This window comes from Xyrauchen texanus, chromosome 37 (assembly GCF_025860055.1).
Source record: "Xyrauchen texanus isolate HMW12.3.18 chromosome 37, RBS_HiC_50CHRs, whole genome shotgun sequence".
NCBI lineage: Eukaryota > Metazoa > Chordata > Actinopteri > Cypriniformes > Catostomidae > Xyrauchen > Xyrauchen texanus.
In genome coordinates, this window is record NC_068312.1 from 5496444 (window position 1) to 5610958 (window position 114515).

Consider the following 114515-nt stretch of genomic DNA (forward strand, 5'->3'; position numbering starts at 1 on the left):
GGAGGTGTCATCAACACAACGTCGAGTGAATGACAGAAGGGGAAATTAGCTTATTGAGGGCCACCCAGTGTATAGGAGGAAGATGCTTATAGCTGTCCTGTGTGAACTGTGAATTATGTGAATTATGACCATGTGAGGGAATCTGAAGGTTTCTGAATGAAGTTTTACGAATACCTTATAGGTCAATCCAGTGTGAAGCTGCCTTTGTATTAAGCATCATCCGATATTTCAACACCAATATTTGGTTGTACGAAATAAACAAAAGTGCATGCTGTCAGCAAGTGAAGATTTTTTTACATAAATTGACAAAAACAAATATTTAGAATATGTGAAATATTGGGATAAGCTTAGAAAACATGGTCATATGGAATAAAATAATACACCACATATCCGATTCTGATCTGTGGTTACATTTGTATATATTTAGAAAACAAATCAGATTATACCAGTTTTCAATTGAAAGTTTTTTTTTCTCCACTTGACAAATGAATATGCCATTTGTTTGTAAAAAGTGCATGTAGACTGCAGTCTATATGTATTTGTAAATAGTGTCGCTTCTCATATTCTCATATAGTTACAGTCTACTAGACAAATAGGCTGTATCATGAATAACAATGTATCAGATACACATTTTCAATCATCACAAAGCACTTAACACAAACTCATTTTAAACATATCTGTGAAATTAAGCAGTTTCTTTTTTTTTATCCTATTGGTGGGAATGTATGGATTTACAAGGAGAACCTTGTGCTTTAAAAATATGACAATTTCAAATTCAAACAATATAACAAAATATCTTTTTGTTTAGTTAAAAAAACCTTTAAAATCATGCCACACCACCAGAAACATCAAAATCACAGGAAAAGAGTTGGCAGAAATCCACTCTGTGAGTGGTAATGTGTTGTAAACAAACATAGCTTACCGCTTAAAGGAATAGTCTACCCACAAAATTCTCTCATTGTTTACTCACCATCATGCCATTGCAGTTGTGTATGACTTTCCTTCATTTGCAGAACACAAACAACATTTTTAGAAGAATATCTCAGCTCTGTAGTTTCATACAATGCAAGTAAATGCTGACTAAAACTTAGAAGCTCCATACAAATAAAAGTAGCATAAAAGTAATCAATGATCAAATCAGACTCCAGTGGTTTAATTAATGTTTTCTGAAGTGAGCAAATCGATTTTGTGTGAGAACAGACCAAATTTTAATTCCTTTTCACTGTATATCTTGCCATTGCCGTCTCTAGGCACAATCATGATTTCAAACTCTATTACACCCTTAATGTTGACCATACGTAGAGCGCTAGATGGCGCTAGGAAGTGTAATCAAGCTTGATATCATTATCACCAAGGAAACTGCTGAGGTCAAGAAATATAGTTACATTTTGGTCTATTCTCTCATCCAAATCCAATTGGATTTCTTCAGAAGACATGGATTAAACCACTGTCTTGTGGATTACTTTTATGCACCCTTAGTTTGCTTTTCGGAGCTTCAAATGTCTTGCCACTTTTCACTTACATCGAAAGGACATATAGAACAGAGATTTTCTTTTAAAAATCTTGGTTTGTGTTCAGCAGAAGAAAGAAAGTCTTACACATCTAGAATGACATGAAAATAATGAAAGAATTTTAATTTTTGGATGAACTGTCCCTTTAAATTCAGAACCTTTGTTTGATCTTTGAGATTACATAAAATTCATCAGAAATCTGCAAAGCTAACCATTTACTGACATATCAGTCCCAATGAAAGCAATATAGTGCTATATCAGTAACACTAATGAATTATGAATTATGTCCCAATATGGACCTTAGTCAGGGTAGATGCCATCTTAAATTTGACACTATTAAAAACGAGGCTGTGAGGAATAGAAATGCTACAGTCCGTTCAATGGGTTGTAGCCTGTCTGAAGATAGATTCCCAACCATGTTTCCCTGAGTTTTAGATCCACTTGAATGTTTATGGAAAGCCGTGTTTAGCCAACTGTTCAACAATACAACAGTAAAACCCGTTGAATGGATTGTACTGTTATCAATTACAGACTCAGACGTTTTCATTCAAATCAAATTAAATATGGCATCTACTACGACTAAGGTCTATGTCATATCGTATCAACAACATCTCAAGAATCAAGAGCCCAGTTCCTAGATTACAAAAAAATTCCACTTAGCCAAAGCTATAATACTAAGAACCATATCAGGGACTATTTTATAATACTCATAAAACTGTTTCTCAGTTTGTGGATCCTATGGTTTCGGAGTCAAAAGTGTTATAGCCTGACAACGCAGATTGCGAGCTTCTAAAACTATTTGTGCTTCCTTTGCTTTCACCTTTGGACAGGTGCTTCTGATCCACACAAGCAGGTGCATCTACCTGTCCTGTCCTGATACTTGAAGAGGACTTATCCCCTGTCCATGCACTCAGGCCCTTCGAAACCAGCTCCGATGTGCGCCTTGTGTCGCGCCTATGATCATGGCATCTCTTACTGCCCTCGCCGCCGGCACTTCTGCTGTTCCTACTGTCGTTCACCTTTCTCGACGTATCCTGAGGTAGCTCCATTAGCTTGGGACACTTGCCACGCTCAGAGCAGCGTCTCAACGCTTGAGGCTCACGGTCGAAGTGCGTGAGCGGAAAATGCGGTAGCAAGACAATGTGCTGCTCGAACGTCTCAGGGACAAGAGAGATTGCAGAGGCGCGGCGCTGGATCCTCATTGGACTAGCCAATGGAGTCTCGTCGATGAAATTAATCACTTCGTCACGGCTGAAGCATTTGAAATCGTCTTCATAATGCTCGACACGCGGAATCTGCTTGAGGGAATGCATGTCCTCGGATCTCCTCCGTTTGCGGTGAGGGTGGCTCTCCTCGTGGTAGGATGCTGGGCTGCTCCGCCGTCTCTCGTGGCGTGGCGAGCTGTACTGTGGGATGCCAATGATGTCCTCTGTGGAGCTCCAGCGATGCAGGTAAGACGGGATCTGACCGGTGGTCCACATGTCGGTTTCGTCGTGGGAGTATCTTCTTGTAGGGGGCACCTGGAGAAACACATTGACGGAAAGACCAGTATATTTCAAGGATCGACATTCGACAAATTTCTGCACCTGGTAAGAGATAGAACATGCTCTCGATGCTTCTGGCATCTAGACCCAGTACAGTTGTAACACTTTTTACTGTCTGCTATACTGCAAAAATACTGACCACAAAAAAACATGCCATGTATCTACAGTATATATATCTCACTGTAAAATACGTCTGTCTGTCTTGCTTAAATATCTAAGCTTTCTTAGCTTATATAAAAGCTAATAAAGCTAACAAAACTCTAGAAGGAGCTTTTGCTACCATCTTTCTAATGCTGCGGGTAGATTGTAACAGTGTTAAAACTCTCAGGATCCTTGGATGTCCCCAAATACACTCATTTTAAGTAGACAAATCAATAATTACAATAAGTAAAGTTTACTTTTGTAATCAGACAGGAATAAAAATTGAATTACAATGAAAGAGGTGTAAGAGCATTTTAAAAACAGATTTTCTTTAATAATTTTGCATCAATTTGGTCCACGTCCTTCAGATTTCCAAAAGAGAGAGGATGCTAATCTGAATGTGCACACTGAAAATGGAATAAGAATATAAATATTTACAGTGTTGCAACTGTACTCTGTTACAACTGTACTCGGTCTACCTAATCTGTTGCCATATTAAAATCAATGGAACTTTTGAATGATGGCAACAAGCAGACTTTCACAAAATAGTTCACCCAAAAATGAACATTCAGTCATCATTTTCTCATGATGACCATGAAGCTACAAAAAGGACAAAAACTCCATAAAAGTAGTTGACTCTTCCACTATTTGTGAAGTCTTATGAAGCCACACAAACGTTTTGTGTGAAGAACAGACCAAAGTTTGCCCACGTCCAGAATCAAATTAATGCATTTTGCTGTCAGTGTCATTGATGTAAAATGATTTAATGTGAGCTAGCTAGACACAAAGACCAGAGACCAGTTTAACCCAAGACAGACCACTTGTATTACAATGAATGGGAGAAATTGGAACATCTAATATGGTGGGTCCCACCTTACAGGTAAAAGAGCCAAACACCTTTTAGATACAGACATCACCTTTCAGTCAATTTGAGAACAGACATGCACATTAGCTGGACTAGCATGAATATTAGCATTTTTAGAGCGATATGAGCTAAAAAAAAGCACAACTTATAAAACCATTGTTGTCTGATTTTACTGCTAATTTGAAATATGATTTCAATTGTTTTGTAGATTTCAGTCTTTCCCCATTCAAGAAGATATGAGCTGTACTTTTATCCTGCTTGTATACTTGGAAAATAGCTACCAAGGAGCTTTACAAAGAAGGCCACAGAGTGGACTGACTTGCCTTGAAAGTGACTTTGTTATAACATGGCTCTCTAGTGAACTCCATTCTAATAGGTCATCCAAGTCATCTATGTCTGTATAACAACTACACATCTGAGGATTAAGTGATATCAGACAGGCTGACTGTACGTTATCTCTTAAATAACGACTTAAATATGGGTCTTTTCCTCACACAAAGCTATGGTTTTGGCATAATAAGACTTAGAATATAGTTGCATGTCATATGGACTACTTTCTTGGTGCTTTTAAGTTTGTTTGTTTTTAACATGTTCTTTTTGATCTTGACAGACTTGGTCAATATGATTGTTGTCATATGGTTAGAGCTGCATGCTTACAGATTCTTCAAATATGTCTCTGGTAATGTTCCACAGAAAACCATAACAGCATACAGATTTGAAACGACATGATGGTGATGAAATAATAACAGAATTTTCATTTTTGGATAATAACTACTAATATCAATTAATTTTAAAATGAATATTAAAACTAATACAAAAAGTAAAGTACTTTTATCCATAGGTACATTTTGAAATCAATTGCTGACTTATTTTGTGTGCAAAATAGAAAGTTAGAATTAATTTTAGGGTATCACTCGCTCTACAAAAATATACTCACATTCCACATTGCTCTGAGAACTACACAGAAAAGACATAAAATTAGTTTTTAGTATTTAAAAGCAATCTAAGTCAACTATCCAAAGCATACAGCACAAGCCTAGCATGAAAGCAACTGTATTGGTTAAAGCAGGAATGATACAGCAGCTTACAGAGAAGCCCTTATGCATATGAGTTTATGTGGAATTGAGGTCTGATTGAGAGGCGAATGTATGAACACTGGCCAGCAGAGGGAAGCAAAGCATTATTAAAGCAATGACATTCATCTTTGTATCAAAAAGATGGTAGGATAGATATTATTTCCCAAACAACAGAAGAACTTAAGAAAAGAGTAAAATGTATCACTGTCAGACTTTGTGCTGTTCATGGATGTTTGTAGCACCTGCCGCTATGCGAATTCCAGCATTAGAAAAAGTTTACTTTTTATCATTTTAGTCTGATCTAAACAGTTTGTGTGGCATTTCAGTATGGATTGTTTTATGAATCAGTCACAGTGCCATGCAGGCTTTGGAAATAGGCTATTATTTGAGGACAGGGATTAAAAACTAAATTGGACCCCACAGCAAACCAACAGCCCTGAGAATATAGCCTTTGCTTATTTTAAGATTAAACTTTATTGTCATTGTGCAAAGTACAGGTACAGAGCCAATGAAATGCAGTTGTTTTCGCATATCCCAACTAAGCTGGGGTCAGACATGAAACAGCACCCCTGGAGCAGATAGGGTAAAGGGCCTTGCTCAAGGGCCCAACAGTGGTATCCTGGCAGTGCTGAGGCTTGAACCCCCAACCTTTTGGTCAGTAACCCAGAGCCTTAACCGTTGAGTCACCACTGGCCACTTACATGCCAAAAGGGCATTTCTTGAATGCGGGACAGGAGAGGAAAAATAAAATAAAACAGCCTGTATTCTAAAATCAGAGAGTGGGTGAAAAATCATCAAGAAAAATTTATTTATGACTGTTTGGGTGCAAAAAATCATAATAAATTGAAATCAGGGGAAGTAAAAAAAAGTATTATATGACCTCTTTAATGCAGGCATATGGATATTGAGTTCTTTATTAAAAATCATCACTGTTTTGTTTTTTGCAAAATGTCTGCCACAACATCTTTTCAAACACAAAAGTAGTTTTGCAATACATTTTGAAGTGATCTTCAAAAGTTGCTTCATGCAATGTACTTAGCAGTAAATTCAGCAATGGAATAAAAGCACTGCTGTGTGTCTCTAGCAGAGCTTTTGGAAGTGTTTGGCATTCACATTTATGACACATTCTCCACATTTAACCCCCAAGTACTGTGCCAGATCTTTATTTCAGTCTGTCATATTTTTGATAATTGCCTAGTTATGATACAGGGAGAAATTAATGTTATGTACATTTGATAATCCAGACCACTGAAGGTTACATGTGGAGGCTGCATGTGAGCATTAATGGACTGTATGTGAAGAAATAAATTGAATGTAAAAAAAATTACAAAGATTAAAGAAAAGCATTACACAGCACTAAAACTGACTTCATTTTTGGGTTAAATATGAATTCTTCATATAGTATACATAATACTTTATACCTGCTTTTGCATTGTGGAAGCGGTTCAAATCATTGGGCTGATTTTAATTTTTCACTCTGTGCCAAAATCTAGTGAGCTGCTAGTTAGGATGCTATCTACAGTAAACAGCAATACAGCTCACAAGGTTTCGGAAAAGAGCCAATGTCTACCTAATAGAAGTCAATGCATCTACTGTATATCCTAAGCATTTTAAAAAACATAATTGTAAAAGTAATGTTTTTATGCAACTGTTTATGAATTCAGACTGGTATTTGAATTGTGTTTCACTCATTATCATTGCAATGACTTCAAGCATTTAACTCCAAACAAAAACTGTTAAAGGGATAGTTCACCCAAAAATGAAAATTCTCTCAGCATTTACTCATCATCATGCCATCCCAGATGTGTATGACTTTCTTTCTTCAGCAGAACACATTTAATGGAAAATATCTCAGCTCAGTAGGTCCTTAAAATGCAAGTGGATGGTGATCAGACCTTTGAAGCTCCAAAAATCACAGACAGTCAGCATAAACATCATCTATATGACTCCAGCGGTTTTTTGGTGCGAAAAAGAGAAATATTGAAGTATTGTTTAACTATAAACCATCACTTCCAGTGAGCAGCAGTATACGCATTTACAAGAGTTTACGTGGTCTCTCGTGAATTCATGTTGGCATGTTTTTGACATCCAGGATAAGCACAAAAACGAACCTCTGTGAGTAAACAAACGGATACAAATACAGATCTAAACCAAAACCAACGAAACTTCTGTACAGCGTTCCTCCTATTCAGTTGTAGCGCTGCTCTTTTGGGTGTGTCACACGTGCGTCAGTGCTCGTGTGAACATGCCAATGTGATTACATCACACGTGCATACTGCTGCTGACCAGAAGCGATGCTTTATAGTTATAAAGTACTTAAATACTGATCTTTTTCGCACCAAAAGCGATTGTATTGCCTTATCTGCTGGAGTTGTATGGATGATGGTTATGCTGACAGTCTGTGATTTTTGGAGCTTTAAAGGTCCGAACACTATTTTAAGGACCTACTTGAGATATTTTTCCATTTTCCATCAAATGTGTTCTGCAGAAGAAAAAAAGTCAGAAACATCTGGGAAGGCATTAGGGTGAGTAAAAGCATTTTCCTTTTTAGGTGAATTAACCCTTTAAGGCACCAGTCATTAATGTAAACGTGTAACAATAAGCCTACAGAAATAGATCCCACTTGATGTGAAGAAACAAAAGATTTGGTTGGGACTTATTTTCCAAACATTTGTCACTCAATATTTCTCCATTGTAAAGTTATTTCAGTAGGAGAGAAAACAATAATATAGTATCTGTAGGGTTTTTATAAAGATTGAGGTGGAGGGCCATTGCAACATGCACATTTTAGTTAAAAAGCAAAGATCAAATTGAAAACAAAATTAATGGAAAGATACCTGCAAATAGTGCATTTTATCTTCCTGAAGCTCCCTCAATGGATACCCCTGGGGGCCCCCCCTTTCTAAGGTTGAGAATTCGTACTTGGCAATACGGTCTACCGTCATGATATCAGCACCGGAGCTATAGTCAAACGGTCTGTCATATATTAAGTCCGGATGAATGCCTCCATCCTGGCTGTTTTCTGCAAATGCAGAAAGCATATATATCAGGATTAATAGTAAATGTGCTCAAAATACACAGACAGACAGACAGACAGACAGACAAACGAATAGGTAGGGGGAAAAATCCCTCATCTTGTTTTTTGGGATTCGCATTAAAATTAAGAGTTTGTTAAAAAATTACTTTAAGTAAATAAATTTGTCTGGATGCAATAAGCAACTAGCTGAAGTAGGATTCTCTGAGGATTAATCATTTTACAAACAATTCCTTCTTAGTGTTGTTTGAGTTTAAAAACAGTTGTAGGGCAGTGTGAAATGCTGATCTTAAGGCAAAATGGGGGCACACAGCAGGATGACAAATGATTAGCTGTTAGCACAGGCAGCTTAGCATGCATTTGAGTGGGACACAATAACAAGAAACAACCCTCATACATACAACTGAGTTGTGTTACACAAGGCAAACTGTCTGGAAAGAAGCAGAGCACTTGTAAAATTAAGATCACAAAATCCATCTCTTGTACATGTTCCATATGGTCACTAACTTAGAAAGGGGACTACTGTAGCAGGAAGGATAAAACAATCAAGCTAGTACAGTAGCATAGTCACACACACTACACCTCAATTACATTTTACAGCGTTAGTTTGCTAAATATATTGTGGTGAAGCACATTAATCACTATCATGTGATCACTAGTTATTTTGATGAGAATCTAGAAAATCACTTGCTTGGTAACCATAGCAACCATGGTAACCATAGTTACAACCAAAATACCACAGTTTATAGTTTATAATATAGTAGGGTACAATAGGGCTAAAGGCACCCTTTAAGGAAAATGCCTTTTTTCTGGTCGCAAAGTGTATAAAAATAATGATAAAATGCATTTCTTTTTATTGAATATTGATGGATCAACATAATTTATGTGAAAACAAATAATAACAGATGATTATTTTTGATTAAAAAAAAAAAAAAAAAACAATTGGGGAATAGTGATATAGTGTAGATATAGTGCAAAATGTGTCAACGTACCGAGACAGCAAGATGCTTTTTGAGTAACAAGTTAAAACAAAAAGGGTGCATCATTTCTGTCACGGGGTTTGACAGTCAGTCTGGGGTTTTGTCTGACAGGACCGTGGCATCATCGTCCCATGTCTGTCTTGTGTTTGGTGTGATGTCTTTGTGTGAGCGCAAGGGTCCGTTTGTGATTTCCTTCCACACCCTCTTTGGTTGGTCTTGTTTCATGTCTGGAGCATGGTGTCTGGATGCCTAACTTCCTGTCTGGTTCGGTTTCGGGCTGTGTCAGGATCCGGATGCTCATGGTCCATGTCTGTCTTTGTGTGAGCACACAGCTTTGGTTTGGATTTTCCTGCCATGCGCTCTTGATTTGGACTCGTGTCTCATGTCCAGAGCATGGTGTCTGGATCCTGACCCTTCTGTCTGGTTCGGTTTGGTTTTGGTGTAGGGATCTGGACACTCGTGTTCCATGTCAATAATCTATGTCTGTGTCAATCAGATGCGCGTTGCGTACATTGTACTGAGGATTGGTGACATGGTTGAACGCTCAGGTGTCCTGTCTCATTTTGTCAGCTGTTGCGTTTGCCTTGTGATTTACGCTCAGGTTTTGATTAGTGTGGGAATGCGGGGTATTTCTTTGTTTGCCGTTGATGCGCATTCTCTCATCTGTTCAGTCGGTTGGTATGAGCGTATAGAGTCTTAACGTCTTCGAGATGTGCGCTCATGCCATTCGGGTGATTTGTTGTCTTGTGAGAGCATGTGACCTTGTTTTGCTTCTGTATCACTGCATGTCCTTTAGTTAATTAGGCTCACCTGCCCTGTCTCGTTTACCTGTTGATTTCTCATCCTATTTTAGTCTCCTCATGTGCTCTGTCCAGTGCCTGTTCATCTTGTGTGCTTATGTTTCCAGACGGTCTGTTGGTTGGTATGTTGATTTGTGTTCTTGTTATTCCCTGTTCCCATTTCCAGTCTGGTCGGTCCTGTTACAACCCGTTATTCTCTGCCCCAGCCTGGATACCTTTTTCCCATACTGGGTAGTTAATGTATGTTTTTCCCTCTTTTTGGAGTTTTGGTTTTATTTTTGCCCTTTTGTTTGTATTAATTAATTTGGGTCATGAGCCTCTGTCATTCTCTGCTATACCTGACACATTTCCTGTTCATTTCAATTGCATTTACAACATATACTGTAAGTAATTTTTAATTTAATGAAAATAGCAAAAATGTCATCTCCCTTCATCCCCGTTGTACCCTAATATAATTTAAGGCAGTAAACAAGATTTCAAAGTTTGGTCAGTAAGTTATCCCTTACTGGTAGATGTTGTAACTACACCATTCGGGAGCCAAAAAAAAAGTACACACACACACACACACACACACACACACACACACACACACACACACACACACACACACACACACACACACACACACACACACACACACACGTAGTGTTTCCATGTTTTATGGGGACCTTCCATAGACATAATGGTTTTTATACTGTACAAACTTTATATTCTATCCCCTAAACCTAACCCTACCCCTAAACCTAACCCTTTTACATTTTCAAAAAACATAATTTAGTATGATTTATAAGCTGTTTTCCTCATGGGGACCGACAAAATGTCCCCACAAGGTCAAAAAGTTCGGGTTTTACTATCCTTATGGGACATTTGGTCCCCACAAAGTGATAAATACACGCTCACACACACACACACACACACACACACACACACACACACACACACACACACACACACACACACACACACACGATTTTCAGTGGGTCAGAAGTTTACATACAATAAGTTAACTATGCCCTTAGGCAATTAGCTTCTGATAGGCTAACTGGCATCAATTGGAGGTGTACCTGTGGATGTACTTTAAGGCCTACCTTCAACCTCAGTGCCTCTTTACTTGACATCATGGGAAAATCTAAAGCAATAGAGACCTGTCTGGTTTATCCTTGGCAGCAATTTCCAAACACCTGAAGGTACCATGTTCATCTGTGCAAACAATAGTACGCAGGTATAAACACCATGGGACCACGCAGCCATCATACTGCTCAGGAATCTGTCTCCTAGAGATGACCATAGTTTGGTGTGTGGTGTATGCACCTCACAAATGAGGAAGGAAAATGATATGGTTATATTGAAAAAAAAAGCACATCTCAAAATGTCAGCCAGTAAGTTAAAGCTCGATCAAAAATGGGCTTTCCAAATGGACAATGACCCCAAGCATACCTCCAAAGTTGTGGCAAAATGGCTTAAGGACAGCAAAGTCAAGGTATTCGAGAGGACATCACAAAGCCTTGGCCTCAATCCAATAGAAAGTTTGTAGGCAGAATTAAAAAAGCATGTGTGAGCAAGGAGGCCTATAAAAACCTGTCCCCGTTACACCATTTCTGTCTGGAGGAATGAGCCAAAATCCCAGCAACTTATTGTGAGAAGCTTGTGGAAGGCTACCCAAAATGACTGACCCAATTTAAACAATTATAAGGCAATGCTACCAAATACCAAGTGTATGTAAACTTCTAACCCACTGGGAATGTGATGAAATATATAATTCTCTCTACTATTATTCTGACATTTCACATTCTTAAAATAAAGTAGTGATCCTAACTAAGACAGGGAATATTTTCTATGATTAAATGTCAAGAATTGTGAAAAACTGTAATACCTGAGGTAATATCTAGACTCAAAACAGTAAAACTAATATTAGGAAAAAAGATAATTCAGACACTAATTCTGTTTGGATGGGTCACATTCCAATTCTTTGTAAAATAGCTGAGATAGGCATATATGTAACTGCACATCAGTTGAATTCTATATTCCTGTATGTATGCATTATTTTGTAACAATCTTATTTTGAGGGGATTTTCAGACCAAAAAAAAAAATGCTCTAAAAAAAAAAAAGTTAATATAAATTTAGAAATGTTGCCATTTGGCAATTCTGTATCACAATAGAAAATGGCCACAATAATAAAAAATAAAAATAATAATTTTTGCAAATAATCAATTTCTCCTTGAATTTAATTAATATTTGTATTATTAATTAATGTATTTATACAAGTGGAATTCTTAAATACTAAGACTGAGTGAATCTTTATCATGCGTTCTTCAATATTTGTTGATTATATACAGTATGTAATTTTTACTGTCACTAAAGCCAAGCTCATCCTCAAGTGTGTCAACTAGAAGTGAGCACTGTGCACTCTTCTTGCCCTTTCCATAATTCATTGCTGTGTTCATTTTTGTCTTAATTATTGTCTTATTTATGCATTTGTAAAAAAAAAAAAAAAAAAAGAATAAAAAGAAAATGTTGTCATAAAGCTACACCTAAACAGGGATTTTAACACGTTTCACCATTGCTCAGCACCATGAACTACTAATCACCACTTCACTTTGGAGATAGTATGTAGAAAAAACTGTGATAGAAACTATGGTTACCATAGTAATTTGAGTGTTTTTTTTGCAATCAGATTCTTATATGTGATAGAATTTACAAGTACAGCTCATGGATGATGCAGCAACCAAACAAATGAAATATGATACAATGCATTTGCCTTTTAAAAACACTTGACATGCTTGTTTTCACCACAAGTGTATGCAATTATAGAGTTACTTTATAAAAGAGACATAGTAGTTGAAAATAAACAGGAATCCATAATCATGTAGGCTGAAAAGATAAAGACTATTAATCAGTTCAGGTATTAAGTCTAACAGTAAACAGCAAGCAATCACTTTGTTTTTTTGGTTGCTCATACAGTTAATCCATATGAATACCTATTTCAAGAGGGATATTTGTGAAAATAACTAACTTACACTTGAAAATCTAGGTCACATGATAAATCCAATGACTGTTATCATCACTGGCTGACCTAAAGTGTTTTGGCAGTACTGACTGGTAAAGATCCTTAATGACAAAAACAAAAAAAAAACATAAATTGAGGGAAGAAAGTTCTCTACATCATTCTTTACCTTTACCTTTCTCCACCTGTTCTCTAACAGAGGCTGTGTTCGAAATAGCATACTATCATACTATCATGCTACTTGAAAGGACTTTAGCATCATAGGCTTGCGATGACAGGATGATCTACTATATTTGCCACAATTAAACAAGTGCAATAGAAGCAGAGCTGACATTCTCAGGTGCATTTTATAAATTAAATGTGCACTCAGCCATTTTTTCCTCATTAAAAACTTTTACTCATAATAAATGAGTAATTGAGTTTTAATTTTGAAACATATGTATAAAATCATGAACACACACACACCCAGCCGTACGTGTAACATTATAAAAGCTATTTTATTCTACATGTAGAAGGTCCCCACAACAGGGCTGCCATGTTAGGATCACATGACCAGCTGAATACTACTCATTTCAGTGACCAACCTGTTATTAGACACTTTCACAGATTAAATGAATCATAGCTGACTGTCATAAGTACATTTCTACAATGTGTGTAGAAACTGAAAACTATTGCATTTAAACAATGCTGCATCCAGGCCCCTAGGTGTCAGTGAAGTCCAAGAGGACACAAACAAAAATTTACTGAGCGCACCTTTAACATGACTACTTAGTCCTGTCTATGCAAATGAGACATAAAATGTGGCAGTTTCATAAATGTCAGCGCTATTTGACTGGCGCAATTAATGTTGTGTTGTGACAGCCCACTGAAAGCTGGATTGAACAAATTATTGATATTGCATTAAACACTAATTATGTGGGCATGTACGCACAATTACTCAATTTGCATAATTCCTTTGGTGAATCAGGCATTAAAACGTAAGCTGTTAGTACAATTCTATATTATTTTGAACACAGCACTGCTTTTTCCTTGGAACATGCTAATGGGAGCACCAGGGGCCTTACCTTCATCCACGTCATCGTTGGACATGATAGCCACACATTTCTCCCAGACCATCTTGACATCTGCCCTGTATCGGTCACAAGCCCACAGGAACATGGGGAGGAGGATGGATTGAGCTATAGAGCACCACAGTACACACAGCACCATCCAGCTGTAGGAGCGGTCAAATTTCAGGCTGGCAAAGCTCACCACCTAAAAGAGACACAAGAGGCACTGGCATTATTTACATGTGGTTATGAGCAGTATCAGAAACTGTTTTTAGTAAAAGGATATAATTGCGCTATGGAATTGATTTTCAGGGACATTTTTTTTATTATTGTGAGAGCTTCTGCTTCCTAACCATATAAAATTACAAAAAGCATGCCATCCATTTATGTGAAATACTTAAAAATATATATATAATGGGGAGACAATTTCAACAAGACACAGCTCAACAAAGCCAATTAAGCTAAATAAAATGGCAAATTATGCCTGTAGCTGAGAGTTACTAGTTACCATTAGCGAGCAAACAATAGCCTTGATAATGTGAGGTGTAGGCTGAGTGAATGTTACAACAGCTCGCAACACTGGTGGTTAGTAGCAAATGCACAAAAACAAATTCACTAAAGTGCCATTTTTTAAACTATATTTTGATTGGCCATCTTGGGTGACTGAAAATGTAGTGATTCTGTGTCACTAGCAGTCCTGGTGCCATTAGCAATTCAACACAATTCTCCACAACACTGTTAAAAATAGTTAATAAATGTAATAATCACTTGCTTCCACCAAAGTGACAATTAACAAATTTAAATACAGTAAATTCGATTATATCACTGTTTACAAATGACAAAAAATTGTATGAAGATGCAAAATCCTGCATGACATACTTAAAATAATAGAGAGATGCACTGATACCAGTTTTTGAAGATCGATACAAGTACCAAGCACCTAGCTTTAGGTATTGTCCGATACCGAGTAGGGTTTTGTCTTATGAATAGAATATGCCATTCTGATATCTTAATAGTATATATAGGATATCTTAATAGTAATAATATAGTCAATATTTATGTTTTCAGTCATTAAAAAGGACAATTCAGAGGCCTGTTGCACGAAGCTAGTTGAATAAACTGAAAGTTTCAGAGTAAGTTTCAGGTTTACAAAACCAGATAGAGCCAAACCAATTTAGATCGGGTTTGGTGATTGTGGCAGGGCGGAGGGCGGGGCCGGGTCGTGATCCTACACACTTGTCTTTTGTTTAAGTTTTATATTAAAATATTATTTATGTTGAAAAGCCGGTTCTCGCCTCCTCCTTTCCATTGATCACTTTACACTGGTGCTGGAAACCCGGGAAGGAGGAGGGATACGCCGTAGTAGAGTTCTTGCCACTACCGTCCACCCCAACAGAGCAGCCGCGAGGGGAGAAGGGGCTCCTAACCGACCGCCTGGAGCGGTCAGGGCCGCTGCCAGGGGCGGAGGAGTCCCCTACCAGCCATTGAAACGCGGCGGGGTTTGAGACTGCCGACCACGAGCGGGGAGGGGCTCACTGCCGACCGCCTGGAGTGGGAGAATATTTATATTATATTAATAAATAAATATTTTTCATCCTTTCATTCTCAGTCACATTTTTGCCTATTCATTTGAATCGCTTTCCTCTATTAATTAATCTACAAACAAATATTTATCCAAAGTTTATCCAGTCAGAATTTATTCCTTGATGCTTAAAGTACAAGCGAAGTGTGACAATTGTTAAAAAAAATCGCATGCCTGAAGCCGAGCTGGTTAGCAGAAGCAGCACGTGAGTTTGAGCTCCAACCCGTCAGGCCTTCAAATTTCTTCAGAATCCCTCAACAGTGCAAATCAATGTGGAACTAAAGACAGTTTGTCAGATTCATCAGCCAATCAGATTGATTTATTTGTTCTTGGTGGGTGTGATCTTTAGGAAATGTCCCGGTCAAGGCCTTCTAGCTGGCCTTGAGTGATGCAATCACGCTTTAAGTGATGTAATTTGAAAGCGAAGTGCGCGAGATTGTCATAACTGCCGCTATCGCCATTGAGAAAGAGATCCTAATGGATTTAAAAACACGAGACATTCTGCATGACCGTGTTATTGCTTAATTTATTAAACAGGAAAGGAGGACTGATTTTCACATCAAGTAAATTAGTAATTTCTTTTTTAATTGTTATAGCAACATCAGGGGGTTTCTAAGTGTAAATTAGGCTCCTTAAGCATTCAGTGTCGGATCAAGTTTTGAAAAGTAGTGCTGCATTCCATTCAACTCGGAAAGTCGGATTTTACATCTTCCTACTAGGAAAATTGCAATGGAATGTATCTTGAAGTCAGAATTACATACAACTTGTAGGCTTGTGCAGATATTCTAAATTCCGATTTCACCGAGATGCAGGGGCATGAAGTCACACAAACATGTGTACACTCAGGAAGATATACAAAGTTAGTGATAAACATTCACTTTATTGAGTAATAGCGATAAATTAGTTCGGTTCCACATTACATGGTATTAAAGCTTGTTTCATTATAATCTCTTTTGATAAACGTACACCTGAAGCACAAATGCTAGCGCTGCAGCATTGTTTATAAGTTGGGTTGTTAGGAGACATATCTAATGAGAGTCAAACACCTGATAAACTGATAAACGTCATCTTCCGAATATCGGGGAATGAAATGCATTTATGGTCGGAGATATCAAGTAGGAATAACCCACATCCAACTTGAATTGAACGCAGCATAACCAACTTTTCATACCCTGACGAAACAAAATGTATTGCAAGCAACATTTAAATCCCAAATATTATTAGATACATATTTCCAGGTAGTATAGACCTCCTTGTTAGATTCATATGAAAAATTATAATTTTTGAATGTCTGTTCGGGAGACATTCATTTCACAAAACAGTCATGCCGCAGTTAAAATTAGTCTTGCTTGAGCATTAAGTGTTGTTTCAAGTTCTGGATTTCATGCGAGGACGTGTTTTTAAAATGTCAATTGATATTACAAGTTAGCTGCGACATAATGTATGATGCCCAAAGGCATAGGGTGTCTTATTCATTGTGAAACTGTGTTTTCTTATTGGCATGAATCACACTGAATGCCTAGACTTTTAATTCACGGCCCACCACTGAACAACACAAAATATTGTATAATAGAAAGTATAATATGGCTCGCAAATAATTTCATAAATACTCAAATGGCCCTTAATGGAAAAAATGTACCCCACCTCTGTACCATCCTGTGTTATTGTTGGGCTAAGTAAAAGTGACAGACAATTACTCCTATCCCTTTTTCCAGCATAACACATGATTTTTGGAGTCACTACGTTTAGGACAAAAATGACTGTGCGAAATGAAAACTTGTGTGCTAGTTTCAAATAGTTTTCTTTCTTTCTTTCTTTCATACTGTTTTTTTTTTATCTGTCAAAATGACAGAAAACATTTAGAATTATCTGTTAAAAAAAATACTGGATGTCAGACAAGTGCTTGGGAACGTCTAGGTTATGGATGTAACCTCCATTCCCTGATGGAGGGAACGAGACGTTGTGTCGAAGAAGCAACACTAGGGGTCTCTCGAGTGCCGAATATACCTCTGATCTATGAAAAAGGCCAATGGCAGACAGAATTTGCATGTCCCGACCCCGGACATACGAGTATAAAGGCGGGGAAATGCGTCTGTTTCATTCATTTTTCTGAGGAGCCGGAAATGGTCCGGCCACAACAGTGGCTCGGCTCAGCGACGTGGCCGGGAGGACACAAACTCTCGTTCCCTCCATCAGGGAACGGAGGTTACATCCGTAACCTAGACGTTCCCCGTCTGTCACTCACTTCGATGTTGTGTCAAAGAAGTGACAATAGGGGTCCAATTTAAATCACGCCATGTGCTGAGCCGTGTACGTGTACTGCTGACACAGGAGTGGGCAGGTACTTGACATGCCAAAACGACCAGCTGCAGATGAAATGGCATCCACCACCCAGTGCATTTCAACCTCTCCTGCAGAAATGAGAGCACTGACCTGACTGCGCACCGTTGTGGGTCTTCGGCCCAAGATGAACACCAATTCGCGAAAAAGCGTCACTTAAGGGCATAAAGTTGGTAGAAGGGGCTCTGGCTTGGTTGATCATGTTTACGATGGCAGGTGGTAGATCAGCTACATCTTACACGTCCCGTCCAGGGGCCAGACGTGGAGGTTCCAGAGGTCTGGGTGCGGATGCCAGAGCGTGCCCCGTCCCTGAGAAAGAAGGTCTTTCCTCAGGGGAATTTACCAGGTGTTTACCCGTTCAGAGGAGTACAAGATCCGAGAACCAAGCCCGGCGACGAGGCATTCCAGCACTGACTGCGCGTGTTCGTTGATGAGGCGCGCTGACATTGAGACTGAGTCTAACTCCATGCCGAGAAAAGAGATGCTCTGAACCGGGGCGAGCTTGCTCTTTTCCCAGTTGACCTGAAACCCTAAGTGGCTGAGGTGCCTGAGCACCTGGTCCCTGTGGGCGCACAGTAACTGAACAGTCGTGGGGCTAAAGGCGGGGGGGGGTCCACGTCCAGCATGCCGGGATTGTTGAGGTGTGGCGGCAGAGTGCCGTGAGAACGGCATTTGCGGGCCAGGTGACCCAGAGACAAAGGAAATAGCTCTTTTATTGAGAATGTGGCAAATGAAATATACTTAAACAAGAATTCTCCTTCTGGCCCTCCACTGGGGGAGGGAGTGGTCTGCTTTTTCACCACGGAGAACTGCTGGGCGAAGTCCTCGACGATGTCAGACAGGGGCGTCAAGAAAGCGTGTCTTGTCCGTCTCGCTCATCTCGACCAAGTTCAGCCACAGATGACGTTTCTGAACCACAAGTGTGGCCATCGCCTGCCCTAGTGACTGCGCTGTGGTCTTCTTGGCCCTGAGGGTGAGGTCGGTCGCTGAGCGCAGCTCATGCAGCACGTTGGGATCATGACTACCCTCGTGCAGATCTTTGAGTGCCTTGGCCTGGTGGACTTGAAGGAGGGCCGTCGAGTGTAGTGAGAGCGGATGAGTGAGGGGCTTTGTAACAAGTAGAGAGAGGTGCTCTCCATGCAGTCATCAGCTCATCATGCACCTCCGTGAAGAAAGGGACTGGGGTGTCTGTGAACCAGCTGCGTCGTCCTCAATCCTGTGGGAAGAAGGAGTGGCGTTCCTTCGGTTGGAAAGGAAAGCCGCAACCGCAACGTTGCCATGGTCATGCTCTCGCAGTGAGAACATGAACATTCACAAACGCTGCCTCTGTGTGATCGCAGCCCAGACACGCGACACAGCCCCTGTGGCCATCTGAAGCGGAGAGCACTCTACCGCATCCAGGAACTACACAGGGGCGGAAAGGCATCTTTATAAAGACGCGTCCTGAAAAGGATGTTCAACGCCGCTGTGTATTGCTCTTTTAGAGGAAAATACTCTTTTAGAGAAAGTCTCTCTTTTAACAAAACACTCTTTCAGTTTTGCACTGTTGAAGCGCCCAGGGGCAAACTGCACTGCCGTGCAGAGAAGGAGAAAGCTGCTGAAGTGTGCCGTAGATCCAACAGCAGTATTTCTCAGAGGTAGAGGAACAGGTGTGTGACTCGCAGCTCGCTGCATACACGACCATCGGCTCCGAATAAAATTTCTGAATGAAACAGATGCATTTCCTCTGCCTTTATACCCGTAAGTCTGGGGGCGGGACATGCAAATTCTGTCTGCCAACTTCTCATTGGCCTTTTGTCATAGATCAGAGGTATATTCGGTGCTCAAGAGAGACCCCAAAGTTTCGCTTCTTCGACACAACGTCGAAGTGAGCGACAGACGGGGAACGTGATCTCTCACCCTCACAAACAAGCACACACATGAAAGAAACCACATATATATCAATAAAGGTGGATACAATTAAAACTAATATTCTAGATTTAAATGGTTAAAACAACTAAATATTTCTCATGTTGTCAAAGTGGTCTTAGAAGCATTGTGCACTCATACTCAGAAACTACGAGTAATCACCACCAAGTATCTGCTCAATACATATCTGTGCATCTCTAGACAATAAAAACAATATCAATCCTCTTTTTTGATAAAGTATCTGATTGTCTCGTTGTCTATGATATGAAGGTCTGAAATGGTGGAGTGGATTCTTGGGTCGAATTTTGTTGTGGTAGTGATTTCTGAACAGCGAACAAAGCCGAAGAAGGCAAGACTGAACATTATGTCTAGTGTTTTTGTGTTGTTTGGGGAAAACAACACAAAAACAGTTAATGGTAAAAGGGAGCCTGGTGACGGTTCTGGTGGGTTGGGATTTGTGGATGCCTTTAAAGAGCTTCTGGTATATTGTGGAGGAGTTTTGGCCGAAAATTAATTTGAAGAAGAAATGGATGCCACTTAGGTATCCTTTGATGGTTCCTGAATGGAGGTTTTTTGATTGATTGAGGTGTGAAGTGAAGGAAGATGTGGAGAGAAGGGAATAATCTGGGAATGGTAGGTTGTAGATTGTAAAATGTTTAAGTTTAAGCTTGGTGGAGGAGTCTGAGAGGGTGGTTTATAGACATTTCAGTTCTGGACAGGGAGGGAATGGGATTGGGGTAGGGTTCACTTCTGGCGCCAAAACTCTTAATCTCTGAAAAAGAAAACCAGAGAGAGAGAGTCAGCAATCTGTTTTTTTATCCTGGAATTTGTCCTGCTTTTATGATGAATTGGTTATGTATTGAAATACAAATTAGCCTGAGAAATAGCAACAATTCTGGTGAACGAGATCTGCCTTTATTAATGCAATGGACAATGGCTTGGTTATCGCAATGAATTAGGATACTTTTGGATGTCCATTCTGATCCCCAGAGGCAGGCTGCTACCACGATGGGACAAACAGGGCAGAGGATTCCGAGTGGGGATTTAGTTATGTTGGGGGGCCATGTGGATGAAAACCAATGGCCTTGGTAGATATTTTCGGGGGATGTGGTAGAAAAATGAAAGGCTGTTCCAATGTCTAAGGAAGTTTAACAGGAAGAGCACATGTTTTTGTGTGAAATGTGTACGTTGTTGATAAGCAAGAACTCACTCTATGGTAGGAATGGGTTGAGCACGGCATTCAACGTGAGGGTGTATGGTAGGCTATGTTCCAATTAAATTGATTGATGCAGAGATAGAGACAGGCTTATGGTGAACTCTTGCGTATGCATAGGAACGACATCATTTAAAGTTGGCTTGTCCTGAAATTAGAAGGCACCTGAAACTGAGTGCCCAGATGAATACCACAGTCTGCTATCACAGGAGAATTGCAAAGTGGAATTTGCATGCCACTCTCCGCCCTGGACATTCGGGTATAAAAGGAGATGGCAAGCACCACTCATTCAGACTTGCTCTTCAGCGCCAAATTCACGCATTGTGTTCGTCCAATCACCTCGTTTCACGGGCTGCTGGATTTAAGGCGCACATCAGTGGTCTCATTCTGGCACGGTCGAGTGTTGTTCTTCCCCTGGGCATTTCAGCAGCTGAGTTCACAAGTGTAAAAGAGCAATTCATTAAAAAAGTAAATTCCTCTAAAAGAGCTTGCACAAACGATTGGCGTCTTTTTAAAGATGTCCTTTCGCCTTTGTGCTACTGGGTGCGGCCGTTATCTCTACCCAAATCTGCCATGAGCACGCTGAGACAGCATTTGTGGATGGGACATGTTCTCACTGCGAGAATATATCCATGACAACGTTTCGGTCATGGTCTCTTCTCTCTTTGCCACCGCGGCTGCTCCCCAACCCGGTCCGTCCTGTATTGAAGCACAGGCGGCAGTGGCGGTGAGTGCCATGGGCAATTTTTGTGGTGGCTGTGGGAGTCTATCCACCTGTCCACCTCCCATACCCCAGCACGCTCGTTCTGCCCTGTAGAGTTCACGAGCGAGGCAGGCGGTCCGCCTCAGGGTGGATTTAATGTCTTGTTCGTGGCTCATGATGACAATGAGTTATTGGTCACAGCATCGGAGGGTGAGCTGCAGCTTTCAGAAGTGGACGAGTCTGCTGAGCTCCTGCTCTAGGGCGGTAGAGCTCAGGAAGAAGTGGATGCTGAGTTAGCAGCTGTGCTTGGAATCCTTTGGATTCAGCAGACGTTGAAGTCTCTGTGAGCCACTCACATCCTGGGCAACCTCAATCGTGCAGCAGATGTGCTCTTACGACAGATAATGCTCCTTGCAGAGTGGAGACTCAACCCTCACATAGTCCAGCTGATTTAGGAGAGATTCGGGGAGGCGCAGGTGGGCCTGTTCGCCTCCCGAGAGTCCTGTCATTGCCCCTTTGGTACTCCCTTTCAGAGGCTCCCCTTGACACAGATGCCTTAATGCACACCTGGGCTGTGCAAGTACGCATTTCCCCCAGTGAGCCTCATTGTACAGACATTGTGCAAAGTCAGGGAGGATGGAGAGCAAGTCCTGAAGGTTGTGCCATACTGGCCCAACCGTACTTGGTTATCAGACCTGATGGTCCTGGCAGTGCCCCTCCCTGGCATATTCCCGTGAGGCAATCACTCAGGAGCAGGGCACGATCCGGCCCCTGAGACCTGACCTCCCGAACTTCCATGTCTGGCTCGTGGACGGGACGTGGAAAACCTTGCAGGCCTTTCGCCAGCAGTGATAGACATGATCACTCAGGCCTGAGCCCCCTCCATGAGGCAGCTGTATGCTATGAAGTGGCGTCTTTTCGTGAACTGGTGTTCTTCCCGTGGGGAAGATCCACAGAGGTGCGTGGTTGGGTCTGTGTTGTCCTTCTTACAGGAGGGGTTGGAGAGATGGCTGTCTCACTTGACCCTGAAGTTGTAAATGGCTGCCATAGCAGCATATCACGATACACTGGATGGGAGACCCTCGTGGCAGCACGATCTGATCATCAGGTTCCTCAGGGGCACGAGGAGGTTGAATCCTCCTAGGCCATGCCTGATTCCCTCTTTGGATCTCTTTGTGGTCCTATCGGCATTACAGAGAGCCCCATTTGAGCCCCTGGAGGACGCAGAGCTCAGCACTCTGTCGCTGAAGACGACCTTCCTGGCTCACCTCTATCAAGAGGGTTGGGGATCTGCAGGCGCTCTCTATGACCAGCGAATGCCTGGAGTTCGGGCCAGGACAAACACATGTGATTTTGAGTCCCCAGCCCGGTTAGGTGCCCAGAATTCCCACCACTCCCTTTTGGGATCAGGCGGTGAACCTAAAGTGCTCCCTTCAGAGGAGGAAGACCTGACATTGTCATTGTTGTGTCCAGTTTGCACCCTGTGCATCTATCTTACTATTTTATCTGGAAGTCATCAAACATGCCTCTACAGTGATAAAACGAGCATCGACATGCACAGACCATGCATACACTCAAATTTGCACTTTTCAGTTTAAACTGAACCAGAGTGATACAACTGACCCAGAAAACCAAATCTTTTGAAAATTAAAGTTTGTTTGAGTCATTTATAGCAATAATTAAAACATGGACTGTTATCAGGAAAAATATTGCAGGTGGGGCATGCAAATTCTGTCTGCCAACTTGACGTTGGCCTTTTTTCAGGTTCAGCGGTACGATTCGGCGTCCAAGGAAGACCCCTTGTGTCAATTCATTCGTCACAACGTCGAGTGAGTGACAGAAGGGGAACATGCGCCCCCTTTGTTTTTCCTTGATATTTTTAAAGCATTATAAAGTGAATCTGGACTTTATATGGGTCAAACAATCATGAGTTGTACATGCATAGTACACATGTCCATGTATATGTACAGCAGGGTTTAACCATATAACCAATAAAAAATATTTGTCCTGCATAAAGTGAGATTTTGTCCAATATAAATTTATATATTAGATGAAATCATGTTTAATGATCCGAAAACAAATAAAAATGATTTAATTCACAAATTAAAGCGATGTCGAAGATGTTATCCGCAACCACTAATCTAGAATATTCTTTTTTAGGTTTCACTTCTCGTTAAGGTGTGGATTTGGCTTTGGGTAACTGACCAGCAGTTATGTGCCACTTTTTACAGAAGCAGAAATCAGAAGCAACAGGTGGTCGATTAAGTGAGATAATTCTGCTATGAAATTCTCTATGCGAGAGCAGAAATCTTTATTAATTAAATGCTCAATTAATCAATGAAGGCTTGAAAGCAGAAAGCTGCGCCTCCAAATTAGGACACACTGATCTACAAGATCATACATGTTTATTGGTTTTGATGCAGGTTTTTTTTGTGTGTGTTCGCCGAGATTCAAAGAAAAAAGCTTTGTCAATATACAGTATTAAACTTAAATATTTAATTGAGGATGCTCTAATGGTCGCAACCCTGTAGAACTGGGCTTGCATCTAGCTGGCAGCTGCACTGACATGATGGCAAAACAACAAGCTACATTGGCTACTTATCTATTAATTCATTATCGAATGGTAGACAGAATGTTGAATGAACACTTTTAAAATCATGCGGCAATTAAGTTGTATGGACAAGCTTGTAAATAAAAGTTTGTAATCCAATGATTCGGGCAAAAGTAGAGAAGAATATCTATAAAATAAAATGATAGATTGATTTTACCTGCGTGAAGATTTTGTCCTGATGGAAAGAGGAAAAGAGGTGTTATGGTGTAGCGATGAGTGGAAATTTGTAGCAGTGCTTGCTTTGTGTTTTCAGGGCTTTGCGGTGAGACGATCTCGAATGTTGAGAGTTGAGACGAGTTTGCGGAATGATTATGAATGAGTGTGATCCACCTCTTGCAGAGACGAATTCGGCTCATATCTGCTCAGACAGAGGCTGTGTATAACTGCTGTGTGCTGTGGAACGGTTCGTGTTAAAATGCCTGCGTTGGTTTGAAAAGAAGCTGTAATTAGAGTATCGGTCGATTGGAAAGAGTTCGCTGTTGCATGATTGCCTGTGTTCTGAAGGGAATAAATCACAATCCGAAGGTCACTTGGTAGGGAGAGCGATAGTGATATTCATGCTAAAAGATGACATATAGAATTGCTGAATGACTCATGCCCTAAACGAGCTGCGCGGAGAGGAAATAAGGCTGATATGAATCACCTGTGCTGGAGAACCAGATTGAAACCCTGGGGAGCGTTGGAATGATGATTGAATTAAAAAGTTAATCTTTGTTTCATGTGATCAAATAGAGCTGTAATAGAGCTTGAATAACGTGAAGCTAGATCAGCGCCCGGTCACAATTTTAAACAGAAAGTTAAGCTTTAATGGAAAAGGCTTAAGCTTAATTATGGGGAAGAAAACTCTTGACAGAAAATATTATCTTTCTTCATTGATTGCAGGTTCATTCTTATGGCAGAAAGTTTTTATTAAAAGCGAAAATTATATAGAAATGTAGTTCTTCCTGGTCCTTCTATTAAAGCGATTTTCATTTAATGCGTATTAAGGGCTGCTCACACCGAATTCGTTTTTGTGTCCTTTCATGCTCTAGTTGGACCTCTTTAACCGTTGTGCAGCGTATATAGAGCTGGACTGCCCCAAATTTGGCTGTTGGAAAGTTGGCAACCCTAAATATGGTTTGAATGACGGATGTGCAACCTTATTATAGTTCAGGAAACAGCCGTGACTATCAACTTCATTACTCCAATGATGGTGGTCCAGTTATGTTGCTGTACTGGAAACACACCCCAGATTATAAGACTGAAACTGACTGTAGTATAAATTAAAACATACACTCACCAATATGGGGAACCCAGTTAGAAAGTCATATATGAAGACTATTCCACTGATTAGATAAGTAATCTGCAGCGAAGTCTTGACTGGTTCTGAGCCATCAATGGACGAGCGTCTCTTTCCCTGGGCATCCTCCACTACAATGGTGGGCACATTAAATTTGTTCTTGTCCACGTTTTGGCCCATCTGAATGGAGAAGGTCTGGAAGAGGGCAATGCCAATGCAGATGACACCCATCACGACACTTCCACTAATCAGCAGCAAGAAGCAGACGCCGAAGCCTAGGCCAATCTCGGTCACAATGAAGCGGCAGTTGTCATGGGTGTAGAAGCGTTCAGTGGTATCATGCCAGCCCACAGCGGGCAGTGTAGACAGAATGAACGAAACCATCCAGATGCCCATGACCGTATGTATGGCCTGCTTCTTAGTGTTGCTCAACCTGGTAAAAGATAAACATGATTCAAGATTAATGTCAAAATGAAATCAAAATAAAAATTATTTAAAAAAAAAATCTGGTACCCCCATAGGAAACAGTCATCCCAATCCTTATTAGTTTGCTTGAAAAAGCCAACATACTGTTCAACACTTTTTCCAAAATGCCAAAACAAAGACCAAAATTAATAAATATAACTCCAAATGATTTTTAAGCTACATCCACCAATCTTGGTACAGACCTTTAGACTGTTCTTACTTACAGTAATAATTTTCCCCAAAATGAAAATTTGCTGATAATTTACTAACCATCATGCCATCCAAGATGTATCTGAGTTTGTATACAAACATGATGTATACATAATCTTCAACAGCGAAGAACTTAGGTGTTATATTTGATACCAATCTGTCCTTTGAAAATCAAATTACCAATGTATGTAGAACAGCATTCTTCCATCTAAGAAATATTGCTAAATTACGGCACATGATGTTAGCCTGAGGAGAACTGGCCCCCACAGTGAGTCTAGTTTCTCCCAAGGTTATTTTTCCTCCATTAATCAACATTTTATGGAGTTTTGTGTTTCTTGCCACAGTCGCTTTCAGCTTGCTCACTGGGGTTATTAATACAATTACTATTTAATTACTTATTTTTAAACATGATAAACAATCGTGTTTTATCTAATTACACAATGATGATTCATCGACATTATAGACATTAGTTTTATCATCTGTTAATGCCTGAACTTTTGTAAAGCTGCTTTGAAACAATGTGTGTTGTGAAAGGCGCTATACAAATAAAATTGACTTGACTTGACTTAACAAACATGTAAATATAACACGTCTATACAGTATTTATGTCTTGTTTAATATTAATAATATACATTATATTATATATAATATAAGCTGTCGAATTCATGGTGAACAACTACATTACCAACAATGCCGAACAGTAATACCATGGAAACGGGAGACTCGCTGAAACTCCCATTCAGTATTGACTGCTTCTATTGAAGGATCGCTTCAGGAATCTGGTTCCGTCAAACCAGCCACAGGTTTTTCAAAGGATTACAAATGGACCCAACGTGGAAGAAACAATAAAGTTCCAAATGAAGGACTTAACTTTACATTTTTTTTAAGGAAACGTGAGTGGAGTTCTACCGTGCAAAACTTATTTGACAGTTTTACCATTCTTGTGTTGCTAAAGATTATTTTATTCTGCACAGTGGTATTGATTGTTGATTCGATAGTGATTGGATATTTTAATGAATGTACTACCTTTGCTATATAATGCTAAAAAATGTCCTGCAAATGTTTGTAACATGTGAATTGCTTTACAAATTAGGTCTGTCGATACCTAACATTTATGCTTTTTACAGTTAAATAATGTAAGTAAAGAGCCTACAAACATTAGTAAAACATTAGGTAATGTAGAAATACGTTCCACTTTACAATTAAGTTCACAAATAAATACTTTATTATTATTATTGATCATTAATTAAGAGTCAACAAACAATAGTAACACATTAACTGATGTTCAAATAGTTTCCACTTTACAATAAGGTTCATAAATATGCATGATAAATACTTCCTTATCATTAATTAAAAATAAACAAATATTAATAAAGCATTAATTGATGTTCTAACAGTTTCCACTTTGCAATAAGGTTCATAAATATGCATGAGAAATACTTCCTTATCATTAATTAAGAATAAACAAATATTAATAAAGCATTAATTGATGTTCTAACGGTTTCCACGTTGCAATAAGGTTCATAAATATGCATGATAAATAGTTCCTTATCATTAATTAAGAATAAACAAATATTAAAAAAACATTAATTGATGTTCTAACGGTTTCCACGTTCATAAATATGCATAACAAATACTTTTATCCACAAATGTTAGTAACACATGAATTAATATTAATTAAAGAGTTTTCACTTGTACATATTATTTTTTTTTTTTTATTAGGTAGTTCAGTAAAGTATCACCCAGGAACATAGGTGAGTGACAATTTTTTTTATATCCATCCAACTTTTCTACCCCTCAATGAATGTTATCATATCCACCTTTCAATGTGAGAAATGTGTAAGATGTACATACACTATATATTATTATAGGCCTTCATATAAATGAACATTAATAAACATTGAAAAGAGGTGCTGTTCCTTGTTAGTTCACATTACATTTGAATCTAAATTAATATAATCCAAGATTAATAAATGCTGTAAAAGGGTCATTGTTAGTTCATGTTAGCTAATGTATTAAGTAATGTTAACTTATACACCTTTTTAATGTAATGAAATATGTTAGTATATGTATTAATTATCATTAACCAAGATTAATAAATGCTGTAAATAAGTGTTGTTTATTGTTAGTTCATGTTAGTTCATGTTAACTAAGTCATTAACTAATGTTAACAAATGCAAACTTATTGTAAAGTGTTCCTTTTTCCCCCAGTAGAAATATCTAAACATTCTTTAAATAATACAAATTTACTTGAAAAGCAAACTGACATAAAAATGTTGGTCTTGTTTTCAGAGAAATCTAACAAAATGTAGTAAAGTTTATACTTACAGTATGGCATAAAGAAACTATTTGCCAATTCATTGGTTAAGAAATTTTTTTTTATTAAAAGGGAAAACAAGTTTTTTTTTCTTACACCATTGTCAATTAGTTTTTCTTTATTCTTCTTATTATTATTTTAAGCATAAACAATACAAAATGTTGTAATCAGTAAAAAATCAGTAAGAAATTGTTTTTTTTGCAATGCAAAATGTAAGTTGTTGTTCACTAAAAATCTTAGCCTCCACTCAGCCAGAGCTGACAAACCTCATTTACATGTATTCAATTAAAAATGGTGTATAGTTCCATTGTGCCAGGTTTGATCACTGGCACTTATGTGTGACTTGACTGATTATAACAAGACAAATTGAAACATTTGCAACCGTTAATGAGAGTTGAGAGCTATACCGAAGAAGACTTAAATTTAAGTCTGTTCCTCACACAAAGTTATTGTACGTCTTCAGAAGACTTGGAATAAACTACATGAGTTGTTTAGATATGTTTTTATTTATGAGAGTGACAAATAAAATCACATTCCACTTTCATTATATGGAGAAGAGTCACTCAGATATTTTTCCTGAGATGAAATTCTCTTGACATGAGGGTAAGAAAATGATGCTCAGGAAAAAAATATATATTGGGTGAACTATTTCTTTTAAACTATTAGTAATATTGAACAGATCTCTCAAAGCCTAATTTTTTTTTTTTGTCACATGGAATATGTCATCTAATTTAAATTAGGTCTATTTTCGATGAAATAATGTGATAAACGTCCTAGGCTGTGCGTGTAATGGGATCCTGGACAATTCTGAAAAGCAAAAATCTCCAGTTCTGGATCTGGAAATCTGCTTTACATTGTGTGCTGCAGAGTGTCCTATAAATGTTGAATTATGTTTACATGTGTTGATTGGGGATGCATGGACTTCATTCTTGTGTTCATGAAACAGCTACTAAATAATCCATTATTACCCTGGAATCATCACGATAGAACAGCTTCTGCACCACAGACTACACCTGGTCCTGTAAATCAACCACATATTCCTGCAAGGTACAGAACCACACAGGGCAATCATAGGACCTAATGACTCCCATGAAATGGCAAAATTATATTTGAGATGATATTTTGAGCACACAAAAAGGTATTTTGCACCTGAGTGAAAAAGCAATGTATCTTCTTGTGAAGATGAATTCAGTTTGAGCAAACGAATATCAATCTTGAACTTGAATAACGTTTATTTGAATGTGAATTTGCACAGAATTTTCATAACCACTGGGAGTGCACTCATAGTATTGACTTCTCGCTTGCTTAACAGGGTCACAGAGTTACAATGTTGCAGAATTTCAGCCAATTATGGGCAGGGGTACATTTTGATTGGTTGGCTAGATCATCAATCACACTGCAAATCAAAACAGGAGGAAGAGGAGAAGTAGATAGTTTGTTTTCAAGAAAGGAAATGTGTAAAACACTATGACCACACGTAAGTAGTGTAGGAGATTTTATCAGTTATATCTGACATGTAAACATTGTTAATTGTACCACAGTTATATCTGACAGGCAAACATATAGTTGGCTGTATGTGCATGAAGGCCTTAAGAATGTGTGTTCTATATATGTGTGACATTTTAAAGTGTGCAGAGTAAGCACTACGTGTGGGCTCTCATGACTGCTTATGTGTGACATTTGAAAGTTTGCAGAGTAAGCATTACATATGGGCTCTCATGACTGCTGGGAGAAAAATATCCCTTGCAAAGGTGGTTCTGTAACTTCCTAATTTGGTCAGACCAGAGTTTGACCAAATAATGCATGTTTAAAAAAGGATAAGCCCAACCTTGTTTGTGAAGATGTATTTAAGTGAATGAAAGCCAGAGTTAGTTAGTTGCTCTGCAGGCCGACTCGGCTTTATTGGTTGCAATAAAGTCTAATATTCTGAAATCAAAACCTAAGAATTTGAGAGTGATTCTTCATAGATTAAGGCAAAAAATCTACAACAGTAGCTCTTATGTTGACTTTTTTTTTTTTGTTTCTGTTATAGCTCTTATGTTGACTTTTTTTTTTTTTGTTTCTGTTATAGCACTTATGTTGACTTTTTTTTCTGTTCACTGCCAGTATGCTTACTAACTATCTAATTACATGGCTTACTCTCTTAGTCTAGACTATATTAGTATTTGGTTCTCTTGGCTAGCTATCAAGGTTACCAAGTTAAAAAAGTATTGTATGTATGTAACTACTAGCTTGGCCATGTTAGCTTCCACTTTCATCTACATTTTTTTAATTTAAACTCTTTAAGTGTAACGTAATAACGTAGTTTTGTTTGAACTTAATTTTACTTCTAATTGTCCCACAGGATATTCTGAGAGAGCAGTTTATTAAAATAAATGTGACCAAATTACTCTCTACCATGAATCAGCAACCTTCTATTTAGGGCCCAAGCCTTGAAAAGGCAAGGCCCTATTGTTTTCGTTAGAATTATTATTAGGGCCCAAGCACAAAGTGCGTAGGACCCTATTGTTTTCGTTAGGATTATTATTATTATTATTATTATTATTATTATTATTATTATTAGGGCCCAAGCACAAAGTGCGTAGGACCCTATTGTTTTCGTTAGGATTATTATTATTATTATTATTATTATTATTATTATTTTTACGACTATTGGGGCACTTTTGGGGCTCTTAACGTGCTCAAAAACTCTTGAAACTTTGCACACTGGTCAGAACCCGCGGCCATTAGGGCCGGGCTGAAGCTGGTACCTGGGCGTGGCAGGGGGGCTCGACAGCGCCCCCTGAAACAGGGTCCGAAAACTTGGTCCATAAATCAAACACGCTTGCATGTAATAATATGAAACTCGGTACACATATAGATCTCATCGTTTCATATATCCTTCATACTTTTACTTTTTACCTCAGCCCAACAGGAAATCGTCTATTTAGGGTTCTTTGGAAAACACATGCAATGGAATGTGAAATACTCCTCCTAGAGAATTCCACCAATCGCCACGAAACTCGGTCAGCATGAAGTCAAGACATTGAGGATGAAAAACTGCCGGCGGATTTTTGATATCTCGAACGGTTTGGCCGTGGCGAGAAACGAAATTATGGCGCGAAAAGTGAAACAGGAAATGTGTTATAACTTCTGCATACATTAATTGATCTCGATGAAACCGCAGCAGTGTGATCGCTGGAAGAGGCCGATCGCATGGATGTGACTATTGTGAGTCCAAGTTATAGCGCCACCAACTGGCAGAAGGAAGTGTGTCACTTTCAAAATGCTTTGAAATCACACTCTTATTTTTACCCGATTTACTTAAAACTTTATGTGTATAATGTAAACACACGGCAGATGTAGACGTGTGAAAGGATTATTGATATCTTAAATACTGTGGTCGTGGCAGCGCTTCAAAGTTGAATATTCTTTTTTGATGCGTGGTGCAGGGGCTCAGTAGCGCCACCTGTTGACAAAAGTGGGGTATTGGTTTTATACTTCGACCTAGAGTCACAAAACTCAGGAATTATATTGTTCTCATCGAGCCGGACAACTTTCTAATTTACAGTCATTAGCTCAGACCAACAGAAAGTCAGATATTTTGGTTTGAATGTGGAACACATTGCAAAGGAAACTTTGAAGCTCAAAAACCCCATAAAGGTAGCATATGAAGGGAGCAAATAGCAAGGAAGTGTGTTATAACTTCTGCATACATTAACTGATCTCGATGAAACTTCAGCAGTGTGTCACATGGATGTGACTATTGTGAGTCAAAGTTATAGCGCCACCAACTGGCAGAAGGAAGTGTGTCACTTTCAAAATGCTTTGAAATCACCATATTATGTCTCAAGTGAACAAACAGAGCAACAGAAAGTCAGATATTTTGGTTTGAATGTGGAACACATTACAAATTAACTTTGAAGCTCCAAAAAGCACATAAAGGGTGCATAAAAGCAAGGAAGTTTTGTTATAACTTCTGCATACATTAACTGATCTCGATGAAACTTCAGCAGTGTGTTCGCGGGAAGAGGCCGGTCGCATGGATGTGACTATTGTGAGTCAAAGTTATAGCGCCACCAACTGGCAGAAGGAAGTGTGTCACTTTCAAAATGCTTTGAAATCACCCTCTTATGTCTCAAGTGAACAAACAGAGCAACAGAAAGTCAGATATTTTGGTTTGAATGTGGAACACATTGCAAATGAACTTTGAAGCTCCAAAAAGCACACAAAGGAAGCATAAAAGCAAGGAAGTGTGTTATAACTTTTGCATACATTAACTTATCTCGATGAAACTTCAGCAGTGTGTCACATGGATGTGACTACTGTGAGTCAAAGTTATAGCGCCACCAACTGGCAGAAGGAAGTGTGTCACTTTCAAAATGTTTTGAAATCACCCCCTTATGTCTCAATTGAACAAACAGTTGAAAAGAAATCGGGTATCAATATATTGAATTATGAATTATTTCAGTGATCAACTGTGATGTCCGGTTAAGATGAAAATAAACTATCGCTCTGTCTAAGCGATTATCTTTCTGAAACACGTCACAAAAACTTACAGAAACTGATAACACAAACATGATGTTGGAAATATACACTTATCAGAATAGTTATATTAAACTTTAGTCTATTTCAGTTAAAGCCATTTAAGTTATAAAGCTGTCTCATGTAATTTCTCCTTTAATTCTATAATATAACCACTAGGTGGAGTTCTAAGCCTATTTTCTGTATTCTCGTTGTTTTAACGTATGAAGAAGACTTGCATGTTGTTGAGAACGCAGTAAAGTGTGACGCATATTTCGTTCTGTGAGTTTTATGAGTACTCGAGTCTTTCTTAAAACCAACACATGAAACATATGTCTAAAGAAAGTAGGGATGGGCTGATCGATGCGAACGTATCAAAACTTCCGAGTATGATGTTGTTTTAGGGTTGTCGGACTAGAGCTGTCGCGATAGTCAATATATCGACTTATCGCACGATATATGGAAATGACCGCGATCATTTTTGGTGCCGCGATATATTGCAACTGATCATTTGTTTTATTATTAAAAATAATAATCAGATTCATTTTTACATTAAAATGAATGTCACCAACATTTTAGTTGATCGCGCTGCCTCTGTCATCTTGTCTGCACTCTGTGTCGGAGGCGGGGCTCAGGCAGCGTGTCCACACACACACACACACACACACACACACACACACACACACACACACACACACAGACAGAGGGAGAGACAGAGCGGACACCGTCTAGTGAAGAGAAGGCGTGAACCAACTGCATTTTAAAGTGTTCTGTTTCGTGACATCTTCAGCGAGCCAGTTAGGAAGAACGAGTCCAACATGGAATTGATTTCAAAGCCGCAATCTTCAGCTCCGGTGTGGGAACATTTTGGCTTTAAGCCGAACGAGAGAGGAGAGCTAATTGACGTTGCGATTTAAAGTTGCCTTTTCAACTTTGCTCGCATCTTCACGAAGGTTTGTCGGTTGAATACAATGTTTGCCTGTTTGAACATTCAAGCGATTTTACACTATTCAACTCAACAAATGTGAAAACAACTCAAGTACATGTTTGCGAGCAGATTGAGTGACACAGCGATCGAGCCGCGTCGTGTCTAACGCTTCGCTCGAACGCCTGCTGCTTGCGTCTGAACGGACAATTTCATACAACAAAGTGTAAAAATACATGATATATTGAGGAGTCTGTTATGTCTCAAGTGAACAAACAGTTGAGAAAGAAATCTGGTATAATTATATTAAATTCTGGCATTATTCCAGATGACGTCCTGCTATATTTTTCTCTCGAAACAGCGGAAACAACTTAAACAAAATACTGCGTTATTTGTGCCCATACTGATTTAATACATCATCACAAACTATGAAAGTCGTACTTTTATTTGTGTACACTTAAAATAACAACAAAACCTTGTGCTTTTGTAAAATAAAGAAAATAAACCGGCTGCGCTGTCTCTGTCTTCGCGATAATCTTTCTGAAACACGTCACAAAATTCAAGTGAACAAAATCAGCCATTCACGCAGTCTGTATTTTATCATCTCACAATGAATACAGATGCAACAAGCAAGGCACAAAACGAAAATAATGATACTTCTCAGTTCTCAAAAGATTAAGCTGAACTGTGCCTTGAATATCGTAACATGCGATAAAACCCTCTTAAAGAGACAGTAACCCTGAACATAGACATCCCAAGTCATTGGAAAGTACAAATGGTATTATTTTAAGTTTTTTAATTTCTCTCTTACGCTGTAAAATGCCACGTTTTTGAATGGCATGTAAAATGTAAAAATAATCACTCAATCTCCATTTTTCTTCTCTGATCTGTTGCTATTTTAATGATTTAAAAATCAAAGCACTGACCATTTAAAGTGTGAGCTTGTACATTTTGAAATTTATAAACAGTCACAGCAATGCAGTGTTATTATGTACCTAGATAGTCTTTCAAATAAAATGAGTTTACCCCAAAAATATATTTCTCTCATCATTTACTCACCCTCAGGCACGTGCACACATAGACATCAAAGGGGCTTGAGCACCTGCCCTTTTTCTTCCTCGAGAGAAAGTGCCCTTTTTTCTGGGGTGTTTATTTTTTAATAAATAAATTAATATATATATTCCTGTTTGCACACAGCTTCCTGTCAAACAAATATATTTATTAAATAAAAAATCAAAACATCAGGTCGGTAGATGAGATTTTGTCGATGCCCGCCCTCCCTCCCTCCCTCCCTCGCGTGCGTGTACAGTGCCTCGACTATACAGCTAATTAGCCAAAAGCAAATATAGTTAACTTGTGTCTTGCTAACATTCATGACTCATGAGCTACTAGCTAATGTAATAGGTTAGCTAAAGTCTAGCTAAGGCAATATATCATGGCCTTACAGGCCAATATACTGTACTTATTGGAGACATTACAGGTGAATACAGTCACATTTGTGTGATGTACTTAACATAATGATAAATAATCTTAAGATATTATATCGTATGCTATGTATTGTGAATACACCCATGTTAAACATAAAAATGTACTTCCATTGCATATCATAGGAACACATAAGCGTAAATTATAATTACATTGATAAACCTGTACAAAGACCTCCAGATAAATACTGGCCTTCTGGATTAACACATTTAAGTGCTGCAAAAGATATTGACCTATGACATCCTATGACATCAAAAATTATTCTACATTTGAATTATCTCATAGATGTGACTATTGTGGTTCACGGTCATAGGCCCTGTCCTAAATGGCACACTTCATATGAATTTTCAGTCTTGTGTACTTATTCCATGTGTCCATTAACTCCATGAGACCGTAGGGTGTCTAATTTTTCATTTTAGGTATCGGAAGGGTGCTCACGCATACTTTGTGGTCGATATGTGCCCTCGATGCGCACTTTTGCAGAGCACACACTTATCGCGAGCTCTACAGCACACATCTTCTCGACGGTCAAAGCGAGGTTACGTTATTGCCCATCGTGCACAGCAACCCTAAAGGCACGGGGTGGCGGTGCCACCGGCTTGGGCTCGCCATCGCTGCTCGCAGCTATATTTATTATTATTATTATTATTATTTTTTTACGACTTACGGGGCACTTTTGGGGCTCTTAACATGCTCAAAAACTCTTGAAACTTTGCACACGGGTCAGAACCTGTGGTCATTAGGGCCGGGCTGAAGCTGGTACCGAGCGTGGCAGGGGGCTCGACAGCGCCCCTGGAACAGGGTCCGAAAACTTGGTCTATAACTCAAACACGCTTGCATGTAATAATATGAAACTGGGTACACATATAGATCTCATCGTTTCATATATCCTTCATACTTTTACTTTTTACCCCAGACCAACAGGAAACCGTCTATTTAGGGTTGTTTGAAAAGCGTACGCAATGGAATTTGGAATACTCCTCCCAGAGAATTCCACCAATCGCCACCAAACTCGGTCAGCATGATGTCAAGACATTGAGCATGAAAAATTGCCGGCAGATTTTTGATATCTCTAACGGTTTGGCCGTGGCGAGAAACGAAATGATGGCGAGAAACGAGAAACAGTCAGAGTGTTATAACTTCTGCATACATTAATTGATCTCGATGAAACTTCAGCGGTGTGTTCCCTGTAAGAGGCCGATCGCATGGATGTGACTATTGTGAGTCAAAGTTATAGCGCCACCAACTGGCAGAAGGAAGTGTGTCACTTTCAAAATGCTTTAAAATCACCCACTTATTGTTACACGATTTACTTCAAACTTTATGTGTATAATGTAAACACCTGGCAGATGTAGACGTGTGAAAGGATTATTGATATCTTAAATACTGTTGTTGTGGCAGCTCTTCAAACTTGAATTTTCTTTTTTGATGCCTGGTGCAGGGGCTCAGTAGCGCCACCTTCAGACAAAAGTGGGGTATTGGTTTCATACTTTGACCTAGAGTCAGATATTTTGGTTTGAATGTGGAACACATTGCAAATGAACTTTGAAGCTCCAAAAGCACACAAAGGAAGCATAAAAGCAAGGAAGTGTGTTATAACTTTTGCATATATTAACTGATCTCGATGAAACTTCAGCAGTGTGTCACATGGATGTGACTACTGTGAGTCAAAGTTATAGCGCCACCAACTGGCAGAAGGAAGTGTGTCACTTTCAAAATGCTTTGAAATCACCCCTTATGTCTCAATTGAACAAACAGTTGATAAAGAAATCGGGTATCAATATATTGAATTATGAATTATTGCAGTGATCAACTTTAATGTCCGGTTAAGATGAAAATAAACTATTGCTCTGTCTAAGCCATTATCTTTCTGAAACACGTCACAAAAACTTACAGAAACTGATAACACAAACATGATGTTGGAAATATACACTTATCAGAATAGTTATATTAAACTTTAGTCTATTTCAGTTAAAGCCATTTCAGTTATAAAGCTGTCTCATATAATTTCTCCTTTAATTCTATAATATAACCACTAGGTGGAGTTCTAAGCCTATTTTCTGTATTCTCGTTGTTTTAACGTATGAAGAAGACTTGTACATGTTGTTGAGTACGCAGTAAAGTGTGACGCATATTTCGTTCTGTGAGTTTTATGAGTACTCCGAGTCTTTATTAAAACCAACACATGAAACATATGTCTAAAGAAAGTAGGGATGGGCTGATCGATCCGAGCGTATCAAAGCGTCCGAGAATGATGATCAAATTTCAAAATGCTTTGAAATCACACTCTTATTTTTATTGTAAACCTGTGATAAAACATATATGCTTGTGTTTTACATTTTTAAGAAAACAAAAAAAAATGGCAGCAAACAACCACTTTTATAATTATTGTTTTGCGATCTTTGCGATTGATTTTCTTTCTGATTAATTTTCTGATAAATCTACCATTTGTTGTTGAAATGACGTAGTTCCAACGGGAGTCGCGAAGTGGAGGGCGGGTCCACCTTCTTCATGTAGCCAATCAGATGAGCTAATCGCTAACTCTCGATTTACTCTTATTTGATTGGTTTAAAAACACGCCAGTCACCAGAACACATCTTTAACATAATTTGGCTCAGACCCGTTCTCGTTGCTGCAATGGTACTTTTAATAATGCACACATGCATGTTAAATAATAAATAAATAAAAGAACAAATGAATAAATAAATGAATAAATAAACCATGATTACTTAAGGTTACAAATACACACACACACACACACACTCCATCATTGCAATCTTGACATCGCAGCCTGTTCATTATATCCGCAATAAAATATAATAATAAAATAGTAAACCTAACATATAAAAATTACTTTGTTTAAATTAGGGCTGGGCGATAAAAGCGATCTCGATATGGCATCGCGATAATATTTATTTAGACTACGATGATAAACTTTTGACATGTTTACTCGATATGGATAGACCTAACAGCCTATTACAAAGCAGAAATAAACGGACAACAGCCAGTCAGAACGCAGATTTTGGCTTGTGCGTCTAAGTACATGCCCATTTGCTAGCGGAGCACTGTTTGAGCTACCGGCAGTGAAGAAAGTGAGTGTAAAGAAAAAATGAGTGGAAACGACGAACTCGAACTATCTTCCAAAGCTGAGGAAATTGTTGACAAAAAAGGTAACAAGACGTCAATTATATGGAAGTGGTTTGGATATCTGAAAAGCGACGACGCGCAAATAAAGACGGTCTGCGAAATATGCCGTCGGTCGGTGATAACCAAGACGGGAAACACAAATAAAACCTTTTCGGTCACCTGAAAAGGTACCATCCCAGCGACCACACCGAGAGTATGAAAATGCGGGCCCATGTTAATGTTACTCCGTCCAAAAGTTTTGCAGACTAGTCTTTCTGGCAAAAAACCTATAATAGGGTAATTACGGTTACATATGACGAGCACTATCTAAAAGGTGTAGCATAGTGACTGGTTTACAATGTTTACATTTTGCACTTTTTACTCAGATTGCTACCTCTAAAACATTTGAGATATTTAAAACCAGTACACAATTAATATTTTATTTATCTGACAGTTAAGTACTTAAATCTGCCAGGGACTTTGTGGTTCACTTGTTTACATTTGTTGTCTTGGTTGTACCTCTGCAAACATTTTGAAATGTTTGCTGCCCTGCCAAAGAAATTTGATGTGATAGTACTGTAGTCACAGCTTTTAGTTTGATATTTTATAATCAGTTACAAGGCAAGCTAACTTGCATTGTTTTGTCAAGGCAGATAAAGCATGTTTGCTAAAAGTAAAATGTTAACATTTACATTTAAAGTTTATCAATATTCTTTTATAACAAAATATATTCTCAACCAATCCATGTTTGCACAGTTAAATGTTTGCATTGTTATTTATTTATGTTAATAAACTATATAGTTCAACTATTGAACCTTCTGGTTTCTTCAGGCATCATTATCAGTATACTTTTCAAGCGGGCAGCATTATTAAATTATATATACGTAACAAATATCGATATCGATCAATATGGAAAAAAATATCGTGATAATATATTTTGCCATATCGCCCAGCCCTAGTTTAAATAGTCAGTAGTACAATTCAGTATCATTCACAGTAAGCACCGCTCCACTGTGATGTTTCCAAGCATATTTTTAGCATGTAAAGCGGATGATTTTCTACGTCGGTATTGGAGCGTGAGTAAAGTACAAAGCCTATAATAAAGAATAGTTTAGCATCCAAATACATCGCAAATGTAAAAACATTTTGATTGTAAAGAGAGCGTTTTTTTTATTCGGTGTTCTGTTCTGAATATCATTCAATTTCAAGGATTTGTTGTGGAATGTTTTGAGAGTATCATCAAATAAGAATAATTCTCTCGTTTTAGTGATTCCCTATTTATTTTTTTATAATTCTAATCAGGTAAGGCAAGTAATATTCTCTGTGTCTTTATATAAATAAACCAAAACAAAAAAGTTTGAGAACCGCTGCTTTATGGCACGTTTTGGATTGTGGTCAGCACAGAAAACAGCATACGATTCTTAAATGGTTTGAAAGTTATATTGAAATGCTTACAAAGGAATGGATAAGAGGAATCGACATTTTTACTTAAAAACAAGTCATCTGAAACCTGACATCAAGTAAGGTGAGGAACAACGAATTTCACACACTTGGAAAATGCTTTTTATTTGAATGAGTGAATGTGGCTCTTAAAAGAGCCATTGTTGCTGCCCTTAAAAGGACATTTGTTGCTTCATCTTCTGAGTTCCACCTGCAGAGCTTCTGGAGGTTGCTCGGCAGAAGCTGGTTTCCCTCTGGTCTCAGGTGGACTCCGTCTCTGCACAGATGGAACAAGCCGATGTTTCTGTGGTGAATGCAGCGCATCTGCCTCTCTGCCAAGAAGCCAGACATGGCGCCGTTGATCCACCGCCGGCTTCGTTCAATGCCATAGCCAGTCCTGCCAGTCTGTCCTCTCCAATTTAGACGGGGTAAAATGCCAGAAAACACCAGCCTGGTTCTGGGAAACATTTGTAAAACTTCGGTCAGGTCACTCTTTATTTCCCGATGAAAATCGAGGCTGTTGCGCCCACCCGACACAAACTGTTCCCTCCCAGGTGAATAATGAGAATATCTGGAGCTGTAGCTTTGGCCCTGAGAGAGCGCAGAGCTGGAAACAGCTGCTCCCAGAGTCTGCCTCCTCTGCCGTCCCAGGTGATCTCACACTGAAGACCGAGGTTTCCGTCCAGGCGCTGCTCACAGAAGCGAGTATGCAGTGTGTGGATGATGGAACTGCCGACGATCCAAACACGTGAAGCCATCTCAAAGACGAGTGAGGGAATGTGATTTACAACCGGTATTTATGAGTGTTGCACGTTTGGTTCCTAAAGGTGTTACAGGCCCCACCCATTTCCAGATTCAATAATCGGCTCGTTCTTACATAGTAGAGCACGTTCGCACATCGCGCAGTCTTCAAAAACGGTGCTTTATTTAGTTATGTACCGTACAAAAACGGTACATAAATAACATTTGTATGTGTTCTAAACAAAAGACACAGGTTGTACTGAATGTCAGCTTGTTTATTTGGCTCAAGATAAGGATTTATTAAGTCCACATGTCATGCAAACAAGAAATGCTTCTAACTAGGTCGAGAGCTGTCGTTGCGAATGTTCGTTGGAGCTCTACAGCACACATCTTCTTCTCGACAGTCAAAGCGAGGTTACGTTATTGCCCATCGTGCACAGCAACCCTAAAGGCACGGGGTGGCGGTGCCACCGGCTTGGGCCCGTCATCGCTGCTCGCAGCTTTAATTATTATTATTATTATTATTATTTTTTTTACGACTATTGGGGCACTTTTGGGGCTCTTAACGTGCTCAAAAACTCTTGAAACTTTGCACACGGGTCAGAACCCGCGGCCATTAGGGCCGGGCTGAAGCTGGTACCCGGGCGTGGCAGGGGGGCTCGACAGCGCCCCCTGCAACAGGGTCTGAAAACTTGGTCCATAAATCAAACACGCTTGCATGTAATAATATGAAACTCGGTACACATATAGATCTCATCGTTTCATATATCCTTTATACTTTTACTTTTTACCCCAGCCCAACAGGAAATCGTCTATTTAGGGTTTTTGGAAACGCATGCAATGGAATGTGAAATACTCCTGCTAGAGAATTCCACCAATCGCCACGAAACTCAGTCAGCATGAAGTCAAGACATTGAGGATGAAAAATTGACAGCGGATTTTTGATATCTCGAACGGTTTGGCCGTGGCGAGGAAACGAAATGATGGCGCGAAAAGAGAAACAGGAAGTGTGTTATAACTTCTGCATACATTAATTGATCTCGATGAAACTTCAGCAGTGTGTTCGCTGTAAGAGGCCGATCGCATGGATGTGAGTATTGTGAGTCAAAGTTATAGCGCCACCAACTGGCAGTATGAAGTGTGTCACTTTCAAAATGCTTTGAAATCACCCTCTTATTTTTACCCGATTTACTTAAAACTTTAGGTGTGTAATGTAAACACACGGCAGATGTTGACATGTGAAAGGATTATTGATATCTTCGATACTGTTGCCGCGGCAACGCTTCAAACTTGAATATTCTTTTTGATGCTTTTGAGACTCTTAGCATACTTGAAATTGCATGAAACTCGACAGACACATCACATTTATTAGCCAGTAGACATGTGCAAAGTTTCAGAAACGGGCGTGGTGCAGGGGCTCAGTAGCGCCACCTTTTGACAAAAGTGGGGGGGTTGCTTTACACTTTGACCCACAGTCACAAATCTCAGTAATTATATTGTTCTCATCGAGCCGGACAACTTTCTAATTTACAGTCATTAGCTCAGACCAACAGAAAGTCAGATATTTTCGTTTGAATGTGGATGTTTTGGAGAATTTTCTCTCCCTCTCTCACTGACCCTACGTGTCTCTGTGTCTGTGGGGAGGGTGCTGATTTTGCTGATGAGTGAAAATGCTTTTATTTTAGTTTTTCAAGGTTTTGGGGCCCTTAACGTGCTCGAAAACTCTTGAAACTTTGCACACAGGTCAGAACCCGCGGCCATCAGGGCCGGTCTGAAGATGGTACCCGGGCGTGGCAGGGGGGCTCGACAGCGCCCCCTGGAATGGGATTCGAACACTTGTCCGTATATCAAACATGCTTGCATGTAATGATATGAAACTTGGTACACTTGTAGATCTCATCGGGCCGAACAACTTTCGTGCTCTAAGTTTTACGCCAGCCCAACAGGAAGTCGGCTATTATGGGTTGTTTGGAAACACATGCTCTGGAATTATATATATTCCTCCTAGAGAATGAATCCAATCGCCACCAAACTCGGTCGGCATGAAATCAAGACATTAAGGATGCTACATTCCGGACGGATTTTTGATATCTCGAACGGTTTGGCCGTGGCGAGGAAATTGATTTAGGACTAAAAATGGACACATGAAGTGTGTTATAACTTAGTTAGTTCTATCTACAGTTACAAAACTCGGCGTGTATATTGTTCTCGTCGAGCCGAACAACTTTCTAATTTACAGTCATTAGCTCCGACCAACAGACAGTCAGATATTTTGGTTTGAATGTGGAACACATAGCAAATGAACTTTGAAGCTCCAAAAAGCACATAAAGGTAGCATTAAAGCAAGGAAGTGTGTTATAACTTCTGCATACATTAACTGATCTCGATGAAACTTCAGCAGTGTGTCACATGGATGTGACTATTGTGAGTCAAAGTTATAGCGCCACCAACTGGCAGAAGGAAGTGTGTCACTTTCAAAAAGCTTTGAAATCACCTTCTTATGTCTCAAGTGAACAAACAGACCAACAGAAAGTCAGATATTTTGGTTTGAATGTGGAACACATTGCAAATGAACTTTGAAGCTCCAAAAAGCACATAAAGGCAGCATAAAAGCAAGGAAGTGTGTTATAACTTCTGCATACATTAACTGATCTCGATGAAACTTCAGCAGTGCGTAAATTATAATTACATTAATAAACCTGTTCAGAGACCTCCGGATAAATGCTGGCCTTCTGGATTAACACGTTTAAGTGCTGCAAAAGATATTGACCTATGACATCAAAAATTATTCTACATTTGAATTACCTCATAGATGTGACTATTGTGGTTCACGGTCATAGGCCCTGTCCCAAATGGCACACTTCATATGAATTTTCAGTCTTGTGTACTTATTTCGTGTGTCCATTAACTCCATGAGACCGGGTGTCTCATTTTTCATTTTAGGTATCGGAAGGGTGCTCACGCATACTTTGTGGTTGATATGTGCCCTCCATGCGCACTTTTGCAGAGCCCACGCTGATGCGAGCTCTACAGCACACGTCTTCTCGACGGTCAAAGCGAGGTTACGTTATTGCCCATCGTGCACAGCGACCCTAAAGGCACGGGGGTAGCGGTGCCATCAGCGACCCTAAAGGCACGGGGGTGGCGGTGCCACCGGCTTGGGCCCGCCATCGCTGCTTGCAGCTATATTTCTTTTTGTTATTACATAAAATATTGTTTTCTTTAATAAACCTGTTATTTTGTCCACCATCTTTAGTGTGTCCTCTCCTATTTAACCTCTCATGGCCTATATGTCAGGTGTGATGACAGCCTTGTGTATTCTAAATATTATTAATATTGTCTAAATTAACATATTCTATTCTATTCGGTTCTATTCTATTCTTGATAAGTTATATAGTTTTTTTTTAAGTTTATGCATTCTACCTCAACACTCGTGACAACAATGATTAACGAGATGAAACCGTAGAAAAGGAAAAGTGGATAATTATGTCACCTGTCATTGAGGTAAATAGAATGTACAGCATATTGAACCTCAATTGTTTGAGAATGCAAATATTAAAATAAATACAAAAATTAAAAAATGGAAATAATTCCTGAGCATTGCATGATCCCATGCTACTATATTTTGAAAAGATTAAATTACAGTAAGTTAAGCCTTACAGTACTCCTGGTATGTCTTTATTCCATGGGGTAAATATCTCTTGTAATGATAATTACTGTACATATAAAAATGTGTACTGAACTTGGAGCACTGTGCCTGTTGGCTCTTCTGCTTTCAGACTGAGAGGTTCATGGTTGCTGTAACTACCTCAACTGTCCAATTGCAGAGTGCTTACAAGCAGCTCCTAATAGCCAATCCTGACGTAGGAAGTGAGACTTGTCGGAATATGGGTGGAAAAAAAGCGAGCAGTCCAAAGTTCTGGGCATTGTGTTGCCATGTCCACTTATTATAAGCGACTTTGGGCTAGTTTTTTCATGAAGTTCCTTATAGGTATTGGAAGTCACGGGTTACAGAATTTTGGGCTTGTTTCAAGAGTATAGATGCTCTTTTGGGCTTGCTGATGCTTGGGCACCTAGAGCACAATATACTGCAGGCCACAACTAAAAGAAGCTGCCACATAACCTAATCTAGTGTTTGAGCCATGCTCTACATCAGTGGTCTCAAACACACAGTCAGTGGAAGATGGCCAGGTTGCGGGATTCTGCACTCGCAGTCTTGCGAATACGCCTGTATCCACGCTTTTCATTTAAAACTGGGTTTGTGATTGACAGAGCAGCCCAATTAATTTCCTCGTTCATGGCAATAATGACAACAGCAAAACATAAAAGAAAATATTAGAAGTAAAATTTTATTAATCCAGTGTTTTTAAGTCACTGATTGGTTAACCAGATATAATGAATTAATACAGATTTGATTCAACCGGAGTTTGGCGAAGAAGCAGACCTGAAATTAAAATTATTAGTGCAGTGCACCTACATATTCATGCATTTATATAATCAACCAATCATGTGGAAACAATGTAATGCATAAAATCATGCAGATACTGGTCAGGGGCTTCAGTTAATATTCACATCAACATCAGAATGGGGGAAAAAAATTTTATCTTGGTGATTTCAAAGATAGCATGACTTTTGGTGCCAGATGGGCTGGTTTGAGTATTTCTGTAACTGCTGATGTCCTGAGATTTTCACACACAACAGTCTCTAGAGTTTACTCAGAATGGCCCCAAAAACAAAAATCATCTGGTGAGCAGCAGTTCTGTGGATGGAAACACTTTGTTGATGAGATGGTCAACAGAGAATGACCAGACTGGTTCGAGGTGACTGAAAGGTACATCTCTGTACAATTGTAGTGAACAGAATAGCATCTCAGAATTCGTAACACGCCGAACCTTGAGGCGAATGGGCTACAACACATCACATCATGTTCCACTTCTGAGTGCAGTGGGCACAGGCTCACCCTAACTGGACACATAAAGACTTTAAAACATAGCCTGGTCTGATGAATTTTGGTTTCTGCTGAGGTACACAGATGGTAGGCCCACTGTAGCCTAAGCTGCAATCAGCCACACGATAGGCTGATTAGATAATTGTATGAATAAGTTGGTGTACAGGTGTACCTAATAAAGTGGTATTTGTGCACTTAAAATATCATCTTGCAGAATTGTGGCACATAAATAACTCCATTGCCAATAGCATTACAGATTACAGACCATGTTTAACAGTGGGCAATGAACATTAGCTCTGTTTCAAAACATAGTGAGCTGCCTTGCAGTCTAGAGCAAAAAATAATCAGCCAGATTCTAAGTAGAGTTGGGAGTGTTACTTTTAAAATGTATTCCATGACAGATTACAGAATACATGCATTCAAATGTAATTTGTAACATATTCTGTTAGATTACTCAAGGTCAGTAATGTAATCTGTCTTTTTCACTTCCTTTGACAATGAACAAGTAAATAACAAGAAAATTTTTATAAAGACAAAATAAATCATAATAAATAATTGTATTTAAAAAATAGCATTCCGGTTTAGCATAAACAGTTTCTTTGATATTATTTATTGCGTGATGTGAACCCTTTGCAAATACTCGGTAGCAGCTGTTATGTTTCCTGTCAAAAGCTACACTTAATGCTGTGCTTGATTCAGCGCTTTGGGAGCGTCTTTTTGGAGTGACCAGCTGTCAGCATGTCAATTAAATTGACTAGAACCGTATAGCCTCTGTTGGTGACATCATAAGTATGCGCCAGTACCAGGGCTATAAAAAGATGTGCCACAGGTGCATTGTCAGGTCTTTGTCTTCAGACCAATCTGTGATGTGTTTGTGCTTCTCAAGCTCTCTGTTTTTCTTTTGATATGTGTTAGATTCATTAGGCAGTGTGCAGAAATCTTTATTCTTTCTATCATTCAAGTGTGGGAAAGATAAGGAAAAAAATACATAAAAAAATTAGTAATCAACAAAGCAACGGTGTGTGTTTTCATGCTTATGTCCTATGGCTGAATCAGACACACACCAGATTTGCTTAGTTTGTTTGGGGGAATAATTTATCTCTCCGCTGGTCAGCACGGAGAGGCATCTGTGGCTAAACCTCTTGGGCATCAAGAATAAGGACAGAGTATTCCTACTTGATGCCCCGGTCTCATGTTCCAGCCTGTTCGTGAATTGTCACCAGGTTTCAAGAGGCAAAAAAAAAAAACACGAGGAAGCCTTTGTGCAATTCCTTCCTCGCCGCAGCGGGAGGGGCTGTTGCTCAAAAACAAAGTGTGGCGAGTCGTGCTCCCCCTCGTAAATATTGAGGATCATTTTGTCGCCCTCAGCTGCCTCCAAAGCAAGACCTCAGCAGCATTATTTCCAAAAAGAGGAAATCCTGATGGTCTTGCGCCCAACCTTGTGGGGTAGTCCCCTTCGGAATGGGGCAAAATATCTACCTGCTCCTTCCCGACACCCCTACGAAACCTCTCCATCCCCACCGCCTCTGGTGTTTTGGGGGGCAGCGGTTTCCAGCAAAATGTTGGGCGTTCAGTAGCTTCCTGTTGTCGTCCAGGACATGGAACACCCAACATCCCCTCAACGGGAAGTATCAAAATTGATTTGATGACACCAGGGCTCATTCTACCAGGGGAGTGGCCTCTTCTAAAGCTTTGGTGGGGGTACCCTCTCTGCCGGGCCGGCTGGTCCTCTCTGGACACTTTCATAACATTTTATAGTTTGGATGTTCATGCCACTCCAGGCTCTCACATCTCACGACCAACAGAGGCTATAAAGGTTCTAGTCAATTTCATTGATGTGTTGCACACATATTCACAGCTGGTCACTCCTAAAAGACATTCCCAAAGTGCTAAATCAAGCGCAGCATCTCATTCAGCTGATGTAGCACTGTTTGGGCACAGCAAAGTTTAGTTTACATGGGTAGCTTGAACAGCCAGATGCATTTACACTTGACCGAGTTTCCATTGGAGGTGGTTTGAGTTATCAGATTTATATCTGTCTTGAATACATCTTGGAGGGCATTTACACTTGGTCTTTTCACGATCGGATAGCTATTCGATCAGTAAAAACGCATGAGGTGACCAAGTGCAAATATCCCCCTACTAAGTGGCAAGGCTGGACACAGACAGAGAGAGTATAGAATCTCCTCCATGTGTTTTCATGACTCTGGTAGCACAGGGTGGAAGTAGGTCTGTCTGTGCTCACAGTCATAATGGTAGCCTTTCCTCAAATGCCCACATACCATGAGCAACACTAACGTCATCACATGTCTCACGGCTGCAGCTGAGCCTGCATCTCAGAGAGAGCAAAAGAGACACAGACAGAGAGAGAGTGAGTGAAAGAGAGAGAGAGAGAGAGAGAGAGAGAGAGAGAGAGAGAGAGAGAGAGGTGGAGAATGGAGGTCTCTAATATGAAAGTGTTAGGTTTTTGCTCCAACATTGGTGTAATTACATTTTACCATGCTAAACAACCAAACCCTGACCCCTTGTTACAGACCTTAAATGACAAAGTTATTACAGATGTTACATTTATTGAGCATTACTATTATCTCTTCTCTCCCCCCTGAAATTAAGAATGACACAATCCAGATGGTCTTCCTACACTCTTAAACTAATTACTATATATTTGTATTTATCTGAATATTTAGCAAGAGTCTTCACTATAATATTCATGTAAATATGTAATTTGCAGTGCTTGTACTTTTGTCTTTTTATCCAATTTACAAATACATTTTTGCTTCAAATCACAATTTGTATTGTTAAGATTTAGGTTGTAGTGGTTGGTTTGGTTCATATTTTAGAGCTCTTTTTATGAAATCATTAAAGAAATAATGAAGAGGAAAAACACATCCGGAACAAAGACGGCTGAAAAAGTGGGTGTGCACTATTGATGGGCTCTATAAGGACTATTCATGAATTTGCATAATAAAAAAGACTCAGAATCAAACTGCACCTGCCATCAACAGCAATTACAGCAACAATAGGAAGCTTAGTTGTGTCATGTTGCATGCAAAAGCAGTTGATATAAAAATTCTTTGCCCTCTGTCTTGTTCAGTTGTTTTATCATTATTATTTATTTATATTTTCCACATCTATAAGTTAACTGCAGTATTCTGCCAAACATTGATTTGGATGCTGTTGTTCATTATTTGGTTATAGGGCTCTACAAGCATTACTCGCCAGAGAAGCATTCATCTGCAAATAATACTGTGATGCTTTGTGATTTGAGGACAATCTACATCACGATATATAAATAACAATCACACAATGAAAAAAAAAACCTCAGATGTCTCTCCAAAAAGCAGAGTATGTATATAAAAAATACTGGTACTTCGGTGCCAAGCTGATACTATGATAAACGTCTAGGTTACGTATGTAACTTCCGTTCCCTGATGGAGGGAACGAGACGTTGTGTCAGAGAAGCGACACTAGGGGTCTCTCTTGAGCGCCGATATTCACCTCTGAACTATGAAAAAAGGCCAATGAGAGTTGGCAACCAGTATTTGCATGTCCCGCCCCCGGACATACAGGTATTTAAGCGGCGCAAATACGGGAGTTCATTCAGGATTTTTCTGAGGAGCCGGAAATGGCCGGCCACAACAGTGGCTCGGCTCAGCGACGTGGCAGGGGAGACACAACGTCTTGTTCCCTCCACCAGGGAACGGAGGTTACATACGTAACCTAGACGTTCCCCTTCTGTCGCTCTCTCCACGTTGTGTCAGAGAAGCGACACTAGGGGTCCACTTATAAAAGTGCCATGCTCTGAGCCGTGTACGTGAACTGCTGATACAGGAGCGAGCAGGTATTCTTACGTGCAGGACGACCAACTGTATCAGGCTGCACGTACCCTTCCCCAATGCCCCATTTAAGCCATCAGGATTCCTTATCGTTACCCTGGAGGGGGGAACAAGGTGCTGGCCGCCAACCTGGGAACGGGCCAAGCCTGGCCGGGCCTCTTTTCTCTCTATGTTTCTCGCATAGAGCAACTTAGGCCGGGGCCCTTACACGCATTGAGGGAAGGGGGTCTTAGCCCTTATTCAGGGCGGAGAAGACCCTGCGGAGGCCACGGCTACCCGGGAGGGGAGGCAAGTTTAAGTGGCAAAACCATCAAAGGCCTGACTTAGGGCCTATGTGGAAAAGTCGGTGCGGTGGTGGATCCAGCCTATAGAGGGGGGAACATACAGCACGGCAACCGAGGCAGCCGTGACTGCCTAAGGGAAGTACGGGACTCCACTCGCCAGAGCGGACAGAACCGTGGCGTTACACACAGGGGGAATCCGAAGGAGGCCTTACCTGTGGAGCACCTATACCAGTGCAGGGTAGCTTGCGGTACCCGCAGTGGCTTGGGTCGGCGAGTTCCTTTGCTGAACTGCGACCCACGAGGGCTAGGGAGGAATCAACCAGCGTCCCAAACCTGAGATCTCCTGGGAATGAAGGCGCACTGTTTCCCCTGGTTAGGGGGAAGGGCGCTAGATGCAAGCGATTCACCCGGTCAGATCGTGGGCGTGCCACCGAGTTCTACGGGCTCGGTACCTGAAAGAACACGGGACGATACTGACTCAACACGGAGATTGTAGAATCTCGCGAAAGTGTTCGGTGTTGCCCAGCCCGCTGCTCTACAAATGTCTGCTAGGGCAGTGCCCCTAGCCAGTGCCCATGAGGACGCAACACTCCTGGTGGAGTGGGCTCAGACCCGCAAAGGGGGGGGGGCACGGCCTGGGTGTGATAAGCCAGGGAAATGGCGTCGACAACCCAGTGGGCGAGTCTCTACTTGGAGACAGCATTCCCTTTTGCTGTCCCCCAAAGCAGATGAAGAGCTGCTCAGAGCATCTAGTGCTCTGTGTGCGGTCCAGGTAGATACGTAAGGCACGTACTGGACACAGCAGTGAAAGGGCTGGATCTGCCTCCTCCCGGGGCAGCGCTTGCAGGTTCACTACCTGATCCCTGAAGGGTGTGGTAGGAACCTTGGGCACATAGCCCGGTCGCGGTCTTAGGATCACGACCCTCTTAATGGAAGCGAGTGTGATCAGCAGGGCGGTCTTGAGAGAGAGGGCCCTGAGTCCAACTGAGTCAAGCGGCTCGAAGGGGGGTCTCTGGAGTCCCGTAAGGATGACCGAGAGATCCCAGGAGGGGAACAGGTTAGGCCGGGAGGGAGCTATCCTCCGGGCACCTTTTAGGAACCTGACGATTAAGTCGTGCTTACCAAGAGGCTTTCCGTCTAACGTGTTGTGGTGGGCCGCGATAGTGGCGACATACACCTTGAGGGTGGAGGGGGACAGCCTCCTCTCCAGACTCTCCTGAAGAAACACGAGCACTGACCTAACTGCGCACTTCTGCGGGTCTTCGGCTCGGGAAGAACACCAGTCCGCGAACAGACGCCACTTTAGGGCGTAAAGATGCCTGGTAGAGGGGGCTCTGGCTTGATTGATTATATCTACGACGGCAGATGGTAGACCGGCTAGATATTCCGCATCCTGTCCAGGGGCCAGACGTGGAGATTCCAGAGGTCTGGGTGCGGGTGCCAGAGCGTGCCCCGTCCCTGAGAAAGAAGGTCCTTCCTCAGGGGAATTCGCCAGGGAGGGGCTGTCGTGAGGAGTGTGAGGTCCGAAAACCAAGTCCGGGTAGGCCAGTAGGGGGCTACCAGAGAGACTTGCTCCTCGTCCTCCCTGACCTTGCATAGCACCTGTGCAAGAAGGCTCACTGGGGGAAATGCGTACTTGCGCAGCCCCGTGGGCCAGCTGTGTGCCAGCGCATCTGCCCCGAGGGGAGCCTCTGTCTGGGCATACCAGAGCGGGCAGTGGGAGGTTTCTTGGGAGGCAAACAGGTCTACCTGGGCCTTGCCGAACCGGTCCCAAATCAGCTGGACCGACTGGGGGTGGAGTCTCCACTCTCCGCCGGGCAAGCTTTGTCTTGACAGCGTGTCCGCCATCACATTGAGGTTGCCGGGGATGTGAGTGGCGCGCAGTGACTCCAGTCGCTGCTGACTCCATAGGAGGAGACGACGGGCGAGCTGTGAGGAGGGAGCATACTCCGCCTTGGCGGTTTATGTAGGCTACGACCGTGGTGCTGTCTGTCCTGACTAAGACGTGTTTGTGCCGAATTAACGGAAGAAACTTCTGCAGGGCCAGAAAAACAGCCAGCAGCTCTAGGTAGTTGATGTGCCAGCGCAGCGGGCCTCGGTTCCACCGGCCTGTGGCTGCGCACCCGTTGCACACAGCGCCCCAACCCAATTTGGAGGCGTCGGTCGTGACCAGAACGCGTCGGGACACCTCCTGCAAGGGTACTCCAGCCCTTAGAAAGCAAAGGTCTGTCCAGGGTTTGAAGGTCTGGCGGCAGGCAGAGGTAACTTTTACGTTGTGCGTGCCACGGCGCCATGCTCGTGTCGGGACTCGAGTCCGGAGCCAGTGCTGAAGTGGTCTCATATGCATCAACCCCAGCGGCGCGGCCACCGCGTAGGATGCCATATGCCCCAGGAGCTGTTGGAAACATTTTAGCGGGACCACGGCAACTGGCTTGAAGGAAGCGAGGCATTTCAGCACTGACTGAGCACGCTCGTTGAGTCTAACTCCAGACCGAGAAAAGAGATGCTCTGGACCGGGGAGAGCTTGCTCTTTTCCCAGTTGACCTGAAGCCCCAAACGGCTGAGGTGCCTGAGCACCTGGTCTCTGTGTGCGCATAGGAACTCTCGAGAGTGAGCCAGTATGAGCCAGTCATCGAGGTAATTGAGTATGCGTATGCCGGCTACTCGGAGCGGGGCAAGAGCTGCCTCTGCGACTTTCGTGAAGACGTGAGGGGACAGAGACAGGCCGAAGGGGAGGACTTTGTACTGATACGCCTGCCCGTCGAACGCAAACCGTAGGAAGGGTCGATGTCGAGGGCAAATTGAGACGTGGAAGTACGCGTCCTTCAGGTCTACCGCTGCGAACCAATCTAGATGCCGGACGCCAGATAGAATTTGTTTCTGGGTTAGCATTTTGAACGGGAGTTTGGACAAGGTACGATTGAAAACTCACAGGTCCAAGATCGGTTGTAAGCCGCCGCCTTTCTTGGGTACAACAAAGTAAGGGCTGTAGAAACCCTTCTTCGTTTCGGTTGGAGGGACAGGCTCTATCGCGTCCTTTAATAGAAGGGAGGCGATTTCTTCGCGCAGGGAATGGGCATGTTGGCTGTGTACTGCGGAAAAATGTACGCCCACGAAGGGGGGCGGAGACCTGGCAAACTGAATTGCGTAACCGAGTCGAATGGTCCGGTGCAGCCAGCGTGACGGGTTGGGCAGCGAAAGCCACGCCTCTAAACTCCGTGCTGGGGCACCAAAGGGATGGGTTTTTTGGACGTACCCGGCGGGGCTTCGCAGCGGTGCGGAACAGGTAACGTGGCGTCGGGAGGCAACGTGGCGTCCCGAGGCTCTGGTGCTGAGAATAAACTCAAAGCACTTACCTTGCTCACGCGCACCCGGCAGGGGCGGGTTCGTGACTGAGGAGGAGGTCTGATGCTGGCGCCCTCTGGACTCGCCTGAACCGGCCGGCCGGGAACAGTCGTGGGGCTGAAGGCAGGGACACACGCCCATGGAGCCGGGACTGTTGAGGCCTGAAAGCAGAGTGCCGTGAGAACGGCATTTGCGGGCCATATGCCCCAGAGACAAAGGAAATAGCTCTTTTATTGAGAATTTGGTACCGCAGCCCCGTTAAGGGGTGCGGCAAATGAAAAAACAAAGGATTCTCCTCCCGCCCTCCACCGGGGACGGAGCGGTCTTACCACCTCCGGAGCTAACTTCTTGGACTCTGGGTGCGTTGTCTCAGGAGCGCCTGGGAGCCTTCCGGGTCCTCGAGGGGGTCCGTGAGACAGGGGGCGTGCGCTTCCCGCGGTTTGCACGACGCTGGGGCTGAGAGCTGGGCCCGGGTTGAGGCGGAGCAGGAGCTTGTCTTCTGGCCGCGGGAGGACGCCCTCGGCGAGCAGACGGGGCACGGGCCGTGGCGGCAGGCTTGCGGCGAGGCATGATGTGAGAGATGGCCTCCGTCTGCTTCTTTACCATGGAGAACTGCTGGGCAAAGTCCTCTACCGTGGAGAACTGCTGTGCGCAGTTCCTGCAGCGTGTCGGGATCAGGGCCACCCCCGTGCATGTTGCGAAGTGCCTTGGCTTGGTGGACCTGCAGGAGAACCATGGCATGCAGGGCGGAAGCGCCGTGTATGGTGGCGCTGTAGGCCTTCGCTGTCAGCGAGAAGGTTGCTCTACAGGTCCGGGAAGGGAGTACGGGGCGACCTTGCCATGTGGTAGGGGTACCGGGGCATAGATGGATCGCAACCGCCCTATCCACCTGGGGAATCGCCGCGTACCCGTGGCGCGCTCCGCCGTCGAGGGTGGCGAGGGCGGACGAGCCTGTGGCGGTGTGACGAGTGGAGAGGGGTGCTCTCCACGAAGACGTCAGCTCATCATGCACTTCCAGGAAAAACGGAACCGGGGGGGCGAGGCTGTGAGCGGCGCGCAGACCCCAGGAACCAGTCATCCAGCCGTGATGGCTGTGGGGAGGATGGAGGGTTCCAATCCAAGCCCACGCTGTTGGCTGCCCGGGAAAGCATGTCGGACATCTGTGAGTCAGCCTCAGCCTGGGCGTGCAAGCCCGAAGGCGGCAGCCCAGGGGAGTCCTCTGCATCAGATCCCTTGCCCTCCGATGTCGCGGCGAGCTCATCGGCTTCCATCGCAAGAGGGTCAGCTGACTGGCTGTAAGGCGAGTCGCCGCCGCCTCGAGCACGGACGGGAATCAACGAGTGTGCTGGGGCGCGGGTGGTATGAGGGGGCGTACCCAGCGGAGCTGCACCCGCAGCCATCCCCAAATTGCCTCCATTGCCAGCCGCATCGTCCTCAATCCCGTGGGAAGATGGAGCAATACGGGGGGCGGCTGGAGTGGCTTGCTCACGGTTGTAAGCAAGCCGCGACCGCAACGTTGTCATGGTCATGTTCTCGCAGTGAGAACATGAACCATCCACAAACGCAGCCTCGGTGTGTTCGCTACCCAGACACACGAGACAGCGCCTGTGGCCGTCGGAAGCTGAGAGCACTCTACCGCATCCAGAAACAACACAGGGGCGGAAGGGCATCTTTATAAAGACGAGTCCTTAAAAGGACGTTCAACGCCGCTGTGTTTTGCTCTTTTAGAGGAAATTACTCTTTTAAATAAAATCACTCTTTTAGGGAAAAAAACTTGTGAGAGTTTTTAAATCTGCACTGTCGATGTGCCCAGGGGCAGGAATGCACAGCCGTGCAAACAGGGAATGCCGCTGTTGTGCGCCGCGGAATCCAACATTTATGCGGCAGAGGGATGACAGGAACTCGGTGTGTAGTATGCAGCAGTTGCAGACACGACCAGAATGGTCCGGTGCAGCCAGCGTGACGGGTTGGGCAGCGAAAAGCCACGCCTCTAAACTCCGTGCTGGGGCACCAAAGGGATGGGTTTTTTGGACGTACCCGGCGGGGCTTCGCAGCGGTGCGGAACAGGTAACGTGGCGTCGGGAGGCAACGTGGCGTTCGGAGTTGCAGCTCCGAAGAAATTTTCTGAATGGACTCCCGTATTTGCGCCGCTTAAATACCTGTATGTCCGGGGGCGGGACATGCAAATACTGGTTGCCAACTCTCATTGGCCTTATTTCATAGTTCAGAGGTGAATATCGGCGCTCAAGAGAGACCCCTAGTGTCGCTTCTCTGACACAACGTGGACAGAGCGACAGAAGGGGAACATTATGTAACAATACCAGTGGTTTTGCAGAAAAGGTAGTACCGAGCATGGGTTCAATTCGGTCACCACGTGCTGATGAATGCTTCCAAATGCTCACACACTAATTTGAGAATGTGCTCGGTTACTCCATTTAGCTGGTATTTGGTGAACAAACTGGCATACTGCAGTGTGTGGTGAGCATACTGGCACTTTATAACTGCCATCACATCATCCAGGCTGATGCTGCAGTTGAGGTAGTTGAGGAAGAAATCATAGCAGAAATATATTACTACTGTATAGTACAATATAAAATTTACTGTACTAATATTAATAATTATTAACATTATATTTGCTCAATATCTCACAAGCAAGAGTGCTGTTGTACTGAACAGAAGATTTCATGAATATTTTCATTTATAATGTGTAATAAATGTATTAATTTATTAATTTATAATTTCAATTAACAAAAATAAGACAATGTTGTATTTTAGATCAGTGGTGGTTCTAGCTTGTATGGCACCCTAGGCAACAACCCATATGTCCCTCGGACATATAGGTATAAACGGAGGGCAGCGTGTGTCTGTTCAGACAGGTTTTGAGGAAGACTTTCCTCTTCTGTCACTCACTCGACGCTGTGTCGATGTAGTGACACTAGGGGTCCCTATCTAAAAACGCCACAATACTGAACCGTGTTACGTGGACTGCTGATGCAGGTGCAAAATTAGCAGGTGAATCAGACTGCATGTATCCTTCCCCAATGCCCCAAAAGACATCATGTAGTTCCCCAGATCCCTGAGTAACTAGCATGGGAGCAGGCCATGCCAGCCGCAGCCTTTTCTCTCTCTGTTTTCTCTCCATAGAGTGTTAGATGCGGCTGGGGCCATGGTTTCAAGAGGCAAAAAAAAAAAACACGAGGAAGCCTTTGTGCAATTCCTTCCTCGCCGCAGCGGGAGGGGCTGTTGCTCAAAAACAAAGTGTAGCGAGTCGTGCTCCCCCTCGTAAATATTAGGGATCGTTTTGTTGCCCTCAGCTGCCTCCAAAGCAAGACCTCAGCAGCATTATTTCCAAAAAGAGGAAATCCTGATGGTCTTGCACCCAACCTTGTGGGGTAGTCCCCTTCGGAATGGGGCAAAATATCTACCTGCTCCTTCCCGACACCCCTACGAAACCTCTCCATCCCCACTGCCTCCGGTTGTCTTCACGGAGAGAGCCTTTAGTTCAACTGACTCTAGCGGCTCAAACGGGGCTCTCAGAAGGCCAGAGAGGACCATCAGCTGGACCACCTAAGGGTGAAGTCTCCACTCTCCGCTGAGCGTTACCTTCCATGACAGCGCATCTGCTGAGGTTGTCCAGGACATGAGTGGCGCGCAGCGACTTCAGCCACTGCTGACTCCAAAGGAGGAGATGGCGGGTGAGTTGCGACATGCGACGAGAGCGAACGCCACCATGTCGATTTATATACGCTACTGTCACTGTGTTGTCTGTGCGGATCAACGCATGCTTGCTGCAGATCAGCGGCAGGAATCTGCGCAGAGCAAGAAGTACAGCCAGCAACTCTAGGCAATTAATGTGCCAACCCAGCCGTGGCCCAATCCAGGAGCCAGCGGCTGCATGGCCGTTGCACACGGCACCCCAGCACAACTGGGAGGTGTCTGTAATAACTAAGACGTTTCTGAACACCTGCTGTAGGTGGACTCCTGTACAAAACAGAAGTCTGTCCAAGGGCTGAATAAGTGACGGCAGGAAGGGGTGAGGGTCACACGGTATGTGCCGTGGCACCATGCCATATCGGGACTCGAGTCTGAAGCCAGTGCTGAATCTCATATGCATCAACCCGAATGGCGCGACCATTGCTGAGGATGCCATATGCCCCAGGAGCCTCTGAAATTGTTTCAGTGGAAACACTGTGCCCAGTCTTAACGTACTCAGGCAGTTCAGCACCAACTGCGTGCGCTCGCTTCTGAAGCGCGCTGTCATTGAGACTGAGATGCCCTGAATCGGGGAGAGCTTGCTCTTCCCAGTTGACCCAAAGCCCTAAATGGCTGAGGTGCCTGAGCATCAGGTCCCTGTGTGCACAGAGACGTGAAAGTATGCATCCTTCAGGTCTACTGCCGCAAACCAATCTTGATGCCGGACGCATGTCAGAATATGTTTCTGTGTCAGCATCTTGAACGGGAGTCTGTGTAAGGCCCGGTTCAGAACTTGCTGTAAGAAAAATAAATGAAATAAAAAGGATGAAGTAAAGAACAAAAAATTGTGAACAATAAAGAATATAGGAACAAATCCAGGTGTTGGTGAGGGGAGGAAAACAATGAGGAGAAAGGTCTTTTTATAGCCTGCTCAATACAGGACTCATCTCAGGTAAAACATAGGATATGTTCCTGATTTTGCTGAAACATAGTCTACTCTTTCACCGTGAGATCAGGCTGATGCACTTGAGCAACATGATCACAAGTGAAGTCGGCATGATGTTTCCTATAATTTCGGTACTCAAGATCGTTGACTGTATGGCGACACGCTGACATGCAGCATTCTTATTGGTGGTTTCAACGTGTTTACCTTTACACCTGACGCGATTGGTAGCATGTTACATCAGCTGTGTGCGAGACTAGGTCTCAAAGCCAGGCAGTAACCATATTTGAATAATCAATGACGAGCATGATTCAAAGTTTTCACTTTTCCCTCTAGCATTAATTTTTACTCCACTAATGATTAAGGTAAGGTTTGGGTTTGGGGATAGAATATATAAATAAACTATAAATATATGTTTTTCTCTTCAATGCATAACAGCAAGTAAAGCTGAAAACAACTTGCTTCACTTCAAGCTTTTGGCAACCTCTCCTGGACATAAATGGAGCTCACACGTGCCCCTAAGCCCTACAAAAGTGGTTCCCAAACTTATTCCTGGAGGCCCCCCAACACTACATATTTTGGATATCTCCCTAATCAAACACACCTGATTCAACTGAATTGGGTTAGTCAGAAAAGAGAGATATACAAAATGTGCAGTGTTGGGGGACCTCCAGGAAGAGAGTTGGGAACCACTGCCCTACAACACTTACCATTTTGGCCACTGGGGCAGTGTTTCGAAATTTCAGTCAATGTTTAATGATTTTGCCGAAAGAGAAGTCATCTACTCTTTCTGATCTCACTGTGAGATGATGCTGGTTTCTTGACTATACCCTAGTGTACAACCCCACATCACTAATGTTGCAAATAATGTATGTGTGTGTGTGTGTGTGTGTGTGTGTGTGTGTGTGTGTGTGTGCGTGAGCGTGTATTTATCACTTTGTGGTGACCAAATGTCCCCATAAGGATAGTAAAACCCGAAATTTTTGACCTTGTGGGGACATTTTGTCGGTCCCCATGAGGAAAACGGCTTATAAATCATACTAAATTATGTTTTTTGAAAATGTAAAAATACAGAAAGTTTTCTGTGAGGGTTAGGTTTAGGGGTAGGGTTAGGTTTAGGGGATAGAATATAAAGTTTGTACAGTATAAAAACCATTATGTCTATGGAAAGTCCCCATAAATCATGGAAACATGACAAGTGTGTGTGTGTGTGTGTGTGTGTGTGTGTGTGTGTGTGTGTGTGTGTGTGTGTGTGTGTGTGTGTGTGTGTGTAAATATGTATCTTTTTTTTTTTGTATTGAAATTTGTATCTATTGAGAACCGTGAAATTTCACTGGTATTGATACAGCTACTGTTCTCATGACAACACTACTGATTAATGGAGAGTGTCTGTAAATTGAATCTTTTCCCTTGTAGCAAATTAACTGATTATCAGTGTAGACTTATTTTGTGACATTGTTAAAGAAAACCTTTTTTTTCCTAGCAGCTTAACGCTAAAATCAAAAGCGTCCCTGGCTCAACAAAGTGTCATTGTTTTATCCAAAAGATTTAAACATAATGACTCAAATGAGTGAGAGCTTGACAGACACCTGGCATAATTTATTAGACAACCATGTTCAGGTCTCTGTACCTGAAGCCACGCATAACATAAATGGATCTAAAACAGAGGGACTTGTTTAGACATGAATAGCCACAGTGTTAAATTAGTGGGGTTTGCCACTGGACAGGTCATTTCAAAGGATAACATAGTCTTTGACCTCTACATAAAAACATTGCATGAAAGGGCAATTTTACTATTTGCTAATTTGCATAGAATATCCAATTTTAATAATTATTCTCTGACTGTCATAATATGCCTCCTATAGATTTTCACGCTGGCATCTGCCACATGATGATACGTCATTCACATTGGCCAGTAATCAATGGCTATTCTTTGAAAGGATAGCAGCTGACTTGAAACAGAAGACTGGCCATATAAACAGACAGTTTTTAGCTAATGCCTGCTATATACAGTTTTCCTGACCAACCACTGGGCAGTGCCATGATGATTCTGATTGCAACTAGACTTAATTTCTGGTTACAGATTCCATAGAAAGCAATGTATAAAGGACTGAAATGAGCAATCCATATGGATAACAATAGCTATTTTAAACATTAGTTTGAATAAAAGTGAGTTCAAACTCAACTTGTGCAGTTTTTGACTTTCAAAACATCTCAAAGTAGTTCATGATATCAATGTAGCTAACTGTGGCCATTGCTTTATGCCATCTACGCACTCCTTAAACTTTAAGGGGCGAGGCACCATCAAAAGACGGCCATCGCAACTCTGTAAAATATCGGTACTTGGATGCAGATAGCACATGTCCATCTCCAAGATGTCTGTTTTTCATCTGGAAAGCATCGCATTCTTATTAACATTTGTTAAAGATCTTAAAAAGATCAGATTTACAAACATTCATATTATTAATTAAAACATACTCAGAGGCGAGTGAAAACACTGGAGACTGGAAAACGAAAACAGCCTTCTATTATGAATATTTGTTCTGCATAAAATTGTATATTATGACTTTTATTGTATTTTTTACAGGTTCATTGAAACAAACATTTAATAAAAATATGATTCAATGAAACCGGACGGACTTACATCACTAGACCTAGTGACGTATAATTAAGGCTGTTTTCCACACAAATTTTAAAGCGTGAATTCAGTGTTTAATTCTAATCTAAATAAAAAAAAATTAAATCAACGCAATTAATCGTGCCACAGTAATAAGGAATTTTCCTACCAATGCAGCAATTCAAGCTGGAAGGTACCAACTACATATTTGTTTGAGTCTCAGTCAGCAGGGAGCTATCAGCAGTGCAGGGGTCTTCAAATTATTATTTTTAAAGGTTTAAACTACATTAAAATTGAGCAGCTTCCTAAAAACGCAGCGCTGATGGCTAGAAACACTGAAATCCGTTGAAACACAAAACCACAGTGAGACACCAAAATTATATATCTGCCGCAAGTACGGGTCTTGTGTCTACCTCAGACAGATTGATGTCGCTGTGGACTGTAAGCCTATGATAAGCTTATTATCAATATTATGGAAATAAACTGAACAATATATTTACTTCTAATATATTGACTTCTCTACTCTTCTGCCACAATAATGTAGCGTCTTTCAATTAACGGATGTTATTATATTATTATAAATGAATATTACTATATATTAAATATTATATTTATAATTATTGCAATTTTCTATTTTATATTGAATTATCTTTATTTGGGGGCCTTTATATTGATATACTGTATAAGAATAATTGTGATTTATTTGAATAATTAAACATCAATTAATGTAATAATTTTATTAAACATTTTCATTGATTGAGAGATATTATATTTTTATTAGAACATTTTAGATTTTTATATGTCATGTCAGGACAAATTTTTTTTTTATTGAAACAAATAGTTTGAAAGAACCAATTAGCAGAAATGAATCAGATTTCATATCACCACAACAAAGGTCATCTCAAGTTACTTACCTATAATTGACAGGCCATCGGACCATCCACATGCGGTGGTAGGACAGGGAGGTGACAGAGAAGCAGGTTACCAGGGTGAGGGTGTAAAAGGTGGAGACAAAGACCTTGCATAGTCCTTCGTTCCACTCATAGTTGGAGTGCTGTCTGCGCAGCTGAATGACGCAATACATGGTAATGGGAATGCCCATGTTGAGGATGTGTGTGCCGGCCAGAGTGCAAATTAGGAACTCCAACGGCTTCCACTTCTTCTGCTTGGCGCTCACACTCAGGATGCCCCAGGCATTGGCCAGGATGGACACTCCCGAGCAGACCAGCCAGGCCAGTGCATTAGTGCTGATGACCTCATCGTTCATGGTGGAGCAGCCTGCTAGAGCTGGTGGGGGATGGAATGGCGCAAGGTGCGGGAGCAGCGGCGGGCAGAGGCAGGTGCCAGGCCCGAGCAGGCATTCCTACTGGGGCGGGCAGTGCTTCCTCTGGAGGTGCTGAGAGGACAGGGCAGGGGGCATAGCAGTGTAAGAGGTGCTGGGGATGGGCGGAGGAGGAGCACATGCACTGAGAGCCGATCCAGTGCTTGAACAATCCTGCAAAGACAAGACAAGACAAGTGTTGGACAAGTCATTTGAGCTGAGACTGGGTGAGTTTAAGAAAATTACAGTAAACCAGGGTGCATTAACAGTCAATCATAACGTCATATTCCCATGGAAGGACCGCCATTTGATAACATAATGTAATGAAATATGTGCAACATGGAGCTTTTTTTTATGCACAGCTTTGTCTCTTCAAACACGTCTGAAAAGCACCGGTCCATCTGCTGTCTTATGTCAACACAGAAGCAGCGAGCAATAATGCAAGCAGCTGAGAACAATTTTGCTGTTTCTTAATGACAAAGATGCCTGACAAAGCCAAATTTATGCCAATGTTTATGTCATATAAAGGGCAAACGGTTAGCAGAATGCTGTTTAATGTCTTTCAAATGTGCCGTGGATGGCTGGCTTGATCATTTCTTAGGTGGGTGGGACTTTGCTGAACGATGAGCATCTGTGGACATACATACAGTATACACACAAAGCATATGTATGTATTAAATATAACTTTGCACATTTCTTACAGATTTTTAAGATTTTCTTAACTGTCATTTAACATTAAGGCTTTTTGATATATTTAAAACTAGGACTGTACAGCTTTTTTGTTTCATTATTTCTGAAGTCGATATAAAGTTTATTTCAATTTTATCATAAAACTGGTGTTTAAATAAATTAATTCATTAAAAATATAACCAAATGAAATTAATTTTCAACATAATATTGTATTACTTTCAATACATTTCATAAAAGTGCTTTTATCCTTGTGTGACCCCGCATCTTTCTGCAAAGACTGTTTGTTTTGTATTTGCTATTTGCTATGCATAATTTAGTTTAATTTAAACTGAGTGATCTCTGTTCAAGACACTCTGAGCTGTCAGTAAAGTGTTAAATTTTCATGGAGAGTCTGGAGAGTCATGTGACAAAACAACATGGTGCCGATCTCAGTAAAACTTGTATTTGGGAGAAACACTAACAAAACTACATCTGGTAAGAAACCTAATTAAGTTTTTACATTGAAACCTGTTTGAGTCAAAAGATTAGAGTCTCTAGTTTCATCCGATATACCATTTTAAAAATGTCAGCAATTTATGGTGAAATGGCACACCGTTAGACACAAGGACTACTTATGTGGACTATAGGCCTTTTTTCTTGGTATTATTTAAAATTTCACAACTTAGACCCGCTGTCCCACATTTCTAGGTGCTTCTAGTTCCAATTCAAAAAGGGAAATTCAAAATGCACACAGCAGTTATGGTCTGGTCTCAGGACCACACAGCACAATGCAAAATACAACATTGGATTTATTCTTGTAAAATAAAGTGCTTGCATAACAAAGCAGATATTAGATATTGCTTAAAATACCACAATTACTATTGATTTATTATTATTATTAGTAGTAGTAGTAGTAGTAGTAGTCGTAGTATTATAGTTATTATTACATAACATTACAGCAGTGATACATTTCTGTCTTACTTTTTCCCCATTAAATTAAGCTTTTATTTTGGAGTGAAGACCTTTACATTTCTCTGTGTTTTGATGGTAGCTTCTCACTTCCAGAAAAGTAGGTTGCTACGTAAACCAATGTGATTATTAAACAGCAAAGGCTGCTATTTATTTAAATAAATATGTAGTCTGTATGTGCCTCACACTACCAAGTGAATTAGTGATCTGTTCTCTGTCATCTGATACAAACAGAGCGTGCAATGCTCATGATGGTGTTTTCTATGTATGAGGTATAAGCTGCTGTATCAGCACAACACCGGTTCCACACATTCACATTACAAAATAATTTGAATTTAATTTGTGTGCTGAATGTTTATGTAGTAGTGACACGTGGTACCCTATGACAGATGGTATCGGTATTTGGCACGGAAGCATTTTAAGAGCATGAGAACAAGTATATGAGTGCGGTATCAGTATCGGGACCCTCAGTATTAGTATCAGTATCCCTATATGAATATATATACTAGTGATAGTAAGATTCACCGATTCGCATCGGTGCATCGGCATAAAAGTTAACGATGCTATCGATTTAAAAAAGTGTGCATCAGATACACGTTGGCATTTGTATTGCGATGCATCATTTCTAACATATTTGCATAGGTAAAAAACAATGTATTTATATATAATTATTAGTAGATGCGCTATACTTTTATTATTTTACATTTACATTTACACTTATGCATTTGGCAGACGCTTTTATCCAAAGCGACTTACAGTGCACTTATTACAGGGACAATCCCCCCGGAGCAACTTGGAGTTAAGTGCCTTGCTCAAGGACACAATTTTGGTGGCCATGGGGATCGAACCAGCAACCTTCTGATTAACAGTTATGTGCTTTAGCCCACTACACCACCACCACACACTTTGTGACCAATATTTTATTTGTAGATTGATTTCTCCTCTCTAAACTGTTTCTCAAGCGTGTTCTCTCATCACCACTGCTGCTACGTGAACATGACGTATCACAACACTACGGAGACCGAGGCGTGTCCTGAGAGTCACATAACAGTCGATTGCAAAGGCAATGCTGGTAGATCGCACAAAATTTAAACGTGCTTTCGTAAAATTTTATAAAAATGTATATAATGTCTTTTCTTCTTTAGATTCTGTCTGAATTGCACTTGACGAGTAAATTTTGACCTAACGAGATTTTTGTTTATTCAGTTGCCATGACAGCTAGGTTTGCGCCTTCCAAGGGCTTCTGAGAACAGAGCGCGAAATTGCGAAGCTAGTAGTGTTTGAGACTAGCTACCAGCAGCTACTGCCCGGATTAAGCAAAACTGTCTGTTTCCATTCTGTGCAAGTCATCAGAATAAGGTAAATGCCCTGGCTATTGTAATCTATTGTGCTGTAGGTGTTTTGGGTTTAGTTTTAAAACTGAATATCAACATTGAACATTATTATATATTTTTTTAATTAATTAGAAGATGAATTCCCTGTTGAGATACATGCAGTAGTCCCGACAAGCATTTAAAAAAAAAAATGAAACTGTGTTTTTTTACTTGGTAGATCTTATTCAGTTGGTCATTTAAAAGTAGATCATCACGCAAAAAAGTGTGGGCACCCCTGACATAGAATATAGATTAACATGGCAGAGGCAGAGCTGCATCTTCCACCAAATAATTACAAATCCAATATTTGGAAACAGTTTGGGTTTTATAAGAGAGATGGGGACTTGATAAAACCATGCAGTTTGTAAAATATGTCAAGCCGCTATAAAATATACAGGCAGTACGACTAATTTAACAACACACTTGAAGTGCCGACACGAAAGCACATTCTGCTGGCAAGTTACGGAACATTTCTTCATTGTTTATCCCTGAGCATCCTTAAATTGTTTCACTGTTAAATGTGTGAACTGTTAAAAGTGTAACCGGAGACAGAACAGGAAAAGAACATCTGATTTTATTTAGTCTTTTTTTTTGCACTACAAAAGCCTTTTTGTGAAAGGTCCTTGCTTTAGAAGTCTGAAGACACTTAAGTTAATTTATGATTTGCTGTCTGTCTGAACCAAAGAAATAAAAGCGAACTATCTATAGCCTACCATATTGAATTGCATAGCATCATATTTTTTTCCATTGAATCGCATTATGTTGAATTGAAATGAAATCGGACAGCACTGCATCGTAATAGGGGCGAATCGTATCACATCGGTAGATGTATCTTTAATGTATCGTATCATTGGCTATGCATCGAAATGCGAATCGCATCAGCCTCAGTTATGGAGATGCACATCCCTAGTATATACTGATATATTTTAGCCTTTTGACAATATATTATTTATTAATATCTCAATATTTATGTACAGTTGCTCCAGAAATTAAGATTTTTAGAAGAATATTTCAGCTCTGTAGGGCCATACAATGGAATTGAATGGGTGGCAACATTTTTAAGCTCCAAAATCCACATAAAGGTATCATAAAAGTAATCCATATGACTTCAATGATTAAATCCATGTGTTCAGACACAATATTGTAGGTGTGGGTGAGAAACAGATAAATATTTATGTCATTTTTATCAGAAATTCTCCTCCCTGACCAGTAGGGATGATATGTACGAAGAATGAGAATCACCAAAAACAGAAGGAGGAGGAAGTGAAAGTGAAGGAAAAAGGACTTAAAGATTGATCTATTTCTCACACACACCTGTATCGCTTCAGAAGATATGGATTTAATGACCACAGTCACCTAGAGTACTTTTATGTCGCCCAATGTGGATTTTGGAGCTTCAAAATTTTGGCACCCATTTACTTTTTTTTTGTACAAACTTACAGAGCTGAGATATTCTTTGTTTGAGTTCTGCAAAAGAAAGAAAGTCATACACATCCGGAATGGCATGAGAGTGAGTAAATGATGAGATCATTTTCATTTTTGGGTGAACTATCCTTTAAGCCAAACATGTAGGTTATTGCATTGTGTAACAAAATAGCAAACCAAGTGACATTTATTTTAAGAATTAACACTATCAAAATTCTATCTATAGTTAATGTGATGAAATTTAAAAAAATCACTTTTGGGGCCAGTTTGTCTAAATTGAGGTTCCAATTGCAAAAAAGTTAAATTAGTTCCAGGGAAAGATAATTTGTTTGCAATATTTTGAAAACAACTCACTTTACAACTCGCTTTTGGCACCCTCTATGGACATTACACCCGGAAAATGGAGAAGGATATAGCTGCAGGCCAAGCTCCAAAAAGGTGTGGGTGCTCCAAACTGTGAGCAAAGATATACAGAGCCCCTAAACCTTTCCCTAACTCTAACTTTCCCTTTTTATCTAACCTGGGAGTTTACTTCGGTCATCATTACTGTGGTTTATATTCCTCCACAAGCAGACACAAACACTGCACTATCTGTATTGAACAGAGAGTTAAGCCGGTGTCAAACATCACACCCAGACACAGCCTTTATCGTTGCTGGTGATTTTAACAAGGCGATGCCAAGTTTTCACCAGCAACATTTGGAGACTGAATAACACACTCTGTGCACAACAAGGGACTTAGGATGCAGCCCTGGGGGGCCCCAGATTTGAGAGTGAGGGTTGATGATAGTTTACTGCCTACTCACACCACCTGGGGCCTACCTGTCAAGAAGTCCAAGATCCAATGGCAGAATTGGATCAACTATCATCAACCCTCACTCTCAATGCAGGGGCCCCCCAGGGCTGCATCCTAAGTCCCTTGTTGTACTCCCTATACACATATGATTGTCAAGTTTGCTGATGATACAGTTGTGATGGGCCTGATTTCAGACAAGGATGAAGTGATGTAGTGGAAAAACTTAAACTAGTGATGGACATCAAATACCTCAGAGTCTATATTTCTGAGGAGCTGACATGGTCCACACACATCAACCACCTGCTCAGGAAGTCTCATCAACATCTGTACTACCTCAGATGCCTGAGGAAAATGTAAATTGGCCCCCAGGTACTGATGTCCTTTTACAGATGTAACATAGAAATCATCCTGACAGGCAATATTACTGCCTGGTACAGAAGCTGCACTGCCAAAAATCTAAATGAACTGCAGAGGGTGGTATGAGCTGCTGAACGTATCACCAAGTGTATACTGCCAACCCTACAAGGCATTTTTACCAAACGGTGCAGGACAAAGGCTGAGAAAATAATTCAGGATCCCAGCAATCCAGGAAAAGGCCTCTTTTCGATGATGCGTTTAGGTAAACGCAATCGCAGCCTTAGGGCCTTTACAGAAACGTAAAGAAGGAGCTTATTTCCACAAGCCATAATTATGATTCATGAAAACACTGTTGTCAAATGAGTTCTCTGTGGACAATTATACACTATACTAACTAACATTTCACAACAATTTCACCTATATATATAATGATTCATCATTACATATTTCACAGTTCATCGACTGCACAAATGTAGATTGGTTTGTGTATGTGTGTCATTTGTATACTGTGCCCATTGTGTATTATGTGAGTTTTCCTCATATTGTTGTATTGTTTTACACAGCATGGAAGCCTGTAGAAAACAATATTTCACTGCTCTTCATTGTGCATGTGACAATAAACTTGAACCCATGGTTGCATCCGAAACAAGGAACTACTGCTTCTAGAGACTTTATACGAAGGTAAGATGGGACAAAGGCATGCCCAAATCCAATGTCCGCATCACATCCTGTCTATTGAGATATCTTCATCTTATCAATTTTTTAAGGCAGCATGTATCCTCCACTGCCTATCAAATCTCATACTTCTGTGTGTGCGGATCTACAGCGGTTGAGCTGAAGAAAGAAAATGGTGGCCGAAGAGGCAGTTGATTGCGTTTTTTTCTCTCCACTTTTTACAACTTTTGATTCAATTTCTAGCAAGAAAGTAGTATTGTAGTTATTAAATATACACTTGGTTATTTGCAAAACACTCTAGATTTTGTCCTACATTAATAGTCCATTGTGGTTCAGTTGGACTGTATGAATGCTGGTATCCTAGCAAACGATGACGAAGAGCTGCCTCAGAAGCCTGCCCGCAACAAGTTTGCCGAGGTAACTTCATAAGCAAACGTTGTCTTTTAAGTCATTGACTGATAGGTCAGCCAGGTACCAAGCCAGCAGCCCATGCATGGAAATGCCACCCTCTTTTGGAGATGGCCCAACCCCCTTCTGAAGTAGCCATACCCCCTTCTGGAGCTACCTTCTGCCCCTGTTTGGAGATCTCCGGGCTGCAGCTACTAGCAATTAAATGCGCCTGCTCTCCGCTTGGCCATTGGCCATCCTGATAATTGTTTTGTTCTGCTTTTGGAGTATTCCCCGTTTTATATTTTATATGTACAACTGAACACTGAAAACAGCAGCACATTAAGAAAGAGAGAGAGAGAGAGAGAGAGAGAGAGAGAGAGAGAGAGAGAGAGAGAGAGAGTTGGCCAACTTTGTTGTCACACTAGTTCGACCTGTAACACAATTTAGTCATATAGCCAGGAAAATTGGCATTTAGTCGCAGAGTGGAGCCCTGTTCTGTTAAGAAACACCCTTAGAAGTATTTTTTTTTATATCTAAGTAATGTGTAGTCAGTCACGCCACCATTTGAAATCATGTAGAATAAAGAAGAACATTTTAAACTACTGCCAATCTATCCAGGCCCACCAAATTCAGCCTAGGAGCTGAGCAAAAGATGCTGGAGGCCCAGGAAATCATCAAATGACTTACATGCATGTCTTGTGTAAGGTATGGCGGAGGATCAGTGGCCTTAACAGATTCACGAACAAACAAGAACTTACTGTTAAAAACTCCCCTAATTACTGAAATAGTGCCAACTAGTCTCCACAAGCACAATAAATGTACTGACAAAGAGACAATGAACTATTGACAGAGAACCGCATGTGACATCCGCATGCTCACCACGTGCTTATCGTGTGGAAAGGAAGGGGGGACTCTTGAACGTAAAAATGTGTGTCTTTCTTATAAAGCCTAAAAGGGCTTAGTTTTAGTGAAATATGTTGTAATCCCTGTGTGCTATGTATTTTGGTGTAGATCAAAATTAGTAGAATTGTTTAGTAGTGTAGGAGAACTCATTATATTTAATAAGAGGCTTTATATTTAATAGCCTGAGTGTAAGAATGTTAAACCCACTTTTAAAGGTACCAAATATACCTTTCTTGGTATCAAATTAAACCTTACGATTTGTCCGAGCTGAATTGAATATAAGATCTCTGTAGAATGATATTACGCGATGTTTTACTATCTTTTGAGTCATTCAGCCCAAAATCTCTTACTGTCATAAACATGCAAATGAGCCTTGACAAAGGAATCATTCTCCTGTCCCAATGGAAGGAGAATTTTACGACCTCCAAAGGAATGTTCAGAGAAGTGCTGACCCTCACTTCATTCTCTTACTGAGAAAGAGAAATGAACCCTGTTAATCCTATATATATATTCTACATATCCATGTGATAAATATTGACATGTATCTAATGTGCCATCTCACATTTTCCCTTAAATGTGCTTGATCTATGTTTTCTTGCAAACTAATGGGTTAATGTTTCAGACTTTGCATACTATGGTTAACCAAAATCATATGTGTGGCATATTTGGTCTCTATAACTTGGTATTTTGAAGATTGAAATGACTGTGTACATGATACGTCGATAACAACAACATATTAGTATTACAAGTATATTTCCTATTTTCTTTCTTGCACATGCAATGGGCAATTTTACAACAAAGAGCAATAAACCAAATTCCCGCCTGGAACCCAAACCCTTCTCATTGGTCGAGCCAATGAGAGGTGGGACCTGTTTCCTGAGGGTATAAAATTGCTGCGCCCACTTCCTCGCTCCCTCTTAGCCCTCTCTTAGCCCTCTCTTAGTCCTCTCTTATCTTCGCTCTCTTAGCCTCTCTTGCTTTCTGGTTCTCTGAGCCTTGTGCTCTCTTACTCTCTTGGGCCTTCCGGAGAAGTCCTAATGAAGATGATGCTGAACTAGAGGCCCCCAAGGACTCCCAAGCCTGCGCCAGGCTACGGCCTTGACTTTCCATTCACCAAAGATTCTCTGACTCCCACTGGTTCTCTCTCATCAAGACAACATCATCAAAGATCAACTGGAGCCTCAACAAATTGCATCAGGACAGTTTAATTCAAATGGGACATGCAAGTATCAAACTTAGTCTCATTATTTGATACATTAAGTATCCTTAACCCCTTTCTAAAAAGGGCGTGTCAGAACTAATATGATGGTTTGCTCAGGCTGTTGATCTGCTGAACTTCAAACAATGCTATAACTTCTTGCCTTCCTGTATTCTGCTTCAGCCCTCTTTCCCTTGGTAAACTGTATGCATGTATGTATATGTATGTTAGAGTAGTTTAAATGTTTAGTCTAGTTAATAAAGTCTTGTTCATGTCACACGTAAAGTTGTCTGTGTCTCAAGCTCATATCTAAAGTCACTAATCATAGATTTTGACTACTTGCTCTTAATACTTAGTAAGAAAGACATTTCCCATGCCCCGGAAATGTACCTTTCTATTAATTAATTAATTAATAACCAATATTGAGTGTTCACGGGATGAACCGAGTATTTGGTTGTAATGTTAATGTAGCTACATCAAGTTAAACCGATTAACTGATCCAAATATTCATAATCAAGTTATGATTGATTATTAATATTTCATAGAGCTGATTCGCTACCTAATGGTGGAAGAATGTAGAGCTGATTCGCTACACTTGCCTCAGTCATTGTCAAAGTGCATGAGAGACCGCACAGCTTTGACCTACATAATGTACATTCACTGCTGTCAAAAAAGAATACAGATGCAAGACTGACATTTATCAACAACATGGAAATAAAGATTGAGTGATGTGCTCTGAAGTGCTTGGTTTAAGGTAAAGTCTGTAAGTCATAGATTGCAATATAAACTAAATTACTACTTATGAGATTCTCCCAACCCTGTTTCCCAATCTATGAGAGCAACCACTGCTGTCTGGACATTATGGCATATGGGTGGTGAAAAACAAAAACGTCTAGGTTACTATTGTAACCTCCGTTCCCTGATGGAGGGAACGAGACATTGTGTCGAAGAAGCGACACTAGGGGTCTCTCTCTTGGGAGCCTCATGCATCTCTGAATATGAGAAAAGGGCAATGAGAAATTGGCAGACAGAATTTGCATGTCCCGCCCCGGACATATGGATATAAAGGGAGGGAAATGCATCTGTCCATTCAGGATTTTGCCTGAGGAGCCGAAAATGAGGTTCGGCCGTAACAGTGGCTCGGTTCAGCGGCGTGGTCGGGAGGACACAATGTCTTGTTCCCTCCATCAGAGAACGGAGGTTACAATAGTAACCTAGACGTTCCCCATCTGTCGCTCACTTCGACGTTGTGTCGAAGAAGCAGCAATAGGGAAAGAGTGGTGAATGTGATTTCAGGTCGCATGTAGAGAATGGCGCGGTGGTAGCTCCTACCTCATTGGGAGGGAGGATTTGCTACAAACACGGCGACCGGGGGGCAGAGAGGACTGCCCAAGGGAGACGCGGGTCCATACTGCGGAAAATACACACAGGGGAACAAGTCTACACGGGGGCCCGACTTGTGGCGCACCTATTCCAGTACAGAGTAGTTTGAGTACTCGTAGTGGGTCTGGTCGGGGAATTCCTCCGCTGAATTCGCGGACCAGAGGGCTAGGGAGGAGTCATCCAGGGAGCCGAGTTAGTGGGATCTCCTGGGATCTCCCTCAGTGGAGGGAAAGGTCGCTAGGTGCATGTGGTACACCCGGTCAGTTGTTACCGCGTTACCGAGTTCTAACGGCTCGGACCTGAGAGAACATGGGATGAAACCGACTCAACCCTGAGATTGTAAAATCTCATATTCCTGCGACAAGGTTCAACAACAACAACAGCAGTTGACCAGTGATAGACCAATGTATTGGTCAGGCTCTGATGCAGATAATATTAAAATTAAATATTAAATTAAATAATATTAAGCCATTTTGAGATTATCTACATCAGCCAATAGAGAGCAAGGGTCTGTTCCAAAACCTAGTGAGCTTCCTTCGAAAGCAGCTTTTTAAAACATCATAGGCATGCTCCTGATTGGTTAGATTGGTTTGCCTTGGTTAGTTTTCCACAATTCTCTGATTCGTGCATATTCTCCCTCAAGGCCATGGGTAGTGTAGTATTTCACTAGCAATTGCGCTATTAAACAAGATGTTAAAAAAATTAAGTTCAGGCGTAAAACTCAAGCTGATAGTTTCTTTGAACTTGTTATCTGTTAGCCATTCAGCACGATCACATGTGATTTGTTAAGCCAATTTTCTTGCATGTTGTAGCTGATTGGTCCTTTTACATGCAATCGGGTAGCCAATGAACTTGTGTACTTTCTCTTTGTGAACATTTAAATTTGCTCAGTTTGCAAGTAAACCAGTTGAACTACAGTGTGCTGTGAGAGTTTTTCTCTGAAACCCTCCAACTCCCCAGCACCACATGTCCATAGAGATTGCAAAGAATGGCTGTAATTTTATTGGTTAAACTACATGCAAGTTTTTATGAAATGCAGAAAAAAAATCATGATCAAAATCCAACAGTTTGCTCAAGACATTAAAGTGACTAAGTCCAATGCTACCTAACTTTCATTCAAAATGTATTTGATGTTTAATAATTAACCACTAAAGCCAGACTGATGCAGCATCCGCTGGTCTCTTAATTATGACCTGGCATACTCCTTTTTCACCTTACTAAAGAATACATCCTTTTGCACACTTAACTTCTTACTCTCTTTAGGCTCTTCCAGTAGTCAGGTTGCTGAGGTACTGTATCCATTTTTGTGCAGACTAGAGAATTATAAAAGAATCCAAACCCCAAGAATCCATGTCTCACGCTAGTCGACCACACAAATTATCCCTACCAAGGATGTTAGTAAAGTGTTCACAAACTTTATTTTAGAAATGTCTGTATGAAATTTCATCCCAAAGTATCTGCCACTTTAGGGGGGTGTGCAACTCCCAAAAACGCTCAAATGTTTTTGAATTTTAAGCTTCAGATTTAGACCAACTATCCTGAGAGCTTGGAAAAGTAATTAATAATTCTGTGGAGGCAAGGCACAGATCTGGTAGGGTCAGAGACAAATAATAAAATATCATCTGCATAAAGCAGAAACTTATGCGCTACACCTGCCATCACCCCTGGAAAATCATTCTCCTTTCTTATTATGGCTGCTAATGGTTCCAGGGCAAGACAGAACAATAATGGGGAAAGAGGGCAACCCTGCCGAGTGCCCCTATTCAGAGTAACATAATCTGAAATGTATACATTTGTTTGTACCGCTGCTACAGGGTGTCTATAAAGTAACTTAATCCAACCAATAAATGTACTGCCGAACCCATACATTTCCAAAATCTTAAAAAGATTCTACCATATCAAACCCCTTTTCGGCGTCAAGTGAGATGGCAGCAACCGGAGACTGATCATTCGCTACTGACCACATGATATTGATGAAACGCTTAATGTTATCAGAAGAGCTACAGCCCCAAATAAACCCCACCTGATCTATATGTATAAGAGATGTCATAACTTTACTTAATCGGTTAGCCTAAATTTGTATGATTTTAATGATCTAGCTGGATCAAGCAAATTGGACAGTAACTTTTACACTCACTTGGATCTTTGTCCTTTTTAAGAATCAGACTGATCCGGGGTTGTGTCACGGTTTGTGTCATTCTTTAATGATTCCGAATAAACTTCTAACAAAAGTGGAGCCAATTCCGTAGCATGAGACCTAAAAAATTCTGCAGCAAAACGTACTTGCCTGTAGTAAGGCCTTAATTACAACAATCAATTACATCAATTCTCTGAGACCATCAGATGACATTCGGCACTTCAGCTCTGCCTCTTCACTTTTAATATACCCTTCCAACTCCACAAGTTCTCATGCTTTGGATTTTTTGGTAAATTAGGCATATTGTAAGAACTTCCTTAAGTGCCTCCCAAGCCACACCCACAGCGAATACTGAGAACCAGTTGGTCTCCATATAAAAATTTATTTCAGTTTTGAGTATTTGTTGGTAATCAGGATTTTGCAACAGGGATACATTAAACTGCCAACTATATGATTTCGTTTTCTCAATATGTGGCAACATCTCTAAACTTACCAGGGCGTGATCTGAGACTAAGATGTTTTCAATTGAACAATCAACAACAGATGAAATGAGGGACTTAGATAAAAAAAAAAAAACCTATTCTAGAATAAATCTTATGGACTGATGAAAAAAAATTATAGTCTCTACCGGATGGGTTCAAAAGTCACCAAATATCTACAAGAGCAAGATTTTTACACATTCTGTGAAGTGTCAATTTTGCTCTAGGGGGCGTACACACTTTTGCTTCACTATGATCGTGGACTGAGTCCATCAATAGATTAAAGTGTTCTCCCAATATTATATCATGAGGGATGCCAGCAGTTTGCAACATCCCTTCAAGATCTATAAAAAAGCCATGATCATCAACGTTAGGCACGTAAATATTAGCCAAAACCAACCTTTGCCCCTGAATTTCTGCTAAAAAAAGAATGACTCTTCCTAATTTATCTTTATCTGTTTGAGAGATTTGAATTGTAGATGTTTACAAATCAATGTAATGACTCCCCTGCTTTTACTTGAGCCAGTGCTAAAGAAAACATGTCCATCCCATATCTTCCCAATTTTTTCAGCTTCCTGCGGGGAAAGATGTGTTTCTTGGAGAAACACTATATCACATTTCTTACACTTCAGAAAATAAATAACCTTCCTTCTTTTTATGGGGTGCCCCAACCCATTCACATTCCATATGGAGAAAGATAACCCATTCATATTAACATTTGTCATTCTGAAATATTAGAAAAAATATATTGTGTGTCAAAAACAAGATAATACAGACCACATTCCCCATTAGTACAACAATTAAACCCCAAACTCCCTCCCTAACCAAACAAACAGAGCATTAACCCTGCGCAGTGACAGTGCCAACCATCGTCAATGCCTCTAAACTCAAAAGGTCCATGCACGCATACGAGAGCCCCCATGACAACTTTGCCATCGGATTGCAAAATTTTTCCTCACAAATTTGCGAGGCAAAATTACATAAAATAAAAACAGGCCCCAGCCAATAGGCAGAATAAACACTAAGAAAATGTAGATTAATTCACAGAACTGTCTTGAAGGTGTGTTCCTCCACAAAACAGATTCCAGCCGAAATAAAGCTGTTCAGCTCGGACAGACAAACAAGTGTTCAGTGAGCCGGCTGTTTATGAGTGCAGCAGATGACGTTATCATTCCAATGTCCCATAAAAATGCTCCACAAAAACAATCTCCAGTCAACACGAGACATAGGCACAAAGAACGAACAGATTCTTCCACAACTGTCACAAAGCAGTGTTATTCAACAAAACAATCTCCAGCCGCTAGACGGAACCAACAAAAAAGAAACAAAACATGCATCCCTGTTCCTCAGATGGTCAAGAATCAAATTCACTCATAGGCCTCATAAAAAAATACACCATGACTTACTCAGTCTGTCAAATTTATAAAAGATATCCTTTGTGTGGGCATGTGTATATTTTGCAGTCATCCATAGTGTCCATTCTCAATCTGTCCGGAAACTTCAATGTAAATGTGATCTTCCGTCAATGCAAATGTTTCTTGAAGGAAAAGCATTATTCCACAAAACAAACTCCAGCTCGGAGCCAATGCAAAAAGAAACAAAAATGGCACCCAACTTCCTTAGACAGTCGAGTCAATGTACAGCGAGTCAATCCACTCACATGAGAAACACCCAATGGTTTAATCACCCATTGTTTCTATGAAGGGCAGTGCTTGTTTTGGGCATAAAAATACTTTGCGGCCTTGCTTTATGTTTATTCACAGTTTGACCGGAATCATCAGTGCAAAAGCGATCTTCCATTGATGTAAGAGTTTCTTACATTTCTTGTCTTACACAACTGATCATGTCCGGGAACAAGAAAATATTGTGATTCTTACAAGAAAACTTTCCTTTGCTCCTCGCCTGGTGCAACACAATAACTTTATCAGATGATCTCAGAATTGATCGGGACTTGTCTCTCTCAGCGAATCTGCGAGCCAGGACTCTGTGAGCTCGCTCGATTTCCAGCTTATGGCCTGTTATGTTGAGCAGACACGGGAAGAGCTTGTCCAGGAATTTCAACATATCTCTGCCTTATTCATGTTCAGGAATTCCAACAATCCGTACGTTGTTCCTTCGGCTCCTATTTTCTAAATATTCCAGTTTTTCCAAAATGCCTTCCAGGTCTATTTTGGTCACAATCAGATAATTCCCTCTCCGATGACTCAGGATAATCAATCCGTTTCTCACCATCTGTCACTCTTGTAACCAACTCAGAGAATTTTGTTTCCATCGCCGTAATCGAACAATGTATTACAGAGAGATCCTCCAAGTCAGCAACAACTTTCGTTAGCATCACAAACATGTTTCCCAGGCCGCACCATCCAAATCGAGTCCCCGGTCCACAGGCCCATCAGAGGTTTCGGCTTGAGTGTCTTTTATTGTCTCCGGAGCCTGAGGATTTTGACTTCTTTGCCATGTTTACCTCAAAGAGCAAATGACCGGATTGTCACTGATTACTTGTTTCTTGTTTCAGAAATGTAGTGGTAGTATGCATTTACAGGTGAAATCAGACATTACATATAGTTTAATAAAGTACAATCATCTGTAAACACAGTGCAGAATCACTCTTGCGCTGAAAAGTCACATCGTTGCTCATTGTATTACATGCGTTTGCATGACGAGGAAAAAAAAAATTAAACACTTTAAAAGTCTGCACACTGTGACCACTGAGACATCGGTGTTATTTACATGAAAGCTGTACTATTGATTACAATGAAACTGAAACTGAGGTATAATGTTCAATAAAATGAAAGCACTCTCTTTCTCCATTCCAATCAGTTTGATTGATGTGGTTTCGCGCACGTGCTCGATTGCTTAGTGAAGTTTAACGGACTCACTTTTGGTATAGACAGTTAGTTTTGCAAAATAGAAATACATGCCTGATTTTGACTTCATAACATGTATACATTGAAAATAACAGTAAAATGTAAGTTTTCTTAAACAACTCTTAAAGGGTTGGTTTAACCAAAAATGTTAATCCTCTCATGATTTACTTTAAAGCCATTCCAATTGTGTATGACTTTTCTTCTTCAGCAGAACTGAAGTGAAGATTTTTACAAGCAGATTTGCGCTCAGTTTGTCCATACAATGCAAGTACACGGGTGCCATCAGGCTGCTGTCTGTTTGTCAGTCCAAAAGGCATTTTTAGGCAGCATAAAAGTAATCAACACAACTCAATTTGATCAATAAAGCCGCACTATGTAACTTTGTGATCTCTAGCGACAGATGTGGTTGAAATTTTAAATTTCAAGCAATTTGCGGAAGAACAATTTACATTCATCATGTTGTAACACTGCTCTTCTGGTGGATGAATCTCATGATTTGAGGTTACCTTGACATTATTATGTTATAAAATTAAACATTTAAATATGAAATACTACTTGCTTTTATGAAGATAAACAACACTCTTTGTGGAGGTGAAAGCAACGGTCAAGCATTCATCTAGGGAGAGAGGAAGCGGTAAGGTTTTCACCTGAGATGAATTGCTGTTTCTATGTTTGCAGTGAGAGACAGGGGAGATAAAAGGTGCCCAGTCCATAGAGTGCTTGAGAGAGAAACAAACATTGCAAAGACTGTATATGTGCGTGTGACTAGGGGAGACAACTAAAGCTATTAGTGTGTTGGTAATTACAATCTGAAGCTTCACCATTGCGCATTACGTGAACTTATTTTTGTTGATGAGAATAACCTCCTAAGACCATGGAGAGAGGTGGCCCCCGTGTCGTTGGCGATGGTAGTCAAGTATGTTTATTTAAAAGCCAGTCAATTCACCCTGGTCACTTGTGGAGACCACCTCTCGTTGTTGCAACATACGGAGGTTGCCAGGCTGCAAAATTATTTCTCTGATGTGTTCTCGCCTCTCCCCGGCCACACTGATCTCATAAAACACCACATCGAGACATCCCCCAGGGTAGTGGTATGTAGCCTTCCCTACTGCTTACCTCCCCACAAGAAACAGGTAGTACGGGAAGAATTAAAGACCAACCTCGAAATGGGGGTAATAGAAGAATCCCACAGTGATTGGGTCAGCCCGGTGGTTCTGGTACCTAAAAGCGTTGGCTCAGTACGGTTCTGTGTGGATTATAGGAAAGTTAACACTGTATCAAAATGTGATGCTTATCCAATGCCTTGTATTGAAGAACTGATTGATTGGCTGGGCTCAGCTTGCTTTTATTCAACACTGGATTTGACAAAGGGATATTGGCAGATCCCCTTAACACTGATGTCCCATGAAAAAACGTCTTTCTCCAGATCGTTTGGCTTACACCAATTTGTGACCCTTCCGTTCGATTTGTTTTGGGACCCGGCTACGTTTCAGCATCTTAAAGACAGGGTCCTCAGATCTCACACTTCGTATGCCGCTGCCTATTTGGATGACATCATTATTTATAGTAATGATTAGCAGCAGTACATGCAGCAACTGGGGGCCGTTCTGAGATTGCTGCGACGAGAGGGGCTCAATTGCACAATTGGGCAGGTAGTGGTACGGTATCTGGGGTTACATTTGGGTCATGGTCCAAATTAATAAAACCACAGCGATTAAGACCTGCCAGAGACCCAATAAAATAAAGGTGGTGAGACTGTTCCTGCAATTATCAAACATTTGTGAATAATTATTCAGATGTCACCAGCCCACTGACTGATCTCACTAAAAAGAAAGCTCAATACCCGGTCCAGAGCTGTGCCAATAAGCATTCACGCAGGTAAAAGATACACTTTGTAGCGTGGCCACATAAGGGGATGTTTTATATATAAGGTTTATGGCATTAATCTAATTATTGTTGTCATTATTGCCTATTAGTTATATTTCTTTCCCCTGTTATCTGTCATTCCCTCAGCTGTTGTGTGTTGATCCCCATCTCTGTTCACGCGAGATCTTCACGTGGTTTTGTGTTACGTGTTTTCCTGCCACGTAAACAGGAAGTTTCTTTCACTTTCTATTTAAGGAACCGCTATGCCGGTTTTCAGACGCTCATTTGCGAGTACGCTCATTGACAAAAACTTCACTCATTCATTCATTGGATTTACACTGGTGACTGACCTGGAAGCGCTGAGACGTCGTTCCTCTCTGGAAGTATACACATTTGGCTCGCTGCCAGGATTACCTTTTATCAGAGGACATTGGTCAATCATCACTTCATCACTTGATCGTGCTCACGGACTATACAAAAAACCCGGTGAGGCTGATCTGAACACTGTAAATAACTCTGTGCACTCTGGACTTCACTTTTACATCGATATACACCTTGTTTGATATTATTGTAAATATTATTGGTTTTGTAAATACACTTGGGTTTATTGATATATCATCAGTGTTGATATATTTATTTTTTCTACTCCATAACCTATCTTTAGAAACGGTACTGTTGTTCCCAAATTAGTGTAAACTCCACTTAAAGATTTTGGGGAGTGTTACATAGTGGTGGCCCGTACGGGGAGCTACGTGCCGTTTCTTTTTTGTTATAGTGTTTTTTTTTGTGTTCATAAATATGGCCGAAATGACACAGGCAAATGGTGGAAAAATTAATATAAATATTGATGAAATTGAGACTGATGTAAATGATTTAAGATTTAACTCTGATGAAACACAGGCTGCTGATTTCACTGCGGGCCCGTTTGTTACCAGACGTAACCCGACAGATGAAATAGCATCTGTCCTTAGTTCTTTGTATAATTCTGATGAAGATGCTGATGATGATGATTATGATGAAAAAGAAATGGTGAACATAAATGTTGTACAAACAATGCAAATGGAGATTGATAAACTTAAGGTGGATTTATTGGCTCTTAGTGCAAAAATACAACATAATGAACGGGAATTAAAACAGTCTGTAGATAGTTCCCTTAATGGGGAAACTAGTTTCCGGGAGGCAGTGGACGCTGGCTTAGCAGAGTTAGAAGATCATGTCCAGAGGTCTGTACAAAAGTTGGAGAGAGCGGTGGTTGACTGTTTCCTACGGAGAGATGCAAGATGGGAAAACCAAATGAAAAAGTTGATTCACCAGTACCCCATCTTGTTCTCAAATACAGCCTTTTTACCCTGCCTCTTCTCCATCTACAGTCAATGCCTTGAAAACTCCCGTACCAGCAACAAGACTTAAAAGTTCCCCTTGTTAACAGAGGCAACGCTACCTATGACGTCACTGCTGGAGCACAAATAACGAACCTGGCTCACCCTACAGGTATGCCCAGTATGTCATCTTTCTGTGGGAAACCCCCTATCCGTCTGGAATTTCCTTCCTTCGGTGAATCTGGAGAGACAGCAGATTCTACATTTCATCGAACAGGTAGAAAATTATCTGGCCATTAGACCCCTGCTTAGTGTGGAGCTCGTTGGCACCCTGAGCACAGTGCTCAAAGGACCCGCTTTAAGCTGGTGGAAGGCAGAAAAGAACAAGGTAACAGATTGGCAATCCTTCAAAGATGCTTTCATGTCTGCTTTTCTTCCAGAGGATTACCTCACTGAAGTGGAAGACAAGTTGAGGTCACTGGTGCAGCAACCCAATCAGCGTTTGAGAGATTTCGCCTATGATTACCGAGCCCTCTGCCTCAAATGGAAGCCGGCCATCACAGAAGAGGAGATGGTGAGCCGTATTCTCAATAACATCAACCCAAGGGTTGCGGGCTGTCTGAGAGGGACGGTGAAATCAGTGGAACAGCTGGTAAAGGTGGGATCTATGGTGGAGAAGGACTGGATGGGAGCAAAAGATTACTGGCAGAAAGTGGGAAAATTGAACAGCAAAGAAACAACAAATAAAAGACCACCTGAACGCCATACCTCTAAAAATCTAGCAGGAGTATCCATTGCTCAACTCCACCCAATGACATCCCTTCTAGTAGTGCCAATAACAATAAAAGGACAAGAGGTGAAGGCGGTGCTGGATACAGGGAGCACATACACCCTTATGCAGGAAAGCCTGTGGAGACAGTTAGGAGGTGAAGCGAAACCTGACCCTTCAGGCCCTCTTCAACGGTTCATTATGGCTGATGGAAAAATGCACCAGGCGATCAACAGGAAAACAGTCTGTTATGAGTGGCATGACAGGATATGCAGGTTGGACACCTATATTATGAAGGATGCTCACCTGGCCTTTCCCCTTATAGCTGGTCTGGACTTCCTGAGAACCGCTGAAGCCATAGTGGATGTCGGACAATGGAGATATGGACTGAAAATAGGCAAAGGATATATATATATATCATTCATTTCTAACTGCACTTCTAAATCCTGTATTGTCTTCACGTCTGATGGGTGAAAACATAGGCACGACCGCTGCGGTGAGTCTCTATTATGCCTTACCTCCAACCTGGAATTCAGCCGCATATGACTTACCCACACAAGTTGTTCCCAGCTGGGACTCCGACAATCAGGAGGAATTAAAAAAGCTGATGGAAAATTGGCCTCGTACCACCTCTCAAGTCTTGGGAAAAACCTCTGTGGAACAGCGCAAAATTACACTGTCTGACGAAATGCCCATGAGATCCAGAGCTTATAGAGTCTCACCTTTCAGGAAGAGGATTATTGATGAGCAAGTAGAACAAATGCTACGAGACCATATCATCGAGCCTTCTTTCTCTCCTTGGTCATCACCTGTAGTCCTGGTCCCCAAACCCGATGGTTCCTACAGTTCTGTGTGGACTATAGGAGGCTTAATAGTAAGACCGTACCTGACGCTTATCCAATGCCCATCATTCATGACATCTTAGAATCCATGGAAGGTGCCTCCTGGTTCAGCACATTGGATTTGCAGTCAGGGTACTGGCAGGTTGAAATGGAGGAAGGTAGTAAAGCCAAAACAGCCTTCATCACCTCCCAAGGTCTATTCCAGTTCCGCTCCATGCCATATGGATTACGGAATGCCGCTGCCACCTTCCAGAGGCTGATGGAGAAGGTCCTGGCAGAGTTGAGAGGAAGTTTTGTAATCTATTCACGGTCTTTACCAGAACATGTACAATATCTGAACACCATCCTGCAACAACTAAACCAAGCATCACTTACCCTGAACATGAAGAAGTGTCACTTCTTTAAGAAGCAGCTGAAGTTTCTTGGACATATAGTCTCAGAGAAAGGAGTAGAGGTCGACCCTGAAAAGACCACAGCGGTAGCTGAATATCCTCCTCCCAAAGACATTAAAGCCCTCCAACGCTTCTTGGGATTAGCCGGGTGGTACCACAAGTTCATTCCCCATTTTGCCGACATCACAGCTCCATTAAACAATCTAAAAAAGAAAGGAGTGAAGTGGGATTGGACTCCTGAGTGTCAAACCAGCCTGGAGAATATTAAACAAATATTACAGAACCCCCCAGTATTGATGCAACCTGACCTCAACCAACCTTTCCAGGTTCATACAGATGCCAGTGATGTGGGCTTAGGAGCCATTATTACCCAGCAAACTCCTGAGGGGGAACGGGTAATAGCTTACGCATCACGAACATTGCGTGGACCCGAAGTGGATTATTCAACGGCTGAAAAAGAGTGTCTTACTGAGGCTCTTGGAGGTGGCGTGGTGGCCAACTGTCCGTAAGGATGTCTGGCAGTACGTCAAAGGATGTGAAACATGTCAAAAATATAAACATGAAAATACAAAACCCAGCGGTTTCTTACAACAGACGCAAGTGACAGAACCAGGTCACACCTTGGGGATGGATTTTATGGGACCTTTCCCGACCAGTAAGAAACAAAACACTTACTGGTGGTGGTTGATTATTACACCAAATGGGTAGAGTTGTTCCCCCTTCGAGATAGTAAGACCCCTAAGATTGTCAAAATTCTCAGGGAAGAAATCTTTACCCGATGGGGGGGGTCCCAAAATACATCATTTCTGACCGGGGAGCACAATTCACTTCTAACGTACTGTCCGAGCTATGCAGGTCCTGGGGAAGCATACAGAAACTCACTACCAGCTATCACCCTCAAACAAACCTCACAGAAAGAATAAACAGAACAGTAAAAACTATGATTGCGCCATATGTGGGACAATACCATCAAACATGGGACCAGTGGTTACCTGAGCTAAGGTTTGCTATCAACACGCACACCAAGAAACAACAGGGAAAACTCCGGCTGAATTAATGCTGGGCAGACAGCTTCACGGTCCACTAGAGAGGTTGATCCTCAAAACCCCACTCCTGACCAAACAGCCTATAATATGATTGAAAGACAGAACATCATGGCAGAGGAGGTAAAGCACTGAGTAGGGTGCAACAATCTAGACAAGCTAGATACTATAATGCCCGACGGAAAGATGCGCAGTTCCAGCCGGGTGATCTAGTCTGGGTTAAAACTCACCCTCTCTCGTCTTCCTCGAATAAATACTCTGCTAAGCTAAGCCCAAGTGGGAGGGTCCAGCTGAAGTAAAAAAAAATGGGGCCAATAAATTACACCGTTCGTTGGGGAGACCCATGTAGAACAGAAATTTTAAATGTGGTGAACCTAAAACGCTGGTACGGACGATCTCCTCCTATGCCGATGGCTGGGGAAATCTATGTAGCGTGGCCACATAAGGGGATGTTTTATATATAAGGTTTATGGCATTAATCTAATTATTGTTGTCATTATTGCCTATTAGTTATATTTCTTTCCCTGTTATCTGTCATTCCCTCAGCTGTTGTGTGTTGATCCCCATCTCTGTTCACGCGAGATCTTCGCGTGGTTTTGTGTTACGTGTTTTCCTGCCACGTAAACAGGAAGTTTCTTTCACTTTCTATTTAAGGAACCGCTATACCGGTTTTCAGGCGCTCATTTGCGATGCACGCTCATTGACAAAAACTTCACTCATTCATTCATTGGATTTACACTGGTGACTGACCTGGAAGCGCTGAGACGTCGTTCCTCTCTGGAAGTATACACATTTGGCTCGCTGCCAGGATTACCTTTTATCAGAGGACATTGGTCAATCATCACTTCATCACTTGATCGTGCTCACGGACTATACAAAAACCCGGTGAGGCTGATCTGAACACTGTAAATAACTCTGTGCACTCTGGACTTCACTTTTACATCGATATACACCTTGTTTGATATTATTGTAAATATTATTGGTTTTGTAAATACACTTGGGTTTATTGATATATCATCAGTGTTGATATATTTATTTTTTCTACTCCATAACCTATCTTTAGAAACGGTACTGTTGTTCCCAAATTAGTGTAAACTCCACTTAAAGATTTTGGGGAGTGTTACAACTTTGTGGCGGGCTGCATCCTGACTTCTCTCTCCCTTTTGTTTTGCATATGGACACAATGAGCAGCGGGCTGGGTGCTGTACTGTCCCAGATGGTGGAGGGGAAGGAGTTCCTGGTGCTGCACTTTAGTCAGAAGCTCTCTATGAGAGATGAAGTACAGCACCATAGAGAAGGAGTGCTTGGCCATCAAGTGGGCAGTCCTCACTCTCCACTACTATTTGTTGGAACGAGCATTCACCCTCTGTTCAGACCATACCCTGCTTCAATGGCTCTACCGCATGAAGGATGCCAATGCCTGGATCATGCATTGGTATCTGGTACTCCAGCCGTTTAAGTTTGAGGTGGTCCACAGGCCGGGGCGCAGATTGTCGTGGACTTTCTCTCCAGAGAGGGGGGGTAGGCAGACCAGATGATCCCCTGATCGGGCGGTGGAGGCAAGGGCATGGTTGAGCATTTGTCTGGGGAGAGAGGACGCGGTAAGTGTTTTCACCTATGATGAATTGCTGGTAATTTCTTTTCTGGGGGAGACACCTGGAGTTATTTGTGTGATGGCCATTGCCGTTTGAAGCAGAAACATTGTGCCTTATGCGAATGTGTTTTTGTTGATAAAAATAAAGAGTGACTTTATATCGCTGTCTCCCGCTTCCTCATTTATTGAACCGTGTGACACTCTTATTGTCACAAATCAGACGAAGGCAGACGAGGAGTGGGGATCTAAAAGCAGCGATGACATTATTAAATAAAAAGGCAACACGAAAAAACACGAACAAAGGAAACATCCATGAGGGGAAAAGGTAAAACAAAACACGGAGGTATACAAAGGGTTAACAAAACACGGAAGGCTTACAGAGGGGGTACCGGGGAATAAACCAAGACAGAAAGCACAGGTAACAGGCGTCCACATACATCAAAGACCGACAGGAGAAAGGAGAAACAAACAGGGTTAAATACACAAACACAATGAAGACTAAACGAGACACAGGTGAGAACAATGAAGAGTGCAGGCAGTGAGAGAGGCCAGGAATTGTGGGAATTGTAGTTTTGCACACGGACAGTGAGACTCAGGACGGACAACAGGGAAAACGTGACATGGAACAGGATCGGTGACGGGTGAAACGGAAAACACGGAGCAGACAACACGGAAACATGACATAAACGTGGTGGGTGAAACAGAGAACATAGGGCAGACAACACAGGAACGTGACATAGCCCCCCCTCAAAAGGACCGGATTCCAGACGGTCCTAAGAAAAGGAATAGAAAAAATAAACAAAGGTTCAAGGAGAGGGGGGCTGGACAAGGGGGAAAACAGACAGACCAAAGGGGCCACAAGGGACACAAAGACAGACTAAGGAGGCACAAGGGACACAGAAACAGACCAAGGAGGCACAAGGAACAATTAGGCAGTCCATGGGGGAAAAAGGGGCAATTAGGCAGTCCACGGGGGCACAAAGGGCAATTAGGCAGTCCTCGGGGGCACAAAGAGCAGACAGGCAGACCAGGGAGGCCGAGAGGGCAAGCAAGCAGTCTCTGGGGATGTGTGAAGGGAACCGGGTCAGGTGGCCTGGGGGGCGTCCACAGGGTAGGGATAGGCTTAGGAGGCCAGGAAGGTGGAGCCGAGGAAGGCTCAGGAGGCGGAGCCGAGGAAGGCTCAGGAGGCGGAGCCGAGGAAGGTGGCGCTGTAAGAGGCTTTAGGGGCGGAGACCTGGAAGGCTCTGGAGGCGGAGCCAAGGGAGGTTCAGAAGACGGAGCCGAGGAAGGTTCAGGAGTTGGAGCCGAGGAAGGCTCAGGAGGCGGAGCCGAGGAAGGTGGCGCCGTAAGAGGCTTTAGGGGCGGAGACCTGGAAGGCTCTGGAGGCGGAGCCAAGGGAGGCTCAGGAGACAGAGCCGAGGGAGGCCCCGGAGGCCGGGCCGAGGCAGGTCCAGGAGGCGGAGCAGAGGACGGTTCAGGAGGCGGAGCCGAGGGAGGTGGCGCCGTGGGAGGTTTCAGAGGCGAAGACCAGGTAGGCTCTGGAGTCTCTGGGGACAGAGCCGTAGGAGGCTCGGGAGGCGGAGCTCTAGAAGGCTCTAGAGGTGGAGCTCTAGAAGGCTCTAGAGGTGGAGTTATAGGAGGCGGAGCCGTAGGAGGCTCGGGAGTCTCTGGGAGAGGAGCCGTAGGAGGCTCAGGGGGCGGAGCCCTGGGTGGCTCGAGAGACTTGAGAGGCGGAGCCCTGGGTGGCTCGGGAGGCGGAGCCCTGGAAGGCTCGAGAGGCTTGAGAGGCGGTGCCTTGGAAGACTCGAGTGACTTGAGGGGCGGAGCCCTGGGAGGCTCGAGATGCTTGAAAGGCGGGGCCCTGGAAGGCTCGAGAGGCGGAGCCCTGGAAGGCTCGAGAGGCTTGAGGGGCGGAGCCCTGGGAGGCCCGGGAGGCTTGAGGGGCGGAGCCCTGGGAGGCTCGAGAGGAGCCCTTGGAGGCTCGAGAGGAGCCCTGGGAGGCTCGAGAGACTTGAGAGGCAGAGCCCTGGAAGGCTCGAGACACTTGAGAGGCGGAGCCCTGGGAGGCTCGGGAGGAGGAGCCCTGGAAGACTCGAGAGGCTGGAGAGGCGGAGCCCTAGGAGGCTCGGGAGGAGAAGCCCTGGAAGGCTCGAGAGACTTGGGAGGCGGAGCCCTGGGAGGCTCGGGAGGAGGAGCCCTGGAAGACTCGAGAGACTGGAGGGGCGGAGCCCTAGGAGGCTTAGGAGGAGAAGCCCTGGAAGGCTCGAGAGACTTGGGAGGCGGAGCCCTGGGAGGCTCGGGAAGAGGAGCCCTGGAAGACTCGAGAGACTTGAGAGGCGGAGCCCTAGGAGGCTCGAGAGGCACTGGCTCTTGGACGGTCCTGGCTACTGGCGCTGGCCCTTGGACGGTCATGGCTACTGGTGTTGGCCCTGGGACGGTCATGGCTACTGGCGCTGGCTCTTGGACGGTCCTGGCTACTGGCGTTGGCCCTGGGACGGTCATGGCTGCTGGCGCTGGCCCTGGGACGGTCATGACTGCTGGCGCTGGCCCTGGGACGGTCATGACTGCTGGCGCTGGCTCAGGGACGGTCGAGGCTACAGCCGCTGGCTCAGGGACGGTCGAGGCTACAGCCGCTGGCTCTGGGACGGTCGAGGCTACAGCCGCTGGCTCTGGGACGGTCGAGGCTACAGCCGCTGGCTCTGGGACGGTCGAGGCTACAGCCGCTGGCTCTGGGACGGTCGAGGCTACAGCCGCTGGCTCAGGGACGGTCGAGGCTACAGCCGCTGGCTCTGGGACGGTCGAGGCTACAGCCGCTGGCTCTGGGACGGTCGAGGCTACAGCCGCTGGCTCTGGGACGGTCGAGGCTACAGCCGCTGGCTCTGGGACGGTCGAGGCTACAGGCGCTGGCTCGCTGACCGTGGCAGGCGCGGGCGCTGGCTCGCTGACCGTGGCCGGCGCGGGCGCTGGCTCGCTGACCGTGGCCGGCGTGGGCGCTGGCTCGCTGACCGTGGCCGGCGTGGGTGCTGGCTCGCTGACCGTGGCCGGCGTGAGCTGGAGAGTGGAAGCTTTTCTTCTCCTTCTCCGGGCGGACGAAGTTGGCAGCGCTGGCTCATCGATCAGGGCAGGCATGGGCTCAGGCTCGAAAGCCGGAATCACAAGGGGTGGTTCGTCAGCCACGAGTTTCTTCAGAGCGAGACTCACGTACACCCTCCACGTGTGGTCTCCAGGTTCCGGTTCCAACCCGGTGTGGATGGCGACCGTGGAGAAGAGACGTGAGTACTCGCGAACGGTCAGGTTTGCCTGGGCCAGTGTGGTGAAAACCGCTGCTAGATCCATTATGGGTCGGTCTTTCTGTCACAAATCAGACGAAGGCAGACGAGGAGTGGGGATCTAAAAGCAGCGATGACTTTATTAAATAAAAAGGAAACACGAAAAAACACGAACAAAGGAAACATCCACGAGGGGAAAAGGTAAAACAAAACACGGAGGTATACAAAGGGTTAACAAAACACGGATGGCTTACAGAGGGGGTACCGGGGAATAAACCAAGACAGAAAGCACAGGTAACAGGCGTCCACATACATCAAAGACCGACAGGGGAAAGGAGAAACAAACGGTTAAATACACAAACACAATGAAGACTAAACGAGACACAGGTGAGAACAATGAAGAGTGCAGGCAGTGAGAGAGGCCAGGAATTGTGGGAATTGTAGTTTTACACAAGGACAGTGAGACTCAGTGCGGACAACAGGGAAAACGTGACATGGAACGGGATCGGTGACGGGTGAAACGGAAAACATGGAGCAGACAACACGGAAACATGACATAAACGTGATGGTTGAAACAAAGAACGTAGGGCAGACAACACAGGAACGTGACACTTATTAACATATTTTGAATAAGTGAAATGTACACTTTTCTGACACTACACTCAAAGTGCTGTTGCATAAAGAACAGGAGACTAAATCACCACCAGTTTCCAGTATATTTTAATATGATTATTCAAGTGTTTTGTCAACTATTAATGTTTGTATTGTATTATACTTATCAATTTAAGAGGTGAAACTCGTGATACTGCTGATGTGAGTTCAGTGTAAGACTTTACTTTTACATTATTAATCTCGTCAAACAAATCATAATGAAAACGTTTGTTGACGAAAGGTTTTTTGATTTCGTCAAAGATAAAGAAGACGAGAGGAAAAAGATGCATAACATGACAATAATTACATTATTTTATGAGCATATTGTTGATGATAATATGATGATAAAAATGATAATGCAAGATATTAACAGTGCAAGATATAAACAGAAGAAGAAACATCTTGAGAATCTGTACATAGAAGAAGATAATATATATGGATTCATCTAATCCATTAATCCAATATATTGGGGATCTCTCTTGAGCTGTGCTAGTTGAATGCACTATACAATACTGTATATATAGAGGTTTGGAACTACATAAGGGTGAGTTAATAATGGCAACATTTTCATTCCTGGGTGAACTTTTCCTTAAATGGTCAATTTATTGACAATAATTAGGATGCAGCAGACATTTACCAATTATGTAAGCTAAGAACATCTTAGTCACATTCTCACATTTGACTTAACAGTTTCAATATATATATGTTTAACAAACAAAACGAATTGAGGTGCCCTTGTTAGACAACATGTAAGCACTAATGCTGACAGCAAAGCTGATATGAAGGTGGCTGTATATTGTGAAAGAGGCAATTAGATTACATTTCCTCCCCAACTATAAACATGAGTATTGCACCCCAATTCTAACAATGTTGAGACAGTGTGCAAAATGCCTAGTAAAAACAAAAAGGTGTTATTTGTAAATATATTTTACAGCCTGATCTCATGAAAATCGATCCGCTCTTCAAAATTTCACCGGAAATAGTAGGTCATCTGGGTATTTCTCACTTACTGCTTAATGAATGCTGTGGATTCAGACATACTACTCAATTGGCATACTATATGGATATTCAGATGCAGCATAGGTTTTTAAGGTTAATGCTCCATGGCATTTTAAATGACTAAAACCTACCTTCCTAACCTAGACCTTTAACAGAAACCTAACCTATAGTGTCATAAAAAGCTAAATTCTGCATGTAAACCTATTCAAAATTGTGAAAAAAAGCAAATGTGATATGAGCAAAACAGACATCCCTAACCTAAACCTGACACCTAAACCTAAACGATAGTGTTATAAAAGCAAAAGCGAGATATAAAAGCAATAGCTGAAAATAAAATGAGTATTAAAACAAGGTACTTTATGCCTCTATAATGCATATCATGACATGGGCTTGAGAATTCTTCAACAACAAGTGTAAACCAAGGTGCTGTACATGGGCGATTAAAACAATGAAATATAGGATAGCAATCACAGACTAACACTAAATACAATAAACACACAATGTACTTTTCATTCATAGGCCAAAGAATATACATAAGTCTTTAGACGTGATTTGAAAGTGTGCAAAGTAGGACAGATCTAATGTCCAGTGATATGTTCCCCTTCTGTCACTCACTCGACATTGTGTCGATGTAGTGACACTAGGGGTTTCTCTTGAGAGCCTCGGTAACCTCTTATCTTTGAGAAAAGGCCAATGAGAATTGGCAAACAGAATTTGCATGCCCCTCCCCCCGACATATGGGTATAAAAGGAGGGAAGCGTGCATCTGTTCAGACAGATTATTTTCTTTGGAGCCGAGCGGTTGTGTTTCAGCGAGCTGAGTAAAACCCACTGCTGTTCCACTCACCTCTAAAGAGCATACGTTGTTCGAAATATTGAGCGACTTTTCCCTTCTTCTGCACATCAGTGCAGACCACGCCCCTGAGCACTTCGACAGCCCTCGAAGAGTGTATATATATATATATATATATATATATATATATATATATATATTTCTCTAAAAGATTAAACACATTGACGTTGAACGTCTTTTTTAAAGACGTGTCTTTAAAACCCAACGGGCTGCGGTACATACGTTGTCACAAAGGAAACAGTTTCCTTACTCCCTGGGTCACACTTGATCGTCCCCTTAGTGCCCCTCGCCCAGAGCTTGGACGCATGGCTTACGCTTACCAACCCGTCGCGGTGGCTGGCAAGGACCATCCCGTTTCAACGGCATCCGCTTTACCTCTGTGCAGGGCAAAAATGCCTCCACCCTGCGTGCAGAGATCGCAACCCTTCTGTGCAAGGACGCGATAGAGCCTGTCTCTCCAGCCGAGATGGAGAAGGGATTCTACAGCCCTTACTTCATCGTACCCAAGAAAGGCAGTGGGTTGTGGCCAATCTTGGACCTGCAAGTTCCTAACCGGGCCTTACACAGACTCCCGTTCAAGATGCTGACACAGAAACGTATTCTGACATGCATCCCGCATCAAGATTGATTCACGGCAGTAGACCTGAAGGATGCATACTTTTACGTCTCAATATTACCCCGTCACATACCCTTTCTACGGTTCACTTTCGACAGCCAGGTGTATCAGTACAAGGTCCTCCCCTTCGGCCTGTCCCTGTCCCCTTGCGACTTCACGAAAGTCGCAGAGGCAGCTCTTGCCCCGTTAAGGGAAGTGGGCATTCACATACTCAACTACCTCGATCACAGGCTAGTCTTAGCGCACTCTCGACAGTTGCTCTGTGCACACAGGGACCAGGTGCTCACACACCTCAGCCGTTTAGGGCTTCGGGTCAACTTGGAAAAGAGCGTCTCTTTTCTCGGCATGGAGTTAGACTCAGTCTCAATGACAGCGCTCCTCACAAGTGAGCACGTGCAGCCAGTACTGAACTGCCTGAGTACGTTCAGATCGGGCACAGCGGTTCCACTGAAACAATTTGAGAGGCTACTGAAGCATATGGCATCCTCACCTGCCGAGATGGGCATGGCGCAACAGCACATACCGTGTGACAAACACTCCTTCCTGCCATCAATTATTCAGCCCTTGGACAGACCTCTGTTTTCTACGGGCAGGAGTCCCCCTACAGCAGGTGTTCAGATGCGTCGTAGTTACTATGGACACCTCCCAGTTGGGCTGGGATGCCGTGTGTAATGGGCACGCAGCCACTGGCTCCTGGATGGGGCCCCGGCTGGGTTGGCACATCAACTGCTTAGAGTTAATCCGTGGAAAGCATGTGTTAATCGCTCAGACATAACAACAACAGTAGCATATATATATATCTCTCCAGGGCAGCGTTCGCTCTCGTCGCATGTCGTAACTCACCCGCCATCTCCTCCTTTGGAGTCAGCAGCGTCTGAGGTCGCTGAATGCCACTCATAGCCCGGGCAACCTAAACACCAGCACTCCCGACCATGGAGGCTGTCAACATGCCTGTCCAGTTCCCTGAGGCTGTCGACGAATTCGTGCAGTTTCCTGAGTCTGTCGACAAGCCTGTCCAGTCCCCTGAGTCTGTCGATGAGCCTGTCCAGTTCCCTCAGTCTGTCAACATGCCTGTCCAGTTCCCAGTAGGTCCACAGCAGCTCTGACCTCTGAGCCCGCTGAGTCCACAGCTTCCATATCCTCTGAGCGCTTGCCTTCTGTAACTGCCTTCTGTGGCTCTACCTCCTGCAACTCGGACCCCTGAGCCTCCGCCCCTGAGCTTCTGCCTCCTGCTCCTTCCATGAACTATTTTTGTTTTTTATATGTGTTAAGGAGCTTCAAAAGCCACTCCTTAGATGGGGGCTATGTAAGGTTTTCCCTGGCAACCACTAGAGATCGCCATGTATGTTTATTGTCCATCCCTTATCTTGTGTTTGAATATGGGCTTGTTAGTTCGTTTTCATTTCCTTATCTTTGATCATTGGCTCTTGTGCTCATTAGTGTCATGTGTCCCTTGTTTGCCTATTAGTCTCTGTGTATTTAATCGCTGTGTTTTCCTCTGTCCATTGTAATTTCTTGTCCTTTATGGTTGTAATGTTTGTTTTATTGATTTCTAATGTTTCCTATGTTTGAGGATTTCTTGATTTTGCTTTGCGTACCTTTATTTAAAGCTGCATTTAGACCTTGAACTTTTGCCTCACCTCATCGAACATTACAGGCCTATTTGTTCAAAGGGAATCATAGAGTGTGAAAGGGCATGATGAGTCTGAGGGGTGTTGGCAAAGGTTGTTTGAAAACATACTTTATTATTGTAATTGTGTTTGGTACCACTAATAGCACAGAAATTACACACTTCAACTTTAACACAAAGCTATTGTTTGCCATCATGAATGCAGCATGTCTTTTGAAATACTTTTGTACTATTTTCAGCAATTTAATATTGTGATTCCATTTATGAATGAACGTTACACTTTATCTGACTGTTCCATTTTTCAAATTAATAAGAAATGCTTAGGGTTAGGTTTAGCGGTAAGGGTGGGAATAGCTGCTCAAAAATATCTATATAATAGTATATAGTGACTAAAACTATTAGCACTGTACATTTATATGCCTGTTACATGTTTTATATGGAATTTCTAGGCTGAATCCGACAATTCACCGCTTATTGTGGCCAATAACGATAACAATTCTAACATTCAAGACATGATTGATAAAACTAAATTTTATACTTTATATGATTATGAATAATAAGATCATATTGTTTACTTGTAAAAAAAAAAATTTCATGTTTTACATATTTGATTTAATATAAAACACATTGTGAACTTCACACATTCAATGGCGATAACGATAGCTAAATATATATTTTGGCTTGCATAAATACTACATCATATGAAACTTGTGCCACCATTGGCATGCCATACTGTTCTTGTTTGTAAAGGACCATCAAAACACATCTGCCTGAGTAGATATGGTACACAGTGGAAACTCTTTACACATAATTTATGTGTTGAGCGAGTTTCCAGAACATAATTAAAGAGAGACTGTCTGATGAACAGTAGGCCTGTGCGTGAAACACTGTGCATTTACGCCAGGTTTGCTATCTCTACTGTATAACAGAGATTTGTGAGAGATTTTTCTAAATTAATTTCCAACACTATAGTAAGAAGCTGTTCAGCATTGCCTCAAGTGTTTATACTATTGTTTGAACACCCAATCAATGACCTTTCTATTTTATACTTCCTTCAGGAATTAATTTAGAGCAAGAATACAACTCTGCTCTCTGTTTATAATGTTAAGGTGGCTGCATGTAACATTGCCGGTGAGTCGAGCTGTTTAGAGTAATGCCGCTTCTTACTCCAACTTGGAAAGTCATGATCACTTAGTTGTACACAGGTTTCAGTGTAAACATAATGGTTTATTGTGAGCCGGCTTTTTAAAAAGTGATATCATGTGGACATGCAAGGAATCTTTTCCCTCTTATGAGGCCCTCTAATAATTAACACACTATTCCTTGTATTATAATTATAATTACAGTCAAATAAAAATCTAATTTTATTAATTATATAATATACTGATTAATTATTCAAATTATTTAAAAACAATCACATAAACTCTATCAATATTTGGGCTGATAAAAGCCCCCAAATTAATAAAATAGAATGAAATATAATAATCTGTCAGATGTAAAACATTAAATAGACATTACAAAAAGTTGCTTTAGAAATTGAAATACTCTTTTCTTTCATATCATGGAACAAAATCACTAGCCAACAGTCCACAGCAATCCATTTGGAAGCAATTTGTCTTAGGGGCTGTTCACGTAGCATTTGCATCAGAATGTTGTCTTTGCATCTAGCATCATGTGGATTTTTTAGATGCCATGTCAGTTTAAAAGAAATTAACCTTTAAAAAATGTGTCTCCAGACTTGGGTGACCAGACGTCCCGAAAAATTCGGGACAGTCCCGAAATCCAAGCAGTTGTCCCGAATCCCGAATCCTGCCCTAATTGTCCCGAAAATTAGAACAAAGTCTCAAGAGCAGACTCTCGAGTAGTTATAGTGTGATAGAATATTAAAAATTGCTCATTGCCGTCCTGCAGCCAGCTCCTGTCGGCTGCTCATTGCAACCATAGACAGTAAAAGAACGTAGAGAGCTGCAGTAGGCTACGTAGACTACGTAGGCGGCAAGGCGTAATTTCATTCATTCATTCATTCAATCTTGAAATGAAGCCTCAGGCTGGTGTCCCGGACCCGATGAACACGTAGCTAAAAAGCAAAAACGTCTCTGCAGGTATCGGGAGGACTGGGTAGGGAAATACCCCTGGATTACTGCAGTTTTACGTGATGCTAACAAAGCGTTTTGTAATGTATGTAGGAAGGAGTTTGGTATTTCGCACGGGGGGGAGTGTGACGTCAGGCTGCATGCTAGCAGCAAACTACATATAACTAACAACACAACTGTACAGACCAACACTTTGGTCTCATCCTTCTTTAGACGGGAGGATGATTCTATGTATAATAAAATAGCTGCTGCTGAGCTGACCTCTGTGTTCCACTGTGTGACCCACCAACAGTCATACAGATCACTTGACTGTGCTATAAAATTAACGCCAAAACTGTACTCCGACTCGGCTATAGCTAAACACATCTGCTGCGGTCGCACAAAAGCAGAAGCACTTGTCACACACATACTGGCACCGCTCGCATCTGACTTCTCCCAGAGCCTTGAGTCAAAGGACATGTATTTTTCTATTGCAACTGATGCCTCCAATAAAGGCAATGTGAAAACATTCCCCATCTCAGTAAGATTCTGGACCCCCGAGCAAGGTATCCAAAACAGGGTTCTGGATTTCTTTGAACAGGCAGCCGAGAGCGCAGATGCTGTCACAGACACCTTACTGCAGAAGTTAGAAGAACAAAATCTCAGCATTCATAACGTATCGGCCTTCTCAGCTGACAATGCGGCTGTGAATTACGGCAGAAAGCACTCAATTTACCAAAATCTAAAACAACACAACAGCAAGATCCTGCCAGCAAACTGCCCAGCTCACATAATACATAATGCCGTAAAACGTGCCAGCAATGTGCTGAAAACAGATGTAGAGTCTATAGTGATTAAATAATTTAATCATTTTAGCTGTCCTGCCAAGAGAGTCGCAACCCTCAAAGAAATGTTTGAATTTGCTGACATGGACTACCTTACCTTGTTGCGCCACGTCCCGACACGCTGGTTGAGCCTGCTCCCTGCAATTGACAGACTAATCAACACCTGGCCAGCTGTGCAGAGCTACTTCTTGTCGCTGGGAGGCGAAGAGTGCCCCCGTGTCATCTGGGATGCTCTCCGGGGTAACGAGCATGGAGAGGAAGATGAATGCAGCGAGTTGCAGGTCACTCTCTTCTTTTTGCAAAATGTTCTAAAGATTTTCTCTGGTGCTGTGCTGAGTCTTGAGAGTGACAATCTCACCTCAGTTGAAGTCTACGCGCTGATGAACGGCCTCCGAACCAAACTCCAGCAGGGCAAAAAAGATGCTTTCTTCGGAGCAAATGTTGACCGTGTCTTCGCGTCCTCTGTTACATTTAGGGTTGACAGGCTCCGTGAAGAATTTATCAGCTTCTATGATACCGTGGAGCAATACCTGGAGAAATGGTTCAACTTCTCCGAAACTGGGCACCTGTTCAACCTCTAGTGTTTCAACCTTAAGGAAAGGCAAGACATAAGCTACCAGCAATTGACCACAGTTGTATCCGCCCTTCAAATGGATGAGGATCTTGACATGGATGAGCTCTACAACGAGAATTGTGCTCTGCAGGATGTCTTGCCAAAACTGGCGATACACAGCCACCCTGTAGGTGAGCTTTGGGCACAAGCGCTAAAGAGCAGGTCTGCATTCCTGCAGTATTCTAAGCTGCTGTCCTTCGTCCTGAGCATTCCCGTGAGCAATGCTTACTCAGAGCGGGTGTTTTCCATCATGAAAGGTGCCTGGACTGATGTTAGAAACAGATTTTCAATTAACCTGGTCCGCAGCGAAATTAAAATAAAAATGAATTTACAAATGAGCTGTGGAGAATTCCACAAATTCATAATGGGAAAGCCAAAGCCGAGAGTGTTGGCAGCAGTGAAATCCTCCGCGAAATACGTCAGTGCCGCCGGGCCTCCAGCGCAACCCAATCTGGAGGTATAGCGTAGTGCATTTTCACCTTTGTTGTTTCTGTTATTCTATACGCACAAAGAAATACAACCTTTCTGTTCCCTTTTTATGTTATAGAGTAGATGAAGAGAGCGCAAGCAGCAGCCGTGAGGCCAGGGAAAGTGCACGTGCAGGCAGCTACAAGGAGGAGTGATTTGATTGGATGTTGCTGTTAAAGCGCAGTCATTGTGTTTGTTTCATAATGAGACTTGAGTTCATGATTTTAATGATTTTTAGGCCTATTTGTAATTTCGGGTTTAGCCTACATGACAGTTCAGTTTTGGAATTAAAATAGTAAATAATTTTGGTGCGGAGTTTTGAAATGCATGCTCAAAAAAGTCACAAGGAGTGATTTGATTGGATGTTGCTGATGTTAAAGCGCAGTGTTTGTTTTATTTGTTTCATGATGACACTTGAGTTCAATGGTTTTTTTTTATTTGTATTTCCGTGTTTACATGACAGACAGTCATTTCATTCAGAATTCCTCAATAAATAATTTTGCCCAGATTTTTTAAATTCATTTCCCCCGTTTTCGTCCGTCTCGAATTTTACCAATTCTGATCTGGTCACCCTACTCCAGACCACTATTATGTTTTCCTCAGTTGCGCTCCATGTATGTAGCTGTTTTGGAACTCATGGACGTAAACTGTGTGAATGAATCTTTATTAGGGCTGGGAAATTTTACCTGTCAAATTCTGTTATCATTTTTTTTTATGTATTAAAAATGCATACAATTAATTTTATAATTTTTTTACTTTTTGAAACTTCACGCAATAGGAGAAAGGTGTTCCGAGTTGTTCCTGGCAGGCTACTCAGCCTTACAGGCTCCAATTATTGTGGGGGTGGGGTTAGAGCATCTGCTGCCTTCAAGGAACAAACCCAGGCACCTTTGTACAATGGGCGAAACTTCACTAAACTTTTTCCTCACTTTCTGTGGCACAACACATGTCCTGTGAATAATAAACATAGGGGCAGATTTACTGTACAGAGAATGGAAACTTCACCCATAAACGCTGAACTGGTCATGCAAGAGTAAACTGCCATATCTCTTTGCATCGTCTGAAACGCTCACTTACTTTCCTCTGAATCACTGTCAAAATTGAAACCAAGAAAGAAAGATCCAGTGTGTGCATCACAGAGACTGAGAAGGACCTGGCCATTTAGGAAGCTGCAGCCATGTATACTTGTAGAGACTGATTAGCAGCTAGACAAAATAATCGTTTTCAAACTTCACCAAATTAAACTTAAGCATTCAAAATGTTTTATATCTGCAAGTTTCTCTGGTCAATAAAGTTCCCACTGGAAAACGATTGAAGATTTAGTCCAACTTTTAATTACAGCATGTCCACTGATTTAAAGGCATGTATTCACATACTTGCATCAAAGATTAAAAATTTGAAAAATGTACAAAAAACTGAACATTTTAAAATGTACATATTTAAATAATTTAGATAATGATGATTAACCAATTTCTTGCATATCCTTTAACCCAAATTCTTAAGTAAATATATTCATATTTTTTATGTTTGTTGTAATGTCTCATGTACAACAATCATGATTCACTTTAAGTGTGCTTAATTATTTAAAAAAAAATATTGATTCGCAGCCCTATATACTGTAAATAAACAGTATACAAATTAATGATACATTAATGGCCCTACTTAAAAACACTTAAGCAATGCATACTTAATTGAGAAACACTTTAAGGAAACATGCACTTTTAATTGATTATTTACATTGAAATTTTACTTTAAACAGTCTAAAGGAGTGTGTTCAATAGAACATTACCATATTAACAAATTTTTGCTGTGGAATCGAAATTAGCATTGAGATCCATGAAATTTCACTGGTATCGGTATCGACTACTGAAATATTGGTTTTGTGACAACATTAATCTTGGCCTGGGCTAAGCCCTGAATAACTGCTGACCCTAGAACTGCCCCTGCTCTGCCCTATGGGATCTTTTCCATTTTGCTTATGTTTGCTGCTTATGTTCTGGAGTCTGGACTATATGCTATATTGTTACATCATTTCAGCTTAACAAGCCATATTTAGTCAGAAACAGGATCCCTGCTTTTCTCTGCTTGGACAGGAATTCCATAGCATAGAACAACTAAGAAAAGCTATTTGATTTAATAATACCCACACGCACCCCACAGGACAAAACTTCAACTAAATCTACACCAAAGGAAAAAAAAGAGAGGCTGTTTTCATAATTGGTTTGATTGCTTCGTCCGAACCCGATTATTAGTTTTAGTATACCACCCTCCCCTAGCCCCCACTGGTCTGTTTTCACATTGTGTTTTGGGGTTTCAACCACAGAACATATGCATCATCAATGTAAGTAACGTGAGCATTTGCAGAAGTTGTTTATGATATTTAGCTAGGTAACTTCTCTCCGAAAGTAGTTAATTTGAAGAAAAGCAGCAATGAGAAATACATTCTACTGTAGTAAGTGTGACAGGGAGCATGCAAACATGCTAATTATATGTCATCAATTGCGGTTCACTTTCGCAATTTAGGGCGAATTGGGGGGCCTGGGTAGCTCAGCGAATAAATACACTGACTGCCACCCCTGGAGTCACAAGTTTGAATCCAGGGTGTGCTGAGTGACTCCAGCCAGGTCTCCAAAACATCCAAATTGGCCGGTTGCTTGGGAGGGTAGAGTCACATAGGGTAACCTCCTCGTGGTCGCAATAATGTAGTTCTCACTCTCGGTGTGGTGCGTGGTGAGTTGTGCATGCTGCAGAGAATAGCATGTCTCAGAGGCGGAGGCAAATGAGATTCATCCTCCGCCCCCGTATTGAGGAGAGTCACTATGCCACCAAGAGGACTCAGAAAGCATTGGGTATTGGGCATTCCAATTTGGGGAGAAAATACAAAAAACTAAATTAAACAATTAAGGGCGAATTGCATTCATACCAACTATAAACCGTAAAAATGTTCACATGAACTTACTCCATACCAACTTTTCAAGTGGACCTGGTTGCGGTTCACTGGTGCCCACAAGGATTTGGAGAAAACTTTCACACCAAATTAACCAAATTCCCATTCTGATTTTGAAATTATTTTAACCTTTAGCTGTCAATGAAAGGTGTTAGATTGCACACACTATTCTGTCTGTTGTCAAAAAAATGACTACAACAATCAGTCCATTAAAAGTGGTAGATAACTGTGTTAATGTTTACTCTACATAATTTGAGACTGTTCCCTTGGTCAGATTTTCAAACAGGCCATTTAAAATCTGCTAAACATTTAAGCTGTTTCTCCAATAGAAGTTAAATGACTATTATGACATACATTTGATCATGTAATCTTGAATGGTTAAACATAATGGCAATAAATAATTGTATTATTACAATTAAAATACCATCTGAACAAATAGACTAAATAACACTGCATCTTGACTGTACCTCCCAATTGTTGTGCTTGGCTATAGGACTCGATAACTGCATTACACTTAATCTGCTAAAAAAAAAACAACAATAAGAAAGAACAAATCTGAGAGTAAAATAATCTCTGTAACCAAAAACAAAAGTATAAGATTAAAATTATTTGTTTCTACAAGCCTGTGTTGAAGTATGTGTGTACACCTGCTTCTGTGATATATCAGTTTCTGAATCTGAAGGGCCTCGAATGTGTCAGTAAACTAAAAATAAAAGTGGGGACCTCATTGCATGAGTAACTTTGGGGTGATGGCTGAATGGTTACAAAAACAGATCACAGGTTTAAAGTATTACATCAGTACTATGTTAAACCCACATACAAACCAGCAGTGGGGCAAAGTAAAAAAAAGAAAAAGGCATTTTTATTGGAATTTCAATCATTATTTGGAACAGATCCTAAATGGAAACTTCTTTTAGGACTCCAACATAACACAAAAGTAAACTAGGGGAAAAAAGATCACACTCCCAAGTAAAACTATTAGTATGACTAATGGAGTGCAGTGCTCATATAGAAAAGAAATATGTAGGCTAAAGGAAATCATTCAAGGCCTTTAAAAGTCCAATAGCTCCCCATGTGATTCCCTTTAACTGTATTGGCAAGAAATTATTACAATACCAGTAGGGTTCTGGTAAAGATTTCACACTAGAGCTCTAAGAATCAAATCAAAAGAAAAAGAAAATTGTTTTTTTTTCTTTTCTATATTTTTTTGGGGTGTCAGCCGTAGACTTTTAAGGAGTCATGGTACATTAATATCGATGCCTTAAGCAGTGGCGCCTGCATCTGTACAGCCATACACACTGTGCATACCATAAGCATTCCGACTGACCTGAGAAATATTTACTCTCAGAATATTTCACCAATGCCTGTGTCTCATTTGGAAGGCTGCGTCCTCCGGAGGTCGCATTTGTCGGCCGCATACGTCATCGAGACTGTCTCATTTCATAAAAGCGAGTAGGACACTTTAAATGCAGCCTTCGAATGTGACCTTCTTTCATGGGAATTCGGAGGATGCATGAGATTTATCCTTCGTGGGCACTCACAACCCACAATTCTTTGCTTCAACGGAAATGTCTAAAAAAAATAACGGCAATTTGCCCGTAAATATGATGTACAAACGCAAGTAATGTGAATTCCCAAGTTGAAGTACTTTAGTAGATGGGTGCAGAGTATATAATATGTATAATTATATTAATATGTATTTAAAACAAAGTATAAGACTAAAAGTACACTTGTAAAATTGAGTTTATTTTCTCTTACATCATTATAACGCTCCTTAAATTCACCTCATACATTCCCTTCAAAGGGACGTTGCTTCCTTCTCACTGGAATCGCTCGCACTTGTTAGCTATCATAGTAACCATGTTATGTTCCATTTCCGTTTGTCCTATTAAGGCCGTCTCGTTTAAACGAGACTTGTTTAAAGGAGGACGCTCGGTATACTGCAGCATTCAAAGGACGCGATCTACCTAGCACGCAGCCTTCGAAACGAGCCAATCATGAAATGTGCCCCGTATTTCTATTGGCTGTTTAAAAGAACTAGCAATACCCAGTTTGCAAATGAATAATTATTTTGAGTCATTTCTTTTCTTTGAATTTGCCAAACAGGCTTGCAAAAGGGTCTGAATCGATTCGTGATTCAGTACAATTCATTCAGTGCGCTCTCTCTCACTGAATCATTTGGAGCTGTTTCTCACACAGTAAAACAGCATCGGGATATTTACGAATACATAGAACAAACAGAAACTTCAGCTAATGCTGTGACATGTGAACAAGGGGCTGGTCAAACTGAACGTGTTTTTTGCATCCCCCCCGCACTGTATTACAATCATTTTCTATGTTAACATTCGCTAGATGGATGTCTTTTGACAACTGCATCAAATTTCACTGTGTTTTTAGGATCTCTCATGGGAGCGCTGCATTTTTAAATGCTGTGTCAAGTTAAAAAGAACGTCTTCAACTGATAAAAATGCATCTCAAGACACTTGCACTCTGCTCTATTTGTTGTGGTGTGTTTTGCATTTTTGGTGTGAAAACAAGTCTGTCTGAACAGTTAAGTAGTAAGTAAGTAGTTACGTGAATTCTACTCATACTCAATAAAATAAAACAAATGCTTATCTCGAAGTCACCAGAATAACGCTTTGGTGTTTTTATTTTTTTTTTGCACACAAAAAAATCTCATGAGGGAGCATGCCCCCGGATCCCCCTAGATATAAGGTTTATAAGGCAGATTTCTGTGCATACCCTCAGATTAAATCCTGCAGGCGCCCCTGGCCCTTAGCTTACATATCATGCTTTCCTTTAAAAAGACACCAAGTCAGTTAACTCAGACATCAACCTATAGCTCTAACACTCAAAAAATTCAATTGTCAGTACTTACAGTACATGGATTTCCTGTTCAGTATGTGCAGAAATGTCTTGAATAGTGCTATAGAAATAAACGCCTTGCCTATTAATATTCGGTGATGGCTAAACACACCCTTCGTGTGCTGTGAGATGGAGCACGATGACAGCATGCGTACAGTAAACGATAATGTGTTATCTTAATGTAATTTTAGAAGGTCATCGTTCAAAACAGTTAATTATGGCACAAGTTGTTTTTGTTTGGTTATAGTAAAATAAGAACAGATAAATGACTGGCCATTAAAATGCAAATAAAACGCCTCAATGTTCCTATTTAACAATTGACATTTGCAGTAATAAACAGTTAACTGCAGTCGTGTGGATGTTTTCTGTAATCGGGTGAGCTCTGTGGGCGATGTGTCACATGGAATAATGTTGAATTGTGTTAAATGAAGCCACAGCGATGTTGCTCTCTCTTTAACTCACCTCTGAAACCTTTTCAGATTTATAAGCGAATTATTGCAGCATTTTCATAAAAAATGTTGATCATCATGTATAATATTTCATAGCAAGGCTTTCTTAAATAAATCTTGCTCTTAACCATTTTTACGAATATTGTACTTAATAGGCTATGTCAAAGCATAGGCTATTTTATTGTAGGCTATTTTTGCGCAAATCGAACCTAATTTTTTAATTTCTGCTAAAGGTTACGTCACCCTTGTAACCTACCTTGTGCAGATGTCAATATATCCAGATTTATATGTATTGTTCCTTCGTTGTCAGGCTTTTGACCAAAGAGTTTCGCGCGCGATCAGTCTATATTCCAAATACGAGAAGGGCACGAGCGGTTCCTCCCATTAACAATATGGCTAAAGGTTGCGGTAACCGCTGAAGACAGACCACCATGTACAAATCCAGAGGTGAAAAGAAAGAAGATGAATTTATGGAGGAGAGCGATGAAACAACAATTGTTGTTGAATGGTTGACGTGGAGGAGGATGAATGAGCATCAAATAATGATGGGTGGTTAGGATCAGATCCTCAGATCTCTCTCTCTCTCTCTCTCTCTCTCTCTCTCTGAATTTAACAGAATGCGAATGCGGAAATTTTTCTCTTTGCTATATGCGACTATTTGAATTGCATCGTGACATTTTTTCCCCATAACAATTACGCAGTTTCCCCTCCAAATGTCTCAATCTTATTGGTATGATAAAAAAAAGAACAATATAGTAGCCTATTAAAGGCAGACACTCCGACTATTTAAATTAGAATATAGGAGAACCCTGGAACAGTTAAGCTGCTATTCAGGTGCGAATTACACATGGGTTAAGGTTACATCTCCTTACTATTTTCATTTTATTTATTTTTTTACATAATAAACATATTTACATTCGAGACATTTAGATAAAAACAGTATTTCTTTCATTTTCGGGACACACTGTTTGTCTTGTGCATACACAAGTGCCCGACTGACTTGTGTTTGACTTGCAACAGCAAGTTTCTAAAAACGTTAAAGGAATATTATGAGTTCAATACAAATTAAAGGAGCCCAAAAATGAAAATTCTCTCATCATTTACTTACCCTCATGCCATCCCAGATGTGTATGACTTTCTTTCTTCAGCAGAACACAAATATGAGAAGAGAATTTCAGCTCCGTATGTCCAATTGAATGGGTGCAACAAAAAAAAAAAAAATGTAAGCTAAAAAAAAATCTCACAAATCAGCATAAAAGTAATCCATAAGACTCCAGCGTGGGTGAGAAAAATATAACTTTCACTAATTTCTTGCAAAAAAGGGCATCAATTTGTATCTGTTTCTCATTCACATCATATCACTTAAATAATACCACAATAAATATCACAATAAAACACTGTTATATGGATTACTGTTATGATGCCTTTATGTGACTTTTAGAGCATAACATTTTTGGCACCCATTCATTTGCTTTGTATGGACCCACAGAAATATCATAATTTGTGTTTTGCAGAAGAAAGAAAGTCATACACATCTGGGATGTAATGAGGGTGAGTAAATGGTGAGAGAGTTGTAATCTTTGGGTGAACTATCCCTTTAATCTCAATCAACAGCATTTGATTAATAATATTGATTACCTCAAAAACACATTTTTACTTATCCATCCTTTTCTTTAAAAAAAAAAAAAAAACGTCAAGGATATAGTGAGGACCATTTTGGTAAAATTGGCTATAACTTTACACAGAAAAGGTTAGTAAGTGATTGTATCACGCTAAAATCATGTTAATACATATATTGTTGACATCTTGTGGCTCTACTTTTGAAATAGTGAAATAGTATGTTTTTAAAGTTATGTACAACTTGTAGGCTATTGAACCCAGAATATTCCTTTAAACAGTTTAGGTGATGCTGACGGCAGGCAGCTGGTGTTCACGTTTCATGGCTTTGTAGCACTCGATGGTGTTCTTGTTGAGTTTTGATTATTAGGCTATTAAATTCCACAATAAAAATAGGGCAAATTAGATATTAAATGTTCTGTTCTGCTTTCGCATGTGTGTGTGAGAGAGAAACGGAGCTGCGCTGCTGATTCTGATCAGGTTTTATAAAATTACACCAAACAGAATGAAACATTGTGATGTCAATTGAATATATGCATTACTACAGCTTACAAAAAACTGCGTTAAATGTCATATTTTATTTATCACAAAATCTCGTTCCCTCGTTTTATTGAAATCGTGGCCATTTTTATTAATTAATTCCTTAGTTTTAGTTAAATCGTCAACTCACAGCTCGCAGGTGCCCATATGCCCAACAACACTTACCGTTTAGGCCACTGGAGGCAGTGTTTCCAATTTTGGTGACTACATACCCATTTTAGCTAAAGAAAAGTCAACCTACTTCTTATAGTGGTGTATTTTTCATGAAAATTGTGCACAAAATTATTCTCTTGGTATGTCTGGGACAAGATAGGCCATGTCTGTCAGATATAGTATGTAAATGGGTTGCAGGGAAAGGAGGAGGCAAGAACTGGCTTGACAATATAAATAATAGTTTAATATAAAACTCAACCTAAAAGACAAACACACACAAACAGGTGTCAGACAGCTGCCCGTAACTCTCCCTCTGTCCCACTGCAGTCTCCAGTTGGCCGTTATCGCTCTCTGAGGCTTGATTAGCCTGATTAAGGGCCGGGTGTTTAGAATCACGGCCCGGCCCCACTCTCCGCCCTGACACATAATAAATAAATAAATTATTCTGCAATATTAGAGTCCTTTACTGCCGGATAAATAAAAAATTGCATCTTTTGACCTTTATGAAGCTAGACCTTACTGACCCAAAAATATGTTCCAACCGACCATGTTGTCGAGGTCAATTATAGCATTTAATTTGCTTGACTTTATTTAGAATATCTTCAAAATATTTGGTAGATATTTTTGACTGGTATGAGTACAAATGTACCTGTTTTGAGAAAAAAAAATTGTTGGTGTAGCTTATTTGGTTCCTGAAATTTAAACATTTAAAAATTACTGTAAAAAGAATCTAATGAGATTCACCATTGAGAACAATGGAAATTACAAGAAAAAAAAGACCTCTGAATTTAACTTTTTTTTAAACGAAGAAATGTTCGTAATTGCTGTGCTAAAGATATGTGAATTACTAACCCAGGGAACGTTTCACTTATTGAAACATGGACCAAAATAACCCTGTTTAACCAGGGTTCCCGAGGATCCTTAAAAAGTCTTAACATTAACATTTCTTAAATTCAGTTTTCCAAAAATTGAAGGTCATAAAAAGTCTTAAATATCATAGATTATAAAACAAAAGTCTTAATTATCCTTTAAACATGTCTCAAATTTGGGGGCGGAAAGATAGGAATCGTGATATGACCTAATGTGATAATAAAACTTCGAAATAGGATTCACTTAAATAAATGTATACGCTGCATCCTTCAGAGTGATAAAGCAGCACTGTTGTATTTTCTTCAAGCACGCGGCGACTTGTGAGTTTTTCCTGCTGTTGCAGAGCAGGTCGTTGTCATAAGGCCATATCGGAAATACAGGTGAAACTCAAAAAATTAGAATATCGTGCAAAAGTTCATTAATTTCAGTAATTCAACTTAAAAGGTGAAACTAATATATTATATAGACTCATTACAAGCAAAGTAAGATATTTCAAGCCTTTATTTGATATAATTTTTATGATTATGGCTTACAGCTTATGAAAACCCCAAATTCAGAATCTCAGAAAATTAGAATATTACATGAAATCAATAAAAAAAGGATTTTAAATACAGAAATGTCGGCCCTCTGAAAAGTATAATCATGCATATGTACTCAGTACTTGGTTTGGGCCCCTTTTGCATTAATTACTGCCTCAATGCGGCATGGCATGGATGCTATCAGCCTGTGGCACTGCTGAGGTGTTATGGAAGACCAAGATGCTTCAATATCGGCCTTCAGCTCTTCTGCATTGTTTGGTCTCATGTCTCTCATCTTTCTCTTGGCAATGCCCCATAGATTCTCTATGGGGTTCAGGTCAGGCGAGTTTGCTGGCCAATCAAGCACAGTAATACCATGGTCATTGAACCAGGTTTTGGTACTTTTTGCAGTGTGGGCAGGTGCCAAGTCCTGCTGGAAAATGAAGTCAGCATCTCCATAAAGCTTGTCTGCTGAAGAAAGCATGAAGTGCTCTAAAATGTCCCGGTAGATGGCTGCGTTGACTCTGGACTTAATAAAGCACAGTGGACCAACACCAGCCGATGACATGGCTCCCCAAACCAACACAGACTGTGGAAACTTCACACTGGACTTCAAGCATCTTGGATTGTGTGCCTCTCCATTCTTCCTCCAGACTCTGGGACCTTGGTTTCCAAATGAGATGCAAAATTTGCTCTCATCAGAAAACAGACGTTGTTTGTTGTTCAGGAGCGGCTTGACAAGAGGAATACGACATTTGAAGCCCATGTCCAGGACCCGTCTGTGTGTGGTGGCTCTTGATGCAGTAACTCCAGCCTCAGTCCACTCCTTGTGAAGCTCCCCACACATTTGAATGGCCTTTTCCTGACAATCCTCTCCAGGCTACGGTCATCCCTGCTGCTTGTGCACCTTTTTCTTCCACACTTTTCCCTTCCACTTAACTTTCTATTAATGTGCTTTGATACAGCACTTTGAGAACATCCAACTTCTTTTGCAATTACCTTTTGAGGCTTTCCCTCCTTGTGGAGGGTGTCAATGATGGTTTTCTGCACAACTGTCAGGTCAGCAGTCTTCCCCATGATTGTGAATTCATCTGAACCAGACTGAGAGACCATTTAAAGGCTCAGGAACCCTTTGCAGGTGTTTTGGATTAATTAGCTGATTAGAGTGTGACACTTTGAGCCTACAATACTGAACCTTTTCACAATATTCAAATTTTCTGAGATTCTGAATTTGGGGTTTTCATAAGCTGTAAGCCATAATCATCAAAATTATATCAAATAAAGGCTTGAAATATCTTACTTTGCTTGTAATGAGTCTATATAATATATTAGTTTCACCTTTTAAGTTGAATTACTGAAATTAATGAACTTTTGCACGATATTCTAATTTTTCGAGTTTCACCTGTATATGACAAACTATCACTAAAGATCAAATGTTGATGATGATGATTAAGTGTTGATGAAATATGGCAACGTTTACTTTTAATTGTTTATATTGTAATATGTTGTAGATTATTGTAGGAGAGCACATTTTATTTGAATATGCAGCTGGAAGCAGTGAAGCGCAACCATTTCAAAATAAGAGTACCCGGTGTATTTCAGTCTTTAAAGTTAAAAGCTCCACGCTATGAATCAAATATTTTTCCCCCCTGGTTATTGGTATTTTGTTTGCACCATAAATTGCATCTGGAATTTAATTCAATTTGGACTCCTGTCTGGCCATCCCCGTCACAAGAAGGAAAGACTATATAAAACTATTAGCAGATTAATTGCCTTTCTTTCAACACATGGTCATATCAGCAAAATCCAATATTGGTTGACCTCAGATTTGTATTTACTTACATAATGGTACATGAACCAATTTTAATGTGATATACTGTATATGTGGAAAACATGTTTTGAGTATTTGACGCTGCTCCTCCATATCGATAGGAGCCAGTTTAGGTGGTTCGGACATCTTTCTAGGATGCCCATCAGACGCCTCACTGTAGAGGTATTCAGGGCATGTCCATCCACACAGGTGACCAAGGACAAGCTGTAGAGATTATATCTCTAGGCTGGCCTGGGAAAGCCTTGATATTCTCCCGGGAGAGCTGGCTGAAGTGGCTGGAGAGAGGGAGGTCTGGGTATCCCTGCTCAGACTGCCCTCGTGACCCGGAACTAGATAAGCAGTAAAAAATGGATGGATGGATGGATGGATGGATGTCTTGAGTATTTTATATTTGCATATAGCCTACCCTGTTATACTGATGAGCATTGTTAAGGCCATGTTGAATGTGTGTCCCTACCTGTTTAAGTAAGAGTCTGAGATACATTATATATTTTAAGATTGTTTTGTGATGGGTTTGTTTTGGTATAGGGATAGGGTATTCATTTTATTTATTCAGGTCTTGAAAAAGGTCTTAAAAAGTATTACATTTAAAACTAGCTATAATTTTGTCCACTGTGCATTTTTAGCTAACAGTGGCTGATTCTCTCATTTCATTGACAATATCACACCATTACATAAGATGCTTGGGGAAAACTACCTTCTTCATGGGTTCCTTAATGCTTGAATAGACCTTTCCTTGAGGCTGCAATAACACCCAGTGATAAAAATAAGAAGTCCCTTTCAATGAAAGGGCATGCTTTTGCCTTAATGAACCCCAAACAGTATAAAAATGAATCCAAATACATAATCGCATAGTCAACAGAATGAACAGTCAAATGTAATTATTATTGTGGCATACATCCATGAAAGAGATACACATTTGCAAAAAACAATAGTTATATCAGTTAAATACATATAATAGGACATAATTTACTAGTAGAGAGTATTGTACTCAGATATCAAATGTCAACAGACTTTATGGATAAGTGTATTTCAATATACATGTATAAAAGACAAAATCACATAAAGAAAAAAAGACATGTGATCTTTCATGGTTTCATAGTCTTGGGTTTTATTGTGTTACTTTTATAAGGTATTTTTTAAATACTGTATTTTCACATCTGTGACAACCCCTGTTTCTAACAAGTTGCTTTCATTAGTGATTTAATTTAAAATGGTATTGAACCCTAATTATTTTCAGCTCTGGTCTGAAGGTACTGAGTGTGAACAGCTTTGAAGTGAAAAGAGAAGCCACTCTACTTCACATTAATGTGGATCAGCAGAATTGTCCAGGACAATTAAAGACCAAGTGGAAATGCAAATCTGAGTTTTGAGACCTTTAAGTCCATCTCTGTTAGCTTTGCATCAAGTGTTCCTGTAACAATAGCAAATACATCATACAAAAGAAACATAACCACCAATGGGTCTTAACTTCAATTCACTGCATCCATCCACAAGTGCCTCCATTGTTTTGGGGTCAGTAGATTTTCTTTCTATTGTCTTCTAATGTTTCATTATTAATGCTAAAGATGACTAAACATTCTCAACAGAGCCTACCAATTCAGATAATTAATTTGTTTTGTGCTTTGGCATCTCCACATCATGTCTGATTAATAACAAAGATAAAACATTGATGATATGAACGTGATCAGGTTGAGAATGTTGAACTAAGTTATAATGTGTAAGAAAGGGGTGCTAGACTATGAAAAACATCTTTAGAAGCCTGACTACACATTCATACATAGAGTATAATGTTCAGAATCACATGAAGTTGTACAGATCACATTCAAGCGTCAACAGAAATGGTGTCCATTTTGGTGCAATCATACAAACAAGTAATATGTTAAAGTAATATTTTGCATAAACATAGTATGGGGTATTAGTAGCTTAGAATAACACCCTTGCATCCATTTGTGTGTGTGTGTTTGTGTGTGTGGCGGGTTTGGGTGATTTACAAGGACTTTTTTTTTTATTTACAAACTGGTAATTACAAGGGTATTATGCTATAAATTTGGTTTTTGAGGACATTTCTGGTGTTGCCATAATTCAAATCGCTTAAAAAACCTGAAAATGTAAAAATGCAGAACGTTTTTAATGAGGGTTAGGTTTAGGGGTAGGGTTAAGGTTAAGAGATAGAATCTATAGTTTGTACAGTATAAAAATCATTATGTCTATGGAGAGTCCTCATAAGGATAGCTGCACCAGTATGTGTGTGTGTGTGTGTGTGTGTGTGTGTGTGTGTGTGTTATCAGCAGACAGTATTGCGAAATGTATACATTTGTTACACCTCTCTCTGGAATACTTGATTGAGACTGGTCAATGATGGCATTCTGTGGTGAGATAAATTACTATAATTATTATAATTACTGCACTATAATTTCGGTGAGGTTCGGTGTGGTTCGTCCAAGGTTCAGACAATGGCATATGAAGTATCCCATGTCTTATGGTTGGAGTTGGCATCAGTTCATCCTCTGAAGTCCATCATAATCGACTGAAGTGATGTATGGCTGGCACCGGCTGCATGTAGTCATCATCATTCAGCGACACATAGCAGTGGAGTCCAACACAAAGGAGGAATGGAGCTGAATCCAGGTGGTTCTGGTGATCTCAGGATAGGAGTCCCGAGGTTGAGACAGGGAAACAAATAAAATAATATTAGTGTAGATGCCATTCAATTTATTGCAGAATTATAGATCATGATCACTGTGTCTGGTTTCTGGTTCCGGCAGACCAAACTAAAGCAGCCTAAAATTGTGTTGAATTAGATGTATGCCTGGCTAAACAGATGAGTCTTAAGTCTAGACTTAAAATGAGGGAGTGTGTCTGCATCTCGAACAGTGTTAGGGAGACTATTCCATAGTTTAGGAGACAAATATGAAAAGGATCTACCTCCTTTTGTGGATTTTGATATTCTAGGAACTATTAACAGGCCAGAATTTTGTGATCGTAATAAACGTGACGGAATATAGCATGGTAGAAGGTACCGCAGAGCTAGACCATTCAAAGCTTTGTATGTAGTTAACAGAATTTCAAAATTAATATGGAATTTAACAGGTAGCCAATGTAACGATGATAAAATGGGGCTAATAAGATCATATTTCTTGGTTCTTATTAGCACTCTGGCTGCTGCATTTTGAACTAACTGAAGCCATGGAAGCCAGCAATACATCTAGCTAACATTGACAAAGATATAAAAAGTCCACATGAGCTAGTTTATAATTTGCGAACAATAAAAACATTGAAAACTTATAAATTAGCTGATCAACTTAGTGTAAGGCTCGTCGCTTGCCATTGTCAGTTTGCTTATTTCTGTTGTGTGTGCTCATCCTGGCAACCCACGTGAGCTTCAAGTCTGGGGAGGATGGGGCGGGGGAGACAATTCTCTCCAATATTTTGAATTTGGACTGCAGTACCCAGTTTAAATGCTTGATGTCAATGATACATATTGCTCCTTTAACTTGAATTGGGCCCAGAATATTTGAAGTCGTTATGGCACATTGCGTCAATAGACCCGTCCAATGTACACAGAGTGCAAGATGCAAAAATTTTAAATCACAACTCACCTCAACAAGTCTCACAATTTGGACGATCATTCATGCCCATAGTATAAACTGTGAAAAGAAAAGATTAATATTTGGTTTAAGAGGTTAGTTCAAATCCCTGGTCACTCCAACACACGGCGAAATCGTCAGGATTCAAACAAATTTTCTACATTTGGCTAAAGCGCATTGAGTGTAGTTTCAGAAAAGCACTATATAAGTGTAATGTTTGTTTGTTCGTACATTCATTTATTCATTCATTCAAATCCCTAACCGTAAACATGAGCAATAGTAATAGTGATGCTTGCCTTGGAAACAACTAAATATTTGATACTTAACATCAGATGCTTCAAATAGACCATTTACTGTATCTTTGTGGTGTTTATAACATTGCTTTTTTGCCTTTTCCTGAAACAGAAAAATATGCAATATTTCAGACAAAGAACATTTAAAACAAACCCTAAGACCAAAGGTAAAATAGTAAAAATAAATAAATAAATAAAATAACATCCATCTAGACCGTAATACATCTGTTGAAAGATGGAAAGATGGTGTCTTGCACTAGAGATGAGCCAGGGTAAAGACTCAAGCATAATGTCCTTGTGTGTAGGTGAGTATTTGGGAGCGCTGCTCTCTACTCAGATGTTGATGTCGGAGATGTCCCCAGAGCTTCAGAAAGCAGAGCAGGGGCAGAGCGGCTGTGCCCGAGGCTCCGGTGAATGAGTAGGCCGAGATGCTTTCTGTCGTATTTTACTTCCAGGTCACCTGGCTCTGTGCAGTAGAGGGGGAGGCAATGTAAATTTTCTTCTTTATTGCTTCTATATCCGTGCCTCTTCTGTGATTGATATTCAGAGGAATGTCAACCTCCTCCCTCTCATTTCCCTGGAATCAAATGAATATTTCATGTGTGGTATAAAAAGCAACCTCTTTATGTCCCATTTTTTAAAACTGTGCAGCTAGAATAATAAGCTTTGTAAAATACTCTAATAAGCTCAAATGTGAGTCAGACTAACATAGCTTCTAGATGAAAATAGACATAAATGGAAAAGGTTAGTCCATGATATACGTATGGAAGAGTATTTCACAGTTGAATGCTGCGATTGACCGATCAGAATCAAATATTCCTGAGGGTGTTAAATGTTTAAATACAAAGATTGTTAAATGTCGGGTCAAATGTATTGATTTACTAAGGTGATGCTGTGAATTGTGAATGTCCTTCATTGTGGCCTCTGCTCTAGCACTGAGTATGCTGCCGTAAGCAAATGATTTACGGTAATAACATCTATCTGAATCATTATGACACTCATGTCCACTCATTTTTTCCACTGGCATTTACTCTGACAAGGCAACATCAGCATACACACACATAAGCATACACACAGAGAAAAATAAATCCATCAGTTGTGCATGCCAAGGATTGTTTTTAGAATTAATTGCTAATGCATCTCCATGGCTCCATTGTACGGTTTGTAATTTGAACAAACCCCTAATCCTAAGCATTAAACTTTGCCATGTAATTTGTCCCGCACCATTTGGATCAAACAGATGAAAGATGCCTCAAACTTGCAGCTTGTTAAGAAGAGGTGTGTTATTATTGTTTAATGTGATCAGACTTACAATTTTCACCCGGCACCTGAGCCATATATAAAGAGCAATATGTCATGGAGACTTGGGGATGGGCTCTTTTGGCTGAGTAAATAATGATAGGTTTTTTTATTTTTGGCTGAAACTATTTTATAAAGGTAAAACGAGTTATCGACGCTTTGAATGATTACGGTGTTAACATTCTAATTAAACAAGTAATGAATAAATATTGAACAATGATCAAATTATACATCCAAAAATGC

At 41.2% G+C, this 114515-nt stretch overlaps 1 protein-coding gene across 1 annotated transcript; it reads right to left on the reverse strand.

Moving 5' to 3' along the window:
• Window positions 1-477: 477 nt before the first annotated feature.
• LOC127630716 (probable G-protein coupled receptor 153) lies at window positions 478-104060 on the reverse strand. Its single transcript, XM_052108442.1, has 6 exons — window positions 103818-104060; window positions 61434-62014; window positions 25642-26074; window positions 14021-14210; window positions 7975-8159; window positions 478-3031 (listed from the first exon to the last, which is right to left on the reverse strand). The coding sequence occupies exons 2-6, from the start codon at window positions 61784-61786 to the stop codon at window positions 2234-2236; spliced, it is 1959 nt and encodes a 652-aa protein (XP_051964402.1). The 5' UTR covers window positions 61787-62014; window positions 103818-104060; the 3' UTR covers window positions 478-2233.
• Window positions 104061-114515: the final 10455 nt, after the last annotated feature.

What these genes read in the sequence shown, in the direction of transcription:
- LOC127630716 (XM_052108442.1), bottom strand. Translation starts at nt 61,786, where the DNA reads ATGAACGATGAGGTCATCAGCACTAATGCACTGGCCTGGCTGGTCTGC. An exon ending in TAACTGGGTTCCCCATATTG is followed by an intron (nt 14,211 to 25,641) that starts GTGAGTGTATGT and finishes TGTCTCTTTTAG; the next exon opens with GTGGTGAGCTTTGCCAGCCT. An exon ending in CAACGATGACGTGGATGAAG is followed by an intron (nt 8,160 to 14,020) that starts GTAAGGCCCCTG and finishes CTGCATTTGCAG; the next exon opens with AAAACAGCCAGGATGGAGGC.